The following is a 126,200-nucleotide window of genomic DNA, read 5'->3' on the forward strand; positions in this document are numbered from 1 at the left end:
TGGGTGAACATGAAACTGGAAAACCTAAACTGGGCAAAACTAATAAAACAAACCAGAACGAAGATGCAGGGAGGTACGGAGAGACGGACGGAGAGACCAGGGGAACAACACAGACAAACCAGCAACTAACAGAGGCAGACACGAGGTTTGAATACACAGAAGGATAACGAGGGAATGAGACACAAGAGGAGGGCACAGCTGGGAGTAATCCGACCTGACGAGACAGGGGAAAGTAACCTGAACACACTGAGATCAGACACGGATCTTCAAAGTAAAACAGGAAACACATACACGTAATGACATAATACACAGACTGGGGGACACAGAACATGGAGCATGAACCATGAAACAGAAGAGTACAAACACCCAAGGTAACCAAAACCACAGAATAATAATAAACTAAAACATAAACACGGAGTCACAGACTCTGGATCGTGATCGTAGTATTTCGTGTTTTGTATTGTCGCTTCCCTGTATATAGCCCTGCCCCTTAGTGTTCAAGTGTGTAGTTGTTTCACCCAGTGTTGTGTATAGCCACTGTCTCACGCACATTAAGAACAGAATAAAATCCATAATAAAATAATGACAAAATAAAGAACAATAAAAATGGCAGAAATGAGCTTCCTCCGAAGGGTGGCTGGCCTCTCCCTTAGAGATAGGGTGAGAAGTTCGGCCTTCCGGGAGGGGCTCAGAGTAGAGCCGCTGCTGCTCCACATCGAAAGGAGCCAGCTGAGGTGGTTCGGGCATCTGACAAGGATGCCTCCTGGGCTCCTCCTGGGTGAGGTGTTCCGGGCATGTCCCACCGGGAGGAGGCCCCGGGGCAGACCCAGGACACGCTGGAGAGATTATATCTCTCGGCTGGCCTGGAAACGCCTTGGTGTTCCCCCGGATAAGCTGGAGGAGGTGGCTGGGGAGAGGGAGGTCTGGGCCTCTTTGCTTAGGCTGCTGGCCCCGCGACCCGGCCTCGGATAAAGCGGATGAAGATGGATGGAAAAACAAAAAAGCACAAAATAAAATAAACAAACAATAGGTTCACAATGAATATGCGATTTGAACAGATTGGTTTTGAGTTGGGATTTAAACTGGGGGAGAGAACCAATGTTTCTTGTATGAATCCACATACATCTCCTTCAGCAATCATATTTCCACACGTCCTCTGCTCACACACGCTCCTCTTCTGCCACTCACACTGCTGCACTCAGGGATCCACGGAAAGGTTCACAGACAGGTCCGGGGAATCTATATACAGAAACAAGTATTAATGAGCCAGAAATACACAACGTGCAAAACTTAGATTATGCCAGGGCTGCACAAACTCAGTGTTCAGTGATCCGATAATGAGACGCTCTGAGCCACAGACTCAAATAGTGGGTGAGGAGACAGGACTAATCAGAGCAGGTGTGTGGGCCAAGGGCGGGAGCCCAATAATAATAATAAATTACACACCAGTATTTTATTAATTTTAGTGACCTCTAAAATTAATAATTTTAATAATTAATAACTGATTTAACCAGGTGTCATTACTGATGAGGCGAATTATAATTTTACAGAATTTACATTTATTTTTAACAAGCAGTTACCGGGTTCCCTCAGTGTCGCCTGCTCTGGTCCCTGGAAGACAATTGACTGTGGTTACTAGTATCTGTAGAATCACGTCTCAAATTAGAATCGCCAATAATTCAGAGTTTGTTCCGCTTAGTGGGTAAAAATGATTCAAGACAGAATTTGTTGGTGGCGTACCCGAGGCTTCTGTTTAGGACTATGCTTCCTCCTGACTGTCACCCAACAATCCTGTTTACCAGCCGCTTGGGACAACCTGCTGCGTGAGAACTAATGGTGGCCATGCTACATGCAGCCGTACCATCTATAGGGGCCTGGCTAGCTACAGTGGGTGGAGCCAGGTCTCCAGTTCAGCATTCCTGGACTACAGAGTTGTAAACAGGCTGCATTTATGACAAATATCATTATTATTAAAGGAGGCCAATGAGTAGCTAAACATATGACACACTAAGAAGCAGGACAGTGCAGGAGGGACAGGTGAAGAAGCCATGCTGCTAGCGAGTCGGCTACAAACTAAACTAAGCTGACAAATCTCTAAAGACACAGTGATAAATACTGTGAAACAACTAGTGGGTGATTCAGGGGAGAATGCACTTTGGATAAAGCATGTGACGATCACACAATGAAATAAGATGTTATCTGTGAGTTTTTCCTTAACAAACACCACTGTGTGTTGTAACAGGAACAGGAAGTGATGAGGTGTGCACACGGGTGTTCACTGTTCGTAGACTTAAATCACACCTTTCTTGGCTGCTACTTCAAAGCACATTGTGCGCTGTCTGTCCTGCGTGCTGCACAACAACATTCAATATTTAGTATTTACTGCTGTTTACACTTAGCTAGATTAATGCGATGGTGTTGTGTTTAGTATGTTGCTCTGTTTTGTTTGTTTTTTTGCTTGTTTTCTATTCTTTTTCTCTCAACAGGTGATCCCGGAGATATTTTTTCCCCCTTTCTCACTGTCCCTCTTCCCTTCTGTTTTTCTTTTCCTTCCTCTTTCTTTCTCCCTTTCCTATCCCTCAGTCATGTCTGTCCCATCTGTAACAACTGAAAATAAAAGAAAATAAATAACAACAACAAAGGTCGATCAAATGGACCAATATGGCAATGCCATGATGATCCACTTGGCAAAGTAGATCCATTGGGTATCCTTGTTGGTCTTCAGACAACAATTCTGACGGCTACAGAACCAAATGGGACAGGAAAAAAAAAAAAAAAAAGAAAAAGAAAAAAAGGAAGTGATGCTCTAAGGCAGAGAGAGCCAATCCCACGTGAGAGCCTAAAATAAGTGGACTTATCAGTACTGATTTGTTAGTCTATTTTTTGTATGTATGATTGGTCCTAAAGACATACTATTTACTATTATTCATACAAATATATGTTAGCTTTGTCATAGGAGTAGAATTTTGATGGAGCTCCATGTGCAGCATACCCATATGGAAAAGAAATAGTAAAAACTTACATGATTTACTCATGAAAGTGGCCACTTTCTCATTACTTTCATATACTGTTTTAGTAAGTATCCAAAACATACAAGTTCATTTATATATTTTTTCAAGGGATCTTATATCTATTTTCACTCCTGTATGCTTTTCATACAAGTTTCACACAAGGCAGATACAAACTTTATAAGATTTATATATATCTTTTCCATATGGGTATAAATGGTCTCCTGCTAAGTACAGCTGCGAATCACACCAAAATAAGATATCATGTGACTTGGTGGATATTTCTGCCCAGATCCCCAGAAATGCTTCAGCCAGCATTGAATGGTTGCATTTAAAATGTTCCAACATGTCTCTGAGCTGGGTGAAACGTGATTCCTGTGATGAGGTTTTTATTTATTTTTTATTTAGAGGGGGTTATAATCTGGCTCTCTTGTGTCATACCAAGCAGCATAATCTCTCTCTCGCTCTGTGTGTGTGTGTGTCTGTGTGTGTGTGTGCGCGCGCGCGCGCCCGTGTGAACTGTCTTTGTGAGAACCGTCTTGACGTTTGTGGTGGACCTTTTAAGAAAGGCAGAAAGTAATGTTTAAGGTTGGAGTTAGCATAGATACAGGGAATTCATTATCTGTCAGTCCTCACAGTGGCAGTCTTACTTGTATGTGTGTGTGTTTCCTCTCGGTGCATGCAGGCTGCAGATGTTCCTCTCGCGCTCTCTCGCTCGCGGGAAATAAGTGCAGGCAGAGTGCAGGATCACACACAGACACGTTCCTCTCCAGCTGCCTCGTGAGGCAGAGTGTGATGCCATGAGCGAGACAACGTCCATCCTCTGCTGACAACCATGAGCAACCGACTGATTCCTGCTGTAATGAACCGTCTGAAAAGGACTTTTAAGGGACTCGCCGGTAGATTCACGCAGTCAAGATGCGTTATTTGACCAAATCTCTGATTTTATTTCTATGTTTTGCCATTACCGGGGAATGTTATAAGCACGGTCACCGGGTGCGAAGGTGGGCCGGTACTGGGGAGACCCCAAAGCATGGCACGTAAGTGAAAAATACAGAGACAATCAAAGCACGATTAACACGTGGAAATGTGGGTGACTCATCTTAGTAAATTATACGTTTAACAAAACTGTTTATGTCACAAACAAATGTGTTAGTTATCTTACATTAGATATGATGGTTAATGTAGACGCTAAAGATTAATGGATGGCGTGTGATGTTAGAAATATTTAATCTAAGGCGACACTAACCACAGCTGCTCTACCTAAAATCAGTTGAAATTATTTCGCAAAGAATGGTGTATATTTGATCAAAATGGTGCATCTGAGTTGAAATTAAAGGCTTTGTCGTTGATTTATTTTAGATGTAAATAGTGTCTTTTAAAATCCCTGAACTTTGTGCACTGCATCAATAAGGTGTGGTCAGAGCTGAATGTCAGTGTGATTATATCTCCTGCTTATGATTATTAATCATTGTACTGGTTATTTTGATTATTTATGACTATTTATTCCTATATATGGCTTAACAGCAATCTATGGACTGCACTGACTATCAAAGTGCGCTACCAAACCTGTGTTCGCTGAATAATGCTCTTAATAGAAATATCGGAATTAGAGACTTGTTCAAGGATGCACTGAGAGGTCGTTAGAGACCTCTAAAGAAGAAAAGCATCTGTAACTTGTTGAATTGCATAAAACAGCAAACAGACAGAAGTAATATAGTGCACATGGTGTGATATTGATATATGGTTGCAGGAAATAATTTACAATACTTTTCTATATTTCAACAAAAATATAACCAAAACATCATCAGAGTTTTATACAGATGCTAAAAGCCAATGCAGAGATCCTAGTTGAATAAAATACATGACAATATTGAAATTGGACTGGTTCTTATGTCCTGCTTTTTTCCTTGCTTGACCATTCGTTTATTCCATTCCATTATACGTGCTTTATATATATTACATCCATTAATACAAGCATTTTTTTCTATGCCTGAGTGCTTTCTGTATAGCATTCACAGACATTGTGGGGTGGCTGTAGCTCAGGTGGTAGAGCAGGTCACCTACTCACCGGAAGATTGGTGGTTCAATCCCAGGCTCCTCCAGTCTACATACCAAATATCCTTGGCATGTAACCCCATGTTGCTCTCCGATGCATCCATTGGAGTGTGAATGCAAGTGAATGTTGGATAGAAGCACTAAAAACCTTAGATAAAGTGCTTGTGTGAGCAATGGGTATGATTGGGTGAATGCACGAGTTGAGTGCGCTCAGTGAGAGTAGAAAAGCGCTATATAAGAACCAGTCCATTTACCATTTATATTCTTCTATCTGAGAGCAACTTGGGGGTTTTGGTAGCTTGCCCGAAGACACGTTGGTATGTAGACTGGAGCAGGAATCAAACCACCAATATTCCAACTAGCAGATGACCTGCTCTAGCTCCTGAGCCACAGCCATCCAATCCATCAATGGCCATGATTAGTGCCTCTTTGCTGTCTTTCAGTCCAGCTTTGACCAGCCACTGGTAGGACTTCTGGATGTCAGACACTTCCTCTATCTGCCAGTGGTACATACCGTGCAGGGGTCTATCCTTTCATGATGTGTTACGTTCCCACATGAAAGCTAGGCGAAGAGGGTGGGGGACAGTAACAGTTGGATCCGGGTTAAAATAAAAAGAACGCCAGGCAGAGGTATTTAACACAAAATATATCTTTATTATAATCAATTACCTCAATATTCATATAAACAATAACAACAAAAAGAGACAGCAACACTGCTTTAATGATAAATCAGACAAGCCAACCCAACGAGATGGTGACCACTTCAACAAAGAAAACAACTATAAGCCTTCAACAGAAAAAGACAGCAATGCTGCTATTGGCAATAACCAGGCAGGCCAAACAAAATAATGGAGGCCGCCGTCACTTAAGTGAAACCACTGCTCAGTTAAGAGCTACTCACAAAGAGCCACGCATGGTGGGGCTGGTCACACACACAGCAGGCCTTTTCCACACCTAGACCAGACACACACTGACCAGCACAGAGGAAATCCACCAGAAGCCTCTCCCACATCCACACTGCTCTTCTCCAGCTTGTATCACCTCTGAGGGCAGATGAGCAGCAGGTGTGTCCTAAAAGAGAAGGCAGGGGCTCAGAGTAGAGGAGGAGGTGGAGAAAAAACACCACACCCACACAAGGGCAGTTTCAGGAGGCCCAGCTAGGGCCGTAAGACCCCCTCCCATAAATACAAACCAGTGGTTTGTCACAGAATGTCCTGCACAAATCTTAAATCTATCACCTACCATGCACCATAATAACGGTTAGGCATACCCTGCCAAATCTGCCAAGACCTTTTTGATGGGTTGAAAACACTGAATGGGGTTGGCTCAAGTCCCTCAACATAGTGTCCCAAGTGACAGCCAGATGTTTTTTGAGCCATCACATATGGAGAACCCGTCAGGCAGCTAGAAGGCCTTACAGCAACACTTCTCTGATGCTTCTTCGCTGGGTCAGGGCGAAAGGCATGCTGGTTAGCCAGAGGTGCAGGTTGGAATGGTTGTGTCGCACACAATCTGTCACACTGTAGGTCATCTGGACGATGATCAACAGGTGGCAGCTCAGAATTAGGCTACGTTCACACTGCAGGCGAAAGCGCATCAAATCCAATTTTTTTGACCCTATGCGACCCATATCCGATCATGGTATGACAGTGTGAACGGCACAAATCCGATATTTTCAAATCCGATCTGGGTCACTTTCGTATGTGGTCCTGAATCCGATACATATCCGATGTTTTAGAAAGCGACTGCTGTTTGAACGGTCATGTCGCATTAAATCTGTCTTTTACGTCACCGACACAAGACAGACGCCAATTATCAGCTCCGGAGAAGCGCCCGAGAAGACATCGCGAACGCTTCCTGGCCATCCGGTGTAGATGTCAGTGAAACTGTTGGGAAGACAACGTTGGAGAAACGTGAACATTTTATTTGTACTGTATAATCTGCAGATTCTGACAGAAATCTGCAACTATCCTTTGAAGCACTGCTCCTCTCTAAAACAGCAATAAGGATCATTATTAGGTTATTTACATTATTATGTAAATAACAAAATAACTTAAAGCAAAAATTGGGAAACGTAAAGTCCGAAGTCTTTATATTAAGGGCCATCAGTCAAACAATACTGTTTGCTCTGGGTCTAAACAGAGCGCGTTGTGTGTGAGGTCTTCTTTTGCGCATGCGGCCGCTTTGAGCGTTCACACTAGAGCGCGTTTGCTGTCGCATTTTATTTGTAGTGTGAACGAGCAGACAAAAAAATTGGATTTGATCAAAAAATCGGAATTGAGCATTAAGACCTGCAGTGTGAACGTAGCCTTAGTTGACCTCTGACATTCACCAAATGACACCACTGAGCAATTATGCTCCAATTGTTGCCTATGACTGGCAACCTTGTCTGTGAAACACAGTTCACTCTTTTGAAAGCAGATCGATTTTGCTTTGAGTTGGCTTTTGAACAGTGAGCAATCAGGTGGCCAGGTTTGTGGCAAAAGAAACAGAGATTTATTCTGGATCTTGAAACCATGCCTGCATTAGCTTTGTTAGCAGGCACACTCCTAGCCCTCGAGACTGCCTGTTTCTGTTTGTAGGTCTTACAATTTGCTACTAAATGGCCAGATTTAAAAGAGTAAAAACATTTCCGGTCTGACCTGGGACAAGGCACACGCATCTCCCCCCTTGTGACTTGTCACCACTAGCACTGCTAGCCTTCGCTAGTGTGACGCGTCGCTCTTGCTTAATGATACTGGCTTTATGGACGAGTGCGAACTCATCAGCCAGTGTCGCGGCCTGCTGCAAAGTGGAGACTTTCTGTTCATTCAGATATACTGCCATCCGCTCGGAGATGCAGTTTTTAAATTCCTCAATGAGAATTAACTCCTGTACCAAAACTAGGTCTGCAGCTTTACAGACCATACACCATTGGTTAAGAGGACACTCTTTTCCCTCGCAAAATCCAGGAAGGATTGACCCTGCACCTTCCTGTGCCTTGCCCACCAGCTTGCACTGCAGCAGGATGGTCCACGCATCCCGCGGCCAACGCAAGGGATGCCGCAGCCAACGCTTATCAGTGTAAATGTATATGTGTGTGTGTCCATAGTTCAGCTGAGACAGTGTCCTCCGCCCTATCAGGCTAAGTAAACAGTCTTCCAGCCAACCCAGGTGGCCTTGCATAGAGTGGGAAGAACAGTCAACACACAGTCGTTACCAGGGAGTTTTTGTTGGGCTCCAGCCTTGAGCCCACAGCTGGCACCGAGGGGGTATCCGCATTTGATGTTGTTGATGTTGTTGATTTTTCTTTTATGCGAGCAGCTCATGAGAATTTCATAGCTGTTCTTTAACACTCCGACACTGGTCTCTCAATCTCCCGTTGGAGAACCGTGAGCTTCTCCATGATGTTTTCAAACTTGCGGTCCGTGGTCTTGTCATTCTTGTGCTCAGAGAGCCGATTCTGAGAACTCGCGACTGCAGTGAGCTGTTCCACGATGTAATCCAACTTTCGCTCAGAGATGTTATTCTGAGCGGACTTTTCCTTGATGTAACCCAATATACAACTCGAACCTTTAGCTCCCTCCACATATTTTCTATGGGATTAAGGTCTGGAGACTGACTAGGCCACTCCAAGACCTTAATATGCTTCTTCCTGAGCCAATTCATTGTTGCCTTTGCCATGTGTTTTGGATCATTGTCATGCTGGAATACACCACCCACGACCCATTTTCAATGCCCTGGCTGAAGAAGGAAGTTCTCACCCAAGATTTAATGGTACATGACCCCATCCATCCTCCCTTTTATGCAGTGCAGTTTTCCTGTCCTCGTGGCAGAAAAACACCCCCAAGTATAATTTTCCACCTTCGTGTTTGAGGCTGGGGATGGTGTTCTTGAAATTATAGGCAGCATTCCTCCTCCTACAAACATGGCAAGTTGAGTTGATGCCTATCATCAGAAGGCATAGCATAGAGTTTCACTGCTATGCAGATGACACACAACTTTATCTATCTCTGAAACCAAATAACACACCAATTAGTTAAACTGCAGGAATGTCTTAAAGACATAAAGATCTGGATGACCTGTATTTTTTTGCTTCTAAATTCAGATAAAACTGAGGTTATTGTAGTCGACCCTGAAATAGAAATATGGTATCTAACCAGATTCTTACTCTGGATGGCATTACCTTGGCCTCCAGTAACACTGTGAGGAACCTTGGAGTCATTTTTGACCAGGACATGTTCTTCAACGCACATATTTAATAAATATGTAGGACTGCTTTCTTCCATTTGGGCAGTATCTCTAAAATTAGAAATATCCTGTCTCAGAGTGACGCTGAAAAACTAGTTCATGCATTTATTACTTCTAGACTGGACCAGTGTAATTCATTATTATCAGGATGTCCTAAAAACTCCCTGAAAAGCCTTCCGTTAATCCACAATGCTGCAGAAAGAGTCCTGACAGGGACTAGAAAGAGAGAGCATATTTCTCCTATATTGGCTTCCCTTCATTGGATCCCTGTTAAATCCAGAATTGAATTTAAAATCCTGCTCCTCACGTACAGGGTCTTAAATAATCAGGCCCCATCTTATCTTAATGACCTTGTAGTACCATATCACCCCATTAGAGCACTTCACTCTCACGCTGCAGATTTACTTGTTGTTCCTAGAGTATTTAAAAGTAGAATGGGAGGGAGAGCCTTCAGTTTTCAGGCCCCTCTTCTGTGGAATCAGCTTCCAGTTTGGATTCAGGAGACAGACACTATCTCTACTTTTAAGATTAGGCTTAAAACTTTCCTTTTTGCTAAAGCATATAGTTAGGGCTGGACCAGGTGATCCTGAATCCTCCCTTAGTTATGCTGCAATAGACGTAGGCTGCTGGAGGATTCCCATGATGCACTTCATTCTTCAATCACCTTTCTCACTTGTGTGTTAATTGGGTCTGCAACCCAGTGTTTTGTGGTTGTGGATTAATTTATATTCCTTGATTATTGTTATTCACGGCTTTGATTTTCTCATTATCATCTTCTGCTTATGTTTTATTTTTAGTTCCTAGAATTTAGGTTTCTGTTACTTTGTCTTCCCTGTGTCCCATTTCTAGTCACTCGTCTCCACGTTCCCTCTGTTTCCCATGTCAGTTGTGTTTCTGTGTCTCAGAGTCTAGTTTGTGTCTTTGTGATTGTCTCATGTTTCCTGTTTTACTTTGACGGTCCCACTGTATCTAGTTTTGCTTCTCCTTGTCTCATTATGTCTATTCCCCTCCGGTTTCCCATTCCATCATTACTCCCTTATGTATTTAAGCCCTGAGTTTGTCGTGTTTCTGGTCTTTTTACACTTCTAATTTCTCAGTGTTTTATCCTTAAATTTATGCTCTAGGTTTTTGGTTTGTTTTCTGTAAGTTACAGTGGGGCAAAAAAGTATTTAGTCAGCCACCGATTGTGCAAGTTTCCCCACTTAAAATGATGACAGAGGTCAGTAATTTGCACCAGAGGTACACTTCAACTGTGAGAGACAGAATGTGAAAAAAAAATCCATGAATTCACATGGTAGGATTTGTAAAGAATTTATTCGTAAATCAGGGTGGAAAATAAGTATTTGGTCACCTCAAACAAGGAAAATCCCTGGCTCTCACAGACCTGTAACGTCTTCTGTAAGAAGCTTTTCTGTCCCCCACTCGTTACCTGTATGAATGGCACCTGTTTGACCTCATCATCTGTATAAAAGACACCTGTCCACAGCCTCAACCAGTCAGACTCCAAACTCCGCCATGGCCAAGACCAAAGAGCTTTCGAAGGACACCAGGAAAAGAATTGTAGACCTGCACCAGACTGGGAAGAGTGAATCTACAATAGGCAAGCAGCTTGGTGTGAAAAAATCAACTGTGGGAGCAATCATCAGAAAATGGAAGACATACAAGACCACTGATAATCTCCCTCGATCTGGGGCTCCACGCAAGATCTCATCCCGTGGGGTCAAAATGATCATGAGAACGGTGAGCAAAGATCCCAGAACCACACGGGGGGACCTGGTGAATGACCTGCAGAGAGCTGGGACCAAAGTAACAAAGGTCACCATCAGTAACACACTACAACGGCAGGGAATCAAATCCCGCAGTGCCAGACGTGTTCCGCTGCTGAAGCCAGTGCATGTCCAGGCCCGTCTGAAGTTTGCCAGAGAGCACATGGATGATACAGCAGAGGATTGGGAGAATGTCATGTGGTCAGATGAAACCAAAGTAGAACTTTTTGGTATAAACTCAACTCGTCGTGTTTGGAGGAAGAAGAATACTGAGTTGCATCCCAAGAACACCATACCTACTGTGAAGCATGGGGGTGGAAACATCATGCTATGGGGCTGTTTTTCTGCCAAGGGGACAGGACGACTGATCCGTGTTAAGGACAGAATGAATGGGGCCAAGTATCGTGAGATTTTGAGCCAAAAACCTCCTTCCATCAGTGAGAACTTTGAAGATGAAACGAGGCTGGGTCTTCCAACATGACAATGATCCAAAACACACCGCCCGGGCAACAAAGGAGTGGCTTCGTAAGAAGCATTTGAAAGTCCTGGAGTGGCCTAGCCAGTCTCCAGACCTCAACCCCATAGAAAATCTGTGGCGGGAGTTGAAAGTCCGTGTTGCTCGGCGACAGCCCCAAAACATCACTGCTCTTGAGAAGATCTGCATGGAGGAATGGGCCAAAATACCAGCTACTGTGTGTGCAAACCTGGTAAAGACCTATAGTAAACGTTTGACCTCTGTTATTGCCAACAAAGGTTATGTTACAAAGTATTGAGTTGTATTTTTGTTATTGACCAAATACTTATTTTCCACCCTGATTTACGAATAAATTCTTTACAAATCCTACCATGTGAATTCATGGATTTTTTTTTCACATTCTGTCTCTCACAGTTGAAGTGTACCTCTGGTGCAAATTACTGACCTCTGTCATCATTTTAAGTGGGGGAACTTGCACAATTGGTGGCTGACTAAATACTTTTTTGCCCCACTGTATATTATGAAGGATGTTGGGGTTTTTTTTGTTTTTTTTAGCAAATAAGGTTGCCACTTTAAGTTCACCTTTTGAGTTTGAGTCCTGCATGTGAGTCCACATCCTGCCTGCCAGATAGACCTCTGCATTGAAATGTACTTCTTATTAATCTCTAGCTCTCTTCCACAGCATGTCTTTTATCCCGTCTTCCTTATCTCACCCCAACCTGTCAAAGCAGATGGCCCGCCCCTCCCTGAGCCTGGTTCTGCCAGAGGTTACTTCCTGTTAAAAGGGAGATTTTCCTTCTCACTGTCAACAAAGTGCTTGCTCATAGGGGGTCATGAATTTTGGGTCTTTCTCTGTATTTTTCGCTGGGGCGACCGTGGCTCAGGGGATTGGGAATCTCATCTGTAACCGGAAGGTTGCCGGTTCAGTCCCCCTGCTCTCTCTGTCCTGGTCGTTGTGTCCTTGGGCAAGACACTTTACCCTACCACCTACTGGTGTTGGCCAGAGGGGCCGATGGCGCGATATGGCAGCCTCACTTCTGTCAGTCTGCCCCAGGGCAGCTGTGGCTACAACTGTAGCTGCCTCCACCAGTGTGTGAATGTGAGAGTGAATGAATAGTGGATTTGTAAAGTGCTTTGGGTGCCTAGAAAAGCGCTATATAAATGCAGTCTATTATTATGTATTATTGCAGGGTCTACCTTACAATATAAAATGCCTTGAGGCGACTGTTGATTTGGCGCTGTATAAATAAAATTGAAAAAATTGAATTGAATGCCAAAGAGCTTGATTTTGGTCGCATCTGACCATGACCATCTGCATGAGCTTGTTGTCACATCATCCCTCGTAGCTGTGTGATTTCCTGTGCTCCGTGTTCCTTTGTAACTCCTAGTTTTCCATTCCCTAGTCTTAGTTTCAAGTTTTCCAGTTTAGTATTCTATGGTTTTTCAGCAAAAAAAAGCTGCCTTTTTTAGTTCATCCTCATGTGTACCAAGTCCTGCATTTGGGTCCTAATCCTGCCTTCCACACAGTGGAATCACGGCACTGGGAAGGTTCACCTCTATTCCTTGTTTTCTTTATTTGTGCATAATGGCTCTCACTGTGGAGTTCTCAAAGCCTTACAGATGGCTTTGTGATCCTTTCCAGACTGATAGAAGTCTGACTTTATTACTCAGCTGTTTCTTTAGATCGATGATACTTTTTGAGATCTTTTAGCCTGCTTCACTTTGTCAGACATGTTCTATTTGAGTGATTTCAGGACTTAGCTTTCCAAAAAATGTGGACAATTACAGTTCAATCCTGATTTAACAAGCGGGGCAATTACTTTTTCACACAGGGCCAGGTAGGTTTTCTCCTTTTTAAGCCACAAATGAATGCTCTAACAGAGTCATTACAACACATAAGTGGCTTGAGGCAACTGTTGTTGTGATTTGGCACAATTTGAATAAGACTGAATTGAATGTGTAAAGCAATACAATACCCCAGCATGGCCTCTACTCAACAAAAACACAAATACTGTAATTGTACAAACAGTACAAACAGTAAACTCAATCACTCTGGCGTCAAACAGAGTGACTGATTTGCTTACATTGAACTGAACTTTTCAATCATCAATCATATCGGCATAAATCAGTTCATACATTTCATATTCAGTGCATATTATTTTGTACCATTCTTCCCTGTGTGCATTATTTTTTAATTCTCAATAATCAAAACTGTTTAAATCAGCTATCTGACAGTGAATGTCATCCTGCTGTAGCTCCTTGTCAAAGAAGCCTCCAGATGTGACGAAATCTCGCAAAATGAAGACAGAACACCTGCTCAAAGTAGATGACCATGACTTCACCATGAGGCCAGCATTTGGAGGTAGGTGTAGAAATTTCTGCTTTTGTTTGTCTTTCACATAGCATTCGATGTTGATTAAAAGTCAGGGTTGAATTACATAAGGGATTAGCATTGAGCTGCTTCTTGCAGTGGTGATGGACAAGTGTCTATGATGTTTGCAGAAAAATTGTGATCTGTAGTGAGAGTAGGGAGCAGGTAAAGAGAGTGTCAAGAGTATGGGGTATTTCTCCTGTTGTTGTGGACTATGTGGTCCCTGGGAGGTGTTCTGGGCATGTCTCACCAAGAGGATGAAACCCTCCATGCATGGTAATACGCTTTTTCAGGTTTGTGCATGATAGGCCATAAGTGTTGATTGCCCAGATCTTGTAATTCTCACAGGAACACATGGTAGGTTATTGGCCAGTAGTTGATGGGACCTTCTGGGGATCCTTTGGGATCAGAACTTCAGTTAGCCATTACTGGTTTATTTGTTCTACCAGAGGCTACTGGATCCTTTTCAGGGAGGTTGCTGTGGTCTGCTCTTAGATCCACTAGCCACGCTTTTCCAGTATTGCTCTGTCTCCAGCCTTGGTGGGGCTGTTCGCATATTGTTGCCCTGCCACTGAGAATACACCTTAGATAGTTCAATGGAGTACAGCTGGTTTATTCTCCTGCCTCCTTTCTCCTTTAACCTCTATAAGTGACTGGCCAAGGCTGAGAGTCTTTCCTTGGCAGTCTTCAACGCCTAAGGCATCGACAGCTTGCTGTACTTCTTAAGCAACCCTTTCTTCATCACACCTTTCTGCAGTATCAATAGTTGGCTTACTTCCCTCCACACTCTCCTCTAGTCCTTTTCTCCATAGAGGGTACTTGTGGCAGTTTGTCTTATAGCCAATCATCTCTGTGATCACTGCTGCTTTGGTGTAGATCAGCTGATTGGTTTTGGTGATGGTCACAGTAGGTGTAGTCTGCAATGCTGCATTCACGTCCTCTAGTAGACCTTCAGAGGATACGTTATATAGTCTTGGTAATCTGCCACATAGTGTCCAGGTCCAGCTTTCCTTTACTTTCCTATCTCTCAGGTGAGCAGCTCTCACACTTACCTTCAGTTGTTAACCTTGGTATCAAATCTTGGCTGGGGTTGAAATCTCCCCACTGACCAGACGTCCTGGCTCCCCTTGTTGTAGCATTTGTGTTGTACCTTCTTCCAAATCTTGGAACACTAAGCTACTTGTTGAATTCACTGTCAGTCCTGATGCTGGGTATCAACGCTTCCATAGGTCTCACATCCTCTTCATGTAACTCCCTTCTTATTCCAGTACCCCACTACTCATCATTGTGTACAGGTTCCCCAACACCTGAGTCAAACCTTGTCACACAATTTTTTTCCTTCTGATGTTTAAACCTTTTTGAGTTACTAGTTAAAATCTTTTTTTTAATCTACTTGTAATAGGTTAGATAAACACAATAATATTTAATTGATATACTTGAATATATACAGAAATTTACGCTTAGGTCTTGGTGGAATTGTGTCTCTTTTCCAGAGTCCAATTTTTGTGGTCTCCTTAAAAGTCAGTGGAGATTTTATTAAGTTATTTGTACGTTGTATGTAAGCCTTCATGAGTCAAAGCTTTAACTGCCAGTAAAGTACACTTTTCTTCTTGATACAATCCCACTGATTTTCCTATATCACCATCTGGATGGGGCCAAAGCCCATGACTGGCACCTATTTATTGACTTTTCTTCAGCATTTAATAATATCCAGCTACATCTCCTAGCTGATAAGCTTCTTAACCAGTTTAAACTTGATTTTAATCTTGTTGGTTGGATTTTAGACTTTTTAACTGACAGATCTCAGTGTGTGTGACAGTAAACAGCTGTTTTTCCAATCAGCTGAATTCTTCCACTGGTTCACCACAGCGTTGTTTTCTCTCTCCCCCGCTATATATTTTGTACACTAATGACTGTCGTAGTACACAGGCTGAAAGGCATTTCATTAAATATGCAGATGACACAGTCATTGTAAGTGTCCTTCATGGTGAAGAGTATTCCCATGGACCTGCTGTGGATGAGTTTGCTTCTTGGTGTGATCAGTCCTTAAAGATCAAAACCTTACAAACTAAGGACATGGTAATTTACTTCAGGAAGCCCCCCTCCAACAGTAGTAAATGGTGCAGCCACTGAACTGGTGGATAGTCATAAGTATTTGGAGGTTGCTCTTGATAAGGCTGTCCTTTGAGTCACATTTTGACACTACAGTGAAAAAGGTAGAACAACGATTGTACTTTTTAAGGAGATTAAGAGATTTTAACGTTTCAGATCGCAGATGATTACCTTTTTTATAAAAGTTTTATTGAATCTGTTTTAATCAGCCCGGTGCTGAGGAAGGCAACCTCTGTTATGTCATGTTCAGACCATCCTCTCTTTAGAGACTTTCACCTGTTTCCCTCAGCTCGCTGGTATAAAGTCCCGCAGGGAAGACCAAGAGACATAGAGTGTGTTTTATACCTGCTGCTATTGTTATGCTCAATAACACTAAGCCATAAGCGTTGTTGCCATCACTACTGCACATTGCACTTTGTTGATGCTACTGATAACATTTGGGATGTTTGTTTGTGTGTGTGTGTGTGTGTGTGTATGTGTTATTGATGTGTTGACAAACTACAAATCAATGTCCCATTGGGGGCAATAAAGTTACCATTCAAAGATTCAAAGTGTTTATTGTCATGTGTACAGAAGAAATAGCATTTCTCTGTGCAATGAAGTTCTTCCTTTGCTGTCCATACACAAATGCCAAGTTAGGTAGGGTTGAAGGAACAAGATAAATAAGGATAAAAATAAGGATAAAAAATATTGAAAGATAAATAAGTACAAAATAAGTAAATGAAGACAAGTGAGGTATGTAAAAGGATGTACAAAGGAGCTTAATGTGCAAAAGAAATCAGTGTGCAAATTGTCCTGATGTGCAAATTGCAGTTGAGGTAGGTCAGCTGTTCAGGAGTCTGATAGCAGTGGGGAAGGAGTTGTTGAGTCTAGATGTTCTGGATTTCACGCTTCTAAACCTCCGTCCCGAGGGCAGAAGTGTGTGGGGGTGTGTGGGGTCTCTAAGGATGGAGGCAGCTCTCCTCTGGACTCTGCAAAGGTAGATGCTCTGCAGAGAGGGCAGCGGGGTCTTGGTGATCTTCTCCACAGTTGTTATAATAAATAATAAATAAATAAAATTTTATTTATATAGCACCTTTCAAGATAAAATCACAAAGTGCTTTACAGAGGCAGAAAACAGACATTAAAATCTAAAACAAAACAAAATCAACCAAAAGCGAGTTTAAACAGGGAGCGAGTTCCAGAGTCTGGGAGCCGCTGATACAAACGCTCTGTCACCTTGTGTTTTTAACCTTGTATGCTGGACAACCAGCAACCGCTGGTCACAAGACCTCAGGGACCTGTTGGGGTGATAAGGAAGAAGAAGATCACTTAAGTAAGTTGGAGCTACACCGTGCAGGGCCCTATAAATTATGATTATGATCTTAAATTGGACCCTGAACTTGACAGGGAGCCAATGCAGCTGAATCAGCAGGGGAGTGGCATGGGAGTATTTGTGATGCTCTGTCAGAAGCCTGGCAGCAGCATTTTGAACACCCTGCAGTCGTTCCAGGGAGGCATTACTTAAGCAAGTAAACAAGGAATTATAATAATCTAAGCGAGATGAAACAAAAGCATGAATAATTATTTCCAATTCGGAACGAGACACAATGGGACTCAGCTTGGCGATATTTCTTAAATGGTAAAAACAAGAGCGAACCAAAGATTTAACGTGTGTGTCCAGCGTCAGAGCTGGATCCCATGTAACACCAAGGTTCTTAATGGAGGGTTTAATATAAGAAGCAAGAGGGCCTAGATTTTTAACCACGAGGGGAACAAATTTCTCAGGAGCAAAGACAATGACTTCAGTTTTATCAGCATTTAGTTGAAGGTAATTACCAGCCAGCCGATCTCTAACAGAATCTAAGCAGGACTGCAGGATTTGGAGCTTAGAAACATCAGGTGGCCTAAAAGAGATATATAGCTGAATATCATCTGCATAACAATGATATGAAATATCAGAGAAAGAGCTAAGAAGTTGCAGAAGAGGGAGTAAATACAACAAAAACAATAATGGTCCCAAGATAGAGCCCTGAGGCACCCCATAGGCAAGAGAGCTGACGGAGGATCTGAACTTAGAGGTAGCCACAAAGAAAGATCAATTTGACAAATAGGATTTAAACCATTCCAATGCGGTACCCGATACACCCACCCAGTGGTTTAATCTATCTAAACCATATCACTCTCTGCAGGCGTTTGCGGTCCATAGCAGTAGTGCTGCCGTACCATGCAGTGATGCAGTTGGTCAATGTGCTCTCCACAATGCAGCTGTAGAAGCTGCTGAGGATCTTGGCCGACATACCAAATTTTCCTCTGGCTGCTGGTGAGCCTTCTTGACCACTGTGTGGTGTTCTGTGTCCCGGTGAGGTCCTCACTGATATGAACGCCCAGGTACCTAAAGCTGCTCACCCTCTCCACTTCACTCTCCCGGATAAACAGCGGCTGGTGAGGCCTCGTCTTCTTCCTCATGTCCACTATCATTTCCTTTGTTTTATCAGTTTTGAGGGTAAAGTTGTTGTCCTCACACCATGACACCAGACCGGCCCCTCTCTCCTATAAGCCACTTCGTCCCTTCCAGTGATGCGACAGATCACTGCAGTGTGATCCGTGAACTTCAGTATGACCCTGTGGAACTCCAGTGTTTGTTGTAATGCTGGCTGAAGTCCCGTTGCCGATCCAGACAGACTGAGGCCTGCCAGTCAAGAAGTTCTGTAGCCAGTCACAGAGGGTGGGGTGCAGTGTAGACAGTTTGTGGATGAGTTTTTGAGGGATGACTGTGTTGAAGGCGGAGCTATAATCAACAAAGAGTACCCTGATGTAGGAGTTCATTATTTTCCAGGTGGGAGAGTGAGTAGTGGCAGCAGCGATGGTGTCTGACGTGGACCTGTTGGGCCAGTAGGCATACTGCAGTTGTCTCCAATGTGCTGATGACTTCGTGGAGTTTGCCAAGCGCTGCTGCGAAGTCAGCTCGCGGCGGGATGTAAACAATGGCCAAAAACACAGCTGAGAACTCCCGCGGCAGATAGTAAGAGCGGCATTTCAGCATTAGAAACTCCACGTCTGGCGAACAGTACTTGTAGACAGTCTGCACGTGTCCACACCACGAGTTGTTAATAAATGCACATAGACCTCCCCCAAAAGCCTTACCGGAGGCTCCAGTGTACAGAGTGAGTCTGCAACTGGACGGCACATTCCGGGACTTTATCTGAAAGCCAGGTCTCTGTGAAAATAAGAGCACAGCATTCTCTTATCTCCTGCTATGTTGTGATCCTGGCTCATAATTCGTCGAGTTTGTTTTCCAGGGACCGCACATTGGCTAGTAAGAGGTGGTTGGCTAGCCCGAGCTTTTAGCCTAGCATGGAGCCCACCCCTATTGCCTCGTTTGCGTCGCTGTGTCCGAAGCGCTCTCCTGGGGTCGGCTGGCTCACTTGGGCTTGGTGCTTCGTGGCCTTCCTGGGAGTGGTGGCGGTGGCTGCCGGGGCAAACAATGGCTGTAAGTTCCGGTGGTAGAGCGGAAAGCTCCAGGGGTAAGAAAAGAGTAGAGTCCAGATAATTGTGTGAGTTGCCAATGTCTAGTAGTGCCTGTCTCGTGTATGTTAACAGCGCACAACACTTGTCCAGTGCAAAAAGAACAGTGAACATACAAAAAAGCAAAAGAAAGTTGGACATTGACCATTTACCATTTACCAAATTCATGTCCAAAAGCTTTCTTGATTAGCACTGCTTTCCACAGCTTTCATATCTTACAACCCCATTTGCATTAAGTTCAAGCAAAGTAATCCCTGCACTCCAAGACCATTTTATAGGTACAAATACTCAGATATCATCAGATCTGTACCAATGCCACTTGCTGCAGTATAGGGAGGATGGGCAGGGGAGGGGATTGAGGAGAGGAGTGGGGGTTGTGGGTGTGGTGCATGATTGCTCTTAATCCTTGGTAAAGTAACACATTAAGCTTGTTTTTAATCCACCGAGAAGGGAGAAGGATTGAAAGTCCATCAGTGAGATCATTTGATATATGGGCTTGGAATGGTTTGTTGTATGATCTACTAAGAATAGCATAAGAATTGTGTTCTTTTCAGAAAATGTGGAGTTTACCAGAGGATACAGTTTCAAAGTTATTACATGGACATGAAAACATACACACTCAATGAGTAGGTCTGGCTTAGGTTTCATACAGAAACAGTTGAGGATCAAACTGTGCAACCCTGCTATTAGGGGACAATCCTCTTATAGATGACGACATTATTATACAAGTGACATGACAAATGCAAAGCGTTTTTTCCTCATGTCATTTGACACTGGTCTTGCCAGAAGAACAACAATATTGGCTCATTATTGAAGGGAATTAAAATGACCAGAAAAAAACCCCTGTAAGCAGAGCTTCAATGCCCAACAGTCCGTTTTCGCTCCCGAAGCGTAATATACTGACGATTTGTCAAGTCCCAAGGCATTCCTGAGGAACGCGGAAGGTCACCTTTTGCGTTCTTATGCTACACGCCGGGTTACGGATGAAATCCAGTAGAATGACGCTCCCGCTGTAATACACATTCCAGCCATGTATTCCAGCCCTAACCTTATCCCTAACCCTAACCAGCACTTTAATGACGTTAGATAGTCTTTCCAAAGCGATTTAAGTAAAACAAACATACATGTGTAAATTCATTCTGAACGATTCTCGTGTTTCCTCATTTTTCTAATCTCATAATATAGGGACGTGTTGGTTGCCCGGAAGCGTAATATATCATCAACTAGCGTAAAATGTTACGCTTTGGGAGTGAGAACGTGTTGTGCCCAAAGTGCCCAGATGCAAAACACATATCAGTATTTGGTAAAGAGCTCTACTGATGCTGGTGAAAATTAAACACAGACATTGTGTTTTCTTTTTCTGCTTTCCACTTTTCCACACCTGAAAACAAAAAATAAAAATTTAAATGTGTCTCATCATATTGATAATGCTAATTTAACACATTAATGGAAAAACAAGCTAAATATCACCTTACCAAAACTTACCACTTTGGTAAGCTATTGCCAGTCATTCTGACCACCACCACCAAAGTCAGCCAAGCCTGACTTGAGCAATGTGCTCATGTCAAAATTGCAAGCAATGTATTAGGTACTTTGTCCAAATAGAATCTCAGCTCTCAATGTTAATAAGCTAGATGCTAAAGCTAGAAATATAAAATATGAGCTCTTGTTTTTCTAATAGCTTGCTCTAAAGAGAGCTAACAGACAAAATAAACTTAGCAAGAGTGTTTTAACTTGGTTATTGCAATTTCTGATTATAGATGACCCAAGACACTGAAATGTTAAGTACTTTTTTAGTCTTTGCCATAGAGACTCAACAGAATGGTACAATGCAATCCTATTCAACAGACCTATCCAGAAACTCAGTCTGTGAGCTCTGCCACTAAGCATTTTCTGACATTTTAGTTGTGATACCAATTAAGTTAAAGTGCATCATTCAAATACATAATAATACACTTTAATATGTTTTATATTCTGCTAAGAATGTGATAAATTTAAAAATAATTGTAAATTTGAATTAACTGAACATCATTCCTTTTATATCTTAAAATAACATGGTATGATATCGGGCAGCATGGGAAGAACAGGGCTGTGATTACTGCTGCACTATGAATCTGATGTCAGAACTCTGGAGATCGGATGAGAAAATTGTGCTGAGCAGCTGTATATTAACAAACAGAAAAACAGAAACATTGGTTTATGCTTCCTCTTGCTTTAATTATTAAAATCACTCTAAATCATGTCATTTTTAAAGGTGTGCATGGCTGTATATTCCCATTAAGATATTTTGAGCTTGTGAAATGTAATGGACAGCAGAAGCTTGTCATTTCTGTTATTTAAGTACACATTATCCCAGTGCATCATCTCTGAGGGGACATGAGCTCAGGGAAATGACACTAAAATCAGCATGGTATTTGTTTCCTTTTTTGTTGCTAAAGCTTTTAGCACTCATTGGTGAATGGGTCAGTTGCACCCATATACCATCTGGAAATGTTGGCTTAATATGACCGGAGTGACTAGAGTTCGTTCAGTTGCTAGCTGTACTCAGTGCAGTTCCCCTTGGCTGTGTGGGCAGCCCTGCCTAGTGTTGTCTAGCAGCCAGACTCCACTCCAGCAGTGACAAGCAGATTAAGCTGACAGCAGTTCCTCATGTTTACAGCTTAGATTAGCACAGGCACCAATCTGTTACGCCATCAGACAGCTGTTGCTTCACCAGTGACACTTTGTCCCAATTGAAGAGCAGACATGGAACTGAGAAGTGGTCCAAAACTGGCTGTGAAAGTACATTCAGTGTTTTTGAAGGTACTATGAAATTCTGTGTTTGATAGAAATTCCAATATATATGAACACTTTCTCCATCATAGTAATAAGTCATGGTGACACAAGGATATGTTTTCACTATTCCTTGATAAATTATCATTTAATCTTTCCTTTTTGATAAAACTTATATTTAGGGCTGGACAGGTGACAGGTTATGGGCTCAGGCTGCTGGGAGACTTCCCATGTTGCACTGACCTTTTTTCTACATTTTCCTCCTTTTCCCTGACTGTATGTTCAACTATTGCATTTCACTGTTTTTGTCTACTTTCTCCTGTTTATTGTTTTTGTTCTTAGTTGTTCATGGTCTTCATTTTCTTGTTCATTTCCTTTTACTGTTACGTCTAATACTTTGCAAATATAAAGGCAGTTAAGACAATTGTTGTTTGATTTGGCACTGTCTGAACTGAACTGAACTGCATAAGTATTTAAGAAAATGGATGGATCAATTGATCTAATTTGATTTTCTTCCAAAGTCTGTCAAACTCTTAAAATAGTAAACATTATTATGGCAATAAAGAAAAAAAGGTAAGGTATAAATAAGACTTTATCAAGGTCGCTGGAGTAAGCATTAGTCCGAAGTACTTTTGAAGTTCAGTTATTTAAATTTAAATCCAGGTTGAAGACTCACCTATTCTCAGCTGCATTTGAATAAAACACCAAAATCCTCACTTTTAAGCTTAAATTTCAAAACTTACATTTTAACTACTGATTTTATCTACTGTTCTGATTTTATCTACTGTTTTTTTAATCAATTTTAAATCATGCTTTTTATTTGTTTTTGTTTTTTAAATGTCTCTGTAAAGCACTTTGAATCACCTTGTTGTTGAATTGTGCTATATAAATAAACTTGCCTTATCCTGCCTTATTTCAAATTTATTTATGTAGCGCCAAATCACAACAACAGTCTCCTCGAGGTGTTTCATATTTTAAGGTAAAGAAAGCCCATGCATGTCAGGTTCACAGTAAGTACGGGACCCAAATGCAGGACTTTTCCAAAAGAGACAATGAGTTTATTTACAGTGCAAAAGGTGACTGACAACAGTGACAGTCCTCGCTCTGTGGCTCCCCTGCGATTCTACCAAAATCCCACACAGTGCTCGTGTCCGTGGCGTGAATCGGGAAAACTCCAAACCCCATCTATACAGTGGCTCCGCCCCCGTGACAAACTCTGTTCCCAGATCCTGGCAAGAAAAGATGCAGTGATTAGTCTGGCAAGCAACACACACACACACACACACACACACACAAAAACACACACACTTCACTATAGAGCTGGGGCTGTACCGAGTCAACTCCACGATCCAGTGTAGACTGAAGCACAGCCACACAGTTAAGTAGGAGATCGCTACCGATGCTGATCAGCAGCAGCTGGTGAGGGCTGGCTTCAGCACAATAACTCTTTCTAGCCTGATGACGCTTGTTAACCAGCCTTCCAGAAACACACAAACACACACATCCAAACATATATACACATAAGGGGACAGGGATTGGAGCAGAGACACAACATAACAAATGGACACAAAGACCAGGTCGAACCGACGAGGGCTGCCAGACCGTGACAATGCATTAAGCAACAGAAAAACTCAGTAAAGGTTTAAAATGACATAATACATAAGATAATCTCAATGTGCTTAAATAAACTCTTAAATTGATTTCTTATAACCTAAATGTTTATAATAATATTATTAATAATTATTTAGTCATATAAATATTAATGTAAATGTACACATAGGTTTACATAGACTTATAAGGGCTTATATAATAAGCTGTCCCTTGTTTCAGTAAGTAAAGAACATTTGGAAGAATTGAACATGATTTATTGAGATAGAAAAGTTGATCTTTGCATTTGGATATTAGACTCCAATGACCCCTCATGACAGAACAGAATCCCAGTGGTAATAGGATTTAGGATAGGACCAACCGCAGTCTATACACTGATGATGGTAGTAGAGATGAAGATTGAGGCTTGGATGGAGCTACGAGTGACTCGGGTGGGGTGGAGATGGGGAGGAGGTGGGTTGCACGTATGATAGTCTGAAAAGGAGAATGATCCAGAGCACAGATTTAACCCACATAATTTCCAGAGGGAATTACAGTTACAGGACAGCAAGAAGAGTAACTAACCAAGCTAAATGAAATAATGCAATATATTACAAAGTTACAAAATATAACAAAAGATAGATGTCTTCTAGGGCCTAGAGCAGGGAACATTGGTGGAAATGTAAAACTGCTGGCTAAGTATAAACATAAATTCCTTAAAATTATAATTCACACCTGATTACGTCAACTGGAGGTCACTAAAATTAATATAGAATTGGTGTGTAAATTATCCAAATAATGTTGGACTCTGGGTTTTCTCTGGTGCCTGAACCAAGATTGAGATGTTTAGCTGCATCTTCTCCTTGAATTGCTGGCTCTCTGCGTGATGTCCAAAAAGTTATGTGGGCTTTTCAAGTCCCTGTTAGTACATCGCGCCATTGGCCAGAGGCGCAATATGGCAGCCTCGCCTCTGTCAGTCTGCCCCAGGGCAGCTGTGGCTACAACTGTAGCTGCCTCCACCAGTGTGTGAATGTGAGAGTGAATGAATAGTGGCATTGTAAAGTGCTTTGGGTGCCTTTGAAAAGCGCTATATAAATCCAATCCATCATTATTATTATTATTTTTAATTCATTCATTCATTCATTTGAAGGCTTAATGCTTAGCCTTTTCCATCCTAGCTGGAAAACTCAAAAACCAGTTATATTTGTTTTTATCACCCACCTGGGCCTTACACAGAGTTCCTGTCTGATTTCTCAGACTTTTTATCTGATTTAGTGCTCAGCTCAGGCAAAATAATTATTGTGGGTGATCTCATTTAATATATTATTAGACTTAATTGGCTTCTCTCAAAATGTAAAAGAACCCACCCACCACTTTAATCACACTCTAGATCTTGTTCTGACATATGTCATTAAGAAAGCCCAGCAGACGATGTACTTCCTGAGGCAGCTGAAGAAATTCAACCTGCCAACATGGACGATGATGCAATTCTACACTGCAATCATCGAGTCCATCCTCACCTCCTCCATCACCGTGTGGTACGCTGGAGCCACTATCAGGGACAAACAGAGACTGCAGCGTGTTGTGCGCTCTGCTGAGAAGGTGATTGGCTGCAGACTCCCATCTCTGCAGGACCTGTACACCTCCAGGACACTGGGGCGTGCAGCTCGGATCTCAGCTGACCCTTCTCACCCTGGACACAGTCTGTTAGACCTGCTCCCCTCAGGCAGGAGGCTCCGGTCCATTCGCACCAGAACCTCTCGCCATAAGAACAGTTTCTTCCCCTCTGCTGTTGGACTCATGAACAGTAACCATATGACTGTTCCCACCACTAACACATGACCCTACACTATGTTCACTGCATCATTCCATGTTTGCACTGATCACCACCTGTACTCATGTATATATCTATCTACTTAGCACTTTTAATTCTTATTCTTATTTTTATTTTCGTGTCTATTTAAGCGTTATATGACAGTATGTTTTCACTAAGTACCGCAGCAATTTCCTAATGTTGTAAACCTGCTCAACATTTGGCAATAAAACCCTTTCTGATTCTGATAGAAACTGAATATTTAACAGTAATTTTTTAACCTTTTTGCCTTATTATTTCCTAATAACCTTTCAGTTCACAATAATGGATTATACAGCAGTGGGCAATACATTTCATAATAGCAGATGTGTTTCTGATATTAACTAAGCTTAAGGATATATTTCACCCAATGTTACTTTTTTCATTGCCGTGTGCCAACACAGAGCAGAGCAGCTACCTGAATGTTACTCCCACAGAGGTTAGTTATCATGTTAATAATTTTACTTCTTTATTGCTTACAACTGTGGATACTGTAGCTCCTGTGAAAAAGAAATCCTCAAATCAGAAGTACTCAACTCCCTGGCTTAACTCTCAAATGTGCAGATTAAAGCAGATAAGTCATAAGGTGGAGAGGAAATAGTGTCTCACTAATTTAGAAGATCCACATTTAGCTGTAAAAACAGTTTGCTGCTTTATAATAAAAAAAAAGCCCTCCATAAAGCTAGAACATCTTACTATTCGTCACTGATTGAAGAAAATAAGAACAACCCCAGGTTTCTCTTCAGCTCTGTAGCCAGGCTGACAAACAGTCAGACCACTGTTGAGCCAACCATCCCTTTAATGTTACCTAGTAATGACTTCATGAACGTCTTCACAAATAACCATCAGAGTAAAAATTACTCAAAACTTCAGTAATTACATCCTCCAAACCACCAATGTGTTTTTTACACAGTGCTACCATTAATTAATGCTTCAATCTTCCATTAATTCGCTATGTACGCTATGAACACGAGAAGCTGGAGAAATACCAAGGGCTCAGAGAAGAGCTCGAGAGGATGTGGAGGGTGAAGGTAACGGTGGTCCCTGTGGTAATCAGAGCATTAGGTGCGGTGACTCCCAAGCTAGGCGAGTGGCTCCAGCAGATCCCGCAACAACATCGGAGATCTCTGTCCAGAAGAGCGCAGTCCTGGGAACAGCTAAGATACTGCGCAGGACGCTCAAGCTCCCAGGCCTCTGGTAGAGGACCCGAGCTTGAAGGATAAACCGCCCGCAGCGGTGTGCTGGGTGTTTTTTTTTTTAAATTTATATATATATATATATATATATATATATATATATATATATATACACTCTGTATAAATATATATAATAAATCTATTAAAAATTGAATTAACTGAATTGAAATGAAGAGTCCACATGAAGATATTGGAAAGAATTGTACAAACTAGACTAAGAAGATAGGTGATGATCAGCAAGAAAGAGCAATACAGATGCTATGTTTACTTTGAGAGTCCCTGAGAAGAGTAGGGGAGATCAGAAGGAGTTTCACTGTCTTTGCTGTTCTAGAGATAGCATATAAAAGGGTGCCAAGAGAGGAACTGTGATGATGTATCATGCCGTCCAATGCAACTGCATGCATTTTGTTCTTTCCATTGAGTTGTCTCCTCCGACTTGCCTCACCCTCTGCAGGTATTTGGTGATTGCAGCTATCCTAGGAGCGTCTTCATGGTTCCTATTTGCCTGTGGGATTCCCAGGTAGTTGTATCTGTCCTCATTGTCTGCAGTGTTGCCTTTTGGTAATGCAATCCCCTAAGTGGTGTGGATCACTGAGCCTATGTCTCGCTCACTCCTGACATACACCTTGATGTCATCCATGTAGAGGAAGTGGCCGACAATTGCATCATACGGTATCCATAGCCAGTCTTGTCAATGACTTCACTGAAGGGATTCCGGCCTATGGCGAAGAGCAGTGCGGACAGAGCATGTCCTTGGTAAATACTGCACTTGGTGGTGACTTTTGCAGTTTCCTTGAAGTTGGCCTCTACTGATGTTACAGTTCTAGGCATTCCAGGATCCATTGTTGGGGCACTCAGTCACAGACCATTGATGACCTGTAGGTGTAAACAGACTTACACCTACAGGTGTTTGAGCAGATGGCCCATGATGGTTTGAGAGGGAATGACTCATAAGGATCGTACCTGTTACATCTGCTGAACTGAGACAAAATCCAAACAGCAGCTTAAAATTCAAACACTTAAAAAAGTCAAAAATGAAATTGCAGCAGTTCACTCGGCACATCCTTGGTTCTAAATGGGGATGTTTAAACCATGCCCAAGAATTGTTATTCTGGATAGAATGTCACTAGTGTTTATTTTTTCAGAAATGTCCAAGTAGAAATTAACTGGTTCACTGTCAGAGTAAAAGGCAGTCCTTTAAAATGGTTTGGAGTGCATGAGAGACACCATGAAGCTTTTAGTTAATCCCTCAGTCTTTGTGTAGGCTCAGTGACACTTACAGCTCACATATAAATTGTGATTTTACAATACTCATTCATGATAACCTGATATTACAAGGAATACAAATGAACTCCTTGCTCACATTCTTTGATTACTTGCTGACAATAAAATATAATTCCGGCTGGTTGATATTTAACGTAAGATTTTAGATTATAAAAATGTGTCTAGTTGCTAGACGCTGATTTGTTGTGTTCTCTGCATGCGAATTTGTTTAAAGTACCTTTTATATGGAACGAAATTTGTTTCAAAATGGTCAGATTTGTATCAAATGATCCACAAGTGAAAACTAAGATTTTTATGTCATTTTGTGTACACTGCTTTGTCTTGAGATAAAACACTGTTCCCCAAGAACCATTGTGCTACCATGGTACTACATACAAGAGAATAGATTAATACTATAAACCATAGATATGATAAATTAATAAGATAGATAGATAGATAGATAGATAGATGTGCTAACGGCTGTCTAAATGACTCGGGTAAAGTTTGTAGCTTGCGTGCTTGTTGTTTTTGTCTGCTTCCACTTGTCTTTGCACTAGGATGATGTCGGAGTAAATGTGCAGTCATATTCGTTGTGTTCCCACTAGTGCTGTCAGCGTTAATCTGAAATGACGTTAACGCCACAACACGGCAAATCTCCGTTAACGAGCTACCGCTGATCGCCCCGTGCGTGGGGCTGGACGGCGTCAACGCGTTAACGAGCTAACTGCGCTAACGCAGTAGTTCCCACCAATTGAGCATTGCGTGGCACATCCGACATACTGTTTTACTTTTGTCCATGACGCGCTTACCTTCAGGGTCATACGTCACATGAAAACCAAAATAGTTCCAAACGCCAGATCTGAATGAGGGTGGGGGAGGTTCAATTTGCCATGTTGCAACGAGCTTAGCTTCTGTCTCGCTAGCTTGCGCTGCGCTCAGTGGATCTGCGCTCAACAGCAGTGTTGCCAACTCCTCAGTAAGGAAAATCGCTATTGGCTGTCCTAAAAGTCGCTAGAAGTCGCTAAATGACGTCATCACCTAATTTGCATAATTGGTCATGCTGATGTAATTGTAACCTACATTGTTGGAGAGAGAAATAACATCGTGGAAGAGACATAAAGTGAGTAAAAAACGTCCTAAATGCATTTAGAATTTATTTAGAATTACAAATTAAATTTATTTTAGCAATTATTGTTTTTTTAATGTCACAATTCCAACCCTGCTCCTTTACCCGGGCTTGGACCGGCAAAAGTGACCCGAAATAGGAACTCTGGTGGAGTTACTTTGTGTGTGTGTGTTTATAAGTAGTTTTAAACCTTGTGATCCACAAAACAGCATAAGAGTAAAAGAGTAAAAGAAGAACTGACTGCGTTACAGCACCCGCTGCTTGTTGAGAGTAAAAGCGATATGCGCTTTCACGTCTTTTTTTAGCGACTTTTTTTAGAATAAAAAGTCGCTAAAAATAAATTAAAAATTTAGTATTGTTCAATACATATGCGTACCGAACCGAAAGCACTGTATCGAACGGTTCAATATCGATACGAGTATCGTTGCACCTCTAGTATGTATGTATATATATATATATATATATATATATATATATATATATATATATATATATATATATATATATAAATAAATAAATGCTTTTTTTTTTCTTTTTTTTTTTAAGCCAATAAAAAATATATACATGGGCGATTAAACTCTGGGCCTCCGACCTGAGGGTTATTAGGTTGGAGACTGAATTATTATTAATATTAATTAATGCCTACACCATCATGTCTGTTTTCAGCAGCCCAAAAACTTTAAGAAAATGTTTTCTTTAAAAAAATGTAACATTAATATGGCACATAAATACAATCAAATGGTTTATTTGTTTTTAGTTTAGTTTAGCTGTTAGTTGTTTGGAGTTAAACTTTAAAACACTGCAATTTCTAAAAAGGAAACCAGTGAGCAATTGATTCTGAAAGACCCATTTTGTTTTCTCTTTGAATATTTATTATTGCCCATTAAGACAAAAGTGCTTCTTATCCAGTTACTCAATTAATATATGGGATAATCAATAAATGATTTGATTACTTAAATAATTAATAGCTGCGGCCCTAGTTCACTTACTCCCCATGTCATTGTTAGTTAAGTGCCGTCAGGCTGCAGCTCATGTTTCTACAGTAGAATCACTGTGGCGATCACTTTGAAGTGTCTTTGTGCTGGTTGTCATCTTTGCTTTTTGTTGTCAGTTTTGTGTTCATACCAAAGCACTAAGAGAAAGATCATGTATGGACTGTGTGCTCACCTTCTATTACTGGAAAGAGTGGTGGGTAGTAGCCCAGGGAGACCTTGAAGGGGAACAGGATGGGGGGCAAGGTAGTCGGGCAATTGTGGGCATATTCCATCGTCTATTGTGAGGATTACCTTGTTTCAACCTGAGGGAGGCAGACCAGTCACAAAGTTAAGGAAAGATGTGAGACCAGGGACACCCTGGAGTGGGAAGGGGTTTGAGCAGGCCTACAGGAGGGGAACTAGCAGACTTATTCTTCACACAGGTTAAATAGACTGAAACATACTCTCTAGCATCCCTAATTAGTGTGGGTCACCAAAAGAGATTGGAGGAGAGGTTGCAGGAAAGTGAGGATCCTCCTCCAATCATACGTGAGGGGGAAAAGACAGAGCCAGATGATTCCTGGACACCTCTGCCAGATCAGGAGAGGCAGTGATGGAGTTAGAGTGCTAATGGACAGAGTGACAGATTTTAGATGGTTCATGTGGCAGTCATTACTTCAACAGGAGATGCAATCCTTTCTCCAATCGATACAGGGTGGCTGTGGCTACAGTGGCCACTAAGGATGGCACAAAACTATGGCGTTTTGGGCCATCCTTAGCTGTGGCGTTATTTTTGTGCCTCTATTCTGAGCGCACGTAAATAATTTTTGCAAGTAAAAATATTGCATTTTAAGGAGAATATTTTGTGTGAACAAAATTCATTGCTGCGTGCAAGAAATGTATTTCAGTGTTTGCTACTATCCATATACACGCACAATTACAGCCCTCTCCCTCAGATCTCTGCTCTGTGTGCTGACAGACATCTGTGGACCTGCTCTCAGAGTGTCGCTCCAGCTCTCAACATCTCTGCTCCCTGCATGCTCAACTCTTTCTGTACTCCGTTATAAATGTGTCACAAAACCAACCACTCACAGACTTGGATGCAAAAATTCTGATTGGTTGTTGTGGTCTCCAATCGGCTCGCTATTGACTGCATTCCAGAAACACTGTCCAAAGTTTAGCTAAAACCATTTTCGGTTAGCATGTTATTTTATTTTATTGTAAAATATATCATTTTTTAAGACCATCGTTGGTTTTAATATATTTTAAACCAAACCACTCCACCGGATTTATCTACATTTTGCTCAAATTAAGCTTTTCTTCACTCAAAATAATTTTCTCCTCAAAATGCAACATTTGTTCTTGCAAAAATTATTTACGTGCGCTCAGAATAGAGGCACAAAAATAATGCCATACAAACGCTCTGTGTGATTACTAGAAAGGGATAGGGTTTGGGTTTGGTTCTAAGAGTGACATTGGGCAAGTGTTGACCATTTCAAACTGTGACCTGGATGGCACGAGGCTGAGTTTGGAAATATTTCATTTTTGTGCCAGGGAGTTATCAAGGAAACACTGCTCTACACCCAAATCAATAAGCACTTGGATAGAGTGGGTCTTCCCATGAATCATGAGGTGCAGAGGACTGAGAGAGCCAGAGGTTTTGCCCACCAGTACTTGTTCCTTTACAGGTGGGCGTAACCTTTTGGCCTAATAGGACAGGTGTAGATGTAATGACTCCTTTTGTTTAAAATGTGTAATAATTACTTTTTTGAATAATGACTCCAACACTGATCACAACAAAAAAGGCAAATGCCTCCAACATGCCCAAACATTTGACCACACAACATGCAATTAATTTGAACAAATGCAAGGTCTATGTTGTTTAGCAATGGTGGTGATGCTCAAAGCTGAGCCATGGAGAATCCGTAAGGAAATGAATCAATAAGTGATATTGACAATGCAATCAGTTGTTATCAATCATTATTAATGTCCATCCCTACTGATGTGTGTGTTTTAGGCTATATAGTCTACTACAGTATTTGGTCATGATGGGATTTTGTTTGGCAGGTCCTGCAATCCCTGTTGGAGTGGATGTTCAGGTGGAGAGCTTGGACAGCATCTCTGAAGTTGATATGGTAAGCTGGCATTTTTCTATACTTTTACAGATCATACGTCTTACAGTATAAGGTCAATGGAGATGAAACTTGACCTATTTCTTTAAATTTGAAGGAAATATAGAAAAAAGTTTCACTGCATTTCGTTGCCGTTTACCTATGACATGTGCAATGACAATAAAGTTGAATTCTATTCTATTCTATTCTATTCTAGTCTATGAGTTTAGTAATAATTAAACAAAGAAAAGCATTTTTGTTCATTTGTAATGGTAATAATTAAGTGCAACTTCCCATTTAAAATCTGTTCTAAATTCATGCTTACATTAATTTTATTCAGCTCTGAACTCCTACACTGAGTAGTTTGCTTAATGCATCCTGTCTTGGCACAGCTGGAAATCTGAGGCTGATGCTGAAGTTTTGCATATGTTTTACTCTTACTGCACATATTCTGCCATTGCACTGAGCCAGAACTGAGTAATGCAGAGACATGTAATGAAGCCATAAAGTCCTTAACACGTACATGTTGTGTTTTTTCATGTAACAAGCAGGGTTGCAGTGAATCCTCTCAACACAAATTATTGTCTTCAATGCATGGCTCTGTAGAGCACCAATGTGTAATACAAATGTATGTAGGAGCAACGTATGAATACAAAGTTAGCATTAAGTGTATGCAGTCCTCAGTATTAAACAAAACCACTGATAACACAATGGGAGCAGTATTAGCTCGTATTGTGCCAAAAAGTGATCATCTGCCAAAAAGTGATTTCTGGCATTTGTCAAAAAGTGATTGCCTGTATTTAAATTGCTGTCATGTATCCTTTATATATCCTGTTAAAAGGTCTCATTGACATTAAAAATGTTTTGTTTTTGTTTTTTTACAAGAGAACTAGCCAACAGGGCAGCAGAAATTGCAACAAATATAACCATAGTTTGACAAAGATTTTTTAATTGGCCAAAAATAACTGGATTGGTTATAATGTAAATTAACATGTCATTAAAATACTTGCTAAAACAGGTAATTTCGATATATTATATATAACACCTTTGTAAATCCTCGTCACTGAAGTCTATTTACTAATATATGTAAAGACATTACACATAAAAAACGTAGAAACAGTGGAAATCACTTTTTCGCAGATGATCAGTTTTTGGCATAACATAGGAGTCTGGCTACACACCACAAAGAGCAAAGAGGCAGCCCTGTTACCAAGGTGGTGAGCTGAGGTTGGGTAAAAGAAAACCTGTGCAACAACTTATGAAAAGAGAGAAACAACCTTGTTATCCCTTATGTAAAAGATCTATCCATGAAAATCAGGAGAATGTTCTCCAAGCACGACATCCCAGTACACTTCAGACCTAGCCACACCATCAGACAAAAACTGGTTCATCCAAGGAGAAAACTTGAACATAAGCTAAAACCAAACATAAGCTAAAAAACATAGTGTTTGCTGTGCAGTGCAACAAGGTCTGATCTGTAGAGAGATATATAAAATGGAAAAACCAAACAGCCATGAATGCACGAACAATCACCTCAACAGGACAAGACTCGGCTGTCTACCTGCATCAAAAGGTCATAGGTCACTCTTTTGAGGATGCCAATGTTTACATTTTTGACAGAGAAGAGAGATTGTTAGAAAGAGGAGTGAAAGAGGCCATCTATGTCCACTGTTAACAACCATCTTTGAACAGAAGGGGTGGCTTATGACACCAACTGTCTGCCACCTACAGTGCAGGTTTGAGATCTTCCCAGGTGCCTCAGCCCAGCTCACATTTTGCATCAGGTGAGCTCAATGGGTCACATAATACAGTGCGTGATTAAAACCTGTTTCAATATCTATAATGACTATAATGCATAATATAGAGCGACAGAGACAGAGAGCGATCAAGGCAGGCCGCTTAGACCAAAAATGCCAGAATGCCAGGGCTGATATTTTTCTCCCAGTCCAGCCCGGTCTACGGTCTATTAAATATAGCACGTAGCGAGGCTCCAAATGCTTTCAGTGTAAAGTAACTCCAGACCACCGACAGATCTCTCAAACCACAGCCACTCTATCACTTGACACATACTGCTCCGATGTGCTATGGTCATGAGCTGGGTTACGCCATGTCGCAAGTTTTGTGAGGTGCTTTTGTGATATTTAATGGATCGGATTACATTTTTTATTTCTCTCCGGTATCCAATCCAGTAATTTAGGTCGGACCGATACCGATACGTAATATCGGATTGGTCCATCCCTAGCAGTAACCATTTAATATCTAATTAATTATGTAAAATTTGAGTAATATTACACTGCATTTTATGTAATTGGATAATAAGGGCCCAAAACCTGGGGGTAATACTGTGGAAATAAAGTTGTACAGCTTTAGTAAGGTACGGCTAAACAAACTGGACATATAACATGCATTCCCCTGCCAGAGAAACACTTGAAATATTCTATTCTATATACTGTTTGTTCGTGTTGTTGTTTCTCTATTAGTATGCCTGAGATATACATCTTACCATAAAACTTGGAAATATATTTTTTCTTTGTTTCCTTTGGTGCCAATGATATCTTTAACACAAAAGCAACAGAGGGATTGGAATGCCTGTAGCTTTCTCAATTTGATTATTTAATGAGAAAATCGGCATGGCTTGATGAGTGCAATTAGTACATTAGAATTTGGTAAATGTTTGTGTTTCTTTCATTCGGTCACTACATAATCTCCACATTTACAGTCTTTTAATTACACTCTTTAACTCCACCAGGACTTCACCATGACCTTGTATCTGAGACATTACTGGAAGGATGAGCGTCTGTCCTTCACCAGCAGCACCAACAAGAGTATGACGTTTGATGGCCGTTTGGTGAAGAAAATATGGGTCCCTGATGTCTTCTTTGTCCACTCTAAGAGATCCTTTATCCACGATACGACTACTGACAATATCATGCTCCGGGTCTTTCCTGATGGACATGTGCTTTACAGCCTGAGGTCTGTAGTATCTCTGCATCTGATTTATTGACAGATCAATATTTGAATCAGCCTCCAATTGTATTTTTTAATTGAATTATTCAAATTATTCCTCTCCAAGTTTCTTGAAAAGCGATCTGGAAGCTTTTGCAATTTTGCTTTCAAACATCAATGGATCTCATTGGTGGAGGAATTATGCCTCAGGTTAATTAAAATCTTAGGTGGGCATTTAAACAGGGAACATGTCCTGGATGGCCGGCCAGGTTTCACCATAATTTCACAAAAATTGCATAAAAATTATATAATTTGTTTTTTAGTCAGTTTTCAATCATGGTCACTTTGCTTTCAACTCATAATGTACCTCCAAAAGCTACTTCATCAGACAGAAGTTATAAAGTAAACCAGGATTTCTAAGCATGAGATTTTCAGACCATATCTGATTCCACACTACTCACTTTTAAGGTTTCGAGGATTCAGCGGATTTCCTTTAAATCCATCCATCTTCTTCCGCTTATCTGGGGGTGGGTCGCAGAGGCAGCAGCCTAAGGAGTGGAGTCTAGACCTCCTTCTCCCCGGCCACCTCCTCCAGCTTTTCTGGGGAAACAGTAAGGTGTTCCCATGTCAGCTGAGAGATATAATCTCTCCAGTTTGTCCTGGATCTGCCCCGGGACCTCCTCCAGGTGGGACATGCTGAAACACCTCACCCAGGAGGTATTCACAATTCCATTCTTTCAGTCACTACCCAAAGCTTGTGAGGGTAGGGACGTAGACCAACCACTAAATTAAAAGCTTCACTTTTACACTTCACCACGACGAACCACTCCAGTGCCAGTTGGAGGCCATTACCTGATTGAAGCCAACAGAACCACATCATCTGCAAAAAGCAGAGATGAGATTCTGAGACCACCCAAGTGGAAGCTTTCCGTCACTTGGCTATGCCTAGAAATTCTGTCCATAAAAATTGTGTCCAACACCCACTGGAAATGAGTGGGTGCGAGGCCAGCTATGTGGATCAAGGTCTTGGGCTAGAAACCCCATACTCCTGAAGCATCCCCAAAGAACACACAGAGGAACATGGTCAAGTGCCTTCTCCAAGTTTACAAAACACATATGGACTGTTTGGGCAAACTCTCATGCCCCCTCGATTATCCTCGAGAGGGCAAAGAGCTCGTCCAGTGTTCCACGCCCGTGGCAAAACCTGGATTGTTCCTCCTGTATCCGAGTTTCGACTAACGGACAGACTCTCCTTTCCAGCACCCTGGCATAGACTTTACGGGGGAGGTTGAGGAGTGTGATCCCCCTATAGTGGAGCACACCATCCGGTCCCCTTTCTTGAAGATGGGAACCATCAGACTGCCAATCCAGAGGTACCGACCCTAATCTCCACGCAACATTGCCAACCAAGACAGCCCTACAACATCCACAGCCTTCAGGAACTCGGGACAAACCTCGTCCACTCTTGGGGCCCTGCCACCAAGGAGTTGTTTAACTGCCTCATTGACCTCATCCCCAGAGATAGGCAAGTCGTGCCCCCTCTTCCCCAGATTCTGCTTCCTCCTCGGAAGACATGTCAGAGGGATTAAGGAGGTCCTTGAAGTATTCCTTCCACCACCTAACAATGTCCTCAATCAAAGTCAGCAGCATTCCACCCGCAATATATACAGTGCAGGTACATCACCGCTTTCCTCTTCTGAGTCGCCTGATGGTTTGCCAGAATCACTTCAAGGCAGTGCAAAGGTGTTTTTCCATGGTCTCTCCATACTTCCCCCACACTCGAGTTTTGCTTCAGCCACTGTCTGAGCCACATCTCGCTTAGCCTGTTGGTACGTGTCGGCTGCCTCCCAAGTCCCACAGGCTAACCAAGCCTGATAGGACTCCTTCTACGGTTCCCTTCACCTGTGGTTCCCACTGTCTGGTTGGGAGTTACCACCATGACAGGCCCCAATCACCTTGCAACCACAACTCAGTGCAGTTGAGATTGGCCGGACATGGTAAATGGTAAATGGACTGATTCTTACATACAACATACAACATGCCGCAGTCACACCCACACACTTTCTCTAAACTTAGTGCTGTCTAACCACATTCACACTCCAATGGATGCATCGCAGAGCAACTTGGGGTTAGTATCTTGCCCAAGGATACTTGGCATGCAGACTGGAGGAGCCAGGAATTGAACCACCAACCTTCCAATCAGTAGGTGACCTGCTCTACCTCCTGAGCTACAGCCACCCCAAAAACATGGGAGGCATTCCCAGCACACCCTCACTATATTTTTAGGCGCACCAGGTCTATCCAGTATCTTCCACCGCCACCTTATCCACTTAAATGGTGATTAGTTGACAGCTCAGCAACTCTCTTCACCCGACTGTCCAGAACATATGGCTGCAGATCTGATGATACGATTACAAAATTGATCATTGACCTGCGGCCTAAAGTGTCCTGGTGCCATGTGCACTTATGGACACCCTTATGTTCTAACATGGTGTTCATTATGGACAAACACAGAAGCACAGAAATCCAATAACAGAACACCACTTGGGTTCAGATCTGGCTGGCCGTTCATGCCCCTCCAGGTCTTACTATCGTTGCCCACATGAGTGTTGAAGTCTCCCAGTAGGACAACAGAGTCCCCAGGTGGAGCACCCTTAAGCACAGGCCGGGTACTCTCAACCATCTTTCAGCACATAAATGCAGACAACAGTCAGGACCCATTCCTCAACCAACTCGACAACAAACCCTCTCGTCCACTGGGAAAAAACCCCAACATACAGGCAGCAAGCCTGTATGTTGGTGCAATGTGCCCAGCACACATTGCACCCAAATCCTATGGCTCCTCCTGTGGGTGGTGGGCCTATAGGAGGGTGGTCCCATGTCCCCTTTTCAGACTGCCGAGCCAGGCCCCATGGACTAAGGCCCACTTGCCCTTGCCACCCTCCCTGGGCCTGGCTCCTGGGACACACAAACCCGTTGACCATGATAAGGTAGCGATTCACAAAGTGGCTTTAAATCCTGTGTATTAAATAGTCCCAGTTGCATCATATAATGGCATGGTAAAACACGTCATGCACTTCATTACCACAAACAGGAAATCCAAATTGGAGCTGGACATAAAGTCATTTAGAATGAAAGTGTTATTATATATGGATCTTGGGCTGATTAGCACCAGCTTGACTGAAAGGGCCATGTGATGTGATACGGGTTTTTACAACAGAGGGCTAAGGGGCCCGGGCCACTGTGCCACATGCCACCGTGTTTCACTGTTTGCCTGGCAGGGGCACCGCCGGGAGGAATTTCAAAGTCAGCAGCTGAGCCCATAGGGCAATGTTCCCTCTAATTTTTCATGTGTCTGAGCGAACACACAAACTCCCTGAGCGTCCCTTGGACCACTGTGAGCAACAGCAGACGTGTGCACTGTGGTCACGCCAGCATCGAATCGATCCAAGTTACATGGTTTATTAAAATAATCAAATTACAGCATTTACATTTATGTTAGACTACTTTTAATTAACTGCTTTAGCCCACTTACAATGAAAATATAAATATATATATGCATTTTTATTTTATTTTTTTAAAGCTCTGACTTGTATTATGAGTATGAGCCTGTGGTCTGGGAGAGAGTCTGTAACTCTCTGTCTGCAAAATACAGTATATAATGACCAATGTTGGGCAATGTAATTATATAGTTACTTCTTCAAAAAAGTAACTGAGTTTTGCAAACAACAAAGTTTTTTGCAGCTGTTTACCTAAAAATGCAGCCAAGGCATTTTTTTAAATAAACATTTCAAACTATTTACAGAACAATCAGCTGTTCTGCTTCAAATTTGATGCCACACAAACTATTTGTGCCACTCCAAAAAATAATTTCTGTCCACTATGAGATAAAGGAGAACAACAGCCTGATACCTGCAAGCCTGACAACAGGAGATGTATCACTCCTGTAACACCTGTAGCACTCAGTAGTCGCCTCATCGTTCTGACACACACAACAAAACTATTGACTACACTACACACTAACTACACAAGATTTGTGCTAAACGTCGCAAATCTCTCACATCTCAAAACACCGCCATCACTCCTAAAACTTCCCCCCTTCCTAAACAACTAAATGCCATGTTGCCATTAGGGCTGCCACAAACGATTATTTTGATAGTCGACTAGTCACCGATTAATTTTGCGATTAGTCGACTAATCAGATCATGCATCCAATGGACGTAAAACTTACAACTTATTGCACCAGCAGCATCTGCTCTTATATACAGTAACTATCATTAGCTTACAGCTTTAAGTGTTTAAGGTATGTGCTAACTAACAATAAAGTCAAGATGATAGTTTAAACATTTTAATGAAATTTGCAGATTGTTTCGGTGAAGTTTAATAAACTCCTTGCTATCTAAAATATATCAGGACACCGGAGTAAATTCTCGAGCATCTCACACTTCTGATAATCAGCTGTTTGCTTGAGGTTTATTCAGCTGTGTAAAAACTATAACTTTAATCTCAGCCAAACCGATTTACTCAGGAACAAATAAAATACTAAAAAAAAAGCCAAACAATAACATTTTTAAGTTATCTAAGTGACTTATATATCATGTTTAACCTGAGTAGCGAAAGACGGCGGTGGGTTTGAAAACGATTTGCCGGGAGTCCGGTGTTCTCACGGCTCTAGTGAGCCTTGCCCCCGGCTAGCTATCGAGCTAGTGGGTAACAGACGTCTCCGAAAACGTCGGAGTGCTTTTGAAAGTATGTGGTGTCTTGATAAACTGAGCAGATATTTGAGGTTTACACAGCTACATTCTCGCCTGAAAATATGTTAAATGTTATTTTGTGACCCAGAAAGAATAATAAGAGTAATATTAAAACTAACTAGCTGCCGCCATTGTTGGAAACAGAGCTGGGCTGCGCTATGAAATCTGGGACAGAGCTGCTTCTTCTTCTTCGGGGTTTAACGGAAGCTGGCATCCTTGTACATGCAGTGCTGCCATCTTCTGTTTCAGTCCGTTATTACACTCTTAAATCCTACTACTTATTCTTGCGTCTTTTGTGATCTTACAAAGCTTCAAACGACGCGTCGACTATTAAATCAGTCGTCGACGATTTTGATAGACGACGTAATCGTGACTAGTCGACTAATCGTGGCAGCCCTAGTTGCCATATCATTTTTTTTATTGGTCAACATGGTACATTTTTCGACCAATAGGAAAGGGTGGGGGTTTTTTGGTTTTGGTTTTGCTCACAGGTGGAGAGTGCTTTCGAGCGTTTTCCTTATAAAACGCCATTTTTACCGTTTCTTCCCACAGTAAATATAAACAACGATAGTTTTCAGGAAGAAAACCAAACATTGCAACTCTGGTTTTACGTGGTCTATCAACACAATTTAAAAACTGGTATAAAGTCCACACTTTTTCCGTCAATTGTTCCGTCTGTCCTGCTCACATCTCCAATGGTTGTACACGTTGTTATTAACGTGGCTTCAGTCCACATCAGCCACGCCGCTTTGCTAGCTAAAACACCGGTGTCGGCACATAAGGACACTGTCATAGCCTGTCAATGACGTTGATTAGCTGCGAATATACGAATGTGAATCACATTATTGGCTGGACTATGGGATAAGGTGGCATCGTTCTAATCCCATACGGGAACAGCCAGTCACTCACTGACTAACACGGCAAAACAGAATTGTTAAAGTATTAATTTTAATTTCAATTCAGGTTAGGGTTTTTTTGTGCGCAACGCAGATTTTCTGTGCGCAGAGACTGTGCGCAGAGACTGTGCCAGCAGTGCGCAAACGCACAGTTTAGAGGGAACATTGCCATTGGGATAGGTTGGAGGAAAGTGTATCTGGGCACAAGGGAGTGGCAGTGGATTAGTTGGATTAGCTGACAAGGCCAATCAGATCCATCTTCCTCAAGGTGAAACAGGCCTGAAGAGCAGTGAGCAGAGGGGGGCTCATGTTAATCCACCCTGCTTTCAACAATCAAAAGGGATATTTGCTTTATAAGTAAATATATTTCCTTATATTACTGATTCATATTATATACTAAAACAAGTCACAGTGCAACTAATAAAGTCTGCTGTAATTGTATCACAAAGTCTCTTGATGCATGCTCAATCATCCAGGTAAATGAATCCCCAAAAGTTGATTCTGTTCAACTGGGTGTAGCGTTTTCAGAGGGAGAAACGTTTCGTCACTCATCCAAGTGACTTCTTCAGCCTCTGGAGTTGTTTGTCATCAGCATCACATCATTAATGGTCCACATGCAGTAGACTTTTTGGGTGCAAAAGAAAGAAAAAAATCTAGTAATCGCAGGAAAAATTCAACAGAATGCACTACAACAACAACAAAAAAACTTAGTGGAGAAACATGAAAAAGCAAACTTCAAATAAAGCTCCCCAAAGGAGACAATATAAAACAATATATACACTCAGAGAGATTAAAAACAAGACTGAAAATGAGAAACAATTGGCAGTTGTTTTATAATCATAGTAACAAATCATATTCTATGTGTTCTATACTCTGTCATTAAAAGATACACCCTTTGCTAACTGAGATGTACCATAGCACTGTGACTTGTGATTCCTAAATTTTAAATTTCCTGCTGGTCTGTAACATCAATTGTAACTGGCCAATTCGTTTGGCAAATCATTAATGCAAATATCATGCAGTCACATGGCACCAACACGATGCACTTACTAATATTCTAATGTATGTTCATGACACAGTGAAGTTTCCCACGTGGTGTGGGAGTTGGTGACTTATGGCTGGCTTATTGATGCCAGAGATCAGAGAAGAATGGCTAAACTGCTTTAAGAAGATAAGATAAGATAAGATAAGATAAGATAAGATAAGATAAGATAAGATAAGATAAGATAAGAAGAACTTTATTGTCATTGTAGTTATACAACAAAATTTGTTTGGTAGCTCACAGAGGCCAGCAGCAATAAAACAAGAAGCAGCATAGTAATAAATAACCATAGTAAATGTATAAGATATAAAGTAAAAGGAAGGCACTTAGCACAGTAAATAACAAAGAAAATATAATAGTATTTACAATATAACAAACAGTATAAGATAATATAACAGTATTTACAATGTGGTAGTTGAGTGCAAACATGAATGTCCCATAAAGTGTCTAAAATAATAAGTATAACAGTATTTACAGTGTGGTAATTTAGTGCAAACATTAAACATTAACGCCAGTAAATTACTTTGCACATTAGCAGCAGACATGATATGGGGTAAAGGAGAGAGTTAGCTATTGTGTGTTGGGGGAGGGGTGACACAGGCTCCAGCTCTGGGGAAAAAGCTGTTCTTTAGTCTGTTTGTTTGGGTTCTGATTGCCCTATATCGCTTCCCCGATGGGAGGGGTACAAAAAGTCTGTGACCTGGATGGGTTGGGTCCTTGATGATGCAGCTAGCTCGCTTCTGTAAACAGCTAGCATACACGGTGTCAACATTCGGGAGTTTGGTTCCAATGATCCCCTTGGCAGTTTTAAACTAATAGGAAGGCAACAGTAACTCATGTTGCCACTTTTTAAAACCAAGGTATGCAGCAGAGCATCTCTGAACTCATTGTACCTTAAAGCAGATTAGCTATATCAGCAGAATATCACACTGGTGTCTTCAAGTGCCGGACTTGTAAACTAAGAACAGGAAACAGAGGCTACAATTCTCACTGGCTCACTAAAATTTAAAAAAAAAAACAGAAGATTGCCAAAACATTTCTCGGTCTGATGAGTCTTGATTTCCCTTGTTACATTTGCACTGTAGAATTTGGCATAAACAACATGAATCTACCCAGCATTATATCAGCAATAGAAGCTGCCAGCAGTGGTGTAATGTGTGGGGGATATTTTCATGATGCTCTCTGGGGCACTTAGTATCAACTGAGCAGCATTTAAATGTCACAGCCTGCCTGAGTATTGCTGCTGATCATATTCATCCCACTACAATTGTACTATGCCCATCTTCTAATGGCTGCTTCCAGCAGGTAACACGTCATGTCACAAAGCCCAGATAATCTCAAACTGGTTTCTTGAACATGACGATGATACTAAAATGACCTCCATAGTCACCTCATCTCAATTCAATAGAGGATGTGATTGAATGGATATCATGGATATATAGCTGACAAATGTAATCATGCCAATATGTGCACCAAAAGTCTGCAATGTTTCCAGCACCTTGTAGAATTTATGCAACATAGAATTAAGATATTTCTGAAGAGGTCCAACCCAGCGAATGATGTGGTACATGAAGGGGCACAAATTATATCTGTATTATAATTCATTCCACAGAAATATGAAATATGCTGTGATGACAACCAAACTCTAATCCTGGTTATGACCGTGTCACTGTGAGGGTCTTTTCCACTTGTCTTTTGATAAATTGACATTCTTCATTTTGTCACATGTGAATTTACAGTGTGCACTACTCTCACTGTGTCCCTCTGTTGGTGCGTTGTTTGCTCACAGAGTAACAGTAACAGCCGCCTGTAACATGGACTTCAGTCGCTTTCCTCTGGATTCTCAAAGCTGTTCACTGGAGCTGGAGAGTTGTAAGTAAATGTTTCATCTGATGATAAGATGGTGCACATATCAAGTATTTCATTATTATTAGTAAATACCAATATATTATCTTCTTTTTAAATTGTATTGTCTACCATGTACTCTGTTATTTCTTTGTTTTGTTTTTTGTAACAGTTCCTCTGTATTTGAACTGAGAATTGCAGTTAAACCAGTATAAAACTGACAGACCATCATCTTGATGCATCAGCAGAAGTGGAAAAAGTGGAGACAGGGTTACAAAGTACTCCAGTAAAAGTACTGATTCAAATTCTTTACTCAAGTAAAAGTCAAAAGTAAAAAGCAAAGAAACAGGCTCTGAAATGTGCTCAGAGTAAGAAAGTAAAAGTAGATCTTTTTGAAAACATTTGCCCCAGCTGTTTTTTATGTAAAGCCAACTGAACCTTGTGCTATATTAATGTAATACAGTTATATTAGTACAAGTAAATGTATACTTGTACCGTGGTTCAGGGGGTTGGGAAGCTCATCTTGTAGGCGGAAGGTTGTCGGTTCAATCTCCAGCTCTGTCTGTCTTGGTCGTCGTGTCCCTGGGCAAGACACTTCACCTACTACCTACTGGTGATGGCCAGAGGGGCAGCCTCGCTTCTGTCAGTCTGCTCCAGGGCAGCTGTGGCTACAGCTATAGCTGCCTCCACCAGTGTGTGTGAGAGTGAATGAATACTGGGATTGTAAAGCGCTTCGAGGGTCTCGAAAAGCGCTATATAATTGCAATCCATTATTATTATACTTTATTTCAGTCTTAAATTTAATCCTAATGAATATACTCAGCAAAAAAAGGGTGAATTTTTAAAAGTAGCTCTATTTTCTGTTGCCTCAGTCTGAGGAAAAGAATCAAAACTTTTCTTGGTGTACAGGCTGTGATCAGCTGCCATCCTAATACCAACTTCACTGAATTCATCTAAGCATCATATACTTAAATTCAAATTAATGTCTGCTACCCATTATGCAACCCATAGCCACTGTGCACCAGTCTAAACACTTTAAATCCAATATGGCAAATTAAACTTCAGAGTGTTTTTGCAACACAAAATCGTTAAACACCTCAATTTGTTTAGCAAGACTTTTCAGTATATCAAAAAACACAACTTCACATCATGTGCAGATCCAATATCTGATTTATAAATGATAACTTCCTTTATTTTTTCAGCTTATCAAATTCCTACTGTGCAGTCCTCACCTTTAAATATCACCTCTCTTCTTCCTCTCCTGTCCTGTCAGCCTCATTTTTCTATATATGGATTAGCTCGTACTCGCTCGTACTCTTTTCTCTCCCTGGACCATTAAGAAGCTAGCAGACTCAGTGTGCAACAAACTGCACACAAACAGTTTGTATGTATGTATATTTGTTGACCTCATAGAAATGCTACATTTGAAGTTGCCGTTTAAAAAAATGTTACTGACTTTATGGTAACAATTGAGCTGTGAGGTCAGGTCCTTGATCATTAACATGCAAATTGTCATGAACATTGATCAAAAACCACTGATCAAAGCCCATTGATCATTGGCCATGAGTACCATTCACATTGTTCCTTCAGTGGGTTGGTTTCAGTCATTATGCAAATGTACTGTTTATAAGATTTTAAAGCTCTATTCATTGTAAAATCGTACAATGTAACTACAGCCCATGCAGCAGTATATTAATGACTAACCTCGTATTGTGGATGGATTATCTCAGTTGTTTTCCTGACTGAAGTTTGGTCCATTTACATCATCCCGACATGTGATTGCATTTGTCCCTAACCATCGGGAACCTCCAGGTTAACTTTTATCAAGTGGAAAAAAGTTAGCGTTCATCCTCCAGCTTCACTGTGTTTATGTTATGCCAGTGGTTCCCAAACTTTTTTTGCTGGGCCCCCCTTTCTTTGCCTCATATTTCTTTAAATGCCTCTCTGTGCAAAATGGGTTTACAAATATGAACAACTCCCTGAGAGGAAAAATAAAAAAAATTAAAGGTTTGTTGCAAAAAAAAACCACATTTAATCCTCACATCTTTTCAGTGACTGATGTGAGCCTGCCTGTTGCTGCAGATCTTCTCAAACCTGGGTTGCAGTTTTGAGACAGCCACTCTGAGTTCATTTTCAATGTCCAGCTTTGATCTGTACTTCGTCTTGATTGAAGCCACAGCAGAAAAGCCTACCTCGCATAAGTAGGATGTGGCAAAAGAAAGAAGTATTGCCAGGGCTCTCTTACCCAGCAGTGGGTAATCTTTGTCCACTCCAATCCAAAATGCAGCCAGGGTCTTTGAATTAAACTGCAGCCTCTTAGTTGAATCAGAGGTAAGATCAATGAACTGTTCCTCCTCGGATGTGCTGAAGTCAGCAGGGGGTGTTGCACTGAAGGGGTCACGGATCCAGTCATATTCTTTGGAATCTTGCACGAGGAAATATCACTGGAAATGTTTCTGAAGGGCAGAAATGTGTTCTTTCATGCATGGGATCACTGTGTTCTGCAGCTTGTTGTCTTCAATGAATGATTTCAAATTCTCAAATGAGTCCACGTTTCTTTCACTCGCTGCTTCCACATTTCAAGTTTTCTGACAAATGATGTGACTTTATCTGTCAGATGTGGGAGGTGAGTGTTTGTGCCCTGCATCTGCAAATTTAGTTCATTGAGTTTCAGGAACATGTCACTGAGGTATGCCAGTTTCATGAGAAAGTTGTTACAGTTAAATTTGTTGGTAAGATCACTGCCCTCTTCCTTCAAAAAGATGCGGATCTCATCTCACAGTTTAAAGACCCTGGATAGCACCTTCCCACGTGACAGCCATCGGGACTCGCTGTGATACAAAACAGCTGTGTGGTCGGAGCCCATTTCTTCACACAGTGCCGAAAAAATCCGGGCTTTCACAGGTCGTGTTTTGATGTAGTTGACTGTGGTGATGACATCAGTCATTACGTTACTCAGCTCAGGACTGAGCTGTTTAGACGCCAGTGCTTCGCGGTGTATCATACAGTGCGTCCACTGCACATTGGGGGAGACGCGCTTGATGAGCGCTTGCAGCCCTCCTCGTTTCCCAGCCATAGCCTGCGCCCCATCTGTGCAAATCCCCAGACAGTCCTCCCATTTCAGCTCGACCTCTTTTAAGTCTATGATTTTAAACAGTTCTTCTGCAGTGGCTCTGGTAGGAACTTCTTTGCAGAAAAGTAATTCCTCCCTCATCTCATCTCCATCAATGAATCTGACATACGTTATCAGTAAGCAGTCTTTGTTACTATCAGTGGCTTCATCCATCTGCAGAGAAAAGCGGCTGTCACGCACCTTATCATTAAGTTGCTCCTCTATGTCCTTTGACATATCATAAATGCGCCTGCAGATGGTATTATTGGACAGAGGAATATTCCGTAGTTTGCTGGCTGCTGCGTCGTCAATCATAGTTGAAACCATATCCATAGCACAGGGAAGTATTAATTCCTCTGCAATTGTGTGCGGCTTTTTACACTGAGCCACTCGGTAGGCAACTTTATAGGAGCTGAGGAGAGCATTTGCCGAAACAGATGCAGCTTTAGTAAAGTGACACTGTTGAGCACGACAATTTCGAAGTTTTTGTCTGAAAAAGTCCACTGATTTGTCTTTGTGCTCTGGATGTTTTGTCTCCAAGTGGCGTCTTAGCTTGTTAGGCTTTAAACTGTCACTAGCTAGCACTTTAAGACAGACAACACACTGCGGCCTCTCCTCATTACCCACCATTGCGCAAGTGAAGCCAAGCGCAAGGTATGCTTCGTCATATTTTCTGCTTTTTGGTTTGGAAGGAAGTGGGTCTGTATGCATATTTGGTGATGCTTCATCTTCTGCTTTTCGTTTGTGTGCGAGCCCCGTCAAAAACCTGTCCATTATGCTAGCTAGCAGAGTTCTTTTTTTTTTTTTTTGTGGTACTTCATACCGCGCCCCCCCTGCAATTGCTCTGCACCCCCCCTAGGGGGCGGGCCCCACACTTTGGGAACGTCTGTGTTATGCTAACATAGCTGTGTAGCTAGCCACCACGCACATCATTATATACCAGCTAGCCCAACTTCAGTAACCCTGCAAACGCTACTGCTGTTTAGTTTTCTGTCTTCATTTATGTTGGAAGTGATAGCAGAGCTGTACATTTTAATTTTTGCTGTGGTGGTTAAGCTGCCGGATTTTTGGCTTCACGACCCTCCTTCATAGTTTGTGTACGTCGAAACTCCGTTTGCTCAGTTTGCTCGTCGTGGTGTTTCAGCCACGACGAGCATGTCTTCATACTGGAGATCCTTTCTTAGATGTTTGCCACTGTAATGCTTACTGGACCCTGTTCAGGGAGTTTGCGGTGGTCTGCTCTTAGATCCGCTAGCCATTGAGCATTGCCATTGTAGGTTGCATCCCTCTCACTTATGCTGTTCCAGTATTACTCTGTCTCCAGCCTTGGTGGTGCTGTTCTCATATTCTTCCCCTGCCATTGAGAGTACACCTTGGATGGTTTGGTGGAGTACAGCTGGTTTGTTCTCCTGCCTCTATTTCTCTGGTATACCTCTTCAAGTAGTTGGCCAAGGCTGTGAGTCTTTGCTTGGCAGTTTCCAAGGCCTCAGGTATGGACTGCTTGCTGTACTTCTTCGGCACCTTCTTCATCACACCTTTCTGTAACACTGATAGTTGGCCAACTTCCCTCTGTGCTACCTTGATCTTGGCTTCTAATCTCCTTCTCAATGTAGGGTACTGTTCCTTCTGGCTTTTCATCTTATAGCCAAGCATCTCACTGATTAATGCTGCCGTTGTGTAGATCAGCTGATTAGTCTCGATGATGGTTGCAGTAGGGATTGTACATAGTGCTGCATTCACATCTTCTAGTAGATCTTCAGAGGGTACTTCACGCAATCTTGGTAACCGGCTTCGGACGGTCCAGCTTTCCAGCTTTACCATGATCCTATCTTTCAGGTCACTACTTCATACTTGGTGCCCAATCTTGGGTGGGGGTGATGATATCTCCCACCTGGCTCCCCCTTGCCATATCATTTGTGTTAAGTTACAACTTAACACAAAGTTGTATGTTGATGGTGAAACAACTACTAACACTAAGTTAGTAGTTGTTTCACCATCAGTCTGGATGCTGGTTAGGGTTAGGGACCTCTGTGGCCAACAATAAACACCCCTCTAGCTCCGCTGCCAGTCGGTGTTGTTTTCCGCCAATCACCACACAGCTGTCAATCCTGCATCATCGACCGAAGCTTTTGGCTGAGTCTGTTTGTGTCTGTTTCGTTGGCGAGTGAATGGGCATTAATGAAGAAGAGACTGGGAAGTGCTGCTCTGTGCAGGTTAGCATGTAGCCGGAAGCGCAGGCCACTCCTCTTACCATGCTTTTTTTTCTAGATGTCTCCTCCGTCTACTAGGCCCCAGATTGAGGATGGTGACAGGACCAGTAGTCCGCTGTATCACTGGTGGAATAAAAAACAGCTTTGGGGATGTAAAAAGGCAGTATCACAATTCGGCCCTTTCATACTTTATTAAGCCTCAGAGTGGCTTAGCAAACAGTAAAAATATAAATAAGAATGTACGCGCTCAATCTAAGATATAACATGCCACCAAATAAGATATAATAAGTGAAGACCCTTACACGTTAATCCGCTTCGTAATACAAATCCAAATAGTGGGAGGTTTTCCCACAAGCAGAGTGAAAACATGCTTTCATATTGAGAGCTCTTAAATAATGGCCAATCATTTTTTTAAATGTATTTATACATGTTTAGGCAGTGTCAGCATTTGGACAATGAAAACAGGAAAAATCCCACAAACTGCCATTTCTCATTATATAACTTCAGCAACAGCAAATTAATTATATTTAATACAAAAAAATGTTGTCAGAAATCCCCGAAAGTGCAATCAAACTAGGCCAAGTAAATGCCATCCAGAGCAACAAAGCCAGTGGATGTCTTGATTGTAGGATCCAAGGGTTCAAGTAACTGTGGCTTTGTGCATAAAAAACATAATTTCCCCTGTTATTTCTGCAATATTCTTCTTACTATCCAGAGATAGAGCTATCTGTGTACCTGGGCCCCTTAGTACCCAGGTACACTGCACCTTCAGCCTGTTCATTCCTTTATTTTTAAAGGCATCAAAAAGGCTGCCAGGAAAGCCAGCACACACTAGTGTCTCTATACATTACATCCTCTCATGTTTTAAATTTATCTGTGAACTATGTGAAGCTTCAAAATCTCAACAAAAGACAGTTAAGGAATTGCAATAGAAGACATTTGCATTGTGTAATAAATTTCTTGAGTACCACTTCAAATTGGCTCTTTTTTCAGTCGTACATTTTACATTTGCTGAAGAGACAGTGCTTGGCATAATATTTATAAATCCTGTGCAGCACTGCCTTAATAATACAATAAATACAATCCCTTACTAAGGTTGCTATAGCTCCGGCTATAGAGCAGATCATCTGCTAATCAAATGGTTGCTACTACTCATATGTGGTATGAGTAGTTTTTTCATGTTATGTACATACTAATATTTATTCTTCTGACAGTTTTAAGTTGCAGTTTCTTTACTTTTGATTTAGGTTGCTCCTCTGTTTTCTTTTTTTTCTTAATGTAAAGAAATGGTTAAAAGTTCTACTGGCCAAGTCTAAGCTTATTACTGCATGGTGTTTTACAGATGCTTACACAGATGAAGACTTGATGCTGTACTGGAAGAGCGGAGATGAGTCCCTCAGCATTGATGATCGTATCTCCTTATCACAGTTTCTTATTCAGAAGTTTCATACCACATCTCGCTTGGCCTTCTATAGCAGCACAGGTATAAACACTTAACAAAAAATCAGTTCTTTATGCTTTTTAAATTATGTTTTTGTGTATCTATACAGGCTTGCACTTACTGGGTACAGTCAACATATAACCTTTCCTTTAATTCCACCCTTAGGATAAATTCTGACCTTTTATATTGGCTGCTATGCTAGCATGGTTTTAAGGGGGAGGTTTTCAAAGAATCTGAAATCCTCAAATAGTCAAACTGAGCCCAAGTTAAACTTACTGAAAATGAAATAATTTATAACAGTAAATAATGAAAAGTAGAAACAACAACTTTAAGTTTACAGAGGTAGAAAGACATCATGGAATTAGCCGGTAATAACAAGTCAAATACAACTGTGAATCTGGTGGACCAACACGAAGTCTGGACCACTACATGGAGTACAAATTATTATCATATCTTCATGTTTTTATGTTTCTTTATTTCATGCTTATCTAAATAAGCATATGGTTAGCCCTGCTAAGCCAGGTCTCAGTAAGCACGAGTAAACAACTCTCTTTCACCTCATGTTGATGTTACATCCTGTCTGAGATGGTTCAGTTTATTTTCCAGTGAGTGGACGTTTGCTTTGTTTAGTATTGCAATTCTTCTTGATACTTCGGAAATTAATGACATGATGAAAAGCATAAACGAGTGTCTGAATAGCCTTGCAGGCCCGGTATCTTACCAGTGACACCTGTTATGGCAGATCCCCTCTAAATTGGTGCACTGGGTTAAATTTTGGGGCCTGGACAGTAGAGCTCAAAGTTCTGTTACTTTCAAAGGGCTGGAGTAACCTGTAAGACCTATTTATACCAAAAGGATTAATACTCAGATTTATACCTTTACTGTTTCACAAACGATTAAAAATGACTTTAATTACAGGATATCAGCAAAGCAAAAGCAGAATCAAATAATAAAAGCAATCACAAGTCATTGAAATCACTTCATTGCATTTTTTCTTTTCCATGTTAAACTTAATATACTTTTAATAATTACACAGCATGTGAACCTTCAGTCAGCTATGAAAACAATATCTTAATGTTTCATTTGTTTCAGGTAATTCTGCTTCAGGTAGATTTGTCATTAATACATTCTCATATGTACATCCACTTTAACACAACTCAAATATAGAGGAATATTCACTTTTTCTTAATAGAACTTATTTTTATTAAATTATACAATCAGACATTCTTTGGTGGCTCCTCCCCATCCTGCAACACACACACACACGTGCGCGCACACGCCTCCTGAGGCTGTTTCTACACAGCCTCTCAGACCTGTCTTGGAATCATTTCATAGGTTGTTGTTGTTGTTGTTGGCTTATTTGTTATATTTGTTCAACTTTAAAATACTTGCCAAGCCGAAGCTTGATCATGTACTGACACAGGATCACTGCTCAAACTACACTTCTCACTTAACTGTTGAGTTATATCTTTGATTAAGAATAAGGATGATTTACTAAACCACACAAAGAAACTCTGACTGGATGTTAAGCCTTTTCGTCCTGTCTCAGAGGTGATGAGAGGTAAGTCAGGGGGACTTCTGTCTCTATCCCACCTTTCTTGATACAACCCATCTACAACCTATCCCCACCATAAACTCTGAAGTTCTGCATTCTTTTTCAAGGCAGAAATGTTAGTGATAGTATTTCTGGATTATTAAAAAAAGTATAGAAATTGTTTAACTACAATAAAGTTCAACTCACCAAATATGGATTGAAGAATTTGAAATAGCTGGCAAGAGCCACCCAGAGGGTGATTTTAAAAGCATCACTTTATTATTTGAAAAATACCTCAGAAACACAGGAGACTCATCTTCATAAATGTCTTTTCTCTGAACTGCTGAACATTCTGAATTTTGCTGCACAAATAACGAGCATTCAAACATTACATATTACTGTCTGAAAGTCTTTACACTGGTTACCTATTAGTTAAGCACTGATTTCATTTCATGAGTTTTTAAGGCAGTGCGTGGGTTTTATCAGATGTTTCTTGCGGATGACCAGTGGTTTATAATCGAGGAAGGGCCTGTGGATCTTCCAGCTGTTTTCTCGAAGAAGAAAAATATTTGGTTAGGCTGCTTTTTGTTTCTATCTGTCACCAGGCAGGTTTTATGTTATTAAGTTAGAGGGCAAAAGTCACACATTTTGTTGCAGTACTTTAGAGGAAATAAGAAGCAGAAATCTTCACTTACATCTTGCACTTACACATTTGACACCTCATGCTAAATCTTGACATTTTAGGTAAGGAAAGCTCTGACTGTTTTACACTCTGAGAAGGTCTCTTGCTGTGTTTCCAGGCTGGTACAATCGTCTCTACATCAACTTCACATTGAGACGCCACATCTTCTTCTTCCTGCTGCAGACGTACTTTCCCGCCACACTCATGGTGATGCTTTCATGGGTGTCATTCTGGATTGACCGCCGGGCTGTGCCAGCCAGAGTCTCCCTGGGTAAAAAAAAAAGAAAAGAAACTCATATCAAATGTTCTTTGAAGAGGCTCAGCATGCCTGAGGAAAATCTGTCTCTGTGGAATGATGAAAGCTCGTTGTGACATAGCTCCACCAACTGGGAATACACACATACATGTGTGATCACACAAGCCTCCCACGCTATACCATGCTTACTTTTCTTTGGAATTATTTTCTGTATTGGGGCTGTTGCTGTACTTGTCACGCAGGCATCTGCTTTCCCCCTTACTTCTCTTATGGCTCAGCTTATTGCTCTTATTAAATTCAGTTGGTGGAGATGTTTTTACGTGACAGTTTGAAGGTCTATTTTTTTCTTCTTTCTGCTTTGTGCATTTAATAATTTACAGCAGCAATTTAAATTTGAAAGTTGCTCAGGCAGTCCTTGGGCAATCTATGCAGATGAAATTAACAGGTAGCTAATTCTGGTGTCTTTTCCTTTGAGAATTCTTTTAAGAGTTTCTGACAAGTATGTTTAAAAAAAGAGAGAAAGGTTGGTTCTCTACCTCCTATTAAATTGAAAAACAGCTCACTTACTGTCTCCAAAAGTTGATTCTGTTCCTCTGGACGTAGCGTTTTCAGTGGGAGAAACGTTTCGTCACTCATCCAGGTGACTTCTTCAGTCTCAGCTCACTGCAGGTTTCCCCAAATCTAACTGGGGAAACGTTTCCCCCGCTGAAAACGCTACGTCCAGATGAACAGATTCAACTTTTGGAGATTTACTTACCTGAATGATTGAGCATGCATCCAGACATTTTAACCCGCACTTACTGTCATTCAACGGATTTACCTACAGAATTTTATTTTAGCTCTTCAGCTAATATTGCCAACAATGACCAGTTTAACCTGAATTGGCTGCTTTGAATACATGCTGTGTGTCAAATAAACGCCTTTGGGATGCTAACACAACTTTTGCACAATACCAGACCTTTTACCTGCTTAAAGACTTTCTAAAGACTCAGTCAGTTGTTTGATAACATTTAAGCAATTTAACATTAAAAGCTAAATGTAACCAATTTTTCATCCCATAACTGTGAACTGAATAGGTTTTGGTACACAGCTGGAAAAGTACAAAAATGTACCAGTGTCTAAAATTATATGGGTCTAGCCAAAATTCTGCAGCCACTTAATTTTCCAGTGTACATGCTCCCCACCTCCTCACTTCATTAATGGAGTCATTCTACTGGACTCCCTACATTAATGAGCTTCTCAAACAAAACGATTTTTAATAAAATGGACTAGAGAATAACCTTTTTATTAACTTTACATGACATTTAAACTAAGCCTATTATGGATTTGATTCCCTTATAATAAATTAAATGTTAATAATGTTTCACTTAAATTAATCTTTAAAGACCTGTTTAACAAAGGACTTAAAAAGACAAAATATATACTCATTTTGAACAGGCTGTACATTTATCAGTTATCTATAATTGACGTCTTCATCTTCTAATATTCTCTTAATTTATAAAAAGTATTTCCAAATTCCCAGTCATGTCCTCTTGCTTCTTGTTAATCTTTAAGAAATGTCCCCATGCCACACAAACTGCTATATGCACCATTTCATTTGGTTCTGTGGCCAACAGCTTCCTGTACTGATATTATAACTTCAAACGAAAAACAAGATTGAAAAAATCCAGACACGACCCAGACAGAACTGTGCACGGTCAAGCTGCTTTAAGAAGCATTTTTCAATTCTGTAAATATGGAGCTGTTAAAGATTGATACCATCAGTCGGAATCAACATGGTAAGGTCTTTAAGCCACAGATGGTCATTTTGAGAGATGAACTAACACACTACTAGTTTTGGTCTTTTTAAAACCAGGAAAACATGAAACAATTGCAGCCTATCACTGAAGTGAAATGAGGCGAGCACTGTGTTGGATCTGAAGTTGCCGAACTCAATTCCTCACATTCCAAGCATGTAGCAGAAACTACTGTGACTGTGACTTCACAGTATGCTTGGCAGACCAAATGTAGATAACATTGGTTCATTTTAAACAAATGAAAAGCAATGATTCATAGTTTAATGCGATTATACAGAAAATTGCTCATACTTTGCATGTGATTACCTGTAACACATTGGTCCTTTAAAAACATCTGGACTCATCCTGCTGTAAAAATTGGAGGTATTAGAAAAATGAAATGACATTCAGGTTGGCTCTCTCTCTTGCAGTAGAGTATCTCTTCCTGTTACAACACACGCTGGTGTTTTTGTGTAGCTTATCTGCGTAGCTAATTTAATTAAAAACTCGCTAGCAGCATGGCCACTTCACTCGTCTCTCCTGCACTTTCTTGCTCACTGCATCAGATGTATAGTTAGTCCTTGACATCCTTTAGTAATAATGTGTGTTTGCACATTAATCCACACCAGTTGATTAATCAACCAAAGACCTAGACAGAATTTTAATTCATTCAAAAGCCTGACACTTAGCCTTGTCCACCCCAGCTGGAAAAATCAAAAACCAGTCTTATTTGTTGTTACCCATCATCCACCTAGGCTGAGGTTCTGTCCGAATTCTCAGACTTTGTCTCTGATTTATGGGGTCATATAATTGTTGGGGATTCTCTGTTTTCTTTTTATTATTATTATAGGGTCTTTACTAGGGTTGCACCGATACCAATACTGGTATCGGGTATCGGGGCCGATGCTGTAAAATGTGTGTGTACTCATACTCGTAAAAGTTAACCGATACCATGAACCGATACCAACTTATTTCATTAGTCAGAGGGTGGCTTGTCATTTCTGTTGTAGTTTTTTAGATTGGTCACTAGGGGGACATACCGCGCTAAACAGGCACAGGGTTAGGCGAGTGAGACTGGCGGCTCCAGATAAAAAAGAGAAACTGGAGGCTGCTGTAGCTAGGCTAAACAAAATGTCAGCAGTGTGGAACAGCCAACTTTAACTCAGGTTTTGGAAAAGCGAAGACAAATGTCAAGAGAAAATCCACGGGCAGTTAAAATAACAGAGGCTCTGACTCATTTTATCGCTTTGGATGACCAGCCAATGCCGGTCATGGAAAACATAGGATTGCACCGTCTTCTCAGCATACTCGAGCTGCGATATGAAATATAATAAATAAACAGAAGTGTTTATTTATTATTCTGAAAGCTCGAGACAGTGCCCATAGTTCAGTGATATTTTGTTAAATTACAATGTGGAGACTCCGCAATAATTTAGCAGAAGTGTTTATTTTTCACTTGAAATTTTTTTGTGGTCATTTTTATTAAGATTTTATTTTTTATCGGCAGAGAATAAAATAAAACCTGTCTTCCAATTCATTGCATTTGTGTGTGTGTGTGTGTGTGGTAGAAGTATCGGTTTTTATACTCTGTATCGGCAAGTACTCAGACCCAAGTATCGGTATCGTATCGGTTTGAAAAAATTGGTATCGTTGCATCCCTAGTCTTTACCTTACAATATAAAGTGCTGTGAGGGAAGTGTTATTGTGATTTGGCACTATATAAATTAAATTAAATTGAATTCAGTTTTTAATAGTTTTGCAATTACAAGTGGTTGTGAGAGATCCAACAAATTTCTAAAACTCACACTTGTAAATTTACGATGATGTTAAAACACCTACTATCATTGTAGGTAATACACTATACAAGGCCACAACGCACTGATGTATTTTTATTATTTTCTTCTTATTATCTTCAGCATATAATCAAATATCCAGCCTTGTCGTGTCACATGCATTGCGTGGCAATGGTATTGAATCAGGGTAATGCTTTTACGCCTGCACTTTTAGCTATACATAAGATTAGCTCCCTGACTGAAGATAAAAAAGAATCATGCTGTAGTGTTTACAATGTAATATGAAAAAGATGCATGCTAAGATTCAAACATGTTTACTTTAGTGAAACTTTGTATCCTGTGTCCAGGCATCACCACGGTGTTGACCATGTCCACCATCATTACTGGAGTGAATGCCTCCATGCCCAGGGTCTCCTACATCAAAGCTGTGGACATTTACCTCTGGGTCAGCTTTGTTTTTGTCTTCTTGTCTGTGTTGGAATACGCTGCTGTCAACTACCTGTCCACTGTCCAGGACCGTCGAGAGCGCAAAATGAGAGAGAGAGTGCGGTCTCAGGTTTGTTTCACTGCACTGATAAATCAAAAGAGAAAGTAATGTAACTAAAAAGAGGTTAATTCATTCTACTCACAAGGCACACCTCAACTCCTTCAGCTGTATCAAATGGCAAAACCTCCAGACTCTCTTCCTGAGTCACTTCACTTACAACAATATCTGTCAGGGCTTCTGTTTTACAAGCAACACCTCAAGAGTGCCAAAGAAATAAAGACAGAAATAAAGAACAGAGAAACAGTGAGTGTTTGTGGCCAGCGGTTTGTGAGAGTTAGTGAAATTTGTGAGATCTCATCCCTGAATGATGTTTAATAGTTGAATTATACATTTGGGGAAACCAAAGAACCCTGGCTAGGTGGATGGCACAACACAGAAGAGCTATCTTGTCAGGCCAGGACTCCCCAGTCTATTTACACCTACAGGCCAGTGTCCAGTCTTCCAGGGATGAGGATGTACACATCTTGGACAGGGAGGAACACTGGTTGGAACAGAGTCAGGGAGGTCTTTAATGTTAGAAAGGGAATGAGCTTCTCTAAGCCGAGGAGGAGTCACCATCCTACAATGCTGTGATTGCAGCAGTATCTCCCCCCCACCACACTCCCTGCCATTGCATTCGTGGTTCTCTGTGTCTGGCGCTGGGTTCTCGGGTGAGTACTGGCTCACTCCCAGCAGCTGCTTGGTGGGGCCTGGTCCCCCTGGCTCAGTTGGGCACCTTCCGGGGTGTGGAGGGCCCTTGGATCTCAGGTCTCTGGGCGCGGGGCTTGGTCTGCTCTGGCGTAGCCGTCTGCCGCTGGAGCCTGCAGGCTCCTGTATGCTGCTCAGTAACATTCAATATTTATTATTTACTGTTACTGGTGTGTTGGTTGGTTGTTGCTGTGATTCCCCTACTGTGTTATTTGCTTTTTGCTTTTTTCTTCAGCAGGTGATGGAGCAGATTTTTAGTGTCTTTTCTCTCTCTATCACTCTTCTCCTTTATTTTTCTTTCTATCTCCTTCTGTTAACTCAGGAGACAGACACATCTCTACTTTTAAGATTAGGCCAAAGTGCCTTGAGGTAACTGTTGTTATGAATTGGCGCTATATTAATAAAACTGAATTGAACACCTTGTTCGAACATAAGAGTGTCCATAAGTGCACGTGGCACCAGGACGCTCTAGGCCGCAGGTTGATGATCAATATAGTAATCGTATCACCAGACCTGCAACCATATGTTCTGGACACTCGGGTAAAGAGAGGGGCTGAGCTGTCAACTGATCACCACCTGGTGGTGAGTTGGATCAGGTGGCGGGGGAGGACGCTGGACAGACCCGGTGCACCTAAACGCGTGGTGAGGGTGTGTTGGGAACACCTAGCAGAGGCCCCAGTCCGTGAGATCTTCAACGCACACCTCCGGCAGAGCTTCAACAGCATTCCGAGGGAGACTGGGGATATTGAGTCCAAATGGACCATGTTCAGCATCTCAATTGAAGCTGCTGCATTGAGCTGCGGCCGCAAAGTGGTTGGTGCCTGTCGTGGTGGTAATCCCCGAACCAAATGGTGGACACCAGAGGTGAAGGGAGCCACCAGGCTGAAGAAGGAGTCCTATCGGGCTTGGTTAGCCTGTGGGATTTCGGAGGCAGCTGACAGGTATCGACAGGACAAGCGGAATGCGGCTCGGGCAGTGGCTGAAGCAAAAACTTGGGTGTGGGAGGAGTTCGGAGAGGCCATGTAAAAAGACTTTGGGACTGCCTCAAAGAGATTCTGGCAAACCGTCAGGCGTCTCAGGAGGGGAAAGCGGTGCTCTACCTGCACTGTGTATAGTGCGGGTGGAGCGCTGCTGACGTCGACTGAGAAAATTGTCAGGTGGTGGAAGGAATACTTCGAGGACCTCTTTAATCCCTCTGACATGTCTTCCGAGGAGGAAGCAGAGTCTGGGGATGAGGGGGATGACCCGCCAATTTCCAGGGGCGAGGTCACTGAGGCAGTTAAACAACTCCTTGGTGGCAGAGCCCCTGGTGTGGATAAGGTCCACCCCGAGTTCCTGAAGACTCTGGACGTTGTAGGGCTGTCCTGGTTGACATGTCTCTACAATGTTGCGTGGAGATCAGGGGCAGTACCCGTGGACTGGCAGATGGGGTTGGTGGTCCCCATCTTTAAGATGGGGGACCGGAGGGTGTGTTCCAACTACAGGGGGATCACACTCCTCAGCCTCCCTGGGAAAGTCTATGCCAGGGTGCTGGAAAGGAGAGTTCGTCCGCTAGTCGAACCTCGGATACAGGAGGAACAATGCAGTTTTCGTCCTGGTCGCAGAACACTGGACCAGCTCTTTATCCTCTCAAGGATACTTGAGGGCGCATGGGAGTTTGCCCAACCAGTCTACATGTGTTTTGTGGACTTGAAGAAGGCATTCAACCGCGTCCCTCGGGGTGTCCTGTGGGAGATGCTACGGGAGTATGGGGTGTCTGGCCCATTGCTACGGGCCATTCGATCTCTATACAACCGTTGCAAAAGCTTGGTTCGCATTGCCGGCAATGAGTCGGACTCATTCCCAGTGGGTGATGGATTCCACCAGGGCTGCCCTTTGTCACCTTAATGTCTGTTCATAATTTTTATGGACAGGATTCCTAGGCACAGCCAAGTGGCGGAGGGCTTTCACTTGGGTGGCCTCAGAATCTCATCTCTGCTTTTTGCAGATGATGTGGTTCTGTTGGCTTCATCGGGTGATGGCCTCCAGCTTGCACTGGAACGGTTCACAGTCGAGTGTGAAGCAGCCCCGTGGCTCTCAGATGGAAAAGGGTGGAGTGCCCACTCCGGGTCGGGGATGAGTTCCTGCCCCAAGTGGAGGAGTTCAAGTATCTCGGGGTCTTGTTCGCGAGTGATGGGAGAAGGGGGCCGGAGATCGACAGATGGATTGGTGCTGCGGCTGCAGTGATGCGGACGCTGCACTGGTCCGTCGTGGTGAAGAGAGAGCTGAGTGTAAAAGCGAAGGTCTCAATTTACCGGTCAATCTATGTCCCTACCCTCACCTATGGCCACAAGCTGTGGGTAATGACCGAAAGAACAAGATCGCAGACACAAGCGGCGGAAATGAGCTTCCTCCGAAGGGTGGCTGGCTTCTCCCTTAGAGATAGGGTGAGAAGTTCAGCCAACCGGGAGGGGCTCAGAGTAGAGCCGCTGCTCTTCCACATTGAAAGGAGCCAGCTGAGGTGGTTCGGGCCTCTGACAAGGATGCCTCCTGCAGACCCAGGACACGCTGGAGAGATTATATCTCTCAGCTGGCCTGGGAACGCCTTGGTGTTCCCCCGGATAAGTTAGAGGAGGTGGCTGGGGAGAGGCAGGTCTGGGCTTATCTGCTTAGGCTGCTGCCCCCGCAACTCGGCCCCGGATAAAGTGGAAGAAGATGGATGGATGGATGGATGGATGAATTCAAACAAATGGCACTGTGCTGTACTGAGAGCTTTTAAAGCAGAAGTTTGAACAACACAATCCTTTCTGATAACAGTAGCTGAAATGAATCAGATTGGCACATTTACAAGACAGCTATCATTCATGCAGTGATCTTCAAAAAATCTGTGTTCCAGCTGCTCTGTCCTGGAGCAAAGATGAAATGTTGATATGTGGTGATGTTGCGTGCAATAATGACTTCAGTTGTATTTCTTCCCTACCAGTCACTGCCCTGTACCTGTGGTATTTCCCAAACACGAACCATGACCATGTTGGATGGCACCTACAGTGAAGCTGACACCAATAGTTTGGCTGGCTACACTGAAGAGCCCATAGTACCTGAGGAAGTACAGGCAGACATGCACGAGGTTTCTGATAAACCTGATCATATGGTGGTACACCTGTCAGTGAGTAGTGAGTCCACAACAACGAAGAAGAAGAAGAGCCTTCGTGCCCTCAACATCATCCAGAACACGCATGCCATTGACAAATACTCCCGAATGATTTTCCCTGGTTCATACATCTTCTTTAATCTTATCTACTGGTCAGTATACTGCTAAACAACACTGTCAGTGAAGACTGAGGCCAGTGGGGACATTAGCATACACAGACAGTATGAATGCTACATCAGTGAGACAAGGGACTAATTCTGAGTGCTGTTGTGCTGCTAAATCATTATAATGAAGGACATGAGCAAAACATGTCTTAAATGTTTCCAATGTGACTATGGGATGTCATTCAGTTAAAAAAACAAAAGATATCAATTCTGTTCCAAACCACTGATGCTAATTCTTGTCGTCTCTTTTAGCTTTGTCAGTTGTCAGCTGCTATTGAAAAGGTCTTTGTACAAATTACTGCTGTTCCTGATATGATGAAGAAACCGTATATTTTGTATTTTAATTGTATAGATAAAGATACAGTGTATAGTGTCTGTATTTATGCCGTGAGGTATTGATTGTTTATTTATATTTATTGTTTTGATTTTTAACAATCATAAAATGAAAGTCACAATGAGGTGCATTGTTAATCATTTTCATATATATATGATAGATAAATAATGAACTCTGATCATATTTGTAAGACAGTTATTTCAGCTAAAATTATATTCTGACCTAAGATTGAGGAACACACATTAAGAGCTCTCCGAGGTTGTACTCTGTTAGTCATCTTAAATCATCTTAAAAGCGAATAAGTGCTTTTGCTTTAACATGGATACCTGCTTCTATTTTGCTGCTGTCAGTTTCAGCATTCCCATTATACGCTGTATAGAGTTCTAGAAACAAATATGGGAACAGCTCAAATGTTTTTGTGAAGAATGGCTTCTAAAAATATGAAAGAAATTGATTAAATACAAAGTGAAGCTGATGAATGTCAATATAGTAACATTAGTGGAAAATAATACATAATCATAAACTTTTCCCTGTAAAAGAAATCAGGAAACTCAGGATCCATGCTGTGGAGAACAATACTATGTATACCAAAGTTTCTTGTAATGTAACCATAACTGCAGAGATATTTCACTTACCTCGGACACTTGAACTAAAATTCAACGTACTAGTAACACATGACAAAGATCAAAGGTCTGTTAGTCAGTATTAGAAGTTGGGCTGATCATATAATGGCTAACTCAACAGTAACTCAGCCGTCAGCATCTTGCTGGTGATTTATCAACACAATCACATAAAAAAACAATCAATTCTCAAAAGACAGAGAAATATGTGGATACGCATAGCAATGGGTTTGTATCAATAATGTGAATAATTATTAGTCTGTGCATGGTTCAGAGCAAAGATTTGGTCTGCTGCTATTTTTCACACTTCTTTAGTCTGAAAGCCTCAGTCTGGCAGGACTTATTTACAATTTTTTACACTCTTTTAAATAAAATTAAAATGCAAAAAATATTTGGATGGAAACAGGCAAGTTACAGAATTTTTCCTGTGCACAGGCTGTGGTGGGAAGTTTAAAAGTGGTTAAAAATTCAGCTAGTTCTAATTATTTTAAATGTTCAAACTCCTGCCTCCATAAGTAAGGTTTAGAAGTAGTGCTGTCAGTGTTAATCAGTGTTGGGGAGTAACGGAATACATGTATCGCCGTTACGTATTTAAAATACAAAATATGAGTAACTGTATTCCGTTACAGTTACCGTTTAAAAAGGTGGTATTTAGAATACAGTTACTTTGTTGAAATAAATGGATTACACGGCGGTACTTCCCTGTTTCATATTGTGGCGGGTCAGGACTGTTTGGGTTTTGTTTGACAGCTACGTTCTGTTGTTCCAGGCGGCAGCGTTACGGTTGCCATGGTTACAGGGTGACGCTCTCTCTCTCTGCGTGTTTCCTGGGTGAGAGAGGCCTTTTTGTTGTTGTTGTGCTAAGCTAACAGGCAGAATGCTACAGGTATAGCTCTAAAGAATGTAGCATCATGGGCAGTGTAGTCCGTGCTGCAGGGAGAATGGACTGCCATACCCGTTATGTGTCTGTGAGCGAAGGAGGGAGAAAAAGGAAAAGTACGAGCTGTCATCGAGCAGAAACGGGAGCTGGAAGCATGTAAATATAATAATAACCACTGCAGCCAAGAAGAGAGCCTGAGAGCCCAGTTGTAAGTAAGCTATTAAGACTTGACTGTACACCGTGTTCGTGTTTTCCTCCAAAAACAATAAGTCCCGTTGAAGCAGCCTTTCAACGTCTCTCTCTGTCTCTCGCAAGCAAAGTTGACCCAGACAACAAAGTAAAGCTAGTTTTCGGCTACGAGCCCGACATGAACCCACCGTATTAGCCAGAGGTCACTTTACTACGGTTCGGAGCCGCGGACCTTCAGTAACAGTAATAAATCACAGCAATAGTACATTCATGTAGTTGTAAACAGCATGATAATATATTAAGTAATCCAAAGTATTCAGAATACGTTACTCTCATTGAGTAACGTAACGGAATACGTTACAGAATACATTTTGGGGCATGTAATCTGTAATCTGTAATGGAATACATTTTAAAAGTAACCTTCCCAACACTGGTGTTAATAAATGTTAATAACGAGATTAACGCTGACAGCACTATTTAGAAGACATGACTGCCTCATAAGAGCACATTAGCTGAATTGAAGCTCAAGTTTCAGCAACAAGGTAACTGAGCTAATAACATATGCTCTGGTAAAAAAAAAAATTCACATTTTCCTTAAAATGCCAGCAGCATGGCCTCGTACTAGAAGCATCTGGCCACCAACTGAAAAACATTTGATGTGTCTTGAGATGAAAAACATGAGAAAAAAGACCCAGAACTGTTGAGCAGCTAGAATAATCTATCAGGCTACAATGGGGCAACAATATTTCTCTCCCAAAAGAGCAAGATCTCCTCAGTTCCCAGACTTTTATAGACCAAAACACGAGCGTAGTGCACCTCAGGAGGTAGTGCAGGTCATCTGCTAATGGTGGTTCAATCCCTGGCTGCTCAGTTGACATGCAAAGTATCATTGAGCCAGAAACCCTAAACTACTTTCTGATGCAATTATTGGAGTGTGACAGTTAGAAAGCACTTAGGTGTAGAAAAAAGGTGCTGGTGTGAATGAGACAAGTTGTACAAAGCACCTTGAGAGCTCCAGGAGAATCTTTGGGTTCCCCAACACACACCACTGGACGCAAGTCTCTTGTTATGCTTGTCCAAATGTTATACTAGACCAAACCCAGTTTGCTCAGTTTTATTAACTGTCAGAGCTACACTGCCAATCACAGTCAGCACCAACCACACCTCAGTGCCAGCTTACCAAGTGTGCACATAAATAGAAGAACATAGCAAAATAGAAAAGGCCTCCTCTGGTACTGCCCCTGAACCCTCGTTCCACAAAGACCAGTCGTACTAAACATGGTCCCAACTTTTATCAAATTGAAAATTAGCTATTTTTTTCTTCTTAAAATTGTACATTTTCTAAGTTTCAACATTTGATGTATTTTCTATGTTCTGTTGCGATTAAAAGATGGGTTTGTAACATTTTCAAATTGTTGCATTTTATTTAAAATTTACATTTAATACAGGATCGAAAAATGTTTTCAGAACTGCTGTTATATTTAAAGTTGTGTTTGAAGCCACATGTGACTTGGGAATATGTTTTGTAAACTGCTGCAATTGCAATCAACACTATGGGTATAAAAGGAAACTACCTACCTCTTCTGGTGTCATGTTTTCTAAAACATTGTCGTTTCTGTATGAAGATAACCACACACTGGTTTTCTGGAACCACTTTCACTCAGCAGGGATTCAAGGTGCCTCTGACCAGTCTGCAGATTCAGATGTGAAACACTGAGGCCCTGTACTTCTTCCTGCTGTGTTCACATGTTTCCTGACTTTTTATTTTGTTATGCAGTTCAACAAAGTGATGTGTTAAAAACACACAATTCTGCAGTGATTACGGGGTGTAAACGGACTCACGCGCAGACCAGGGATCCTTGCAAAGAAGACAGTGAATTTATTTACAAAAGACAACACCAGGTGATAATATGTACACGTGCAAGAGCGGGGAAGGGGGGAGGTCCAGGGCTCCAGGGTCCGTGAGGGAAAAGGAGAGGGATTGAACAGACTCCAAACGTTTCCAAATTTCTCTCCTCTCTCCACCACAAGGTCGTACACGCCACACACTCGCTCGCAGGCGGGACCGGGAAAGATCTGTACACAGAAACTCCGGTTAGAAACAGACTGACAGAAAGCAACTCACAGACGCTGATAGCTCAACGATCCAGCGACGAGTAGCACAGTGCTGCCATCTTAAGTAGGGCTCGGGATTACAAAGCTAGGCAGCAGGTGTGGAGATGGCGTGGGCCGGGGCGGGAGCCCATAATGAGCACCAATGAGCATAATGAGCTGATCATGCAAACAGTTCTTTTAGCCCGTTCTAATTTAATCACATCATACCGAGATGATATTTGACAGTTGCTGGATTTTTCAAAGAATGTAAGTATGTAAAGTACAAAGTTTGTTTTTTGGGTTTTTTTATATTTAATAATACATTTATACGTCAAACAAATATACTGTGACAAATGTTTTCAAATCCACCAATTTTATCCTATGACAGCAACAGATGTTACAGTAATTCAGTAATTCAAAATTTAATTACGTTGAGTGACAAATGACATGTCCACAGTAAAGCTTTATTCATATCGATCGTAACTGTATAGATATTTATGTCTTTATTTGGAAGCTGATCCTGTATCATTAATAAACATGAAGCCTGTGACTGAAATGCTCTGTACACATGAGTTGTTACTATTTTTTTTGGATATGTTAAACACATTAACTCACTAAATCCTCTCATGTAAAATTGCAGTAATCCATATTTTATGTTAGCTCTATAGAGCTTATTGTGTTGAATGATATTTATGTCATAACGTATGTGCAAGTAAAAAAACCATAATTCAAGCAAATAATTTCATGTCCCAAATGCAAGCAATTGCCTAAGTTTGACTATTTTATCTATTCCGTAGCAATCTTTAGCATAATCTTTACTTATATACTTTACTTATATTCTTATATACCGTGCATTTTAATGAATTTAAAACATGATAAAGTAAACAAAAGACAGAACGCTTTTTCTTAAACAAGTGGAGAGCTCAATGTTTAGGGAAAAATACAGTTTTTCTCTATTTAAATTAATGCCACTTTATAATTACCTTGAAATTTAATAACATTATCAACAGTGTATCAAGAATATCATTTTTGATCTTTCCACACGTACGTGTAAAAAAACTCATGTGCAGTTTAGAATCAGACCTGTGTGAGTCATACATTTCTTATCCTCTGGAGGGCGTCCACATGTCAACTAAACAAGAGGGGAATTTAAAAAGTGGCCATGTATTTGTTTGCACTCTTTTCCTCTCTTGTGTGTTGTGAGCCCAGATGGGACGCCAGTGTTTTTCTACATGTACAGCACTTCTGTCTGCCCACATGATGTCATACTGCCTTAGAGATGTCTTTAAGATTTGAACCAAAATTAAAATGACCAATCTTAAGAACACAAAATACTTGCTTTTAATGTAAACTTGAGATGTCCTTCTCAAAGTCATCCGAGTGCTCTTGAAACATCCCATAAGAATAAGACAAGAGGGTGTGACATCACAGCAGAACACAAAGAGGATGAGCAGACTGGTTTTGCTAATGAAGCTTGTGTGTGCACCAAAATGTTGAAGATGTTCTGTCAGTCACTGCTGGTGAGTGTCGTGTACTTTGCTATGCTCCATGAGCCGTACTCCATCATGGACAGTCCTGACCACCCTGTGAACAATCATAATTCTCTAACAGAGCAATTCAGCTCTGCTCCTCCAAAGAAAGGAAATCGTTCATGCTACCGCAGTCTATAATGTGACCCAGTTCTGAAAGCCTTGGACTGCTGTGTAAAATGTAATAACAGAGTGCAGTGATTTTCATGTTTTAAGAAATAAAAATAAAAAGTTATTCTTTGTAATCATAAATGTCACTTCAAGGTCAACCACTTCAAGTATTATTTTTTAGTTATTTGTTAGTTTTACCAAAGCAAGAAGTGGACCATACATTTGAACTCTTTGTAACTGGAGCTGACTGTCTGTCTGCCACCACTGGGGATCCCAAAGTCCTGCAATAGTTTTATGACCAGGAACCAGGATTGCGCTGCATGTTGTACGCTCACGACATGCAGCTTATGCCTCTATCTGCCAAGAGTTGTCGAGAATGAAGAACAATTTAAAGAACTTATTTACACTGCATTAAAAGGATCCCTCGGTTTTGGAAAGGCATGTGACTTCATATGAAGTAATTGTGCACTGCTTTGAACAGCTGACTGTAGACCTGTGACTTTAAAGATTGCATGTTCTCAATACGCCTGCATTCACCCTGGCTTTCTGAGTTTTTCTGATGTATTTTAAAATATAGACCTTGAAAATGTCTAAAGTGTATTCTTAGAAATTGTGCCTTCTCTGTATTTACTTATATTTATTGTTTAGTTTAGACAACAGTTGGTTAAGCAGGAGGCAAACAGTGCACAAAAATTTGTTTTCTTTGAGTGTTGACTGTGTTTTAATTTTGTACAAGCCTTTTAAATATAAACCTAGCTACATTGACTATAGTAAAACATAACCAATAATTTATTTATTTTTTATTAATTCCAATCAAGAAATGAAAAAGGGCAAAGCGGAGACTGTGTGTGTTTCTTCATGTATGTGTTGGTAGGTGGGCATAGCACCAGGGTGCAGTTTAGCCTTGTACGGTTGGTCTCAAGTGTCAGATGATGAATAATTTGACACAGTAGCCATTATAGGTGTAAAAACTGTCTACGGGAGAACTAGGTTTTATTGTAGGCAAAATATTATGTAATGTAGGCTGGCACTACCTTTCTGCACAACAAATTAAATATATTTATATATATTTTTGTGTTATTCAGATGTTGCATGAAAATACTCGGTAGCTTTGTGCAGGAAAAACAGGTTCGCTTGCAGTAATGTGGTGAGCTCACAGTAAAGGCTTTGGTGCTCGTGGTCAGTGATATATCAAGTGTAGCCGAGTGTAGTATCCAGCAGCTGGATAGTGTAGTGGTACACTAAAGTAAAGTGCTATACAAATACAGGCCATTTATACAGTTTCGAAGTGGGAGTCGCGAGGCTGATTCCAACCCGGTATCCAATAAGGGTCCAGGCTACGTCTGCAGAATGTCCGCAGATTGAACACAAGCATTTCACTACATGTTGACTGAGATAGTTTTGAAACATCTTCCTACGTGTTGTGTTCAAATTCAGTTGTGTAAATCCACAAAGAGCAGCAAGTCAGCTGATAACAGCTCGTCCACTAAGAAAATCTACTGGAATTCACATTTTTAGTATTTCCCCCACGCAACAGCACAAAACAACAGATCTTTTGAATCTCACTTTAACGCCTGACTGTTCTCATTTTTCTGTTTAGGTGTGGAGGCAAAGTCATCCTCAACCATGTAGGCAACAGAAAAATGAGATAATTTAAAATTCTCTCTTACTGCTTGTGTCCTATATAATCAATTCAAGCAAAGAACATTCATTAAAATTAGAATTGAGATTCAAATAACATCAGTATTGTCATGTACTACTATTATATTAGTATATAATGAATATAGCAGAACGTCCAGTTACCTTTCCATAAAAAATATGGTAGAAATGTATTTTAAGGAGCTACGTTTTACTTTCTTACTTTGAGTGCATTTCATAGACATTACTTTTTCACTTTTATAAAGTAAAGAAGAGTAATAGAGTTATAAGAGTAAAGAAGTTGAATCAGTACCTCAAGTTTTACTGAATTTTTTAACAGAAGTATCTGTATTTCTACTTAAGTCTGTAAGTTACCATGGTGATTTAGCCGGCTAAAACTTCGCGACACAGATAACTCGACACGCACTAAGCCACTAATCTTGCTTCGTAGTTACACCCCTCCGGACTCAGCAGCTGCTCCGGGTTAGTTTAGTCCTCTGGTTCAATCTGTTGAGTTCACGTTCTGGCGGAAACACTCTAGTAATACGACTAGAACTGAGAGCGGTATGCAGTTAACGGTCAGGAATACCATGTTAGTGACACCTGCAAATCTGCAGTCAACAAAAACCTGTATGCATGTTTTTCGTGAATGTGTCAAATAAAATTGTGATTTCACGATTACTGCTTCTATCTCTATTTGAGGAATAGGCAAAAATGTACTGTCTTTCTTCTAAGCATGCTACAGGAATTTTCATACTTTTACTCGGTTTGTTTGAGATATTTCTCTGTGTAGTTTTGCATTTGTTTTTGTATTTCTTTTGACAAATCTAAAATCTTCTTTTTTCATCCCACTTTTCAGAAACCTTAGCAATATTATTTAACAGTATTTAATTCCTTTAGTGTTTTTTTTTTTTGTTTGTTTGTTTGTTTTTTGAAGCACATTTCTGGGTTAGTTTGAAACACCAGGTCATTTGCAGTTTACATGGTGTCCTTGAAGGCAGCAAGGCAGGCTGCTGTACACGCCAGACCCCGAAGGCCAGGGTTACTTCCTGCCTTTTGTAACTTTACTGTACACAACAGTAAATTACGGCGATCGCGGCGGTGGCTTCTCTCACTTGATGAACTCAAAGCTGTAAGTTTTTATTGTATTTTTAATCCACATGATAGTAAATGCACCGTCGTGGAGATAGCCGAATCACAGAACTAGCTCTAGCTACAAACACGGATAACTCTCTGTACTGTACTTAGAGTTGTTCTCTGTTAAAATACTATGCAAGAAAGAGTTAGGTAGAACTGAAATGAACGCACATGGTTTAGTTGTGTGTGTGTATGTCTGTGCTTTTAACAGTAAACCAGTGGGGCACCGACCTTGAATTTTGCCTGATAGTTTAGCATACCATAGCATAGCATAAAAGTCGTTAAAAACGAGACTGTAGTTGGGTGTAGATGTTGAACTATGTATGAATATTCACATGTGCCTTTGCATTCTAAATGAGCATGGGAACCTGGATTAGCATGACAGATAATTTGTTTAATTGTACCGCCGTCAGTTGTAGATGCGTGTAAAAGTTGGAACTAATGTTATTGCGAGTTGACCGCACGAGCTGTCAAAGTGAGGAAGGAAGCGGGGTGTTACTACAGCCATGATACAACGAAACAAACCAAAACAAAGGTTCCGGCGGGGGCGCAAAACGTGTCAGCTGCTCGGTGTGTGTGTGAGAGAGAAAGAATTTGTTACAACGCAAGTGAAAAATTTTCGTTGGAACTTGGCAACGTTGCTTGTTGTGAGCAAACGCGAACACATCTACATTTTCTTTTTAACTCGCTGCGTTGCGGACTCACCTGACAACAAGCACAGCAATAAACGGGGATGCCAGCTAGTATACTAGTAGCTACATTTAGTCGTCAAATATAACGCCAGTTCTAATGAAACAAGGCATTGGCAATGAAGATGAAACAATTTTTAATAAGGGAAAAGCAGGTGGGTGTTGGCAAGGTAATTTTTCTAAGGATAAACAAAGATTTAAAATTTCCTATCTTGAGTCGGGAAATGAAGTCCTAAGTATTAGCAAGCCTCCATAGTCTGAGGTAGAGTCTGCACATATTTGTTAGAAGGAATGCTGTGGTGGGGAAAAGTGAGTCACTCATGAGAGGGGCCTCTGCTGCCTTTCTATTTCCTCCTTTTTTTTTCTTTTTTGGGCTTTGGCTTCTGCAGTGAACTTCATCACAGTTACTCACATTCTCATTCTGTTACTTGTGTTTTCCTTATAAAGCATTCTGCTTTCTGAAGTCACAGTGATTTTGTGTGTAGTGCTGAGCTGGCCTTATTACATTTGTGGAAGGTGGAGCAAATCACCCACACGTGTTCCATATATATGATGGACAGATAGGTGTCAGATCATAACAAAGTGTCATAATAAGAGTATTCTTCTCTTATCTGGGTTCACTTGGCCTGGCAGTCAGTCACATGAAGCAGGCTATGAATTTGCTAAGTTAATTCAGCATGTTCGCACAAAAGATTTTTCTTTTACTTAGTTAGTAAAAAAATATACTTGGGAAAGTAAAACTCTGAGTCCCCTGACCTCAGGTTTTTTTCCCCACTGAATTATTATTAATATACATTTTTAACATCTACACCATCATAACGTTTTGTTTTCAGCAGAAGAAAAATTCTGCATCAAAACGACCGGGCAAACTTACTTATTCACTTGCTTGATAAATGTGAATACACACACTCCAAATCTACCCCATTCAGGAGATAATACACTGTCAGAACACCCCCCCCCCCCCCCCCCCCAATTAATGTCAGAAAACCTGAGAGACAAAGTTATAGAGGTGAAATAAATATTTGATGCCTTAGTTTAGATTGCATGTATATTTTCATGGACCGGCCCGTAAAGTGTCGCAGATAAGTACAACAAAATAAAAAATAAAATGACACAGCCAAGAGAAAAACTGTGGTATTTTGTAAATATAACAATAAACCCAAATTCACTGTGTAACTTTATTAGCAGCGTCCTCCTGAAATGCGCCAACAACATTGAGAGTAAATGGTAAATGGTAAATGGACTGGTTCTTATATAGCGCTTTTCTACTCATCTGAGCACTCAAAGCGCTTTACACAACTGGTGCATTCACCCATTCAGACCCATTCGCACAAGCACATCTTTCTAAGTGCTTTTTATAGCTAACATTCACACACATTCATACTCCGATGGATGCATCGGAGAGCAATTTGGGGTTAGTATCTTGCCCAAGGATATTTGGCATGCAGACTAGGGGAAGCCAGGAATCGAACCACCAACCTTCCGATCAGTAGATGACCTGCTCTACCACCTGAGCTACAGCCACCCCTGGAGTAACATCCTGGTTGCTATGGTAACGCGTAAATATTTCTTTCAAAATAAGACACACAACTACAATACGGGAAAAGACCCATGGAAACCAAGTTAATGATAAAAACTCTGAAAACCCTAAATTTCACACCCGAGCCTCAACTCTCGCGGGGGGTTGGGGACCGCTGTCTTATTTTATTTGGCTTTGACGTTTGGGCACATTTGAGATTCTTTAAATATTTTTGCATTTAAAAAAATGTTTTCTTTAAAAAAATGAAATTTAAATATGGAAAGTAAATACAGTCACAGCTTTTAGTTTTTTTGTGTTTTGTTTTTGACAGTTGTATGCAGTTGAACTTGCAAACATTGCAGTTTCTACAATGAAAATAAATGAGTTTTTTTTAAATAGCTGTTTTTTTGTCTTTTGAATGTTTATCATTTGTCATTAATAAGACAGAAGTATTTCATATCTGATTACTTGATTCATTGACTAAATAGTCAATAGATTACTCGATTAATAAAATAATCAGTAGCTGCAGCCCTAACCCTAGGCATTACCAACCTTCAGTCTAACCATGATTTTTTACAGAAAAAACTCCTCATTGCTTTGCTGCAAACGAGCACAGCCATACGTACGGAATCACTGATTGTAACAAGAACCTGAAGTGGATATGCAATGATTCTACTCTTGTTCATATCAAAGTGTTGTTCAAGTTGTTTCTCAAAACGTCACCAACCTACAGCTGGTAAAGTTCCTCCTCAGCAGAAAGTGTCTACTAAAACTGCCTGCTGTTGTTCTTTTCAGACCCAGAACTAGTCATGACTCTACAGGAGCAGCAGGAGTTCACAGACAACCTGGATTCAGCCAAGTCCTGGATGAAAGCCATCCAAGAGAGGCTGAAGGCCAATGACAACACGCAGGGCCCCCGTCAGGCTCTGGAGGCTAGACTTAGGGAGACAGAGGTGGGTTGGTAAAATTAACCTTGACCCTTCCCTTCTGACCCATGCTGTGTTGTTATACATCTGACGAGTTTCAGGGTCTAACTTGAGGAGACATAACCCGGTGGAAAGCAGCTATTTGATATCAAGGACTGCTGGAATTACATCATGCCAGCCATTCAGGAAAACATGAGTAGGTAGAGTGTTTGCCCCGAAGGGTTGGGGGTTCAAATCCACCGAACGGCTACCCTGAGGTATCCCCGAGCAAAGTACCGTCCCTACACACTGCTCCCCGGGCACAGGATTTTTGGCTTCCCACTGCTTCACTGAGTGAATGGATTAAATGCAGAGGAGTAATTTTCCTACGGGGATTAATAAAGTACACATACACATCGGTTAGTTGAACTTTCAAAATAATCAAAGATGGTGTTGTTTTCTCAGATGAATAAATAAAAAATTGCAGGTCACCAAATATTGTTTCACAAAGGGCTAAAAGGGAATGCCACAATTTAGACAGAAACAAAATACTTGTCTAATTAACCCACTAATGCCGAGAAAGGTTGGAGGTGAGAATAAGCACAATCAGATCTGAAGATGCACTTATCTAAATCCTCCCTAATCTATAATTTGGGCAGCTGTCAATGTCCTATGGCGTCTCTGCTGGACTATTCTGAACTGCTCGTGTTGCAGAAGAAAAAGGTAAAAGCCCATATCTCTTTTTCACATAACTTTCAATACCTGAAAGGTGTCCATTTCTCCCCAAAAATACCTGAAATACGGAAATTCATCTGAACACGTTTCTACTGTGTGATGGTCCATCCTTTTGGCACAGTACAGTTTTAACTGGCATTTGTGGACAAAGCTACGTATTGTGGTACTTGACAAAGCTTTGCCAAAGTAGTCCTGTGCCCATGTGGCAATATCGTTTATAGATGAATGACGATTCTTGATGCAGTGCCGCCTGAGGGATCAGAGATCACGGTGGTTCATATTGGGCTTGCGCCCTTATCCTTTACGCACTGAAATTCCTTCAGATTCCTTGAATCCTTTAAGAATGTTATACACAATCTTTCTTTGAGGAACATTGTTTTTAAACATTTTAATAATTTCTTTACGTATTTGTTGGCAGACTGGCGATCCTCGGCACATCATTGCTCCTAAAGGAATAGACCTTTCTTGGATGCTGCTTTTGTACCAAATCATAATTACAATCATCTGTTGACATCACATCCTTATTTCAATTCAATTCAATTTTATTCATATAGCGCCAAATCACAACAAAAGTCGCCTCAAGGCGCTTCATAGATACAGAGAAAAACCCAACAATCATATGACCCCCTATGAGCAGCACTTTGGCGACAGTGGGAAGGAAAAACACCCTTTTAACAGGAAGAAACCTCCAGCAGAACCAGGCTCAGGGAGGGGCGGGGCCATCTGCTGTGATTGGTTGGGTGAGAGAAGGAAGACAGGATAAAGACATGCTGTGGAAGAGAGACAGAGGTTAATAACAGATATGATTCAATGCAGAGAGGTCTGTTAACACATAGTGAGTGAGAAAGGTGACTGGAAAGGAAAAACTCAATGCGTCATGGGAATCCCCGGCAGCCTACGTCTATTGCAGCATAACTAAAGGAGGATTCAGGGTCAACTGGTCCAGCCCTAACTATATGCTTTAGCAAAAAGGAAAGTTTAAAGCCTAATCTTAAAAGTAGAGATAGTGTCTGTCTCCTGAATCCAAACTGGAAGCTGGTTCCACAGAAGAGGGGCCTGAAAACTGAAGGCTCTGCCTCCCATTCTACTTTTAAATACTCTAGGAACAACAAGTAGGCCTGCAGAGCGGGAGCGAAGTGCTCTAATAGGGTGATATGGTACTACAACGTCATTAAGATAAGATGGGGCCTGATTATTTAAGACCTTGTATGTGAGGAGCAGGATTTTGAATTCAATTCTGGATTTAACAGGAAGCCAATGAAGGGATGCCAAAACAGGAGAAATATGCTCTCTCTTTCTAGTCCCTGTCAGTACTCTTGCTGCAGCATTTTGGATTAGCTGAAGGCTTTTCAGTGAGTTTTTTGGACATCCTGATAATAATGAATTGCAGTCGTCCAGCCTGGAAGTAATAAATGCATGAACTAGTTTTTCAGCGTCACTCTGAGACAGGATATTTCTAACTTTAGAGATGTTGCACAAATGGAAGAACACAGTCTTACATATTTGTTTAATATGTGCGTTGAAGGACATATCCTGGTCAAAAATGACTCCAAGGTTCCTCACAGTGTTACTGGAGGCCAAGGTAATGCCATCCAGAGTAAGAATCTGATTAGATACCATATTTCTAAGCTTTTCAGCGCCGAGTACAATGACCTCAGTTTTATCTGAGTTAAGAAGCAGAATGTTAGTGGCCATCCAGGTCTTTATGTCTTTAAGACATACCTGCAGTTTAACTAATTGGTGTGTGTTATCTGGCTTCATGGACAGATAGAGCTGGGTGTCATCTGCATAGCAGTGAAAATGTATGCTATGTCTTCTAATGATGCTGCCTAAGGGAAGCATGTATAATGTAAACAGAATTGGTCCTAGCACTGAACCCTGTGGAACTCCATAATTAACCTCAGTGTGTGAAGAGGACTCTCCATTTACATGCACAAATTGGAGTCTATTAGATAGATATGATACAAACCACTGCAGTGCAATACCTGTAATACCTACAGCATGTTCTAATCGCTCTAATAGGATATTATGGTCGACAGTATCGAATGCTGCACTGAGGTCTAGCAGGACAAGCACAGAGATGAGTCCACTGTCAGAGGCCATAAGAAGATCATTTGTAACCTTCACTAAAGCTGTTTCTGTGCTGTGATGAACTCTGAAACCTGACTGAAACTCTTCAAATAAACCATTCCTCTGCAGATGATCTGTTAGCTGTTTGACAACTACTCTTCCAAGGATGTTTGATATGAAAGGAAGGTTGGAGATTGGCCTATAATTAGCTAAGACTGCTGGGTCTAGAGATGCTTTTTGAGTAAAGGTTTAACTGCAGCCACCTTGAAGGCCTGTGGTACATAGCTGATTATTAGAGATAGGTTGATCATATATAAGATCGAAGAATTAATCAATGGCAGGACTTCTTTGAGCAGTTTTGTAGGATCGGGGTCTGAAAGACACGTTGATGGTTTGGAGGAAGTAATTATTGAAGTTAACTCAGAAAGATCAATTGGAGAAAAAGAATCTAATTTAACATATTTAACCAATTTACCTGATTACTAGCCCTAAATTGCTCCTGCCCCCCTTTTTGGAATATGTTGCAGGTCTGAATTACAGAAAATTATGTATGTTTACAAATGAAATGAAGGTGTCCAGACAAAACCTGAAATATTTTGTGTTTATATTGTCTGCAATGAAATAGAAGTCAAAGTAAATTTAGAAATCACTATTTTCTTTTTTTATTTGTTTTCCAACTTTTTCTGATTTGGGTTTGTACATGATTCAAAAAAAGTTGAAACATTAAAATCTATTTTGTTTTCATGTTATACTTAATAAATTCCATCACACATATGAACATACTTCACTTCATGTTTTATTTAGCTCAGGCAATTTTGTTAAAATTAGATTTATCCACAGTTCATTCTCTCTCTCTCTCTCTCTCTCTTCACCCCCCCCCCCCCCCACCTTTCTCGACAACAGAAGATCCGCCAGTCAGAGGAAGAAGGCCGTGTGAAGATGGACATGGTGCTGGTGGCTGCTGAGCAGCTTCTGCAGGATGGAAATGAAGAGCTCAGGAACCACACCCATACTCAGCTCAAAGACCTGAAAGGCCTCTGGGAAGAGACCTGCACCTACATCACCCACTGTCACAGGTGGTCATCTACACTGTTCAGGAGTGCAGGATGTGTGGTAATGTGTAGCGTTACTGGTTGGTTTGGCCTGAGGGCAGCCTTGACTTCATGTTCTGTTTTTGGATGGCCTTACCGTGTAAGCTCAGGTTAGTGGGTCCAAACTAGAGAAAAAGGCTCTTACTTGGTGTTGCACTTCCTGTTACAACACACTTCCTCACTTCCTCACTTCCTGTTACAACACACAGTGATGTTTTTGTGTAGCTTAAAAAAATCTCATAATTCTGACATTTCTCAGAAAATTCTGTTTTTGCAGAATTTTGACTAATCTCAGAATCCTGGGAAAAAAAGTCCCTACTTTTTTCCCCCCTGTTCAGCACACTCTCTGTTCATTCACCCACTAGTTATATGCACGGTATTAGGGTTGGGCGACAAATGCAGACTTTTTGATGGGCGGAGCAATGTAATCATGCAAGGACTCATTTGCACGTTTACAACACAGAAGAAGGCCAAACATGGACGAACTAGTTGCCCAAAAAAATATAAAGTTGCCAATTTGCCAATGATGGAGCTTGTTTGCTAATAAGCTCCATCATTATTAGCAAACACACTCATGGGCAAATAAATAAATCGCCCTTGTAAAAATGATCGATGATAAGCTCGGCCTATCGATGATAGTCTATATATTCGTCCAATCGCCCAACCCTACACAGTATTCACTCGCTGTGTCTTTAGGGACTCACTAGCTCATAGCTCACAGCCGACTTGTTTGCAGCTTGGCCTCTTTCCTTCTCATTGTGTCAGATGTTTAGTTATTCCTCGGCGGTTACGTTGAAACCAAGCACACCATTGTTTTTCTTGTGACATTACCAATAAGTTTGATGTGTCACATGGCCCTCTTCCTATTGAAAAAACAAAAGTTGTATCCAAGATGGCCGACTTCTAAATGGCCACCATGGTCACCACCCATCTTGAGGAGTTTGCCCCCTCACATATACTAATGTGCCACAAACAGGACTTTAATATCACCAACCATTCCCATGTTGTTACGGTGTATCCATATAAATGGCCCACCCTGTAGATTCACATCATGGAGACAACTCCTGATTCTTACAAGCATCCTGAGTTTGATAAAATGTGCTGGTCGAAATTCATGTATGGCCCTCAGATGGTTTCCTGAAATAACCAGCAAACAAATGAATAAATGTAGCAAATAAGCGAGAAGGTAAATGAAATCCAGGTTCAGAAAGCTAAAAATGTCTTTTTAAAGGCAACAAACTTTGACAGCAGCCTTTGTCTAGTTGTAGAAACAAATGTGCTTTGTTAGATGTATCACTTTTAATTAAAAACATATTAAATAGGACTTACTGAAACAATGGACCTGACACAAATTGTCTCTTTCTTGTTTTTACCTTAAAAACAGTCGCATAGAGTGGGTGTGGCTGCACTGGAGTGAGTACCTGAAGGCCTACCAAGAGTTTGAGCTGTGGTTGACAAAGCAGCAACGAAGCCATGATGTCGAGCTAGAAGCGCAGCTGGGAGTGAAAGAGAAGCTTTGGCAGGTCGATCAGCAGAGGGTGGTGGTGAGTGATATCAAAGGCCAGGCGGTGCTACTGGAGAGGCTGCTGGATGAGGCAGCTGCTCTGCACAACAGAACCCAGGACCCCAGTGTGGATCCTCAGGCCCAGGAGAGACTGCAGGAAGCGTACAATCATGTCAGAGACAGAGCTGAGGTGAGGCACTTATTTGACCCGGTTCTTATGAAAAGTGTAAGGTGGCCGCTCTGTAGACAAAGTTCAGAGGTCACAGTGCAGTTTGTTGTTGAGTCTTTTTTTTTTCTTGACTGTTAGTTGGGACCAGGAAGCAGAGTCGTAGTCTCACTGAGCGTCAGCTCCCAAACCAACAAAAAGAAACCAAACATCTGCAAAAAATCATTTAAATTTTTTAAAAACACAGAAAGAACAGTGTAGTATCCACAACTGCACAAAAGAGTAAACAAATGAAATGTGGATTATTAAACATTGGGTGTCTGTCAGTACATGATTAATAACTGACCAAAGAATCGATTTATTCTGCCTTATAGAAACTTGGTTACAGGAGGATGATTGTGTTAGTTTAAATGAATCAACACCCCAGAGTCATCGTCAATCGTCTTCAAAGCACAGACTGAGGAGTGGACTGATGGGCAGAGCTGATTTAGTAGCATGAATATGTCAGTGAAGATATGTGGTGATATTTATTCTGTGCACCTGTGATCTGATCCAGGGACTGCAAGTTTACTGACTGAATAATTTACCGTACTAGTGAAGACAACGTTGGATTAGTCAGTAAGAGCAAACACATGCAGGCTGTTGTGCTGAGTCACACAGTGGGACTCTTCTTCCTCTTTCCCTTTTCAAATCGCTCTTTAAAATGTCAGTCGCGTTTTCCCACACACTGCTTTTATAAGCTGAACAGATCAGTCTGCCTGCAGTGCTGTATTTTTAACTACAAATGGGAAACGTCTGATTTAAATAAAACAGTTTTTCTATTTGTTTTTCTAATGAGATTATATTCCCTGGAAGCCTCTCTTACTTGGAAGCGCTTGTTAGTATTTATATTTCAGCAGAAGGTCTCGCAGAAGAATACAAATTCATATTCAGGTTTCTCGCTCAGACATCCAAATGTGGTTTAATGTGTTCTGAAAGATGTTCGTTTGTTTGAACAGTGCAATGCTAAAAATTACCAAGAGATATATTTCCCGCTGTGCTAGGAACGTCTTTCACTGCTTCAGAAGATCTGCGAGCAACACCAGACATACCAAGGTTGTGTTCAGAGGTTCCAGTCCTGGCTGCTGTCAAAAACCAAGGAACTGACTGAAGTGATGGGGAGGAATGACACAGCTGAGGAAAAGCTCAAAGCATTAAAAGTGAGACCCTGAAACTGAACTGATTCCCTAACTGATAGTCTGTATTGCTTTAAGTAGCAGAAAACGTAGAACAAGGTGATTCTGGACATTTTCTCAGCCGTTTAACAAACACATGCATTTGCTGAACAATTTCAGTCCCTTTTCCTACCTGGAAATTACAGGAGCCCTGGGTGGTTGGATCACAGGTACACTGTATTTCTCTCCAAACCTACCAGTGTGACCACATCTTACTAACTTGTTTACATATGAATTCTTGGTAGACTTTTAATTTGAAACATTTGTCTGACATAGGCGAGGTGATCTAAGGCTACGTTCACTCTGCAGGTCTTGATGCTCAATTCAGATTTTTTGATCAAATCTGATTTTTTTGTCTGCTCGTTCACACTACAAATAAAATGTGACAGCAAACGCGCTCTAGTGTGAACGCTCAAAGCGGCCGCATGCGCAAAAGAAGACGTCACACACAACGCGCTCTGTTTAGACCCAGAGCAACAGTATTGTTTGACTGATGACCTTAATATAAAGACTTCGGACTTCACGTTTCCCAATTTTTACTTTAAGTTATTTTGTTATTTACATAATAATGTAAATAACCTAATAATGATCCTTATTGCTGTTTTAGAGGAGCGCTGCTTCAAAGGATAGTTGCAGATTTCTGTCAGAATCTGCAGATTATACAGTACAAATAAAATGTTCACGTTGTCTTCCCAACATTTTCACTGGATGGCCAGGAAGCGTTCGCGATGTCTTCTCCGGCGCTGATAATCGGCGTCTGTCTTGTGTCAGTGACGTAAAAGACAGATTTAATGCAACATGACCATCAAACAGCAGCTTTCTGAAACATCAGATATGTATCGGATTCAGTACCACATACGAGAGTGACCCAGATCGGATTTGAAGATATCGGATTTGTGCCGTTCACACTGTCAGACCATGATCGGATATGGGTCGCAGAGGGTCAAAAAAATCGGATTTGATGCACTTTCGCCTGCAGTGTGAACATAGCCTAATATTTCTGGGGCTCTAAAATCAGAAACCTTTTCTGATTTAAATTTGGCTGACCACATTCAGGATTGTGTTCTTGTGCACGTCGAGAGCAATTCTGCTGCTATGTTTACCTTAGATTAGATTTTAGACTGTTGCTCCAGATGAGAGCTGGTTGCTGGTTGAATCACTCTGTAAAATTAGGCTTTTACAGAATGATTCAACAGTTAAGAGGTGCACATTTTTGAATGTGAGGTCTGAAAATTTGAGTTACCTTGGTAGGTTGTCGTATATCTTTGCACCAGCCATCATGTAATGTTTCGTCTCTTACCTTTTTCAGGCTCTGGATGACAGTGTGGCCTGTGAGGAGAAGGCCCTGCTGGATATTGAAGGTATGGTGGAAAGCCTCAGGCCCAACACGTCTCCTGCAGGAGTGGAAGAAGTGGTTGAAGAGGCAGAGGAACTGAGGCTGGGCTGGCAGAGACTGAGGGAGGGTCTTTGCAAGGCAGATGAAGGCCTCCGCTCCAGCCTGGATACTCACAGTCAGTATGTGACCCGGTGCCAGCAGCTGGGAGACGATATCGGCCGCCTCAGAGAGCAGCTCAAAGGGCTGGACCAGGAACTGGAGGAGACCCAGGACTGCAGGGATCGCATTGACCACACTGAAGAGCAAATGGTTGGCCAGTGGACAAAATACACGGTAGGGTTATTAACCATATCAGCAGTGTTGTAGTGTAAAGGGTAGTGGAGATGTAGATAAATACAGGGAAGTCCTACCTCTCCTTTTCCTGCCGTTTCTGTAACCAGGTTACTGTGGTTCTTTTAATGTGCTGATGATTGATACTGTCTGCGATGTCCTGATGTGAACAATAAAAAAAGCTCAGTTTAGGTTCCAGTTTGAGTGGCCAGTGTATGATTGAGGGTAACAGATGTTGCACAGAGCAGTGTACAAACCTACAAACTGGGTCATAAAAAATGAAAAATGTGTTTCTGTTACGTACATATTCAGTTATAATTGCCATGTTTATGGTTAGCTGCCTCATTGTTAGCTTTTGCTTTGTATCCCAGACTTTGAGCAGGTCAGAGGGTACGTTAACAGCCATCCAAGTATATCTGATGAATCACTTCAGACTGTTTTTGTTTTGTTGTACCTGTCTGAGAGAACAGCATCATTCAGACAGACAGTCACTGCTTACCAACTAGCTGTAACTCAGCCCCTACGTAGCGTCTTGTGTTTTAACATTCCAGGTTGCTGTTGTTGTTGTCCCTTTGACTCTTCAGCTGCTTTTCCAGGAAGAATCTCAGATGCACTCCAGCTCTGCTTTATACTGGAGTTAGTGTTTCTGTTAACCTGTTCATTCTCTCACCTCTTAACCTCAAGAAAACAATTCATGTCTGCGTTTTATCCAGGCTTTATTATTGCAAAAGGCAATTAAGGCAATAGGTGTTTTTAAGGCACTAAATGGATTAGCACCTTTCTGAACTTTTAAATAAGTAAACTGAGAACAGAACTTTAACTTCAGCTGGTCAGATGCTTCTGGTTGTTCCGAGAAGCAGACTAAACCAAAGACTAAATCACATCTAGTTGTAGTTTTTAGTTAATTATCATATCTTTGCTGAAAGTTGTCATTTGTCAACATTTTGTTAAAAGAAAGTAACACCAGAGTTTAACTGGTTCTTTGTTTGAATGTGCCTTTACTCCCAAAGTGTCTGATAGTTAGTCTGATAGGTTTGTTTTTTTTGGTAGTCCTGGACACAAACAACATGTTTCCAAACAGTACATTGCAAATTTTATTTTATAGACAAGTTCTCTTTTCACTTAATTTCTTGCCATTTCGAGGTATTCTCCACTGTCTGATATGTTTGTTTGAGACACCGGATTCCTCAGAGAGGTGTGTCAGTCACATCATTAGTTCTATCTGCGTTCCCAGAGACGTAGCCAGATTTATCTTTTGCAGACGAGCTCTGTACCTGTGGAGCGGCTTCTGTTAGGTGTGTCTGGAATGCCCGACGATCTGGTGTATTCATCTGTATAATCACCTTGAAGCAATCTTATCAGGGTTTTTTCTTAAGGTCGGGAGAAAAGATAGTAGGATCAAGTTCATTCCCAGACTCAGGGGAAGGGTGGCAGTCAAGGAGCCATACTTAAGTTAGGGGACTGGTACAAAATCACAGGTATGCCAAATTAAATGAAAACTGCATTGGAAATCCATGGTAACAGACCCCAAGATACTTGAACTCCTCCATTTGGGGCATGAACTAGCCCCCAACCCAGAGTGGGCACGCCACCCTTTTCCGGCTGAGAACCACAGCCTCAGATTTGCCCCTCCGCAAATCGCTACCTTATCGTGGTGGAGGGGTTTGTGTGTCACAGGGGTCCCAGGAGCTATGTTGTCCAGGGGCTTCTGCCCCCTGGTATGGTCTCCCATGGCAAATTGGTCCTGGGTGAGGGACCAGACAAACAGCGATTCAGAAGACCCTTATGAGAAAACCATCGAGGGAACAATTCATCCAGCCCAGGATAGGGTTACTGGGGCCCCGCCCTGGAGCCAGGCCCAGAGATGGTACCCAAGGGTGAGCGTCTGGTAGCCGGCCCTCAGTCCAAGGGGCCCGGCCGGGCAGAGCCCGAAAAGGGGACATGGGCCCATCCTCCTGCAGGCGCCATAGGAATAGGGTGCATTGTGTGTCGGACGGCGGCCAGGAGTGGAGACCTTGGTGGACTGATCCCTGGCTACCAAGACTGGCACTTGTGATGTTAGTTGGACATCTTTGTAAAATTGATGAAATTATAAAAAAAAGTACCACAAGATCTTCATCAACCATGGCATCTGAAGAGTGTCTGATTGGCAGGACTTTCTTGTTGAGCATGACTGATCCCAAACACAGCAACAAAGAGCTTTGAATAACATCCTGGAGTAATTTTGTGTGTGTTTTTCAGCAACTGTCACACACGCTGAGCAAACTCAGCCTGTTCTTTTTTAGCAAATCTGTCACGCTGCTCCAGAGTTGATGCTCTTCTGGCATGGGCCTTGGACTTTATTATGGAGGTATTATGTATGCTGCATGCCCTCTGCATAATACTCCTTCCACTGTGGGGGGAGTATTAAAGTGTTGTTTGGGTTGTATCCCTCTTCTTTCTTTATCCAAACGTAAACAGTGCCTCATTGTCCACAGAGAGTTCTAGTTTAGTCTCATCTGACCAAAGGATGCTTCCAGTATGTATAATCTTTCTCCAGGTTGTTCTAAGCATACTTCAGTCTGTTTTGAAAGTGTCTCTTCTGCAGAAGTGGAATTTTTCTTAGTTTGCAGCCTTGGAGTCCATTCCTGTGCAATGCTCTAGGGGTTGTTTTCTTTGATATTACAATTCCCAACTTGGCTAGGTCATTTACTCATGTTAAGGTAAGGTCTGTATACATGTCTCTGATTACTTTTGTTTCTTGCATCTCACCTCTGCCAGGCTTGTTCTGCACTCTGTGGTTTACTTTGAATTTCTTGATGATAATTCTCACTCCATTTTTGACCCTTGGAAATGCTGTGTTACCTTTGTGTATCCACACAGATATAAGGAAATGAGAATGAGTCAAAGCCTTTACATAGTGCTGTTTATTGAACCATATGTCCTGTGTGACACCACACTAGGGACAAGTTGTGAGTTGAAAGTCAAGAGCAACTGCTCGACAATGCAAACACACGCAGCTATCACGCAGGGCGATCGTGGCTCAAGAGTTGGGAGTTCGCCTTGTAATCGGAAGGTTGCCGGTTCGAGCCCTGGCTTGGACAGTCTCGGTCGTTGTGTCCTTGGGCAAGACACTTCACCCGTTGCCTACTGGTGGTGGTCAGAGGGCCCGGTGGCGCCAGTGTCCGGCAGCCTCGCCTCTGCGCCCCAGGGTGGCTGTGGCTACAATGTAGCTGCCATCACCAGTGTGTGAATGTGTGTGTGAATGGATATGTAAAGCGCTTTGGGGTCCTTAGGGACGAGTAAAGCGCTATACAAATACAGGCCATTTACCATCTCTAGAGTTTTCAGAGAATGGTCTTTAAAAGAGAAAATATCCAGTAAGTGGCTGTTCTCTGGGTGAAAATGTCTTGTTGACTTCAGTCAAGAATCGCGAGAATGCTTGAAGGCAGTAGAAAACAGCACGTCCAACCTTCAGGCAGATAGGCTACAGCTGTAGAAGACCCCACCAGCTGCAAGAGGCTGAAGCTACAGTTCACACAGGCTCACCAATATCAGACAGTAAAATATTGGGTGGTCTCATTAAGCTCTAAATCTGCTACAACATTCAGATGGTACTGTCAGAATTTGGTGTAAACAACATGAAACCATTAATGTATCCTTGTATCAGTAATTCAGGGCACTCAGTCTGTAAGTTGTACGTGTTTAGTATTTTGTATTTCAGCTAGGAGTGAGAACTAGGAAGTGGATGGCCTTTAATTAATTGATTAGAGTGCAGGATTATATAATAGCTCAGTGAGTGTTCAGTTAGTTTTTGTGTGAGTTGCTACTTGTACTGTTTATATTCTGTTGTGTGTTTCAGGGTGTGAGGAATACTTTAGCAGGGGAAGAATCGCAGGTGGAGCTGCTCAAGGCTCAGCTCAGGGAGCTCTTCAGGTTCTCAGAGGACTCGCGTCACCTTTCTCATGATGTCTTGGCTGTTGTTAAAGAACATCAAAGGTATGTGCTAGGGAGCTTGTGTTTGTGTTTGTGTGGGAGTTTTTTTAAACCCCAAAACAAAACAAAAAATAAGGCCCCATAATGACTAATCATTTAGTAAAATTAATCATTTTACTTTCCTTAGATTACTGTTGTTATCTAAATGAGAATGTTAAAAGTGAAAATGTATGTGCTATAATAAATCTTCTGTTGAAAATATAATATAATGATCTGAAGAATGCTTGCACACACTTTATAAATGCAGGTATGTTACATTATAAATGCTGTGTTTAGTTAGACAGTGGAACCCCGACTTATGAAATTAATTCGTTCCAGAGGGTCTTTGGTAAGTCAAGATTTTCACAAGTCGAAGCACCTTTTTCAAACACATTTGCATGACATACAGTACCAGTCAAAGGTTTGGACACACCTTCTCATTTAATGTTTTTACTACTTTTCTACATTGTAGATAAATACTGAAGGCAAATATAATATATATGAAGCATATGTGGAGTTATGTAGCAAAGAAAAAATATTATTATATTATCTATATTTGAGATTCCTTAAAGTATCCACCCTTTGCTTTGTTGACAGCTCTGCAAATCCTCGGCCTTCTCTCGTTGAGCTTCATGATGAAGTCACCTGAAATAGTTCTTACTTCAGCACTGTGCCTTGTCAAGGTTCATTTGTGAAATTTCCTGTCTTCCTATTAAATTAGAAGCTGTGTCTGTGACTGGTAGTGTATCTTCACTGATGTGTCACCAGCAGGAATGTGGAACTTATTAGCTGCAAAATCTGACTCTGTTTATTTACTGTAAGGATAAATCATAACACCTTAGGGCTTCTGGGAAACTTCTTTTCAAACTGTAGTTGTACATTTCTTATGTGTTGTGTTTCAGTGTGAAATGTCGAGCAACTAGACTGTGTTCAGAGTCCGAGTTGGGACTGAGAAACATCCTCCAAGACCCGCTACTGGTCTACGACCAATGGAAAGATACGGTTTCTCAGGTGTTGGAAACGTCTGCTGAGGTCACAGACTTCTCCCATGTTGCCATGTTAGTCCAGAAGATTGAGGTAAAACAAATGCATTATCTTTAGAAGGACTTTTTGCTCATACAGAAAAATTCCTCACCTTTGTAAATTTGTGTATGTTAACCCCTGCAATTTGAATTGTTTGGTGCAACCAAAAAAAACTTTCATACTAGCTTAACACAAGCGGAGCAGACACAATCGTACAGGTTGAGAGGTCAGATGGGCTTTCAACACCTGCTATCAACACCTGCTACCAATTTAGAATCAGCTCTTTAACCTGACATGTAGAGCAGGGCGATATGACCAAAGATATTTATCACGATATACATTTGAAAATTTGCGATAACGATATAACTGACGATATAATTGACACGAGACAAAATACTTTACAACTCCACAACTTTATTAGTGCAAAAAACCCCATCAATGTATTTTCACTTAAACAAGCAGCTGTTTTTTTATGTGCATTAAAGTTATATAAAATTTAACAGTGCAAATGCAAATTCTTTGCTGACAGTTTAACCAAAAGGCATTTCCAGTGGAAACTGGCCGACATCTCCTCAGCATAACCATGTATAATATCCACAAAACTTAAAAGAGGTTATACACACACAATACGGTAACATTATGTTGAAGCACAGTACGTATCACTCCGCGAGGCTCCGCCTACTATAGCCGTAATGCTCCGACAATCCATCAAGCGCTGCGGCTTCGTAGCTTAGCAAAGTCATACTGAAACATTTGACAGATTTTCGAGCGCCGTGCACATAAAATCATTTCGAGGTCAGTAAACACAACCAGAGTTCATACATAAGGCACACGGGATTATAAGGGGCTCTGTCGACTTTACAGAAAAATCAAAGGATTGATTTTAAGTGCGCCGTATTTTCCAAACAACACGGTAATAACGACGGCCCGCTAGCATGCGCTACCAAAAATAGTGCTTTGTTGTGTATCTGACGGACGAAAGCTAAACCAGTTCCACACCAGTGAAGCTGCAGCATTTTAACAAACCAGTTCTGGTTCATCTGTTTCATTCAACGATCCGCTTTTGCTCTTCTCATTCTGCGTCGCCGCCATGTGCGTATGTAAACAAAGGCACTGCGCAGGCGCGTTTTACCCATATTCTATCGCGACATGTCATTTTCCTATCGTTGCCCAACATTACACCGGTGTTACCGTGAACGGTATGATATAGCCCAGCCCTGCTGACATGCATGTCTTCAGACTGTAGGGAAAAACTGAGCACAAACGGAGAAAAGGCATGCAGGCACAGGGAGAACATGAACACTCACACAGAAAGGTTTCAACCCAGTTCGTTCTACATTCTACAAAGACCTTGGTGGGAAGATACGATTCTATTGTCTGCTGCACTTTGGTCATCCTGATGTGTTATTTGTATTCTCTGATGTCATACAGAACCATAAGATAATTGTATCATAACGGGTTAACTTTCTTCACTTTGGAAAGTTTTGAGTTACGTAACTGAGTGTGACTGTAGGACAGTCAAAATTCTCAGTGAAAAGTTCTGTGTGAAAGTCTGCATAGAAATAATTTTTGAGTTTCATTTGAATGTTCATGTAAATATGTGGACTTTGAGAAGTTGTATAATGCTAGCTGGGCAGCATAGTGGCCTCACAGCAAAAGGTCCTCAGTTTGACTCCAACTCTATGTGCATCTATGCAACTCTTTGCACATGGAGTTTGAGTGGGTTCTTCCCATGGTTCAAACATGTGCAATTAGTTGGGTTAGGTTAATCGATGATTGTAAATTGCCCTGTGACAGACTGATCTGTCCAGGGTTCTGACTAAAAAGTTCAGGAATGAGACGTGTGAATATGTTCTTTTCTACTCTCTGCGCTAGTGTCTCCTGAAGGAAAGTGTCCAGCTGCAGGAGCGCTTCAGTCTACTGGAAGTGAAAGGGGACCTGCTGGACTCTGTGTTTGGTCCTGAGAGGTCTGATGGACTGCAGAGCGAACTGAGCACTGCCATGAGGAACAGAGAACTGTTGCATGTTCAGCTGCAGCAGAGGAAGAGCAGGCTGCAGGTATGAGCATGTTGGCGCCATCCACTGAGCTGTGTTTTGTCTTAGGTTTGAGTGTCAGTCTATTCAAAGCTTTACCGTATCCCTCAGGCTTAAAGAAAAGACCAAGACAAACTTTTTGGACTTTTAAACTGATCCTGAAATCATTAACAGGTCATGTTTGACAAGAAATGCATACAGAGAGCGATGAGAAAAGAGGGCGGAGTTGTCCAAGAGAATGTGACTATCAAATCAGTAAATATTTTCAGAGGCTACATAACAATCACGGGTTTGCCTTTGATATCAGAACAATAAGTAACCTGGCAACTGTTTTGTAATTAGTTCGTGTCAGTGAACAGACAAGATCGTCTTGGTGAATGCCCTTCTGTCTCGCTTTGCCCATACCAATCTTATTTAATTCAATTCAATTCAATTCAATTTTATTTATATAGCGCCAAATCACAACAAAAGTCGCCTCAAGGCGCTTCATAGATACAGAGAAAAGCCCAACAATCATATGACCCCCTATGAGCAAGCACTTTGGCGACAGTGGGAAGGAAAAACTCCCTTTTAACAGGAAGAAACCTCCGGCAGAACCAGGCTCAGGGAGGGGCGGGGCCATCTGCTGCGACCGGTTGGGGTGAGAGAAGGAAGACAGGATAAAGACATGCTGTGGAAGAGAGACAGAGATTAATAACAGATACGATTCAATGCAGAGAGGTCTGTTAATACATAGTGAGTGAGAAAGGTGACTGGAAAGGAAAAACTCAATGCATCATGGGAATCCCCCGGCAGCCTACATCTGCAATTTACTGCAGGCCTGCAGGATTTACTGCAGTGTAACAACAACGTCACTCATTAGATTTTGTGCAACACATGTGAGCTGTCACAGAAACTGAAATCATCAGATGCATTTACTAAAAGTGTGCATAAATGCATTCAAGTACATGCAGGATCTGGTGTAATTATCAAAGTAGATACTAAAAGATTGCTGTAAAAGCACGTGCTGTGCTGTCAAATCTTGGACGTAGTACTCAATGTTGTGTTCATACTATGGCTCATTCAATAAATTGTGTGTGTGTGTGTGTGTGTGTGTGTGTGGGTGGACGGGTATTAACATCTAACATCTTCAAACTTGGTAGTTGACTATACTTGTGGGGACAAACATTCCCCACGACTTTAAAGGCATTTTTGAGACTCAAAATGTGGTTTGAGTGTCAGGGTTACAATTAGGTTATGGTTAGGTGAATGAAATGAAAACTCATCTTCAAAGAATGAAGACGTCTGATTGACAAAATACTGTTAGACTTTAAGTTGACTGAAGAATGGTGCCGTTCCCATCCCTGAAAAGAGAAGTGTTTCAATATGCAGCCCAGGGATGAATGATAAGACTTAACGACATTTTCCTTCTCACAGGCATTCATTTCAAGAACCAAGGACTTCACTAACACCTACAAGCTGATGTGCTCAAAGTTGTCCAGTATCAAAGGCAGACTGATGACAGCTGATGGGCTACAGCCTGACATTCTCGCCAAAAAAAGCCAGTCAGACCAGTTTGGGGTGAGTTTTTTCACCCGCCAGACTTTGTTTAGACATTTATTAACCAGCCACATATAATTTGACTCTTCTATGACTATGTCTTTCTAAGCTGACAAAACAGCTGTGACCTGTATGGGCATGGACAGCACTCTCAGTGCTGGTTTGAAGGCCGGGTCCAAAGCCATGTCGCTCTTTGTATTCCTCAAAACTTTTCTCATCCTTGCTGGTACATAGTTGGACTGTGTTTGTCCAAGTATGCTGAAAGTTAGACTGTATTGTATTTGCTTATTTAGTTTCAGTTCACAGGAAGAGTCATACTGTAAAGTGTAAACCCTTTAAATATGAGTTAGTCAATGTCAGGAAACGCTGTCTCTTCATATTATTTCATTCAGTTGCCTCATTTAAGTTTTTCAATCCCGTGAGGTTCCAAAGATCACTCGTCTGAAGCAACTTTTCACTCTGAAAATGAAATTCTTATCATTGCTCTCAATTCCAAAAGCAAATGAAATATGTCGTCCACTGCTTTTAATGCCTTTCTCTGTTCAAATAGTCTGTTTCTCTCGGGAAGGTGAAGTAACGCGTGTGTGGTGGCCATGAAAAGGCTATTGATATTCTCCAAATACTGGAAAAGGAGCTTTAATGCTTCCTTTAGCAGAGGGTTTATAGAAGGAGAAGAGATGACTCTATGAGGAGATGATGAATGATTGGTAGAGAAGATCATCCAAATATAAATGTTAATCATAGCTGCATTTTTCATTTCATGCCAGAACTTACTGATGGCCTGTTAAAGGCACATGTTAACTATGAACTGTAACATGTAACAACAATGTTCTTGTCGAATTGTTGCCTTTCATGAAGAACGTAGCTTCATACAAGCTGTAAACCAAAATCCTGATGTATTTAATCAATTAAAGTGTTCTTAAGCTTCTGTATAATTTAGGTTTCAGGTCGTTGTTTTGTCAGCCTTTAGAATTATTGTTTATTTATTTATTTATTTTTATTATTAGTAGTAGTAGTATTACTGTTGTTTTTTTACTTGGGGTCAGCTGGCAGGAAAATGTATATTAGCCTGATGCTGCATTTGCAGGGTTACCTAACAGTGCACTAATTAACATACAAATGCAGCTAGTTTGTTTCAGTTATAAGCAGCATTCTGCCAAGAGCAGCGCACATGATCAGCTCAAAAACTAGCCGACCTGATAAAGGAGTAATGTATGTATCACAATAATGCAGCAGCTGGTTTTCAGTTTGTGTTTTTCTCTGAAAACATCAACAATTGAGATAAATAAAAGGCAGGAGAAACAGTGTTAATATAACTGTTGTGATAGAAACTGCTGGGGACTGATGCAGGATTTCTCAGAGGACAGCTGCATTACTACAAATTATTTGATGAAAACCTAACATCTCTGTCTAACAGCTGATCTGTACAATATATATAAGACACTTAATAATATTTACCGTCACTCCTGTGTGTTGATGAAGTGCTGTTATTATGACACGCTGTATTTCAGTTCAGTGAAGCTGTACACTGTTTCATCAAAATCCCAGTGTTACTAAGGTGTCATGATTAGGCTGTGTGGCAGGCAGGAGAGGACCCAAATGCAAACTCACGGGGACACGGGGAATAAACTCAGAAAGCACAGCTTTATTGCTGGAAAGACAGATCACGAGTAATACAAAAGTAAACTGGGAAAAACTAAATATAAAGCTCACCAGGGAACACAGGGAGAATCACACACAGCATGAGGGAGACGCAGACATAAATACACAGAGGGTTAATGAGGGAAGTGGGAGCACACGGGGAACAGGCAGGAGTAAATGCAACACTGACGGGAGACTGTCAAAGTAAAACAGGAAGTACACAGAGGTTCAGACAGGAGGAGAGAGAGCACGGACATAACGGGAAAACATGGAATAAAACACAAGGAGGGGAAACAAGGGTTCACAGATACACAGAGGGGCACACAGGGGGCAACCAAATAAGGAACATCTTAACTAAACAACCTAGGAACCAAGGCATAAATAAAGAACAAAATACAAAACACACGAAAACTAAGCATACTGGGCCAACATGGCCCAGGACCATGACATAAGGAGAATGATGCAGTGCTTGTCTCTCAGGGCGAGGACTGTAATGAAGCAACACTGTAGTTTCCATATGGTAATCATTCAACATGATGAACCAAGAGACTATGAGGGCAGCTGGATTCTTATAAAACATCTTTAAATAGTCAATAATTGCATTATTTTATTTGACCAGTTGTTACAAAGGCTGATAAATTTTGTGTACTGCTGGAGGGCTTCATGAAAAGGCAATTAGTCTTTTGGTTATCTCGAATGTTTCAAACTGTGAATGTCTGATCTTCCCTTAGTGAAACTGAAGTTCACTTCAGTTGAAGTTTAGATGTGTACAACATTTTATTTATTTATTTATTTTCATGTGCACACTTGCTTTTGTGTCTCCAGGTCATCCTGAAGGATGTAGAAGACTATGAAGCCCAGGTGATGGCACTTGAGACTCTGGTCTCCTCCAGTCAGACCAACAGGATTCAGTTTGAGAAACTCTGTGATGAATGGAAACATCTGCACATTGCAGTCAAGGTGAGGGGACATTCATATAAGAATATCCTGATACTCCCCTGGAACTGACTTTACTTCTGCTGGAGTTAGATTATCTGTGACCCTGAAGTAATATGATCATGTTGAATAACAAGATAAGTACCCACCATGACCTCAACCATCCAAAACAGGCAAGATTGTTTTTGATTCAAGCCCATGAACAGCAAGTCTCACACATGATTACAGAAGGGAGAGATGGTCTGTAACGTCTCCTTCTCGGGTGCCAGAAGAACCAGAAAACGAAATAAGAAAGATGTGCAGAGCTGTAGTAACTACTGAAGGATAAAGTTGATGAGCCACACCATGAAGATGTGATAGAGTTGTTGAAGCTAGATTTAAAAAGGAGAGGTGATGATCAGTGAGCAGCAGTACGGCTTCATGCTGAGAAAGAGAAACACAGATGTGATCTTTGCTTTGAGAGTGTTGATGGAGACGTATAAATAAAGTCTGGAGGAGCTTCACTGTGTCTCTGTGGATCTAGAAAAGGCGTATGATGGGTGTGTGGCGCATGAAGATGTCAGGAGTGGCAGAGAAATATGGGAGAATAATGAGAGCGTGGTGAGGTGTTGTAGGGGTAACAGATGGGTTGAAGGGGAGTATTTACATCACTGATCTCAGCGTCTTCTTGCTTGTTATGGTGATGGACAGGTTGATGGATGAGGTCATGCAGGAGTCTCTGTGGACCGTGATGTTTGCAGACAGTATTGTGATCTGTAGTCGGAGCAGGTGGAAGGTAACATGGAGAGCTGCTCTGGAGAGAAAAAACAGTGTTAGGTGTTGTCATCTGTCTGATTTCTCTGACTTTTTATGTGATTTATTGCTCAGCTCAGGAAAAATAAATTATTGTTGGTAACTTTAACATCCATGCAGATACTGAAAATGACAATCTATTATTACAGACACAATTGGCAATGTAAAGGAACCCACCCACCACTTAAATCACACTCTACATCTGTTCTCTGGAACATTTGAACATTTCACAGTGTTTCCTCACACACCTCAGTTTTCTCCCAAAATCCTGCTTTGTCTTATGTCTCTAATAGCATTTCATTTTACAATAATGGATTACACAGCAGTGAGAAATACATTTCATCACAGTAGACGTCTTTCTGAAAGTGCTGTAACAAAGTTTAAGGATGTAAGTCCTCCACTGTTATTTCCTTCAATACCACGTGCTGACACAGTGCAGAGCAGCTACACCAACTCTATTCACAGAGGTTGATTATTGTGTTAAGAATTTCCTCTGGCTCCTCTGAAAAAGAGCCTTCAGTCAGAAGTACTTGACTTCCTTGTTTAACAAACCTGCACCTTAAAGCAAATAACTCATAAGCTGGAGAGGAAATGGCATTTCACTGATTTCGAAGGTCTTCATTTAGCCTGGAAAAACACTTTGTTGCTCTGTTTAAAAAAAAAAAAAGAAAAGAAAAGAAAAAGCCCCCATAAGGCTAGAACATCTTACTATCCATCACTGATTGAAGAAGATAAGAACAAGCCCAGGTTTCTCTTCAGCACTGCAGCCAGCCTGTTGAGCCAAACGTTGCTTTAACCTTAATTAATGACTTCATTAATTTCTTGAGATTAAAGCTCTAACTATTAGAGGGGAAAAATAATCTCACAAACATAATGTTATGTTAGCCGACTAATCTTTGCTGTTGACAACAGCCCATATCCGTATAGACTTACTGGTCGTTTAATCTAACTGTTACATTTTTAATTGATGCCCAGTGCCAGTAAATTATTTTCCTAAATGTTATGCAGTCGCTAGGAACACCCCCAGTACAGCTACTTTCCAGACCACTGATTTAGACTCTTTGTCTCCAATTGATCTTTCTCAGTTAACTGTTACTGTACTCTGTCCTAAAAATCTAATCAGATGCTTACTCTGGATGCATTAGCTTAACTTTCACTACTTCTAAGTTCTTGACCAGCATATGTTGTTATAGCAGACACACTAGTAAGCTGTCTCTGAAACGTGATCCTGTACTGTTCGCTGGTAATAAGGTCCAGTCAGAGACGTGGAATAATGTCACAGTGTTGAAGAACCACAATGATGTGGTTCTGAAATTAATACAAGTAAGAAATAACATAAACATCTCTTTCACTGGTTCAGCATCTCTCACCAAATTATGCATGGACAGAGACAGATACCACAAAAGGATTATCATAACGACATAACAGGATGAATAAACAGAATCATAGTCAGTTTAGGCTAATTCTCTCATTTGTGACTCGACACCACCCTCGACACAATTGCTCACTCAAATGCTGTTACGCTTACACAGGGGTTCTTAGCAAAAACAGGTTCGTATGCTAGCACAGAAACTACATCAGGGGAAATCTTTGTGAACATTAACTCTCCACAACAACTGAAAACAACTTAGAAATGAGGAGTAGCCTGTGAAGCCAGTAAAGCTGCTGACACACAGCTAACAATAACAGCTGTCCACATGGTTGTATTAAATGCAACTGAAATAAAATATGTTCCCAATGTGACTTACTGTTTCTATGAACGCACACTTGCCAGCATTAGTCCTCCGTTCAGATCCATAACTTGCCTGCAATTGTTGCATCAAGGATGGACTCTGGCTATTGGCCCCTGTGGGAATCATGCTCCTCCCATGCAGGTAACGCATGCCCAGGCAGGAGGACTTTTTAACATATGTTCTTGGATGTATATAAAACAAATATTTAGGATTGCTTTCTTACATTTGCACAATATCTCTAAAATTAGAAACATCCTGTCTCAGAGGGATCCTGCAAAACTAGTTCATGCATATATTACTTCTAGGCTGGAGTATTGTAATTCACAAAGCCTCCATTTGATCCAAAATGCTGCAGTGAGTACAGACAAAGACTGGAAAGAGAGAGCAGATGTCCTTGAATGTCCTAGAATTATCATCTTATCTTGAAGACCTCCCAGTATCCCAGTAGAGCATTTCGGTATCAGACTGCTGGTGTACTTGTTGTTCCTGGAGTATTTAAAAGTAGAATGGGTGGTAGAGCGTTCAGCTTTCAGGCCCCTCATCTGTCGAACCAGTTCACAGTTTGGATTCAGGAGACAGACACCCTGTCTTCTTTTAAGATTATGCTTAAAATGTTCCTTTTTGACAAAACGTCTTTCAGGTGACACTGAATCCTCCCTTACTTACACTGCAATAGTTTTAAGCTTCTACGGAGCTACTACTAAGCTACTTTCCATGATGCATGTTTCTTCTTTCCTGACCTTTTCTTTTTTATCTTTTTTTTTTAATCGTTTCAGCCAAAAGAATCCTGCACTGCATGGATTCTAAGTTGTTTTTCCCTGACAAAGCTTGTCTAAGTTGTATTTTTCTTTTATATACAGGCAAAGGTAGATGAGAGTGACAAAATTGTTGCAGAACACGAGAGGTTCCATGACAGCCTTCTAAACATCGAGAAGTGGCTGATGATCATGAAGCAGAAGCTGATGTCCTTCCACAGCCCAACAGGAGAGTGGAGCATAGAGGGGCGCTGGCATGAAGCTGAGGTTTGTGTGTGTTTGCCAGTTACACTGGATGTGCTAAAACAATTAGATAGATAGATGTAGGACAATTCACTTACCTAACTTTTTAAACGAAAAACAGGAGAAAACTTAATCAACAAAAATGGCTTCTCACACCTACTGGGCTGCTCCAGTGGACAATATATAGAAGGTGAAAAAACCCTACAATTGCTACTTTACAAATCTATTTACAAGATTAAGGTTCTAACGCCAGACACACACACAAAAAGGTTGTACTTGGTTATACTTGCAAATCAATGGGCAAAGACACAAACAAATCAAAACCACAGGTCCTTTGTTGGATGGTGGAGGCTAGGAGAGAGGGGGCCAGGTGGCTGTCATTTGGTGGTTAAATACTGGGGATGTCAGGCCCTGACATGGTACACGCCTACTGGCTGAGGAAACTTGTGCAGACATAGAAGACAGCTACAAGTACCTGGGGATCCCACAGGCTAGAAAGCTGCAAGCACCACGTACCTGCAGAGGGTCAAGCAAGTCCTGAGGAGTCAGCCCAAGTCCAGCATCCTGAGGCTGTACGCTAAGTGGAAGGAAGGAGGCTAGGGACTAGTGAGAGTCAGCACCACAGTTGAGGATAAGACAACGAACATCCACAGATACATTAGGAAGATCCCAAACAACGGGTGCTCAGTACTCAGGCAGCAGAAACCCAAGAAAGAGGAGGAACCATCATGGAAGGACAAGACCCTGCATGGTATGTACCACCAGCAGATAGAGGAAGGTGGCATCCATAAATCCTACCAGTGGTTGGATAAAGCTGGACTGAAAGACAGCACAGAGGCACTAATCACGGCAGCACAAGAACAAGCGCTAATTACAAGATCCTTAGAGGGTGGAGTCTACAACACCAGGCAAGGCCCAGGTGCAGGCTGTGTAAAGACGCCCCTGAGACAATCCAGCACATAACAGCAGGGTGCAAGATGCTAGCAGGCAGGGCACACATGGAACGCCATAACCAAGTGAGGAGAAACATCTGTGCCGAGTCCCGAGGTCCAAATGGGAGACGCACACGGAGAATGACCGAGCTAAGATCCTGTGGGACTTCCAGATACAGACGGACAAACTGGTGACGGCTAACCAACCAGACATAGTGGTGGACAAGCAGAAGAAGACGGGCGTAGTGATAAATGTAGCAATACTGATAGACAGCAACATCAGGAAGAAGGAACATAAGAAGCTTGAGAATTACTAAGAACTCAGAGAAGATGTGGAGGGTGAAGGTAACAGTGGTCCCAGTGGTAATGGGAGTGAGTTTCAGCTGCGTCCACAAAAGAAGTGATTCACAGCAACCCAACAACCAGATACCATAGAAAGACTGTGGGCTGACAGTAAATGCATCAGAGGGTTACTTGGGCAGCTGGAGGCTAGAATGTCCAATTGTTAACGAGCTCTGCTGAAAGAGATGTGCAATGAGGAAATCTCTACCAATGTGGACAAAGCTTTACTCATGAGCAGAGTAGCGTTATGGAATATGGATGGAATACATTGGTACTTTATTTGACTTTGTATCACTGATAAAAACGATGCATCACTGAAGCAAGTGGAATAAAAGAAGATACTGTGGCTTTAGTGCTAAGACAAAAATATATTTTGTCTAGTTTGTCCACTAATATAAGTATTTCTTTCCCTTTTTCCACAGAGAGCACTGGGAGAGTTCCCAGAGAAGGAGCTCCAGCTGCAGCAGGTGGATATTCAGGGTCAGGGAGTTTTAAAGAAGACTTCTGAGGAGGGGCAGGTCCATATTCTTGGAGACATGAAGCGCCTAAAAGACTCTTGGTTGGCCCTGTACGAAATGAGTCTGAATCTGCACAGGTACAAGAAAAGCAGCCTAGCTTAGTGTGTGGTACTATCACAGTGTGTGGTACTATCACAGTGTGTGGTACTATCACAATACTGCTCCTAGCTTGTTTTCCTTGATCACTCTGGCCTTGTATCTATACCAAAAGGACACATCTTAGCAGCACTAGCTGCTGCTTGAATCCTTCATAGACACATTTTTTAATTATAAATGTGTTTCAACAAACCCGTCCTGTCAACCAGTTCTGCAAGGCTGTTTGCAGAAATGTCTCTAAACCCTCAGTTTACCTAAAAGAGACAAAGACAGCATTGTTATTTGTTCAGTAACTGATGGCACCAGTGTCTGCAGCTTTTGTTTCTCCGTCTTAGCTGGATGTAGATGTTTACTCAAATATTTGCTGCTTATTTTTTGTTGTGTTTTTTGTTTCTTAATGCTCTAAATGTTTTCAGTGTCTTATATTAGATTTAGTCTCTGTAAACCACGAAAGACCGTCCCCGCTGCGTATATTTTGGGAAAAGGATGGCAAACATTTAGGTTTGGCTCACTCTGACAGATCTGTTTCCTAAATGTTGTTTTTTAATAAAAACAACCAAGAAATCAGGTTTTGTATTTAAAGTAGGCACTGAGGTTTGACATGAACGTTTCTGTCCACTGGTACCACTGACGAGTTACGACAACATGAAACCTGGATTTCTTTGTCTTTCAGGTTGTTGAACAGTTCCAAAGAGCAGAGAGAGTCTGACTTTGCCAAGACGTCTGGCTCTATGCATGCACTTGGAGGAAAGTCGGAGGCAATGATAGGGGAGGAGGAGGCATTAATGACCGGCCAGGAAGGGTGGAACCAGGGCCAAGGAGGTTACCACATATTGGCTGAACCAGATGTTTCATCAAGTACAGTCAAGGGAAGTGCACTGACCTTCAAAACAGATGAAGTAGATTTCTCTGGCCACGAGCAGGGAGTCTCCAATGACAAGCCAATAGGAGGTAACAGCAGTGTCTTGGCAGAAGACGGAGAGGAAGCAGTATCATTTACACAGGCCAGATATCCTCAGCCGCCAATGATTAGCTCTGGAGATGACAGCACAGAAGCAGGGGGATGCCTCATCTCAGGAGGAGTGGGAGAGATCAGAAGACCCTCGGCCAAGAAAGCATCAGCAACACCAGTTCAATACTCAACGGTACTGTTGTGCAGGATTTTGTTATTTTCTACCAAGCTAACTTACAGCAACTTCCTGGATAAGTTATTCCGATATTGTTATGTTTTGTATGCTACTATAGTGCCAAGTATCAGTGCACTATATCGTGCACTATATAGTGCAAACTGTCCAGGGGTGTACCCTGCCTCTCGGCCTAAGAAAGCTAGGATAGGCTCCAGCCCTCCACAACTCTGACAAGGATAAGCAGAGGATGGATGGATGGATGGATGGATGTTCCATAACGAAATAACCAAAACCGTCAATGCAAACTGATCTAATACAAACAATAAACACACAACATCATTGACTTTTATAAACCAATTATTCAGTCCTCCCACAATTGAAGCCACTAACTGGTTGTTTTGGGTTTGCCTCCTCTATCATGGGAAAGAAAATGCTTCTTGCTGAACCACCAGTACAATCACTGATACACCAAGACATTTGGGCTGCTTTGTAAAATGTAAATAAAAACAGAAGTCAGTGATTTGCAGACCTCAGAAACCCAAAGAAGACATATCAAACATCTGAAATGAGAAAGTGTACTAATTTTAAGAAAAGAACATTTTGAATTTGTTGCCCACAGCACATCTCAAAGAAGTTGTGTGACGTTCCTTTTTCTTTTACCAATAGTCCAACTGTTGAACTTGTGGGAGAGGAAAATGATCCCATTCTTGTCTCATAGAGGAGTTTAGCTGCTCCTCATATTTTATATTTCATCGTGCGCCAAATGTTTTATGTTGATATAAGGTCATAGGTGCAACCTTGAGGTCAGACGTCATGTTTTCTGAAGACCTTGTGAATTTAATAACTAGAATGCAGCGACGCAGAATTTTCAAACTGATACCACAGGTGTGTCGACTACGATGCTGAGGGGTAGCGCTGGCGGTTGCCGGTATTTTTTGAGTTTCATGTTGCTGCCCTCACATTCAAAATATGTCTTCTATGTTCTAAGGTGAATTAAATATAGGTTTCTGAGATCTACAAATCAATGAATTGTTTCAATTTTTTTACATTTACTCTAAGGCCCAATATACTCCTGACGTCACACTCTCACTTATACACTTTAAAATACTTTGGTAACATACTTTCATACTCTGGAACACTAAAACTGAGAGACAAACTGAAAATGCATTTTCTACATATAAAATAAGTTCAAGTTTGTGTGTTAATATAAAATAGATTTTTAACATTTTATTAAATCACTAATCTGGGTTTAGATGGTTTTCATTCTTCACGAGGTGTTTTAACTATGTGCATGTAAATGTTTCATTACTTGTTTGGGGTTTTCCAGGGGAGCCGAGGACACCATGAATCCAGGAGGAAGGAGTTTGATTCTTGGCTGTTCAAACAGAATGAACTCCTCTCTGAGATTCTCAGCTCCACAGGAGCAGCACACAGCGCCAAAGATGTCCGACTCAAGCAGGATACACTCAAGGTGAGCTTGTGAATGTGCAAACAGTCAGGACGTTTTTGTTGCAGATGCCAGGACAGGTGGTGGTCACCGGTCAGGCTGGATTTAGCTCAGGCTACACAAATTGAGGTTTTGCCCAAACAGAAGTTAAGGAAAATATTTTATGTGTGTCCAGCACTTTAAAAACATGTTCAAGCGTAAAATAAAATTGTCTAAACTCTGTCATCATGGAAACCTCTTAAATAGGAGGGAGAAACTACGCTCTACACAGCCTCGTGTAAAAGGAAGCACTGAAGCAAAAAAACTGATGAATTAATCGATGAGTCCTTGTAGCCATAATTGTGACATTTTTGATTAACCCTTTAAAATAGGTCAGAGTGGGCACGCTCCGTTTTGCGTAACTATTTTTAAATCCCGGTTGTGAGCTAGCACAATAATTATTTTTGCATATGAAACCGGAGGAGTTGTACTTACATCTTATGCCATCAGCTTGTCCTCGGTCACAGTTTCCTTCCACATATAGCTTTGCAAAAACTGCATAAAAAGCACTTGCAGCAACAAAAACATAATATTCCAGAAACACGCTTTGCTGATCCAATCAGCTGTTTGTAACACTTCCTACGTCCATCAGCGTGAACTATCACATGTCCGCCATGACCTGCCCGAAACCGGAAGTGATGTCATTTTCGCGGAAATGTAGTTTTTTACCATCACGGCCGGTTGAGCTTATACTGGTGTTTTTAAAAGTTATGTTTGACTTTATACTTTTCTGAATAGTTTCTGGGATGCTTAGGACTCATATTGCACTGCTGGAAATAGTTTATTTTGATGCATATGCTGCTTTTTTGCAAATTTGCATTATAATATTTATTTTCGTTTTTCCTGCAGTATATAAAAATTGGTGTATTTCAAAAATAAAACTATGAAGACACTCAAAATAAATTTCCTGTGGTGGGAAACTATTTTGTGCAACTTTTTTGTATTTACAGTTTTGAGGGATAAGCCTCTTAAATTTCTCTAACTAGAAATATATGTTAAAAAAACAAAAACGATTTTCAACTTTTTTGTAGTTTATTGCACTTTTTTGCAATTTATGTAATTACTATGCACTTAATGCAGACATATTATTAAAATTTAGGCTGTAATGGTTGTATTGATGTATAGCAACTTGAAATGCTCCCAAAAATGGCTCCACAGCATGTAAAAATATAATATAAGCTCTGGGGACTTGGTTCTATGGTAGGTCTTAAAGGGTTAAAGAAAAAAATGATTTCTCTCATACCCATCTGAGATTTGCCCTGATTTGCATAATGTATGCCTGGCTGCAGTTGTTTATTGTTATATGCTTGTTTAATGTTATGATGGGACTGTGAAGACAATTAACATTTTGACAAAAAGCTGATCTGCAGTTTTAGGTCTAAAATGCTAACATACATGTGTTTATACCTTTTACAGCGTAGCCCATGAATCACAGACTATAATTTTACTGGTATGATGTTGGCAAAGGTAGCACAGACTGTTTGAGCTTCAGAACCAAATCTCTCTGTGATGCAGCATATCGAGGTAGACGGAGGATTTTGTCAACAAGAGAGAATGAAGCTGTTGGAAGGAGAACAGCAGGGCTCCATATCTCAATAATCTAGTATAATAAACTCTCTGCAGACTGTAGATGTGTTGGTATCAGAAAACACATCTAAGTGGATTTTTCTGAATAAATAAAAAATCATTATTTATTGATTTTTTTTTTTTTATTGTGACTATATTTTTGATACTTTGATTATTTGTTTTGCGAGCCGGTATCTCTGAAACTGTGCTGTAACACAGTGTTATTACACACACTATGTTACAAATGTTGTTGTCACAGACCAACTCGCAGTAGACTCACAGTGTTCATATTTTTGCTTCATTCAGTCAATATTGATTTTGCTGAAATCACCGTCATGTCTCCTGGTGATTGTCACAGCTGTATCACAGTAATGAGGCCCATTCAGAAACTTGCAATCTAGTAATAAAAATTGGTCAGTGTTAACTTTTAGTGAAATGTTTTGCATTTTGAAAACATTCGGTCTGGATATTTGAATTTCTGGATGTTGTTTGTGTCAGTGCAGTCGGCAACAGCAGTAAATAAACCTCTTAAGATGTGCGTAACCTACTACACACGTCTGTTGTAAGAATGCTTTCACAGGCGGAAGGGGCGAAAAGCTGGATAAGCATTTACGGCCCACCGCACAAACAATTCAGTGACAATCACAGTAAAGTTAACAATGAAGAAATAAGAGACGTAGCTGAAAAATTTTAAATAAAGGTTAAAACGACTGCAGGTTACAGTTCATGCAGCAGCGTCCTGCTTTAAGTACACAAGAAAATCCTCTCTGAAATGTTACTAAAGATAAAGAGCGTGACTGGAAAACTGTGCATACAGAGAAGCTCAGTCCAGAGCAACATACATGTCTACAGTCCCAACTAGGGCTGCCACAAACGATTATTTTGATAGTCGACTAATCAGATCATCATCCATTGGACGTAAAACCTACAGCTTATTGCACCAGCAGCATCTGCTCTTATATAACTATCATTAACTTACAGATTTAAGTGTTTAAGGTATGTGCTAACTAAAAATAAAGACAAGATGAGAGTTTATTAAATTTTAATGACATTTGCAGATTGTTTCAATGGAGTTTAATCTGCTTGATGTTTATTCAGCTATGTAAAAACTATAACTTTAATCTCAGCCAAACCGATTTAATCAGGAACAAATAAAATACTAAAAAAGCCAAAATAACATTTTTAAGTTATCTAAGTGACTTATATATCATGTTTAACCTGAGTAGCGAAAGACGGCGGTGGGTTTGAAAACGATTAGTGGGAGTCCGGTGTTCTCACGGCTCTAGTTAGCCTAGCCCCCGGCTAGCTATCAAGCTAGTGGCTAACAGACGTCTCCGAAAACGTCGGAGCGCTTTTGAAAATATGTGGTGTCTTGATAAACTGAGCAGATATTTGAGGTTTACACAGCTACATTCTCGCCTGAAAATATGTTAAACGTTTATTTTGTGACCCAGAAAGAATAATAAGACTAATATTAAAACTAACTAGCTGTCGCCATTGTTGGAAACTGAGCTGGGCTGCGCTATGAATTCTGGGACAGCTTCTTCTTCTTCTGGGTTTAACGGCAGCTGGCATCCTTGTACATGCAGTGCTGCCATCTTCTGTTTCAGTCCTTATTACACTCTTAAATCCTACTACTTATTCCTGCGTCTTTTGTGATCTTACAAAGCTTCAAACGACGAGTCGACTATTAAAATCGTCGACGACTAATTTAATAGTCGACTAATCGTGGCAGCCCTAGTCCCAACATCCAAATGTGCCTTCAGTCCTCAGTGACAGACCTCCAGCTTTAAAAACCGATGTGAGTACATGGATAGCCCAGCACACTGCAACGTCAGAATCAGACAGACTTTATTAATGCCAGAGGGAAACTGAGTTGTCATAGCAACAAACGTCAAGCACTCATATAAAATGAAATGTAGAACCAGATATTGATAGATAAGTATTAAGAAGATTATTGAGATAGAGGTGTAAATATAAATATACTTATAAATATAAAAGGACAAGTATGTGTGCAAATATATGTTGCGGTCTACAAAAGCGACAGGGTGCATTGAGCTGTGATTCATTCTGTTCCACATGTGTGGATCTGACCCGAGTGGATGAATTCAGCAGCGGGAAGGCATGACCTCCTGTAGCGTTGCCTCAGGCAGCCAGGTTGAAGGAACCTGTTGCTGAAACTGCTCCTCAGATTGTCCAGTGTGTTATTATCATTTAATATTTCTTGCGCACCAGCAGGACTAACTCTGTACCTCCGCTCTGTACGCTGTCTCATCTCCATCAGCGATGACCCACCCATTGTTGGTGTACAGTAGGAGGCAGAGAATACAGCCCTGCAGGGATCCGCTACCTTGTGACAGTGCAGGGAAAGGCAGGGCCAAGTCTGATTGGTTATTATGGTAAATAATGTTGTCATTACAAAAACAGTTTTGTTTTCTAATGACTGCACATCATGCAGACTGAACTGATATTAAAGGAGAGGGATGTGCTACATTAGACTGACAGTGAATATTGCTCAGAACTATATCATTAAATCTGAGGCTGTTATTTATTGCTGTTATATTAGCTATCAGTCAGTTATTACTAGAGCCCGTTGTTAAGGGCGTCATATTTCACTTATTAAGGTTCCAGTTGTTTCTCTTGAGAAAGTCTCATGGGTACAACACCGTACCCATGTGTAGCTCAGATGTTTTCCAGCCAGTGTTTGAAAATACAAAGAAGAGCCGTTCACATCAATGTTATTGTTTGTGTCAACACTCGTTTATGTCTGCATAGACATATCATAGTGTGTCAGGCTGTAATAAGGAACCTGATATATAAATACATGAGTAGATTCGACCATGTAGAAAACAGTATAATATGTCACAAGAAACAAATGGAGTAACCGTACTAGTTTCCTGCATCAGGGTGAATACCAGTGCTCCCATATTCTTTATCCATGCAAGAGTCAGAGTCTTTACAGCATGTTTTCAAACTACACGACAAATGTTTCAAAGTGCTGCACTCTCTGACACTGTGGGAAAGAAGCTCTAACAGAACGTCTGGTTAACCTTGAGCCAGAACTCATTGTTTTTTCATCTGTTGAGTGGCTATGGTTCAGAACTTTGTATAATCCTGCATAACAATTGTTCATGTGTCAAAGTGATTATTTTGCATAGTGATTGTAGTCAGATTGTTTTAATGATCAGCCTGCAGAGCAAGTTAAAAGACACTGTTATACTGCCCTCTTGTGGTTAAAATGTGAGTTTTGTTTTTCTAAATCTTGCATTTCGCCTCAGAAGTAGCAATCCAAACACCAGGAAAAGCCTGTACTGTTTATTTTATTAAAACTAGTTCTGTGAGTCAAATCTGTGTCCTGTTGCAGTCTCTGAAAGCTGACCTGTCCTGGGGTCAGAAGCAGATTGAGCTGTTGATCCAGGATAGCAGTGAGGCCGGTGCTGGACCAACAGAAGAGGCCGGCCTGGAGGACCTCCGCTACCGCTGGATACTTTACAAGTCTAAGCTCGAGGATGTCGGAGATGTGAGGAACAGGATCAGTTCCAAGGTGAGAGGACAGCTGACTTCTGAACATTATAGTTCTCTCACTCTTTTTCTTGGCTTCTGCTGTAAGAATGAAAAAGTCTAATTGATGTGTATTGATGAGGCTTCACCTAGGTGGCTGTAGCTCAGGTGGTAGAGCAGGTCGCCTATTAATCAGAAGGTTAGTGGTCCAATCCCCAGTCTGCTCTAGTCTGCATGCCAAATATGCTGATGCATCCATCAGAGTAAGAATGATTTGCAAGCGCCATACCATGGCAAGAGCAAAGAGGACCAGTAATGTGTTGTGAGAGCACCTGGGCTAACTTATTACTCAGGTCTGCAAACCGAATCACACTCGACATATCTAGTTAACAAAGTAGAAACATTTGCATGTTTGGAATCTATTTTAATGTGGATCTTATGGTGTTAACTATGCACCCATCTGTTTTGTAAACAAAAACAAAGTATATTTCATATAACAGGAGAAAGGTGAGGTAAAGTAACAGACTGGTTTCAGCAGGTATCCGGGGCCCAAATGTAGTTGTTTGATTTTAAACAATCTATTATTGCTGTTCTTTGCTCGTCTCACATTTATTGTTGTCTTTATGATGGTTTCTTAACTTATGTGACATACAGGAGATTTGTCCCTTTACTTTTTCACTGGACTGTGTAATGATGTTAAAATGATGCATTTTAATGACGTTCTCTAGGTATTGAGACACGGCTGTTTATGTAAAAACATTTATATAAATAAAAAAATATAATCGTAAGGACACAGTCTGGTAAAACACTGTAAAATAACGGGCAGGTTTTTTCTTCTCTGCAGAGAGTCGCAGCCACACAGGAGGATGCAGCCATTGCAGCACCAGCTCGAAAGGTGAGAGCAGAGTTCAGATATGTTCAAATGACAACTACAAGCATCCTCGGTCAAAAAATATTTCTTTCACTTTAGTTACAGAGTTGGTTGAAGTCTTGGAAGATTAAAATATCAGTCTGTGGGCTACCTGCTCCAATAGATTTAACAACTGATTACAATGAAAAATGTGATTATGAAGATTTGTTACTAAATCAAGAAAATGACATTTTTGTGCTGAAATCAAGTAACTGTTAAGGCTGGGGTAAAAAAACAGTTCAGGTGATATATTACTTGGTCACAAAAAGTTAACTGTCTTGATTTTGAATTTAGTTTGTTTTTGTTTGTTTTTCTGACATAAATCATTTCAAAAAATGTTGTGAATATATGAAATATTTTAGGGATGTTTTTATTTTTGGCTTAGAGCTCATAGAAATCAGAAATGCCATTGTTAGAATATACTGTACTGACAGTACTGTGCAAAGCTTTTGAGTAACCCACTTTTGTTTATATTTTGCACTAAAATATACATGAACAAACAGCATATGTGGCAATATAAATGACCACCTTTATTCATCAACAGAGCCTGGACTCTCATGGACAGCTACAATTTAAAAGAAAATTAAAGAAAAATGATTTTATTGTGCACAAACTTCCTGCAAAGGTGGAGATTTTCTCTGAGACTTTCATTTAGGCTGTTTTGTTTTCTGGTTTGTTACTTGTTTAGGTTTCTTTTTGAATTATGATAATGGCCTATATTCTTTTCCGTTAACTTAATATTTTTATTTGTTATAATTATTTAAAATCGTATATTGTGCATAAGTCCGTCCATCCATCCTTCTCCTTCTGCCTATCTGGGGCTGGGTCGTGGGAGCAGATCCTAAGCAGAGAAGCCCAGGCCAGCGTGAGATATAATCTGTCCAGTGTGTCCCGGGGCCTCCTCCCAGTGGGACATGCCCAGAACGCCTCACCAGGAGGCATCCTTGTCAGATGCCCGAACCATCTCTACTGTGATCTACCTCTCAAAAACTGGGTATACTTAAATTCCTCTACTTTGGGCAGCAACTCGTCTCTGACCCGGAGTGGGCACTCCACCCTTTTCTGGCTGAGGATCGTGGCCTCAGACTTGCTGATTCACATTTCTGCCGCTTCACACTCGACGGGGAACCACTCCGGTGCGAGCTGGAGGTCACGACCCGATGAAGCCAACAGAACCACAACATCTGTGGAAAGCAGAGATGAAATTCTTAGACAATCCAAGATCATCCAGTTTTCATGATCATTGATTAATGACCATTGATTAGTGGTCAGTGGCCACTGATCAATAGAATAGACTAGAATAGAATAGAATAGCCCTTTATTGTCATTGTACATGTATAACGAAATTGTGGGTGCCCCAAACCAGCTCTGTTGGAATAAATAGCAAATATAGAAATGTATTCAATCAAGAGGGATGTATACAAAAAAGAGAGAGAAGCACACATTAGAGAAAAGTTGCAAAGTGCTTGGAAGTGGTGCAAAGAACAGACTTAGTCAGCGGGTCAAACAGGTGGTGGGCAGGATGCAAGATGCCAACTGTAATATCCATGGTTTTCCTGAGACAGGAGAATCATACAGTGGCCTCCAGGGGTCAGCAGAGGTCAGTCTATGTTGTTTTTTTGGGGGGGGGCACTGTTAATTACCCTCTACACAGCCTTTGTGTTGTTAGTTATGGCCTCTGCATACAAACACCCAGAGAGTAGGAGAAGACGCTCTCTACTGAGGATCGATAGATAAGCAGCAGCTTCTGGTCCAGGTTATTCTTCATCGTGACCTGGAGGAAGTGCAGCTGCTGCTGGGCCTTTTTTACCAGGGCGTTGTTGTTGTGGGTCCAGGTGAGATTGGTGGAGTTGTGGGTGCCCAGAAACCTGATGGTGGAGACAAATTCCACTCATTTTCCATTTATAATGAGAGTGGAGTGGACCTGTTTTTACCTCCTGAAGTCCATTGTGAGTTCTTTTGTGTTGAGGACATTCAGCTTCAGGTTATTTTCTGAGCACCAGCAGGACAAGGTCTCTTCATCTTCGTACCCTATCTCATCTCCATGAGAGATGAGCCCAACCTCAGTGGTCACCGGCATATTTGATGATATGACATTGGTTGGGTGGGTTGGTGTACAGTCATGTGTGTACAGGGCATACAGTAGGAGTCTGAGAGTGAGTCAGGGAGAAGTAGAACAGCCTGGTGAGGACCGCTGCCAGTTGGTCCGTGCAGGCTTTAACCACAGCTCCTGGGATGCTGTCAGGGCCAGCAGCTCTCCTGGGGTTCACTGCTCTCAGTCGCCTCCTGACCTCATGCTTCTGGAGGGAGACGGGGGAGGTGGGGGCAAGGGGAGTGGGGGTTGGGTGATCTCAAATCAAGCAAAGAAGCTGTTGAGCTCCTGTGCAAGTTTGAGGCCCCTGTCGGGGGTTGGAGGGGGTCTGCTCTTTGTAGTTGGTGAGGGAATTCAGGCCAAAGAGTTCAGTGTTTGTTTCATCAGACCAGAGGATTTAGTGTCTCGTGCTTTGAGTCCTTCTGACAAATAGGCTCACATGTCTTTTACTGGGGAGTGGCTTAGTACTGGCAACAATACCGTCCTGATTGGTGGAGTGCTACAACATTGTAAAGAAGAGTCGACCAAAGAAACATCCAAATATCTTTTTTAACAGTAATAGGCACATATTGGAAAAGCCTTTCAGACAGCTGCAATGCTGTTACATTTAATCAGTTGCAGTTATTGTCCTGAAGGAGCTGCTGTTATTTGAGGGTTGTTTTTTTTTCCAAAAAGTTGAAAAAATGGTAACTAGTGACCATAATCTAGACACTATTTTTCCATTGACAAATATTTCATTGAGTAAAAACCATAAAATGTGAATCTAAACACAACACAATGATGCCCGACACAAAACCATTGTGGCTCATTAGGCATTGTGCATATTCTCACAATCATCATCATTATCAAAGACTTAATTCCAGTTCATTAATGCGTTTTCTATCGATTTGTCCCTCAGCCATCTGTATTAATTGTTATTTGTAAAGTACACAGAGATCTGACGTGAGGAAGTACAACAATGGTGTATTTTGGGAAGTTTTATTTGTACTACACACCAATACAAAGCATCTTAAATATTTTTCTGCCTTTTTCCTGGTATTACACTGTGTAGACCTCAGTTTTGTTGTTTTTCCGTTGCCACCAGTGAGGCTGGTGATACAGTGTTCAGAGGGTGAAAGATGGATGTAGGTGGTAAACATGATTCACAGAATAACAAGTCTGAGAAAAAAGAGGCAGAGGCCTGAGCTGAGTCATTCTGGTGTGTGATGTTTCTGTGTGACTGAGCTGTCTTCTGCTTTCTGCTTTCCTTGTTGATCAGATTTTCTCTTTTTAAGAGCTGATGAATGATCACAGAACCATATCATTGTTGTCATTCACGTTATAGATACGAATAAAAACACTGCAGAGATGAATAAAACATGGTTTTGATTGCTGTGATATCAACTTCTCTTTGGTAGACTGGTTTTGTTTTATTGTTTTGGTTTATTTTTAACCAGGCATGATGACTGATGGTGCAGTGTTGTTATCAAGTACTGCTAGCAGCCTTGGGTAGCTTGGTTAGCAAGCAGTATTCATGAACTGCAAATGTGCTGCCTAACAAAGCTAAAAACAAAAAATATTAGAATTTCACCAAAATTTAAGGGTAGACTTGGACATGCTATTGCTCCATTACAGAGGCACCAGCAATGCAATTGCATGGGACATTGCTATTAGCAACTAGCTAACTAGCTACAACTGCTTTTTTCAGTCAAAGTAACCCGACTTTCAATTCAATTCAATTCAATTTTATTTATATAGCGCCAAATCACAACAAAAGTCGCCTCAAGGCGCTTCATAGATACAGAGAAAAACCCAACAATCATGTGACCCCCTATGAGCAGCACTTTGGTGACAGTGGGAAGGAAAAACTCCCTTTTAACAGGAAGAAACCTCCAGCAGATCCAGGCTCAGGGAGGGGCGGGGCCATCTGCTGCGACCGGTTGGGGTGAGAGAAGGAAGCTCTGAGAGTTCCAAATGGATTAATTATGAAGATGGGATATATTCATTATACATAATTTGGAATAGAGTCCTTTTTTACCAGAGATTTGATGTTGTGGGTCCAGGTAAGATCGGCGAAGATGTGCCCAGAAACCTGACAGTGGATACAAATTACACTCGTTCTCTATGAGAGGAGAGTGAACCTGTTTATACCTCATGAGTTCTTTTGTTCTTAAGCTCTGACAGTTCCAAACGGATTCATTATGAATAGGCCAGAAGTAGGGGTGGGTTTTTATAATCGATTTATCGATTAAAATCGATTCTGGCTTGGATAACGTAAAATCGATTCATTAAAATCTTGAATCGATTTTTTAATATAAATTTATTTTGCCCGAAATGCCAGAATCTCTGGTGAAATCTCACAAAATTTCAACAACCACCAAACAGCTAAGACAGTAAATGAGAGCAGGAACACGGATTCTGCACAAAGACGTAAACACGACCCGCGGATCAGAATCAGTGAGATGTCGCCTTTCTCACGGTCGAGGCTGAAAGCCGACAGCCCGCTGATTCTGATCTGTCGGCGGGTCGAGCTTTGTGTTCACGCCCTTTATGCGCCGATTCTAAAGCTGTTAGTTTGATGTCTCTCCAAACAATATTGACCGAACAGCAGCAAAAGAAGATCCAAACTATGTGTCACATAAACATTGTCATGTATTCACTCTGACTTTTACTGTTTTGCTTCAACCATGATGCACAGCTCTCTCTCGTGCTCACGCTCTCTCTCTCGCTCTCTCTCTCCCTCTCTCCCTCTCTCTCTCTCTCTCTCTGTACTGTTTTCTGCATTATTTGCTTGCTTGTTACGCACAAGTCTACCGTTGTTTACAGCGCTGTCGGTCGACGTTTTTTTTTTTCGTTTTATATACTTCTGAAACGAAAACCTAATTTCTGCCGTTCAATACTGAACATATTTAAACTTTTTAAAATTATGCAAAATGCAAAACGCTGTGTCTCTAATAAAACCGCTGTAACTTCAGAGGTAATGTTCATATGTTGATCAATGGTTTTCTTTCGTTTTTGATGTACTGCAGAATATTTTTATAAAATCCCAGGCCAGGAAAATCACCTTCATGTTTTTCTGTGTTTTATCTTCAGCTACTTTGACACAAAGGCATCTGCTGTGACGCTTACATCTGTGATAAAGTCTTGCGAGTGTCAGCTTCCTTTTTATAGATACAAAAATATGTAAATGTACTGATCTGAATTATAATATTTCTGACTGTCAAAATTTCCCAGATTCAAATCGAAGTGAATCGAATCGAATCGAATTAAATCGAATCGAATCGAATTAAATCGAATCGTGGATCGAATCGATTCGGGACCTTGTGAATCGGAATTGAATCGATTCTAGAAATCAGTGACGATACCCAGCCCTAGCCAGAAGCATTATTTGTGCTGGGCTGCAAGCACACTTTTTAGTGCTGTATAGTTGGTCCTTTTAACATGTATCAATGGAGATTCATTTGTTTGATTAACTATGTGTCCCAGTAACCCTGTATTACTTCTTTATCAGCAGAAACCTGGACTGCTGCAGCGGGTTTGTCGGTTGGCTCTTCCTCTGTGGCTCCTCTTCCTCGCTCTGCTGCTCCTGGCCTTCTTGCTGCCCCTCATGGATGAAGGCAATAGCTGCTCTCTCTCTAACAACTTTGCCCGATCCTTCAACATCATGCTCCGCTACGAAGGACCTCCACCCACATAGGAGATTTCCTGTGACAACAGAAGACAACAGAAGACTCTATGATGGGCTGTGGATTATGTAGGAAATGTTGACTTGATTACCTAAGACCCGGCATTCCTCTGTGATTGAAGATCACATGTAACTGTACTGGACCACAGAGCTGGTCTACCCAAACTTCAGATCAGTCTAAAGTCTGCAGTGCGTATCTCTCTGTGACAGATCGAGTCTAAACGAATAGTGCAACCTAGAGCATCGTGTGTATGCAAACATTTTGCATTCTGCACTGCATGGTTAAATGTCTTCTAAGGTTTTTTCACTATATGAAACCATGATCTCTTAACCATGTGTAAAACTGCCCATTACCATTAGAAGCATTAATTGGCACATCAGTCATTCTTAATCTTATCATTTACAGATGTGAAGTGTCTATGAAGACAGGAGAAAGCTCAACATCTATAAAATCCATCCCACATAGCCCTGACATGCTTTTGAGTTCGAGCTTGGGACTTTTAGATTATTTTTTTCATTTAGTATCATTTTTACCAGACTCACATAAATCTAATTTTCTTACTTTGAAAATTTGAGGAGACGTGGATCAGTGCTTGTTTACCATTTGATTGGAGACTGATTATCAGCTGACTGGAATTGTTTTAGTTTGACTATTTAAATCCACCAAAGAGAGATTTAGAAATTAAAACATGATAAACCAAAGTCACAGTTCATACATAGAATTGTTGAACAAGGCTGAAACCAAAGACTATAGCAGCAATGCTAGACACGGTACTTTGGCGTTTATACATTTTAAATGACAAATATCTTACCATATTTCCTCAAATAAACCCTTGTCGCAATTTAAAAGCTTTATTTCTAATGGTTGCTAAAGGTCGAGTCAACAGGAATATTAAAGGCTCAAAGTAGAGCCTTTATAGTTTAAAAAAAAGCCCTGTAAACTGAAGCTCCAGGACTTTTAACGTCACTCAGAACATTTTTATTATATTTGCAGACAGTCTGGGTTTTTCTGTTTTGTTTGTTTCAATATGCTTACTGTTTGCTTGTGTTTTGAAGTTGTGACATCATCAGTGCAGCTGACTACAGTTCCTGTGTTGATCATCATGCTGATGCTCTGCTCATCTACATAAAGAGTAAAGGAGAAGCTCCTGGTGACTCTCTGATACCTGTCATGGCCACTTTTCACAGTAATGCATTCCCTTCATTTGTGGTCACTGTTGGAGTAAATACAGTAGTTTGGATTAGACCGCCCTTGTATTCTGACTTCTGGGGAGGAACATGGACTCTTTAAAAAGTCTCCAGGTCATGCTATGCTTCCATTTGTCTTATCTGTTTCTTAGGACAGCATCTGAAATAACTGAGAATGAGAGGGAGCAGGCCATTGCAGTTGATCAAAGAAACCTTGCTTGTAAGAAAGAACAAAAGAGTCTATAGCTCAGTGCACTGATGATGTCAGAATAGAGTAAAATGTGCCAAAGCGTGGATGGGTATTCCTGTTGCCGGCCAAGTGTCCATGTTTAATGATGTATCGAGCTGGAAATGACTTCTCTCCTGATTTAGATTTTTATGTAATTTCTCAGAATTTATTTACATTTATCAAGTGGCACCGCTGAAGTGTGCAAAGTGTACGTTCTAGTCCAACTTTTAACATATTTGACATTTCTAAAAAATAGATGGTGAACCCTGACTAAACAGTAAAACTGTATATATACCCCTCTGACTTCAATAGAAAAGTCTTGATCTCAGTTCGTGATTTGTTACTTTATTACTATCATATCAATGTTACAACAAAACCTGGTTACAATATTCGGCTCGCCGTGTGTACAGAGTCATCTAGTGTTTATAACATATTTTTGGTTATGAAACCTGGAAAAAAAACTGTGGGCCACATGCCACAGAAGCCTACTTTCTCTGGTATGCTATGAACCCAGTGTCACCCCTGACAATGTCAAGTTTGAACTGTCACTGTGGTTCACGCTGGTTTATCAGTGGTGATTAAACAAAAGCAATGGACATTTTTTATTTGTTTTTTTTCTTCTGTCACTTATTTGAGTGATCAACAATATATTTGCTTCATGTAGCAGCTTTACACAAAAATAAGAAAATATGTACAACATAAAAGTAAAGGCATCCAGTTACAAAGCCTTAAAAATTGGATTGGCTGTATTTGGTACCACGCATACAGTATACGAGTTACATAGTAACACAACGCATACGTGTTTCTATCGTGTGGTGCATTGTATGCTGAATCAAGAATAACTTGTGTGGTATTGCTCCTTGCTGCACTGTTCTACTCAGTCCTATGATATGTATGCATGTATCCCTTTAGAAAAGCCTATGCAATGCCTGTCTCAAATCCCATAATCCAACCGTATGCATTTATTAATCATTTATGCAACATGTCCAATGACTTGCATCTCTTGAGCACAGCTGGTCTTTCAGCAACAGAGAGGGTAGAATATATGTTATGCAAACTTTCCTCAGATGGATGTATTCATTATGAAGATGCAGGTAAACTCTGACATGTAGGATTTACATATTGTTACATTATAGAACAGTGAAGGAAGAAGTGCTTCATATTATTCGACAGTGCTTGTATTTAACCGTTTTTTTATTCTGTTATTAAATATTTTGTGAGGAATCATTGTGGGTTTTTTTTTTTGTTTGTTTGTTTTTTTTGTATTGGGTTGAATATTTGATTCATGCTACCAACAAAGTGCCTGTATTTTTCCAGTGACGTGAACATAAGAGGATTAGATAATTAAATTGGGTTTAATTTATATAGCGCCAAATCACAACAACAGTTGCATCAAGGCGTATTGTAAGGTAGAGCCTACATAAGAGATATACAGAGAAAAACCCAACAATCATATGACCCCCTATGAGCAAGCACTTTGGTGACAGTGGGAAGGAAAAACTCCCTTTTGACCGGGAAAACCCTCCAGCAGATCCAGGCTCAGGGAGGAGCGGCCAACTGCCGCGACCGGTTACGGTGAGAGAAGGAAGACAGGATGTCGCAGGGGTGTGGTCTCTGGCTTCGCTGCAGTGAAGGGATGGTGCCAGGGAGGTGAAGTAATCACACTGGAGGGGAACAGATGCGTGCTGGCAATGGTGGTCCGAGAACAGTTTGTGGATGGCCTCCCCAGGGAAACAGCGCGCTGGCTCCATTGCCACAGACCGGTGAGCTTGGAAGCCACGGTTACTGCCTGGCCAGAGGGAGTGGTGAGCCGTAACCAGCCGGCCGGCAGACCACCACCTGTGCCAGCACTGAGGAGGAAGCCTCCTGGGCCTGCCCCTGCAGAGCGTACACTAATCCATTTATCTCCACTCTTCTTCCCTGAGGTGACAAATTGTTCAGAAAGAATTGACTGAAATGCTGAAAATGGGAGTTATAGAAGAGTTGCACAGTGCTTGCTGTAGCCCCATAGTTTTAGTTATGAAGAAAGATGGGTCTAAATGGTTCTGTGTCCACTACCTCAAGTACCCCATGCTCCAGATGGACGAGCTCCTGGACTGGTTAGGCACAGCTTAATTTTTCACTGCACTGGATTTAATGGTTTAATTATTTATATAGCACATTTAATTACAACAGGAGCGTTGACCAAAGTGCTGTACAAGAATACAACATACCTAATAAAATAACTTAGAGTATTGATAGCAAACACCAAATATGAATTAACAAATAACTCTCATGCTGTATTAAAAGCCAGTAAATAAAAATGTGTTTTAAGATAAGATTTAAAGATTGACAGTGGGAGCCTGTCTGATGTGTAGGGGTAAATTATTCCACAGCTTAGGCGCTACGACTGCAAATGCTCCATCGCCTCTATGAACCAGCCTCGACCTTGGTACAGCTAAAAGCAAAAGATCACTTGATCTAAGAGATCTAAAGGGGGCATAAGTCTGCAGGAGGTCAGACAAATACCCGGGAGCCTGTCCATTCAGGGCTTTGTAAGTTAACAATAAAATTTTAAAGTTAATTCTGAAGCGGACAGGGAGCCAATGAAGACCAATGGTTACTGGCAGATTCCCTTGTCTGCAGAGTCCAAGGAAAAGACAGCCTTCTCCACTTCGTACGGGTTGAAGTGTGACCATTTGACACACTCCAGCCACTTTCCAGCGCCTCATGAGGTGCTGCAGCCACACTGGGGTACCACTTGAGAGACGGACACAGATGTAGGAAACAGCAGCTACTGCATCCTGCCTACTCCCAAAGATTAAAAAGGAGGTGAGACGTTTCTGGGGTTGGCTGGTTACTTTCTCCGGTTTTCGGACCCAATCAGGCCCTTGACCGATCTCACCTGAAAGGACACCCCAGATCTGGTCCAGTGGACAGAGTGGCAAATGTGCAGGTGAAAAAGGCTCTCTGTGGGGAGCCACTGTTCCACACACCTAACTTTCCCCTCCCATTCATGCTGCGGACGGACGCCTCAAACACAGGGGTATCGACCAGCCCATTCTCTACATCAGCCGGAAACTGACAGACTGGGAAAGAAAGTACAGTATGGTCGAGAAGGAGTGTCTGGCTATCTGTGGGCAGTCAACTCTCTTCGTTATTACCTCCTTGGATGCTCAATTACTCTCTGACCACGTGCCACTGCAATGGCTCCAAAGCATGAACGATACCAAAGCCCGGATCACCCGGTGGCTTCAGATGATCCATATGCAATAACAGATGGCCGTGGCAGATTTTTTGTCCCGTTCGCGGGTGGGGAAGTAGGTTCGATGGTGTGTGGCAGGGGTGTGATCTTTGGCTCTGCTGCAGTGGAGTGGTAGTGTAGTGGGCTCGAGGGGCAGGTAGAAGGAATCACACATATGAACTCTGTTCCTTCTTTAGTGATGCTGGGGACATTGGAGGATGGAGCCAACTGGACAGCTGGCAATGGAGAAAGCAAAGATGCTGACCTGGAGCATTGTGTGTACAAATAAACAGTTGTGAAACGCTATGTGTGGCTCCAAGTCTTTCACACAGGACAAAAGACATACTTTGGATAAGAGCATGCAGCATTTTATATTAACTGAAGGCTTTTGGGGGAGTTCTTAGGACATAATAATGAATTACAGTCGTCCAGCCTAGAAAAAATAAATGCATGAACTAGTTTTTCAGCGTCACTCTGAGACAGGATATTTAGATCTGTTAGCTGTTTGACAACTACTCTTTCAAGGATGTTTGATATGAAAGGAAGGTTGGAGATTGGCCTATAATTAGCTAAGACTGCTGGGTCTAGAGATACTTTTTTAAGTAATGGTTGAACTACTACTACTCAAACTGTAGCTGTAGATAATGTTAGTCCAAAATGCTGCAGCAAGAGTCCTGACAGGGACTAGAAAGAGAGAGCAGATTTCTCCTGTTTTGGCTTCCCTTCATTGGCTTCCTGTTAAATCCAGAATTGAATTCAAAATCCTGCTCCTCACATACAAGGTCTTAAATAATCAGGCCCCATCTTATCTTAATGACCTTGTAGTACCATATCACCCTACTAGAGCACTTCGCTCTCGCTCTGCAGGCCTACTTGTTGTTCCTAGAGTATTTAAAAGTAGAATGGGAGGCAGAGCCTTCAGTTTTCAGGCCCCTCTTCTGTGGAACCAGCTTCCAGTTTGGATTCAGGAGACAGACACTATCTCTACTTTCAAGATTAGGCTTCAAACTTTCCTTTTTGCTAAAGCATATAGGGCTGGACCAGGTGACCCTGAATCCTCCCTTAGTTATGCTGCAATAGACGTAGGCTGCCAGGGATTCCCATGATGCATTGAGTTTTTCCTTTCGTTTTACCTTTCTCACTCACTATGTGTTAATAGACCTCTGTGGATTGAATCATATCTGTTATTAATCTCTGGTTCTCTTCCACAGCATGTCTTTATCCTGTCTTCCTTCTTTCACCCTAATGCCGGGCTCACACTGTGCGATTTTTGGCCCATTTTGAGCCGTTTTTTGAGTCGTGCGACCGTTTTGGCGATCGGCCCGATTTTGGCCTTCATCGTGCGTCGTGCATCGTGTAGTATACGTGGGGTAACGAGAAGCGATTAACACCTCACGACCAGCTCCCGATCATCAGTCGCTTGGTCGTGAGGGTGTCACCGCAGTTTCTCACACTACGCACGCGCAAACACAAATGTCAGCGAAAAAGACGGCGCAGCGCGGCAGTGCAGCGTGTGATCTGGACACAAGCGATGGAGGCACTTGTAGAACTTTGGAAAGCTCATCCGAGCCTTTTCGATGTGGCCTCACAAAATTATCACGACCACAACAACCGTGAAAATAGTTGGATGGACATTGCTGCTCAATCACAGCTGATCATGTTTTTCATTAGCAATTTAGCAAAGTTGATGGTGGTGGTTTGTCTGTGTGAGTGAAAGACAGAGAGGGAGAGCGAGCGACAGATTTTCTGTTATAACCTTCATGTTATGGACGCACAGTGTGAGCACTCGGGTCGCATCAGAGCATCGTGACCTACGAACTTCTAACCCCTGCGAGTCAATCGTACAGTTTGAGCAGGAGCTGAATCGCGCGACCGAACAAATCGCACAGTGTGAGCCCGGCATAACCAGTCGTGGCAGATGGCCCCGCCCCTCCCTGAGCCTGGTTCTGCTGGAGGTTTCTTCCCACTGTCGCCAAAGTGCTGCTCATAGGGGGTCATATGATTGTTGGGTTTTTCTCTCTATTTATTATTGTAGGGTCTACCTTACAATATAAAGCTCCTTGATGCAACTGTTGTTGTGATTTGGCGCTGTACAAATAAAATTGTATTGAAAATGTAATTGAAATTTTTCTCTAATGGTTAAACTTTTATTTGTGATATAGTTCATGAAGTCATTACTAGTTAACGTTAACATTACTTGTAAACAGCACCTTGACTGTTTGTCAGCCTGGCTACTGTGGGATTATGATATTATTTTATGCCATGTTAGACCCCTAATTAAAGATTGTGAATTATTATGTAGTTTTAGTTTGCATTATGCTCCTGAATTAGAAGAAGGTGATAACTATTACATTTGGTAAACTGATTTGCATTATATTAGACTGTTGATTTATTGTGAATGAATGATATTGTTTTGTGATGCATTATACTGCTGAGTTATAAGAAAATATTGTTCACAGAAAGTCATCGTCTCATTTGTCTGATTAGAAGAGAACAGAGCATTCTGCCCCATCAGCAGGAGCAGATAAACAGGGAGCCAAGGTTGTAGCTTAGGCGCTGTGTGAGAGAAAGAATGTGAATGTTTAGGCTTTTATGATTAGGTGGGGGCCACTAGAGGCTATAAGAGTTTGATCAAGGCTCCACCATTTTGAGATCTGATGCTGTCTGTTGTATGGTGTCCATCTCCCACGCGTGTGTTCATTAAATCATCGTTTGACTTGACCCGGCCGGACCAGTGTGGTTATTTTGGTTTTCCTCTTGTATCCATTCCCAATATTTGAATCCGTAACAGTTTTGGGGGCTCGTCCTGTGGTATTGGGATGGAAGTTTTGGAGGCTTGGACGGTCCGAGGTGGTCAGACGGGCAGACATTATCCGGCAATCGAACTGAGTGGACAGGCGCCTTTATAAAAGAGGTAGGCACAGGCCTGTTGATTTTATCCGAAGTGTGCTGAATTGGACGATAAAATTAAATGTCTATTCAGTAAAAGTTGCCGGTGAGTGTCTGTTTTGATTTTGATGAAAAATCTCATGAGTTTTGAAACTTGAAGTAAGGTTACAAGTAATAATACTGGGTTAGAGTCCCAAGATAAAGTAATAATACTGAGTTAGAGTCTCAGGTAAAGGTAATAATACTGGGTTAGAGTCCCAAGGTAAAGGAAAATAATACTGAGTTAGAGTCTCAGGTAGTTGGATAGGGAATTGGTCATTTTGTGAGTTAGAGGCTCCATTGGTTTAAAGGATTGCATCTGTGTTGGCCATGTTGAGAGTTAGAGGCTCCATTGTCCATAACGTTGCATCTGCGTCGGTCATACTCTTGTTTTAGAGGGTTGACGGCGGTTTAAAAGTATTATAAATTTTGTTAGAACGGTGGTTAGAGTCCACTAAGAGGCGCATAGCCCGGAGGTTACGCTCCCTCCTGGCCGCGGACGCGCGACCTTGACCTGTCGGCGAACAGGGTTAGTTCAGTTGGTCACTGTGGAGCTTGGGGCACTCCAGAATAACTAGGAGTTCGAGTCTCCTTATCTGCGCTTTTTTGGGCACTGTAAATTGACGTAGGGACTTTAGAGATGAGGCCAGATACAGTTCGAGTCTGATACTGGTTAATTGATTACAAAAAAGTTGGACTTTCTTCGGTTGGACCCGTTATCTTAAATTTGTCAAAATTGTGTAGGCGCTAAAACTTTCAGGCCTGAGAGTGAGTGTAAATATAAGACGTCTTTGTAATATAATAGAGAGTTGAGTGTGAAACGAGGCTGTGTGTGATGATAGCGCGCTGCAGGCTATTTTTGGATTGTGTGAACATGCAAATGAGGTGGCTGCTGTGAAGCCCACAGAGGACTTCCTGTTTAGCGTGTTATTGAGTTTTATAAGTATGATTTGCAAACAATGAAACATGCCTGTAATTAAAACGCTGATTTTGCTGATTACAATATTACAAATAAAGTTTTGAATGACTACGGTGAATGTTTAATGTTTGGCTGAGTTTTGATATGGGAGAGACGGCTTCGCAGCTGCTGGGGGTGAGTGACCGGAAACTTGCATGCCCATAGAAGGCAACTGCCTGACTGTGTGAACTATGCACCAAGAGAGAGAGTAAAATCTAGGCAGATGAAGCGAAGGAATGTTTTCAGAAAAGAAAGAGTAAGTGAATGTTTTCAGAAAAGAAAGAGTAAGTGAATGTTTTCAGAAAAGAAAGAGTAAGTGAATGTTTTCAGAAAAGAAAGAGTAAGTGAATGTTTTCAGAAAAGAAAGAGTAAGTGAATGTTTTCAGAAAAGAAATAGTAAGTGGATGTTTTCAGAAAAATAGTAAATGAATGTTTTAGTCTCTTAATACAGGTGGATTTCTCTCAACCTGGAAACCTGAGTACAGCAGCAAAAGGATAGATTAACAAAATTGGGACGACACACAGGCCAAGCTCTGGCTCAAAATTTTACAGTTTGACCTCTCACTTTGTCCCCACCCAAAAAAGAAGCTTAAAGGACATCTTCTCCTCCAGTTATCGGCTACCATCACTGGAAATTTTCAGGCAAGTTTTTCACTGAATTGTTTTTGGCACCATGTGTCCCTGAATCTCACAAGCAAGCTCTAATTCCTGGCTGAAGACATGGAATGCTGTTATTTAAGGTGGGAAATCAAAATTTGGGAAACAAAATTAAAAACATACACAATTAGAGAAATGCCTTGTTTGAGAAAAAAGTTAAAATAACCCACCCACAAACGCACATACACGCAATGAAGAAACAGCTTACACTCATGAACACGTGAAAATTTTCCAGCAAGGTTAAAGCAGCAAAACTTAACATACACCTGATGTTAAATGATAAAGTCTATCCACTACTAACAAATAAACTCTCTGGGTTGCAGGACAACAACTTGACTTCAAAAAGACAGACACTGGTAAATCACAAACCAGTGATGAAACAACAAATTTAGTGGTTAAAAGAGTCAAATTGTGACATGTGTTCCTGTGATTGATTAATACAAGAGATTACTGAATAAAATAAAATTCCTTTTTTGAATTATTAAACATGATCTTAAGAATTTTAACGTGTACCTGTGTTGTCCTGTCAACTTGGTGGGTTATGAGTTGATTATATAGTGAGAAAAAAAACAAAAAAAAGGGGGGGAGAAGGCTGACACAGGGCCTGGCCCCTCTCTGAATAACACAGCCAAAACAACATCATTTTCCTGTTCGTCTGTTTTTGTTTTGTTTTTGTTTTTTCTCTTTATGCTTAATTACAGGCTGCTTTGTCGGCCCTGAAAGCCGAGGCTGACCTGGACTCCTGCTCTCCCCTCTACCATCTTTGCTCTCCCTTCTACCATCTTTGATGTGACCCTGACCAAATGCTACAGCAGCTGGACTCACAACAACAGCCTGAGAATGTCAACAGTGCTGCAGGAAAGAGATCTCATGCAGCGGAGACGGAGAACGTTAAATCCAAGGCCCGTTTCACTACACGGGGGAGATTTCCAGACAGCTTCAGCTGACAGAGCTGTGACGAGACGCCTATTAAGCCCGGATGAAAAGTGAGGCCGAGCAAAAAATGCTGACCTTAACAACTCTGCATTAAAACTGTGCAGGACAGTGATGGACCAACACGGAGGATCGGGCAGCAAAAAGGGCGTGCCAGAGACACGAGGAGTGACTGAGGTCAGAAGGCACCTCAGATTGGACAAAAGCAGCAGAAGAACATAAGCTGAAGGCACAGGTGTCGGGGTTCAGCCAGGAGCTGACCTCTGAGAAGAGCCGAACAGCAGAGCTGCAGAAGGCCGTGGAGCAAAGCAAGGAAAACATCAAAAAACTTCAATCTGACGTGTACGGAAAAGACTCTGAGGTTTCTGCCCTCAGTGAGAGCTCAAGACATCAGAGCAGAAACTGAGCATGCCTGAGGAGGAGCTGGCTGCTAATCGAACCCATCAGTCAGGCTTGGAGTCCCAGATACAGGACTTAAAATCAGGCCGGAGCTTGCTGGAGCAGGAGGTTGCCAAACCTGACGAGAAGCTCCAACACCAGGAGCAAACCCTGAAGGACCTGCAGAAGCAAAAAGGGTCAAGTTAAGGAGGAGCTGGACAAGGAGAAGATGCAGGACACTGGAGAAAAGGACTGCCTCAATTGGGGTCAGAACCAGTATGGAGAGAACTTTGGGCAGCAGCACCAATGGACCCAAACGGACTGAAAAGGAGGAGAGCAGGACCCCAGGGTACGCTTCAGGCCGTGGTTTACCCAGAATACCAGAACAGGAAGGTGATGAACACAAACACACACACACACAAACACACACATCTACATACACTGACTCAGAAGCAAGAGAAACACACATATGAACACATATGCACTTGTTGATTGACAGAGAGATGACACACACACACGCACACAAATCGAAATGCTGATTCAATTCACTGAGAAGTGATCCACACACACACACACACACACACACACACACACATGTTTGTGCAATGAAGAGTGATACACACACGCTGCTGCAATGAAGAATGCTTTACTAACAAATGCTATGCTGATACGCAAAATGCTGCACACAAACGTCCAAATACAGAATTTGTTACAACAACAAGAAGCCATTGATTGTTTAATTGGTTAAATGCATTTCATGTCACCCAGAGGGCATTTGTGCAGATTTAGGGGACAGGGTCTAGAGCAGTTTGGTTATGAAAACAATGTCTGTGAGTGATGTCTGTTTATGGCTCAAGGCCTCGACTGAATTGTTTACTGTGCTTCACACAGCCTGATAAGGAGCAGTGGTACAGAGTGAAAATGATGAATTAACGGTGTGAGTCTTATTTCAGAGCACCATATTTTTGTGATTGAGATTTAATTGAAGGAGGAACACACTGAAAAAATAAATAAATAAATAAATAACAAAATATAAAAGAAAAAGAAAAGGGGGCCAGCCCTTGGATTTACGTAAGCATTCCACGTGTATTTAACACAATTGCCTCAGGCTTTAAAGATTTGTACAAAATTCAACAGGAAATCATAGCTTCCCTGTATTTCCTACATTGTTGGCATGCTGGTGAGTGCTGTTGCTCCACAGTAAGAAGGTCCTGGGTGCAAGTCCACAGTCTGGCTAGTTTGCAGTGGTTTCTCTCTGGGTATTCTGGTTTCCTGCCACAGTGAAAAGTCATGCAGCTGTTAGAGTTAGGTTAATTGATGATTCTAAATTATCCGTGAATGTAAGTGTAAATGGTTGTTTGTTTCTAGGTGATAGACTGGTGACCGGTTCGGGGTGCACCCTGCCTCGTAACCTATCACTTTAGAGTTATTTCCCAGCCCTCGTGCAATTAGGATAAAGATAGGAGGATGGTAGTTGTTGTAGACCCATTTAATTTTTATGGTAACCAGAATTTAGACTTTGTTGAACCGTAGGCAATATGAAGACAACATGTAGTATTTAAGGGACCAAGTAGAATTTGGATAAAAGTTATTGAATAGTGTTGAAATAAAAGGACAGAATTGTGAAGGATTAAAATATTCCAGGAGCTCAACTTACTCCATCTGAACATGTTTTAATCGTGTAATATGAACTCAAAATACACAGGTTAACTGAAAATGAAAAGGTTGTGTTGATTTAACTCAGTTGTTTAAGTTTCTACCAAAGCAAAACATTTGTGTGCAACTAGTGTCCACTATTGAATCAAATAAGTCCAACATGTTTTTGTCAGTGCAAAAGAAGTTACGGTACCTGTATGCTTACACAATATTGTCCCTGGACGGAGAAAAACTTTCTGGTGAAGTTTTGGTTGATTTTGGGTTTTGCTTAACACTAGGTTGATTTTATCAGTGAGGTTTGGATTGTTTTCTTTCTCTAAGAGAGAGAAAGATGGTTTTATGCTTGGACAGGTTTCTAATGGGCCCCAGTATTTGTTATTATATGAGTATTTTATTGGTTACGTTTGTCTTTGCTTTTGTCACAGTGCACTGAAATAAGAACATCTGAGAGGAGTGATCCACCGGTGGTGATATTTTGGTATTTTGTGAGTTCCTGATTTAACAAATCAGCTCTTTAATCCAGGCCTGAGAGATTGAACTTTAAAGCGCTATAAAACATTCTTACTGAAAACAGTTGCAAAGTATTTTTCTCCATGATTATAATGGGCTCTGGAGAAATTCACTTATATGGGACATTGATCACATGAGAAGTCCTGAGCCTAAAAGGATTGCAGCGAGTCAATCCAGTCCAAAAAACAAGGAACTGTTTTTCCTTTAAAATGATGACGTCATCTTGCTGGTGATGGAGCCTCGAATAGGTTCCGCGTGAGACTCCATTATCAGCAATATCTGGTATGAATGTGTGTGAATGTATGCATGTGACTGGACTGTGATGGACTGACGACTAAAAGTTTTAACTGACTTGATACTGAGACAAAAACGATACCGACTTTAGGATTAGTACATGTCTACAAACAATTCACCCAGCTTATAAAAGAAGGGTGGATGTTTTGTCTCGCTTTGTTTTGTTTTTGCAGGAGTAGGAGGACAGAGACTAAAGGGGGAGGCTGCAGCGTCACATGAGTGTGAACTGCAGACTTAACCCTTTGGTTGCTAATTTTGAGCTACTGATGTTTCAATCAAGAAAATTGTGTTTTATTAGCTGTGTTTCGATTAATGCAGCACATTATATTGTTGGGAATGTTAAATGCTAAAGTGAAGAGAAGCTTTGATTTCACTCAAGACTGAACATGTTATTATTAACCATAGCAGGCCACTGTAAAAAAGCCAATTAATTTAGATAGAAAAAGTCAAAAGCTCTACTGATGTGTATGAATAACAGGGGAATGATAGACTTGTCACATTCAAAATAGAGATATGTAATGACAAACCTTGGTCCACATCATTTAGGTTCTCCATTGAAATAGTCAATAATTTAGAAAAGTAAGATAGAACCGACAGGGGCATGTGGTGCTGCACAAGAACAAGAGCAAAATAAAGAAAAATTATTGTTTAGTTTTGATAAATTAAAATTAAAATGTACCATTACACTCAGAGGATCAATATGAAATTCAATATATGCTAATTTTGTATGAAGTACGTGACTGATAACTGTTCTGTCCTGAGCTTTTGTTTTTACAGCGCCCACTTGACCACACCAACAGTTTCTCGCCACCAAAAGCGGGTACTTGCAAAGAATAGGGAGGAATATCATCAGAAGTGGGAAAGGTAAGCCCCGATGGGGGTGATAATGTAACACACCCAAAGAAAGATTTTAGGTCTGACCAACCGTCTCAGTCGTGGGCAAAACGATGACAGTCAATAAAATTCTAAAAGATAATTTAGTGACAAAAAATATCAAGAGATAAAAGATAAAACAGTCCAGTGTCCTATTCATGAATCAAATAAAAACA

The 126,200-nt window shown here is 41.3% G+C and overlaps 2 protein-coding genes and 2 long non-coding RNA genes across 6 annotated transcripts; all 4 read left to right on the forward strand.

The window, feature by feature from the left end:
- Positions 1-3,389: 3,389 nt before the first annotated feature.
- Positions 3,390-64,657, forward strand: gabrr2a (gamma-aminobutyric acid type A receptor subunit rho2a). 2 transcript variants are annotated; one of them, XM_085142672.1, is made up of 9 exons: positions 3,390-4,048; positions 13,793-13,899; positions 32,365-32,432; positions 35,158-35,381; positions 43,836-43,918; positions 50,556-50,696; positions 52,989-53,141; positions 57,042-57,250; positions 60,891-64,657. In XM_085142672.1, the coding sequence occupies exons 1-9, from the start codon at positions 3,927-3,929 to the stop codon at positions 61,224-61,226; spliced, it is 1,443 nt and encodes a 480-aa protein (XP_084998798.1). In that variant the 5' UTR covers positions 3,390-3,926; the 3' UTR covers positions 61,227-64,657. The 2 variants fall into 2 exon arrangements, with proteins under 2 accessions (XP_084998798.1, XP_084998799.1); XM_085142673.1 differs by lacking the exon at positions 13,793-13,899 and having other exon boundaries at positions 3,959-4,048.
- LOC146496817 (uncharacterized) lies at positions 4,051-9,600 on the forward strand. The gene is made up of 2 exons (XR_014871076.1): positions 4,051-8,246; positions 8,370-9,600. It is a non-coding gene; the product is annotated as an uncharacterized LOC146496817 (long non-coding RNA).
- On the forward strand, positions 57,257-60,198 carry LOC146496818 (uncharacterized). The gene is made up of 2 exons (XR_014871077.1): positions 57,257-59,088; positions 59,141-60,198. It is a non-coding gene; the product is annotated as an uncharacterized LOC146496818 (long non-coding RNA).
- A 4,942-nt stretch (positions 64,658-69,599) lies between the features above and the next one.
- syne3 (spectrin repeat containing, nuclear envelope family member 3) lies at positions 69,600-115,872 on the forward strand. 2 transcript variants are annotated; one of them, XM_085143236.1, is made up of 18 exons: positions 69,600-69,749; positions 72,758-72,915; positions 76,576-76,748; positions 78,148-78,457; positions 79,477-79,632; positions 80,957-81,316; positions 85,155-85,291; positions 86,170-86,344; positions 88,166-88,348; positions 89,741-89,884; positions 92,330-92,464; positions 95,826-95,987; positions 97,660-97,832; positions 98,525-98,996; positions 100,306-100,449; positions 105,395-105,574; positions 106,376-106,426; positions 112,024-115,872. In XM_085143236.1, exons 2-18 carry the CDS (start codon positions 72,772-72,774, stop codon positions 112,207-112,209), a joined length of 3,285 nt encoding a protein of 1,094 aa, XP_084999362.1. In that variant the 5' UTR covers positions 69,600-69,749; positions 72,758-72,771; the 3' UTR covers positions 112,210-115,872. The 2 variants fall into 2 exon arrangements, with proteins under 2 accessions (XP_084999362.1, XP_084999363.1); XM_085143237.1 differs by having other exon boundaries at positions 112,027-115,872.
- The last annotated feature ends 10,328 nt before the right edge of the window (positions 115,873-126,200 follow it).

Source organism: Neolamprologus multifasciatus, chromosome 19, assembly GCF_963576455.1.
Source record: "Neolamprologus multifasciatus chromosome 19, fNeoMul1.2, whole genome shotgun sequence".
NCBI classification, from domain to species: Eukaryota; Metazoa; Chordata; class Actinopteri; order Cichliformes; family Cichlidae; genus Neolamprologus; species Neolamprologus multifasciatus.

Excerpts from the sequence above, each read along its gene's own strand:
- syne3 (XM_085143236.1), top strand. The coding sequence starts at position 72,772 with ATGACTCTACAGGAGCAGCAGGAGTTCACAGACAACCTGGATTCAGCC. Across the intron at positions 85,292-86,169 it reads GTTGTTAAAGAACATCAAAG|TGTGAAATGTCGAGCAACTA; the intron begins GTATGTGCTAGG and ends GTTGTGTTTCAG. Across the intron at positions 97,833-98,524 it reads ATGAGTCTGAATCTGCACAG|GTTGTTGAACAGTTCCAAAG; the intron begins GTACAAGAAAAG and ends TTTGTCTTTCAG.
- gabrr2a (XM_085142672.1), top strand. The coding sequence starts at position 3,927 with ATGCGTTATTTGACCAAATCTCTGATTTTATTTCTATGTTTTGCCATT. Across the intron at positions 32,433-35,157 it reads GCATCTCTGAAGTTGATATG|GACTTCACCATGACCTTGTA; the intron begins GTAAGCTGGCAT and ends TAACTCCACCAG. Across the intron at positions 50,697-52,988 it reads GGCCTTCTATAGCAGCACAG|GCTGGTACAATCGTCTCTAC; the intron begins GTATAAACACTT and ends CTGTGTTTCCAG.